This window comes from Lutra lutra, chromosome 14 (assembly GCF_902655055.1).
Source record: "Lutra lutra chromosome 14, mLutLut1.2, whole genome shotgun sequence".
Taxonomy (NCBI): domain Eukaryota; kingdom Metazoa; phylum Chordata; class Mammalia; order Carnivora; family Mustelidae; genus Lutra; species Lutra lutra.
The window spans coordinates 63,880,041-63,990,274 of NC_062291.1; the positions used below are offsets into that span (position 1 = coordinate 63,880,041).

The 110,234-nt window shown below is 38.1% G+C and overlaps 1 protein-coding gene and 1 pseudogene across 3 annotated transcripts; both read right to left on the reverse strand.

The window, feature by feature from the left end:
- Positions 1-764: 764 nt before the first annotated feature.
- Positions 765-107,721, reverse strand: CFAP43 (cilia and flagella associated protein 43). 3 transcript variants are annotated; one of them, XM_047702955.1, is made up of 38 exons: positions 107,552-107,721; positions 105,934-106,187; positions 100,407-100,503; positions 97,505-97,672; positions 94,934-95,084; positions 89,476-89,635; positions 86,225-86,292; positions 81,917-82,048; positions 77,045-77,161; positions 73,075-73,155; positions 69,383-69,531; positions 66,913-67,016; positions 63,683-63,823; positions 62,713-62,894; positions 61,091-61,240; positions 58,691-58,821; positions 56,607-56,754; positions 55,592-55,693; positions 54,756-54,833; positions 41,572-41,697; positions 37,217-37,321; positions 36,069-36,185; positions 34,926-35,156; positions 32,894-33,100; positions 30,690-30,779; positions 30,314-30,394; positions 29,546-29,671; positions 23,226-23,345; positions 20,326-20,433; positions 17,594-17,680; positions 16,541-16,629; positions 13,903-14,116; positions 12,646-12,758; positions 11,094-11,253; positions 4,865-5,029; positions 2,728-2,808; positions 1,913-2,066; positions 765-1,685 (listed from the first exon to the last, which is right to left on the reverse strand). In XM_047702955.1, the coding sequence occupies exons 1-38, from the start codon at positions 107,614-107,616 to the stop codon at positions 1,519-1,521; spliced, it is 5,019 nt and encodes a 1,672-aa protein (XP_047558911.1). In that variant the 5' UTR covers positions 107,617-107,721; the 3' UTR covers positions 765-1,518. The 3 variants fall into 3 exon arrangements, with proteins under 3 accessions (XP_047558911.1, XP_047558912.1, XP_047558913.1); XM_047702956.1 differs by lacking the exon at positions 81,917-82,048; XM_047702957.1 differs by lacking the exon at positions 32,894-33,100.
- LOC125084954 (ATP synthase subunit d, mitochondrial-like) lies at positions 71,411-71,986 on the reverse strand (annotated as a pseudogene).
- Positions 107,722-110,234: the final 2,513 nt, after the last annotated feature.

Below are 110,234 nucleotides of genomic sequence, written 5' to 3' on the forward strand. Positions count from 1 at the left end.
GGTAGCCACTAAGAAATAGAAATTACATAGGCTGTTAATAGGGTGGTGGGGTTATGGACATTGGGGAAGGTATGTGCTATGGTGAGTGCTGTGAAGTGTGTAAACCTGGCGATTCACAGACCTGTACCCTGGGGCCAATAATACATTATATGTTTATTAAAAAGTTTAAAAAAATTACACAGGCTGTTAAGATCTAGGAATCCATGGTGAAATTTGTGGCATTGACTATTAGCAAATGGAGCCTAATAAGGCAACCAATCCTGGTCATCTGGAATTTATATCACCAGAAAAAATGGAGAGGAAAAAAACACCTAGCAGAATCTTGATTGACTCAAACCAGCAGGACAGAGAACTTTGATGATCTCATCCTAAGTACAAAGTGTTTGTACTCTTCACACACTTAACCCTTGGGTCCAGGCTCCCACCCCCACAATCACCTTCTCAAAGATAATTTTGAAGGATCCAATATGGTAGAGAATGTTACCAGTGGGCACTTGTCTGCTGAATCAGCCAAATCGACTACTTGAGGGGTCATTCTGGTACTAAGGAGGGCCATCAAAAGTGATGTTGGGCCTATCACTTCTCTTAAATTCCCATCCAGCATTTATCAGTATATGGGGGATCAATTATGGTACTACCTGAGCAGTCTCTAGAATATTTTAAATCTCTTAAAGATTTTTTTTTTCTAAATAGAAGCTTTTTTATTATAATAGCTCTCTTGCTTTACCTACACCTATGCACACTGAATATGCTGTTGGAGATTACACTTAACATTTAATTCACAAATTTCAGAAGAATGAGACCATGACATGTGAAAAGATTGTGAGGACTGGTCAATGAACCTGATGGTATCATCTTGGAATGTAGCAGTTCACAGGCTATGGAAAGGGGAAGCAGTTTTCTGAGCACTTAATTTTTTCATTGTTTAATTATCATCATGTATTACAAAGAATATGCAATGTAGAAGACTATGTTATGTTTATGCAGAAAAAATATGTTGTACTTTTCAAATGATTTAAGGCTTGGTAAAAGGAAATGGTTCACTTTGTTCTCATTGCTAGAATTGGGAATAAGTGTTCTGAGAAATGACCTAAATGTTCTGAGAAATTTTTTTCTGATTATATTTTTTCTGCTGAAGAAAACTTAATATAGAAAAAAATATAAAAATCATCCATTAACTCTTACGTTTTCTGGTAATTTTATAAAATTAGAAATGCCAGGAGTAGTGAAGAATTTTTTGTCTTTATGACAAAAACTAAGACTAAATGAGTAAGAGAGTAAAATACATCTTGAATATTTTCAGTCAATTCCTGAATGAAAACAATTCATGATATTTTACACATTCATGCAAGACACATTATTATGATTAAGGTTAAAATTAAATAATTTGATATTAAAAATATGCAACTAAGAAGCAGCTCTACTTAAATTTCCTGATATGGGAGAAAAAGAAATCATTTTAATAAAATGAAATTATTTTTTAAATGACTGATTGCCTTGTGTTTCCCACCAGCATTTTTATATTTGAACAAGAGCAGGAAATGTTTTCATCCTTAATCGTTCGACTTCAGCCTGCAGTATTGAAATCTGTTCAGCTTGTTGTTTTGCAATTTTTGTTAGCTTTTGGTGTTGCATCATGTTTTCATATCGTTCTTTGGCAATCTTTTCACAAGTCAGTTTAGACCCTACCCCAAAAATGAAGAAGGAAAGAATTAGTTGGATTATCATCTATACTTTCAAATATAGAAATAGAATTCAGAATCAATTAAATATTTGGAAGAAATGCTGGTAGCTTTATAACTACTAACGAGATTTCAGGAATAGTGATTACTATTTTTTTTATAATTTTTTTTATTATTTTATGTTAGTCACCAAAGAGACCTACAGTTGAGTAAAGAAAAAATATTCTTACCTATTGCATTACAGATGTCTTTTCTCTCTGAGACAGCCACCAATTCGTCTCGTAAATTGCAGCTTAGAGTATAATTTGCTACATCTTTTTGATTGCTGTACCTTCCCAGTTTTTTTAGTAGTTTTTTGCAATTTTCCACATTCTTTTTGTGGGTCTGAGATTTTTGTTCCCATGACACCCCGCAAAAATAATTTTGAAAAAAAGTATTTTTACAAAGACATTATTTTTTTTTAATTTAAATTCATTATCATCAAGATATCATCTTATCCCCATATCCCTATTGCCTAACATAATGCCTGAACATAGTAGTTAACTAAATTGTTCAAAGATAGAATGGTATTTTAATATGACATTTTAGAAAAAATCTTGTATATTCTTAAAAATGAGAGATTAAAAAAATACAAAGCCTTGAGATTACTTTGTTTCCATCTTATATATGTTATACAAGCTAAACTGAGCATTTTTTTTTAAACTGAGCATTTCTTAAGCAGTAATGAAAAAACAAAGGCTTTACAAAGCCAAAGAATGACTATCAACACTTCTGTTACATAAATCACAACTTAATGTAAAATTAGAAATTCATGTACACTCAGATATCTCCCAAGGGATTAATTCTAATAGTAAAAGAAGTACTTCAGTCTACCATACTTGTTATGGTTACAAAGATATTCCAGGACCTCTAATTAGATCCTGAATGTCAATAATGGACCACGGTTTTATTAGGTTCTGTCTAATTCATGACTTGGAATACTATTACTTTGTTCAAATAATTCACAACTGTTGGGATTATAATGAACAATATCTTTGACACCTACCTTCTCTAAAACAGCAATGGTTTGCTCCATTATTCCAATCTGAATGGCAATCAGAGTCTCATAGTTTGGTTCATTTAGGTACTTGGAGAAGAAAAAGACCCCACAAAATATGTAAGGTATTTTATTCTTTCAATAGATAACTTTATAAAACATTCTTAGTTTTCAAAGTTACCATTATCATAAAAATTATCTAAGATTGATTTGACTTTCATGCCATAATGTTTACTTGTATTTAGCTATTGATACACTCACTTGTATTTTAATAATCACAAATGCCTTGAGTTTATTTTCTCATTTATTCAACTCCCCAAATATTTACTGTCTCATTTGAGCCCTATATTAATACTGTTCCAGTTAAAGATACTAAGGGAGAAACAAAGATAGATAACATGACTTTAGTTTTCAAAAAAAAAAGCATGTAGATATGATTAGTTGCCAGAAAATATGTAAAATGACATGTAAATTCAAAGGTGGTTTGGAAAAGGATGAGGTTTTTCTAGACTAGGAAAATCCAGAGGCTTTTAGAGCAGGTGGCATTTAAACTAGACCTTTAAAAATAGACTTGGGATGTGAAAAATGTGAGGAAAGATTTCAGATTGAAGAACCAGTAATGAGCAAAGGCACAGTGGTAAAATCTGAGAAAATATTAATCAGTTTGTTTTGAGAATACTAATGTTAGGAACAATGGGAATGAATTTGAAAAGTTAGTTGAAGGATGCAGATCACCCACCTAAAAATTTCATAATTCATTTGCTAGTTAAGAGGTTGCAGTTTAAAATGTTTGAGCTGAGTAGTAAGGTTATCAGGGCTGAACATCAATATTGATCTGATAGCAACATATGGTATAGATAAGTAAGAGTCCAAAGGTCAAGAGACCAGAGAAGAGATTTTTTTTTGGTAAAAGTTTATTTTTTTTTAGTGATCTCTACACCCAACTTGGGGCTTGAACTTAATGACTCTGAGATCAAGAGCTGCATGTTATTCCAACTAAACCAGCCAGGTGCCTGCAGCTGGATTATTATACAATAGTCTAAATCATGGAAAAGAAAAACTGAGCCAGGCTAATGGCAGTGGGGTCAAAAAATGAGGGAATAAGCAGATAAACTAGGCAAGACTTGGAAGATGGGAGAGGGGAATCAAAGATGACTACAACTATAAGCTTGAGTAAGGGGTTGAAAAGAACAGAAATAAGCACATTAAGAAAGGTTGGTGTTGGGAAGAAGGAATGTAGAAATAGAGCTTGAGGGAGATCAGGAACAGAGAATTTGGATCTGTCTTTTAGAAGTGATCACTGAAGGGACGCCTGGGTGGCTCAGTTGGTTAAGCCGCTGTCTTCGGCTCAGGTCATGATCCCAGAGCCCTGGGATCGAGTCCCACATCGGGCTCCTTGTTCTGTGGGGAGCCTGCTTCTCCCTCTGCCTCTGCCTGCCGCTCTGTCTGCCTGTGCTCTCTCTCTCTCTCTGACAAATAAATAAATAAAATCTTTAAAAAAAAAAAAAGTGATCACTGAAGTTAGAAAAATTGATATCATTAAAGGAGAAGGCATGGAAGGAAACAGAGCAAAAGGCAGGTTCATAAAGGATAGTTATATTTAAGAGTTAGGGGGCACCAGGGTGGCATAGTCAGTTGAACATCTGACTCTTGGTTTCCGCTCAGATAGTGATCTCTGGGTTGTGAGATTAAGCCCCAAGTGGGGCTCCCCACTCAGCGCAGGGTCTGCTTGAGATTCTCTGTCCTTCTCCCCCTCCCACTTGTCCCCTCTCTCTCTCTTAAATAAATAAATAACTCTTTAAAAAGGGGTGGGGGTTTAGAAGCAAAAGAAAATTCAGTAAAAGGAGGCAGAGTGACCTGACACATTAGAAGAAAAATAGCAGAAAACAGGATTGATAAAAGTCAGAGAGTTGAGCCAATTAAGGTGGTCAAATGCTACCAAGAGTTGAGGGATGGTGATGATTGGGGGTCAGACCACTAGATTTGACAATTAGGAGATCCTCAGAAGACAATTTGTAGACACTACAAAAACTACTGGCTTATAATGTGCTTGATACTGCAGAAGCATCTTATTAAACACTGTTTGAATGAAAGAAAACATTAATGAATGAAATTAAAATTATATAGTGAGGCAGGGAGAACTCACCTTTTGACGATCTCTTGAAAAAAACAGCATCTGAATATCCCAAGCCTTCTGATTTAGATCTTCCATTTCCATCTCCATTTTCCTATGTTCCCACTCAATTTGAAATATTCCTTTGTGGACATCTTTACTTTCCATCATGCTCGCAACTTTCTTTTGTCCTTGAGTCTTGGAAAAAAAAGTACATTTTGATATTCATAGGACTCTGCACAGAATACAGAATATCTGAAGCTGAATGCTCTTCTCAGGAAAACTTGGATCATGGAGGTAATTCTATCTTTTAAAAAAAATTATTATTATTATTTTATTTATTTATTTATTTATTATTTAGAGGAGAAGGAGTACATGCATGAGTAGAGGGGAGCAGAGGGAGAAGGACAGTACCTTAAGCAGGCTTCATGGCCAGCATGGAGCCCCACTCAAAGCTGGATTTCACGACCCTGAGCTGAAATGATGAATCAGCCTGATCACCTAGGCGCCCCTTCTTTTTAAAAGTGTAGCAGATTTTAAAAAATTACTGATCACTAAGAAGCTGATAGGCCAAAACAGAAAGGATTATGAAATACATCTGAATAGCATAGCCAATTTACTTTATATGTCAATAATTAGGCAGAAACTCTTTTTGCCATCACCAATCTACCAGTCTGTATGTATTTCTACCCCTACTGTCCACCCTGCCTTTCTGACAGTATAGACAAAGGGCTGTAGTTTAATGGAGCTAGGCACAACAGTGTCTGGTTGGTAGCTAGTGGAAAAGCAAAAAAAATTAAAAAATAAAACTGAGTGGATTAAATATATTTAAACACCCAGGTTTTTGCACTTCACTTCAAATTGCCTACATGAAGTTCAGGAATATTTTCATGAAGTTCTCCCAGATTGCTATTAGTGAAACTCTTATGTCTCTAAAATAAATTTTATGAGTTCTGTCAGTTAACATTTTATATCTTTCTTCTTCAAAAACTTAGCTTTTTGAAGTTCATGCCATTATATTATACCATACCACCTGTTACTCTTTTTAAAAATTATTTCCATCTTCTGCTCACTGCTGAGCCTCTCAATTCCTTGAATTACTCACTTTCAATGATATCCATCTCACTTAAACACCCAAATCCCACAATTATACCCTTGGGGGATCTTGTTGTATGTAACAACTCCAACATCCTAAGTTCAAGCATTTCTCTAGGGTAGTGTTTCTCAAATGTTGGAGATACTGCCCTACCATAGGAAATTAAGATTATGTTTGCAGAAATTTTTGGTTGACATAATTGGACATAATATTGGAGAGAGGTGTTGCTACTGACATCCAGAGGGTAGATGCCAGGGATGGTACTAAACTTTATGCAATACACAGGACATCTCTCCACAACAAATAATCATCTGACCCAAAATGTCAGCCGCGCCAAGTTAGAAAATACTGCTGTAGAGCTACCACATCTCCTTTCTGTTCTCCTTTCAGTCAACTTTTTTTCCCTAAAATTTATTTATAGTCACCATCTCTACAACCTCACTTCATATTATTTCTTCAACCATAGCCAATTGACCTGCCCCAACTTTCCACTGAGACTGCTCTTGTCATGTAACTGACATAGTGCATGAGTTCGTTGTCCTTGGAGCCATTTCTCTCATAGTTTTCAGGTTTCCTCCTTCATTGGCAACTCCTTCTCAGTTTTATTACTTGACTCCTTCTCTGCTAGATCTATCAGAGTTGGACTTTGGACATTGGCCAAAGTCCCATTCCTAGCTGGTCTCAAGTATGTTCATGGCTTAAATTATCCATATGTAAATATCTCTATGTAATAATTCATATGTAGTTATCTGTATGTGATCTGTATCTAGAATACTTCTAAATTTATATCTCAGCTCAAAATTCTGTCCAGTTGATATTTCCACTGGAATGGCTTTGTAAAAAATTTATTTATTACTTGAAAGAGAGGGAGAGAGAGAAAGAGAGAGCATGCATGGGAGTGGGGAGGGGCAAAGTGAAAGGGAAAAAGAATCTCCAGCAGACTCCTCACTGAGCAAGGAGCCAGATGTGGGGCTTGATCCCATGACCCTGAGATCATGACCTGAGCTGAAATCAAGAGCTCAAGTTACCCAGGTGCCCCTCCATTAGAATGTTTTACATGCATCTCAAATTTAACAAAGCCTAAGACTCTTTATGTCCCAGCCAAAGCTATGTACCCCTAGTTGTTCTTTTTTTTTTTTTTTAAGATTTTATTTATTTATTTGTCAGAGAGAGCGAGGGAGAGAGAGCGAGCACAGGCAGACAGAATGGCAGGCAGAGGCAGAGGGAGAAGCAGGTTCCCCAACGAGCAAGGAGCCTGATGCGGGACTCGATCCCAGGACGCTGGGATCATGACCTGAGCCGAAGGCAGCTGCTTAACCAACTGAGCCACCCAGGCGTCCCCCCCCCTAGTTGTTCTTATGTCAGTTAATGACACTATCATCTATTCAGTTGCTCAAAAGCCAACATTTTAAAATTTATTATTGATCCTTCTCTTTATTATTCACATTGAATCCATCAGCATTTTTGATAATGATTTTTGCATTTACACTAACTACAAAATATGAAGGAGAATTTAAGATACTCTGAGAAAATAAAGCTGATGGAATTCCTCATTTGTAGACCTGCTGTATCAGAAATGCTAAAGGGATTCCTTCAACCTGAAATCAAAAGGCACTAGACAGTAACTCAAAGTCATAAGAAGAAATTTTTTAAAAAAGCTAAATTTAAAATGCAACTATACAGGTAGATATAAAAGTCAGTATTATTGTATTCTTTGTTTGTAAGTACTCCTTTTTCCTCTATGATATAAAAGAAAAATGCACCAAACAGTAATAATAAATCTATGTTAATGGACATATAATGCATACAGATATAATTTGTGACAATAACAATAGAAAAGGGGAGGGACAGAATTGTACTGGAGTAGAGTCTTACATACTAGTGAAACTAAGTTGGTGCTTATTTGAATTAGTTTGTCATAAAACTAAGATGTGGGGGCACCTGGGTGCTCATCGGCTTGGGTCATGATCTCAGGGTCCTGGGATCGAGCCCCACATCAGGCTCTGAAGGAGCCTGCTTCCCCCTCTCTCTCTGGCTGCTGCTCTGCCTACTTGTGATCTCTCTCTCTCTGTCAAATAAATAAATAAAATCTTAAAAAAAAAAAAATAGAACTAAGATGTGAATTGTAATTCCCATAGTAGCCACTAAGGAAACAACTACAATGTATATAGAAAAGTAAAAGACAAGGGGATCAAAATGGTACTCTGCAAAAAAATCAACTATATATAAAACAAGACAATAATGGAGGGATTGAGGAACCAGAAAATATGATAGAAAACAAATAACAAAATAGTAAAGTCCTTTTTTTTTTTTTTACTAGCAATTACTTTAAATGTAAATGGATTAAACTCTATAAGTAAAAGGCAGAGATAGGCACAATGGATTAAAAAAATGATCCAATGATATTCTGTCTAGAAGAGATTCACTTTAGATCCGGTGAAACAAATAACTTGAAAATGAAAAGATGGAAAGATACCATCTGTGCAAATTGTAATCAAAGGAGAACTGGGGTGGCTATACTAATACCACACAAGCACATTATTTGCTGATCTTCAAGAAGATATAGCAATTATAAGCACATATGCACTAAAAACAGAGCCCCCAAATATATGAAGCAAAAACCAATAGAATTGAAGGAGAAATGGTTGCATAATAATAATGGAGATTTCCATCCCACTTTCAATAATGAATAGAACAAGTATACAGAATATCAATAAGGAAATAGAGGATTTAAACATTATAAACTAATTAGACCTAAAAGACATAGATAGAACAGACACACAATAATAGCAGAATACACATTCTTTGCAATTGCGAATGGAACATTCTCAAGTATAGACCATATGTTAGGTCATAAAATGAATCCTAATAAATTTTAGAAGATTGAAATTATATAAAACATTTGTTGTGACCACAAGGTAATAGAACTAGAAATCAATAACAGAAAGAAAAGAGGAATGTTCACAAAATATGTAGAAATTAAATGACACATTTAAAAATAATCAGTCAAAGAAGTCACAAAGGATATCAGAAAATACTTCGAAATGAATGAAAATGAAAACATAATATACCAAAACTTATGAGATTCATCAAAACCAGTATTCAGAGGGAAACTTACAGCTATAAGCACCTACGTTAAAAAAGTAAAATGATCTCAAGTCAATAATCTAATGTTATACCTTATAGGATCATCAAAAGAAGGTCAAATTTAACTCAAATCCAGTAGAAGGAAGGAGATAGAAGATTAGAGATAAATGAAATAGAAAATAGGAGAAAAACAGAGAGAATGAATGAAACCAAAATCTTTGAAGTCAAAATTGACAAACCTTCAGCTAGAATCAGAAAAAGGAGAAAAGACTCAATTTTCTAAAATCAGAAATAAAATCAAGGACATTACTACTAACCTTACAGAATTTAATAAGATTATAACAGATTATATATTATATATAATATATTATATTATATAACAGATTACTCTGAACAATTGTACGCCAACAGATTAGATAAACTTAGGTGAAACATTCTAGAAATACACAAACCACAAAAACGGACTCAAAGAGTAACAGAAAATCTGAATAAAATATACTAACTAAATATTGAATCTGAATAAAACCTTCCAACAAAATAAAAAACCCAAGACCAGAAGGCTTCACTGGTGAATTCTACCAAATATTCAAAGAAGAATTAATACCAATCCTTCTCAAGCTCCTTAAAGAAATATAAGAGGAATGAATACTTCCAAACTCATACTACAAGACCAGCATTATCCCGATGTCAAAGCCAGACAAGGACACCACAAGAAAAGAAAATTACAGGCTCATATCCCTGATGAAAACAGATGCATAAGTCCTCAATAAAATATTAGCAAACCAAATTCAACAGCATGTTAAAAGGATTGTATACCCATACACACACTCCTAGGCATATATTCAAACTGCTGAAAACCAAGATAAAGAGAAAAGCCCAAAGGAAGACATATTACGTTAAGAGGAACAAAGATTTAAAAATACATGGTAGACTTCTTGTCAGAAACTCAGTAAGTCAGAAGAAAATGAACACATTTAAAGTGAAAAGGATGAGGAAAAAAGAGAAAAAAAACCCCTACCAGTCCAGGGAACCTAGCAAACTATCAACAATGAAGGTAAATCAAAGACAATTTCGGACAAAGAAAAACTCAAGAGAATTTAATACAGGCAAACTTGCAATTCAGTTAAAAGAAGTTCTTTAAGCAGAAGATATATGGTATAAGATAGACACTTTACTCCGCACAAAGATCTCTTGAAATAGTGAAAATGAAAGAAAATTGAACATGCTTTCTTCTTATTTTTCATCACTCTAAAAGATAATTATCTAAAGCAAAAATGATGACAGTATTTTTTGGGTTTGGAGTATTTATAAAAGTAAAAGGTATGGCAACATTAGCATGTAATTCCCAAACAGTACAAAATCCCCAAATATTTGGAAATTAAATAACATTTCTAAATAGCCCATAAGTCTAAAAGGAAGTTACATGGGAAATTAGAAAATATTTTAAGTGGAAAGAAAATGAAAACACAAAATGTCAAAATTTGCATAATACAACTACAATCATGCTTAGAGACAAATTTATAACATTAAATGCTTATATTAGAAAATAAACAAGATTTGAAATCAGTGAGCTAATCTAATCTAAAATTATCATTAGATAATTAGATTGAGCTTAACAAAATGATGGAACATTAGAATGAAAGTTTAACTTTGTAGTGCTGAACTTCTTATACCTTAGAATCATCTGGGAGGCTTTTTAAAAATACCATGCCTCAGGGTGGGGCCTGGACACATTTGTAAAGTTCTTTGGGTGACTCTAATGTACGGCCAGAGTTAGGAAACACTGATTTAACTGAATGAAAATGATTTCTCGTGGAAATGGGAGAATAATGAACAAATTTGGTACAGCAGGTTATATGTTGGCTTTCTTCTTAAAAAATGATAATTATGGGGCGCCTGGGTGGCTCAGTGGGTTAAAGCCTCTGCCTTCAGCTCAGGTCATGATCCCAGGGTCCTGGAATCAAGCCCTGCATCGGGCTCTCTGCTCAGCGGGGAGCCTGCTTCCCCCTCCCTCTCTGCCTGCCTCTCTGCCTACTTGTGATCTCTGTCAAATAAATCTTTAAAAAAAATGATAATTACCCGAATCACAGAATTCAAGTCTTCAATTATGCTCTTGTTGATAAGAATTGCATCAGGATACTCCAGCATTAACTGAAAATTTTCCAGCTCCACTTGTCCTTGTTTAAGGAGAACTTGGATTGTCAAATTCAACTGGAATCTCACTTTTTCTTCCTGTAATCTACATTGAAAAAACTTCAAAGTAAGTAGTTGTAATATACTTATATTTCAAACTTCATCTATTATTTGAGAACCTAAAATTCAAACTTAATTTTCAACTTGAATTTCAAACTTAAGCTGAAGGAAAACCTGCTGGAGATTAACACAGAATATCTTTTCCTGATGATGAGCTTTCTTGGAGGTCTGTTTATGATACCTCATCTTGTTGATATGGAATTACACTTGGGCTGCTCAAAGAATGGCATGGACAGAAATGCAGTCACAAAGTTTCACTTTATGATTAAGAAAAAATTAATATAACTTTGGTTGTAAGTGGAAAAAAACTGAGATGCTACCAAATAACACAGCTATTGAAGTTCTGACTTTTTTTTTTTTAAGATTTTATTTATTTATTTGACAGACAGAGATCACAAGTAGGCAGAGAGGCAGAGAGAGAGAAGAGGAAGCAGGCTCCCTGCTTAAAAGAGAGCCCAATGCGGGGCTCGATCCCAGGACCCTGAGATCATGACCCGAGCCGAAGGCAGAGGCTTAAACCACTGAGCCATCCAGACACCCCGAAGTTCTGACTTTATATATTGACTTCTGATATTTTATTAACAATGTTTAATCTGTATGCTACTTATATCTATTTCTGGCTAAGTCCTGTTCCTCCTAAGAGCCTAAGTCTGAGGATGATGTATAATGATGAATTTGGAAACACCAGAGAAGCATTTATCAAGATGGCTGCAAAAATGGAAAAAGTGAAGCAAAACTTAGAACAGTATCCCAATCACTCAACAAAATACAAGCTCTCTTAAAGAAAAAGATATTCGCTGGTTAGTTGCCTACATGGGAATTTTCTTGGATATCTGCTTAATTTTCCACAGAGTTTGCTTGTGTGGCTTGAGCCCAAAAGTGCCGACTAGCAGAAACAAATTCTTTGTACTGTATGTATGTGGAAGGAGCAGGTTAAAAAACAGTAAGATTTTCCCCAAACTTGCCTCTTTCTAATAAGAGCAATGGAACCTATAGGTAAGTTCCATTCTCAAGCAAGGTCTTTTGTAACAAAATGCACTTTTTTGGGGCGCCTGGGTGGCTCAGTGGGTTAAGCCACTGCTTTTGGCTCGGGTCATGATCTCAGGGTCCTGGGATCGAGTCCCACGTCGGGCTCTCTGCTCAGCAGGGAACCTGCTTCCTCCTCTCTCTCTGCCTGCCTCTCTGCCTGCTTGTGATCTCTGTCTGTCAAATAAATAAATAAAAATTTTAAAAAAATGCACTTTTTCAAAAAGAATTTATAAAGCCCAGCAAGAGAGACCAGTCTGTGCAGCGAGTAGGCTTTCTCCCCGCCATGATAATACAAACTAACTTAGCCCTAGCTTAGACTCTGTGTAAATGAATGAGAAGTTCAAATTACACCATTTGTTCATGGAACACTTTTTCAATTTCCTGTTGCAACTTCTCATCATCCTCTGTTCTCCTCCGGAGGAAAGTTATCATTTCCATTAAGCCAGCCGCTTTCTGCTTTACCTGAAGGAACCAAACACAAACATCTTAGAGCATATGGGGCTTTGGAGATAAAAGCAAATTAATTTTAAAGAACTTAAGAAAACATAGATGTTTTATTTAGTTACAAAGCCTTATATTAACAAGTCCATTTTTCTAGGAGAGTAGTAAAATTAAATCCCTGCCATTATGTTATATATGGTACCTAAAATTTACATGGCACATTCTGTGAATATTTTGAAAAATATTCAATTTGCTTCTCACTAAAAACTAAATATGCAAGAAAATATAACTTTCCTTATGTCTTATTTTACAATTTGTTCTTGTCATCTCAGATAAAATGATAAAATTATAGATTCCTGAGCAAAAATATGCCAGTCTGATGTTTGTGGCACTGAATTTAGGGAATTTTGGGAAGGGGAGGCCCAGGGTGGTCAAGGAACAGCAAAAGGAATGAATCTTTTCCCAATTAATACATTCTCAAATTGTTTCATTTGCCACATTAAAAAAAATATTCTAGCAATATAAAGTAATTTCCAGTGAAATATAGTCTAATCTGTGCAAAAAGGGCTGAGGACAACTCAAGACCTGGGCAGAGAGCAAGGCAGTCGTGTCTATGACAGTGCTGCCCAAGAGAAATACAATGTGAGCCACAAACTCGAGCCACATATTTAATTTTCAGTTTTGCAGGAGTCACATCATAAAAAGTGAAATGAAACAGGTGAAACTAATTTCACTAATATATTTTATTTAATACAATTTATCCCAAACATCGTTTCAGCTGTAATGAATATAAAAAAATGTTGAGACATTTCCATTCCTTTTTCATAATAAGACTGCTAAATCTATGTCTATTTTCTACTTATAACATGTCTCAATCAGGACTGGCTACATTATTTTAAGTAAATAATAACCATATGTGGCTAGGGGCAACTATTTTGGACAACATGGGCTTATAAGTATACACCTATACTTAGCCCTCAATACCATTAAGGTTAATATTTTATCTCATCGTTATTATTACTAGTGTTACTAACTGCTACCCTAGCAGGAAAACCTAAATAATTAGCATTTCTGGAAGCTGTGATCACTAGAAACTACATATTTGATATTAGTACACTAAGTGAAATAAAATTGAAATGGAATAAAATAAAATGTTATTATATACTTTCTGTTCATTTTCCACTTTCGCTCGTCTAGTCACGCAGAAATGATCCCAGACTGAGGGGTCCAAGCCTTCGGGCATGTTATTAATATTGTCCAAGTCATCCATGGCTTTCATTAACTGGACAAATGCATCCTTATTCAATTTCCCAGATTCTGGTCGCTCTCCAAAAGGCACAATACCGGCCATATCTGAGTGCATTTTTTGTTTGTGAATCCTGGTATTACCAATAAAAATCCGTCAACCTTTCATATTCTCACACACAAGAAATCAATGTTAAATTATACAATTCTTAGCATCAGTATGACATTGTATGACATTTTCTTTTGGCAAGTGGAGGCTGGTGGGTGGATTTTTCCAAAGAGAAAAGCACCCACTTTGACCTTCCATAGTCCCTGGATGCCCAGGCATGACCTTGGCTGGCCTATTGATGTCCCTGACTATTGTCAGCACTGGCAGCTTTACCTGCACTAAAGAAATCTCCCTTCTGTGTATTTTAAGCAGGCAAGTAAATGCCCAAGGGGAGTGTGGATAATCCCTGGTTATGTCCCACATATTCTCTGCTAGTATCCTTTTTGCAGCTGAGCAGCCTGGAATATTTCTGATATAAACTGAACTGGAGAAGCACCTTTAAAAATTTACATTAAAGATGTGGCCAACCAAGGATTTGTACCAGACACTTATTATCTGGAAGCTTTACAATATGCTGTAAAGTTACTATTGTTATCCTCTTTTTCTAGATGAAGAAAGCCTGAGAGAAGCTATTGGTCCAAGACCACAGGTCTGATAGATGTTAGAGTTAGGATTTAAAGCTAATTCTGTTTGACAATAAAGCTTATGCTCTTTCCACTGCTGCCTCCCAATATGTGGGGAGTGTTTCTTTCTTCGTAAGACTTATTATGACTCACTCCTTTAAAAATAGGGAAACCAAGATATGAGTCATGTTTTAGGTTGAATTTCCTGGGTTGTGTGTAACCTGTTAAAAGTGAGAGAATGAGTTTGTTATCTTAGACAAATATGAGCCTATACCTTTGTAACAAATTCCATGGTTTCTAGCTTATCTTCCATTGATATTTACGGAAATGAGTATGTAAAACTTTGGAAATCTGTGAAATGAATTCTAATGCTACTCTGAGTATAAAACCCTGATTATTTTTTTTTTTTAAAGATTTTATTTGTTTATTTGTCAGAGAGAGAGGGAGAGAGAGCAAGCACAGGCAGACAGAATGGCAGGCAGAGGCAGAGGGAGAAGCAGGCTCCCTGATGAGCAAGGAGCCCAATGTGGGACTCGATCCCAGGACGCTGGGATCATGACCTGAGCCGAAGGCAGCTGCTTAACCAACTGAGCCACCCAGGTGTCCCACCCTGATTATTTTTGAACGCTTTTTGATAATGGTTATTTTCAATCACTTATATTGGCATTTTCCAAACTTTGTCTTGAACACAATCATGTGATATGCTCTGAATGGCCAAATAAGTTTGGAAAATACTGCTTACTCTATTTTTTTTTTTTTTTAAGAGAGAGAGCATGCATGTGTACATGAGTGGGAGCAGGGAGGGCAGAGGGAGAGGGAGAGAATTTTTTTTTTAAAGATTTGTTTTTTATTTGACAGAGAGAGAGAGACAGAGAAGGAACCCAAGCAGGGGGAGTAGGAGAGGGAGAATCAAGCTCCCCTGAGCAGGGATCCCGATGTGGGGCTCGATTCCAGGATCCTGGGATCATGACATGAGCTGAAGGCAGATGCTTAATGACTGAGCCACCCAGGCTCCCCTAGAGAGAGAGAATCTGCAGCTCTGCACTCAGTGCTGAGCCTGACTTAGGGCTCAAGCACATGACCTGGGCCAAAATCAAGTGTCGGATGCTTAACCAACTGAGACGTCCAGACACCCCCTCTATTTTTTATACTTGGAGATCCAAAGGCCAAAAACAAGTTCTGAGAAGTCCTTTAGTAAACTCTTTAACTTTTTCTTTTAACCCAGGATTTTCTCAAACACATTTTGTCCTGGTAGCCTTTTACATGTAATTCCAGTTCATACAACAAGGGCCTCATATTTGCTAGAACACACCTTGGGAAAAACTATAGATCTGTATACCATCAATATTTTAAGAGGAATTACTTTCACAGGACTATGATAGCACAATGCTTACTTAGATACTTTTCAGGAGAAAAACTTTTTTTTTTTTTTTTAAGATTTTATTTATTTGTCAGAGAGAGAGGGAGAGAGAGCGAGTGCAGGCAGACAGAATGGCAGGCAGAGGCAGAGGGAGAAGCAGGCTCCCTGCTGAGCAAGGAGCCCGATGTGGGACTCGATCCCAGGACTTGGGATCATGACCTGAGCCGAAGGCAGCTGCTTAACCAACTGAGCCACCCAGGCGTCCCAAGGAGAAAAACTTTTTTTTAAAACTTTTTAAAAAAACTTTTTGAATAATGAAATCATTTTACTTCATTGTTTACCTTAAGATGTATGAATAGTCTAGAAAACCCCTGAGTTATAATAAAGACACTTGAACGTTTTCACATAAAAGATGTTACACTGAATATTTCTATCCAGTTGGGATTGAAAAAGCCAAAATCTAACAACACTTCTCTTCATTACGAACTTTTTTTCTCAGAAAAATGATAGTAAAGGAGAAACAAACCTTGGCCGGCGTTTGAAAAGTTTGTAGAGTGTATCCACCTGATGGCTGGGAATTTCGGAAAATTCTTTTTTAAAGCTGCGATCCAGAACCTAAGGATAGAGAGATTATTGCTTGGACTGCAATCTTTTCAGAAGCCCTTTCTTTGTTGACAATACTTTTCAAAATATAGGACTGAATCACTTTGATTTTAAAAATCCATGAAAATTTGGTTTGTAAAATAGACTTATTTGAGGGTAATACTTGCTATGCAAGGATCTTCAAAGATTTATTTTGAATAGGAAGTATCTCTGTGAATTACAAATATTATTTCATATAAGGTTCTAGAAATCATTCAGAACTAAAATTTTCACAAAATAATATTTACCTGTAAATATTCTGGTTCTGTTCTTTTCCATTATAAAACTACTGGTCATACATATGATCCAATAATTCCACTATTAGGTATTAACCCAAGGAATATGAAAACACTAATTCAAAAAGATATATGCACCCCTATGTTTACTGCAGCATTATTTATAGTAGCCAAATTTTGGAAGATTTTATTTATTTGATAGAGAGCACAGGTAGGCAGAGAGGCAGGCGGGGTGGGTGGGTGGGAAGCAGGCTTCCTGCTGAGCAGAACCCCCGATACATGGCTCGATGCGGGGCTCGATCCCAGGACCCTGACATCATGACCTGAGCTGAAGGCAGAGGCTTAACTTACTGAGCCACCCAGGTGCCCCTGGAATTAAGTTTTAAAAAATTCTGTTCATAGCCTACTAAACTGATTGCATGACCAACTAGTGGGGACCGCAACTTAAAGTTTGAGAAGCTCTAAGTTCTAGGTGAGTGCTTTTTCTGTACAAGGGAAAATTTAAACCAGACAAGTTACAAAAATTTATTTTACACACTGATTATCAGAAATATACAATGGCTCAGAGTGAAGTTCACTGATAATGGAGAATTGTAGCAGGATATATCTATGAGGAAGTTAAATTATATCCCTTTTAATCTTCCCCAAATTGAAGCAGCAACGCTATTGCATTGGTGAATGGGTAAGAAAATAGTTCTCACTTTGTCTTCTGCCAACAAGTTGTCATAGTGTTCCTTGTACACATCAAGGTCTTCTCTGGCTTTCTGGATGGCCTCTGAAGTCTGGTTCTATAATAACATCAAGAAGAGGCAATTGGAACTGAGTTTTTTCAGGATAAACAAACATACTGGGATACTAAGAATAAGAAATTTCCTAATACAAGATAAATGAATCAGTGAGATACCCATTACAGATAACATTTATAGCAGAAAATAAATCAATTGGAGACTTTGAAAGAAAAAACATCTAATCACCTGTTTCTTTTTTTATATATATAATGTATTTTTTAAAAGATTTTATTTATTTGACAGACAGAGATCACAAGTAGGCAGAGAGGCAGGCAGAGAGAGAGGGGGAAGCAGGCCCCCCACCGAGAAGAGAGCCCGATGCTGGGCTCGATCCCAGGACCCTGAGATCGTGACCCGAGCTGAAGGCAGAGGCTTTACCCACTGAGCCACCCAGGCGCCCCTAATCATGTGTTTCTAAGTACAACCAGCTATGTGAGTGTGTAAGTGACTGTGGAGCAGGGAAGTCTGATGATGAAATTGCACAGACTTGGGATTTACATGGCCTGGCTTCTGAGAAATTGAATATATAAACAGATAATGGCCAGACCATATATACAAACAGAACTCTGACCCACAACCCCTGTAGCAACTAGCTGGGAAACTAAACCGCATCCTCGCAGCGATCAGTCCCAGACTGTCAGGATTTCATCAGTAACTTTCAGCCTTTCCTAATTTTTGCCACAATTTCCAGTTTAGGACCAAACAGAAAAAGCCGAATATGCTCCTCAAATTAATCACATAGGTTGCCCGTCTTCTAACTAACTTGCCCCTGGCTTCCCTATGCCAACCTTTTTTTTTTTTTTTAAAGATTTTATTTATTTGACAGACAGAGATTACAAGTAGGTAGAGAGGCAGGCAGAGAGAGAGGAAGGGAAGCAGGCTCCCCGCTGAGCAGAGACCCGATGCGGGGCTCGATCCCAGGACCCTGAGATCGTGACCTGAGCTGAAGGCAGAGGCTTTAACCCACTGAGCCACCCAGGTGCCCCCCCTTTTTAAGATTTTATTTACTTATTTCACAGAGAGAGAGAGAGAGCACAAGCAAGCACGAGTGGGGGCAGGGGAAGCAGAGGGAGAGGGAGAAGCTGGCTCCCCACTGAGCAGAGAGCCCCCTGGGGCTTGATTCCAGGACCCTGGGATCACAACCTGAGCCAAAGGCAGACGCTTAACTGACTGAGCCACCCAGGCTCCCTCCCACCCCCATGCCAGCAACTTCTAATCAGAGTGCACCTGAAGCCTTCTTTTCTTTCCATTTAATAGCTTTCCCATCCCTGTGTCTGCCTTTCAGTGTCCACCAAACACAAGTGATGGTGGCTGGCTTTTAAACTCGATCAAGTTCTGAATAAATAGTCTACTTATTCTTATTTGGATGGTCTTCATTTATTTTCACAGTTCCAATTCCTGCTGTTTTACTTTCTAATGGGTGACAGGCATGTTACCAACATCTCTGAGACGGTCTCCTCACCCGTGAAAGAAATCCGGTTCCTTACAGGGTTGTTATGAGTAGGGCTGCATTCATGGACTTGAAGCAAAAACTAAGTTCATATGTCATATATATGATACCTTAAATCATTCATTCATAAATGTTCTTTATTAATACTACTAATAAAAGCGGAATCTTTTGTTTTATTATTAATTTATTTTTTAATCAGAGAGAGTGAGCACAAGTAGGGGGAGTGGCAGGCAGAGAGTGAAGCAGGCTTCCCACTGAGCAAGGACCCCGATGAGGGACTTGATCCCAGGACCCTAAATTAGGATCATGACTGAGCCAAAGGCAGCTGCTTAACCCACTGAGCCACCCAGGTGTCCAAAAGCCACCCAGGTGTCCAAAACCTTTTGAAAAATATTATGTGACAAGCATTTTGCATTCATTTCATCTTTAATGAAACATATCTGTTCATGCTATTTACTAGAGTTTTCCTGAATACGACAGTTTTTTGTTCTATAAGCTAACACATTACTTACATGTTTAGTAAAACGTAGGGTTCCAAATGATCCAGAGAGAACAATATTCCCAGAGCAGAGCTTGTATAACCTAAAAGGTTTACGCCTTGTTTGAGGTCCCACAGTGTCACAGCCAGTGGTTAAAAGTGGGTCCTTTCAACCATGAAGCTATGTGGCATTTTATAAACCATATGTCATATGAAAGTCATATGGTTCTTTTGACTAAATGATGACAGATGCAGAATCCCATGACTTCAGTAACAGATAAGAGCAGGTACTTTCCCTGACCCTGGAGCCAAGTCCCTGACAGGGAGCCAAGGAACACACACAGCTGAGAGGAATGTGAAAGGAAGGAAGGGTCTAGGTGTGTGACCTCTTGTTTTGTGTGTGTGTGTGTGTGTGTGTGTATTTTTTAACATTTATAGATTTTATTTATTTATTTGGGAGAGAGAGAACATGAGCAGGGGGAGGGGCAAAGGGAGAGGGACAAGTAGACTCTTGTGCTGAGCTCCACCTGACCTGAGGCTGGACACGAGGCTTGATCCCAAGACCTCAGGCTCGATCCCAGGACCCCAAGACCATGACCTGAGCTAAAGGGAGACACTTAACCGATTATGATACCCAGGCACCCCTGAGAGCTTGTTAAACAAGGAGCATGTCTGTCAGAAAATCCTTTTATTCAAGATCTCAGGTGCTATCCTTACTTTCTCCTCCTGCCTCCTTGTAAGGTAGTTGTTTAGGAATGCTTCTCTGGAGCTTATTTCTTCATCCAACAGTAAAGAAAATACAAGATTATTAATTTTCAGTTCCTCCTGTAGAAATATTTAAAAAGGTGATCAGTACATCTATTTGAGAAAGGATTTTCTGCTGAGGGTCATAGACTTGACACTCACCGAACAGGTTAATCACATACAAATAAGAGAAATTCTTTTTAAGAAAAAGGGAATATACACTGTGGCACTAATTACTCAGTTATTTTAACTCTTCATTGTAAGATAAAACATATACAGAAAAATACATAAGACCATGTATAGTTTAATGAGTTATTATAAAGGTAAAACATACTTGGGATCACCACAACGTTCAGGAAATAGTACTTTCCCATCCCAGAAGTCCCTTCCATGTGTCCCCTTTACAGTCTCAACCCTGGGATAATTACTTCCCCAACATTCATAATAATCACTCCCTTGTGTTTCTTTATGGTTTTATTACCCACGTATATCTCTGTAGGCACTACAGCATCACCTGTTCATTTAAAAATTGTCACATTTTACAAAATCTTATAATCCAGTTTCCCTTCCACCCCCTTCCTTTCCTCACATTTTCTTGCAGTTTTACCTAGTCTGGGTTTTGAAATCTGCATACTTACAGTGATTTCATCAGTATCCTTCATGTCCTGTACTTCCTGAAAACTGGCAGCTGATCAGAGGCCTGATCAGACACATGTTTGATCCTTTTGGCAATACCGTAGGTGATACTATGTTCTTTGATCAGTACACATATAATATTAGGGTGTCTGACTTTTCACGATGTTAGTAACTGTAGACACTCCATGCCCAGGCCCATTTATCTATGGAGAGTTGCAGGATGGTGATATTCTATTCCTATCATTCCTTTTTGACTTATTAAAATTCTTTTATAAATAGACAGATGCTTCTCCTTATCTGCAATGTAGTTACCTAGTAGTACAGTTCACATAGGAAGGTGGAATCAGTACTTGATGGTCTCTCTTTATCAGTTTTTACATAATGAATTTGTTGTTATCCTCTGAAGGTGAATTATAGGCATTCTTCTTTTTAAAATAATCACAAATTAACAAATTTAAACAACTTTTGTGGGTTTCAGATAATGGCAATGATGATCATTATTGAATCTTAAATTATTCCCTTTAGGGGAGCTTTTATTTTTTATTTTTTAAAGATTTTTATTTATTTATTTGACAGAGAGAGATCACAAGTAGGCAAGAGAGGCAGGCAGAGCGGGGGTAGGGGAAGCAGGCTCCCTGCTGAGCAGAGAGCCCAATGCGATGTGGGGCTCCATCCCAGGACCTTGGGATCATGACCTAAGCCGAAGGCAGAGGCTTTAACCCACTGAGCCACCCAGGCACCCTAGGGGAGCTTTTGGATATCCTTTGGATAATACCTGCTAGTCTTTGACAGTTTCCTCATTATCTTGTATGAAAAGATGTTCTGAGCTTATCTTTTTAAAATAACAGCTTTAATAAAAATACATTATATGTTTATAAAAAAATAAAAAAGTAAAAAAAATATAAAATAACAGCTTTATTAAGACATATTTCATAAACCATTCATTTCATACAAGTCAGGGTTCATCCATGTTATACTACATATTAGTACTTTTTATTGCCAAATAATATTCCATTATATGGATAAGCCATATTTTATTTAACTATATGTAGTTGTTGGACATTTAGATTGTTTCTATTTTTGGGGGCGTTAGGACTAATGTGGTTCTTATGACTAGTGCTAGGGCATTTATTCCCAATGTCCTCCCACCCAACTACCATATACACACTCGCTCCCTGTGGGGCCAATGGTTATGTTCTGTCTATGGTCACGATTCCTGAGGGGGCAGGCCCTCTCTCAAGGCCACAGGTCTTGCTGGGTCCTGGTAGCAGCTCCCTTCCTTTGCCTCTTTAGCTCTAGAGAGGTTACTCCCTTCCTGCTATTTCTAATCTCTAAATTTTCACCATTCCTTGCTGTTTCCCCTTAACCCTGAGAGTCCTTGCATTAAACCCTCTTAAATGTAACTCTTTCAGCGTACCATTCCTTTTGGGACCCTGAGGACAGAGACAACCTCCTAGAGGTTGGGAACCTAGAGGTTCTCTTATCTTCTCTCATCTTTTTTGCCTGACCTGCTTGCTTTGGGAGACACATATAAATTTTTGAGATCTTGTATTTCTCAAAATATCATTATTCTCCTCTTATACTCAGTTGGTAGTCTGACCAGGAATAGAATCCAATGTTAGGAATAATTTTTCCTCAGAATTTAGAGGCTTTAATCCTTGATCTTCTTGCTTCTAGTTACTGTACACTTCATTCATATTCTTCCTGCTGGATCAAATTAAGCCAGGATTTCTCATCGTATCTTTTGGGGGGCAAGTGGATTATTCATTCATTTAACATGTAGTATGAGCCCAGCCCTTTGTTAGTTGCTGGAGATACAGGAATGAATAAGACAGACTTCGTGGAACTTAAAGCTTTGGGAACATTAAAAAGTAATCTCACATAAATTAAAGTTCAGTTGCAATAAGTTTTAGAAAGTAAAAGAGCAGAGCATAGACTAGGAGGCTCCAGCCTAGTCTTGAGGAGCTGGCTTGTAAGCTGGGGCCTGCTGTACACAGCTGAGTAGACAGGCCAGGAGTCAGAACGAGGAGGAAGGAGCACGGACGTGAGCTTGAGGTACCAGAGGAGGAAGCATGGCAGTGACGGGGAGGGTGGCACAGGAGAGGCTGGAGCAGGAAACAGGTCAGCATGAGCTAGAACATGGTGCCAGAAAGACTGTTGGTCTTTTTCCTAAGAACAAAGAGAGGCCCTGGAGGTTCCATAAAAGAAAGGGTCCTGTAAGTAAAGCTTTTACTTACCTGGTTGACAACCATCTCTGCCTTCACTCTCCTTTCAAAGAGTCTTTTCAAATGTTCATCAAAATTCTGTGTGCTTTCTTGAATAGAGTTTTGAAGTTTCTTCATTTCTGCCTCCAATGACTGGAAAGAAGTTGATAACAAAGTTAACATTTAGGAACATCAAATGCTCCAAGGATGGGGTGTTCATATTTTGCTGCAAGGGAAGGGCAGAGGGAGGATAGGCCTTGGGAAGTATCCTGGGTCCTTCACCTTCTTTAATCAGAGATATTCCACTTAGATCTCTAATATATTTTGAATCTGAGATTTTTTTTGACAGAGATCACAAGTAGGCAGGGAGGCAGGCAGAGAGAGAGGGGGAGGCAGGCTCCCCGCCAAGCAGAGAGCCCAATTTTGGGGCTCGATGCCAGGACCCTGGGATCATGACCTGAGCCAAAGGCAGAAGCTTTAACCGACTGAGCCACCCAGGTGCCCCAAATCTGAGATTTTTGTTTTAAGAAGGTTAGAGTGGGGGGGAAAAAAAGGAAATAACTAATCATGGCTAATGGTGCAGGCAGAGATAGGCCTAGTAAAACAAAATCTCTGGTGGTACATCACTGACAGGAACACTACATGAATCATGTTGTATCCTCCTCAGTGCTCCACATGAGGAGACATGACATTGGTTTGTTTCATTATTGGTGATGTTAACTGTGATCACTTGGTTAAGTAGTGTCTGCCAGTTTCTCTATTGTACAGTTACTGTTTTTCCATTTGTAATTAATTTGTGGGAAGATACTTAGAAACCATGTAAAAATCTCATTCCTCATCAAACTTTTATCCACCAGTTTTAGCATCCACTGATAATACTTACTTGAATAAATTATGACGATAATGGTAATAATAGCATTATTATTTTAAATTTACTTTAAAAAGCCAAGATCTGGGGTGCCTGGGGGGCTCAGGTGGTTGTGTCCAGCTCTTTAAAAAAATTATTTACTTCTATTTTAAAATTATTTTATTATTATGTCCAATTAGCCCACATTTAGTACATCATTAATGTGTCCAGCTCTTGATTTCAGCTCAGGTCATGATCTCAGGGTCATGAGACAGCCCTGCATCAGGCTTCATGCTGGATATGGAGCCTGTTAAGATTTTCTCTCTCTCCCTCCCTCTGCCCCTCCCCCACTCCTCTTGCACACAAGTGTGTGCATGTGTGCTCTCCCACTCTCTCTCTTTCTTTAAGTTAAAAAAAAAAAAAGCCAAGTTCTGTCTATGCTGGTTTAATGGAGAGAGGGACTAATTCTGGGAAGGTGATGGAATGAGTTTAGCAAAATGTAGAGGCACTTGACACAAGGATAAACACCACTCAAATTAAGCTAATTAAGCAATGCGAAAACATTAATACAGGAAAAGCACACTGCAGGGTCAGTCTGCTTTTCATAATTTATGATACAGTCTTATAGAAATGGAAAAAAATCCCAAAGACTGTGGGCCCAGTAGTTATGTATCAAGGCCATGTGTTCCTGGACAATGGAAGCATCATCACATGGCAAATGACCAAAGACTCAGCCTGCTGAGACCAGACTGTCCAAGGGTCCAAATCCCAGTCTGAAAGGAACTCTTTTAGTGTTAGAATGGCGTTTTGTTCTGTGCTTCAAATGCCCCACATTATTCTCACTGCAGGCTCTTCTCATGTGCTTTTCCATCTGTCTGATCTCCATTCTCTGCTCTTCAACCTGTCATTTTTCTCATTCTTCCACCTCGAGCATAAAAGCCACTTTTTCAAGTGAACCTACCTTGGGTCCTGTTTTAGGTACTACCTTGAGTCTTAGAAGCAAAACCTGGAACAGGATTCCAGTGTATGCAATTATAGGAGGGAGTGCTTTTTCTGAGACACCTGTAAAATGTGGAAGGGGAAGCAGGCAGGGAAGAGGCAGGAGCTGAGCAACAATGTGCTCTTAGGTGGCCCAGCATTTACCTGATTCCTAGGGCTCAAGGGTAATGGAGAGGCGCTGCTGAGCTGCCCAATTTGGGCCAACTGGGCAGGACTTCTCTATCCTCATCTCTTCAGTCAGTTACAGGCTTTTCTGGATAGGGGCAGTAGGTATAACCTGGTATGCTCTAACAAGGATGCCCCCTTGATGAGCCAAGGACAAGGCATCAGAGGTCTCAGGTTTGAGCCTTTAGCTGCAGTATGCACAGCAGTGAGGGGATGGGCATGCCAGCCTGAAAAGGGGACCTAGTGAAAACCAATGGCCCCAATCTACATCTGTGCCTCTATGTTTACTGTCATAGATGGTACCTGAACTTGTGCATTCTGATTCATCATACTGCAGTTAAAGAACTATTTTGTGAATGTCCAGTTAATGTGTAACACCCTCCCCCCAAGGCAATGAGCACCATGACGGGGCAGGGCTGTGTCTGTCTATTCAGCAAGTGTTCCTTGGGACCTGACACAGTGGCCAGCACATAATGGGAACCAAAGGAATATTTGTTAAAGAACTGGGTGTCACTTTTCTTCAAACATTCCTGGGAAAATCTAATTTTAACTAAAACTGTACCAGATGCTGCAAAATGAGAAGCAGGGGAGATGAAAGGTGGGAGACTCAATAGGAGGGTATGGATGAACAATGCAGAATCCATTAGACCAAGAATTTCTCCCAGCCCTGGACAAAAACATTGCCTACAATTTAAGAAGGTATTGTTGTAGTTGACAGACTAGGCTCTTAAGGGTGAAGGTGGTAGCTTTTCATCTGCAAATCACTAGGGCCTAAGAGAGTGTCTGGCACATAATAAATGTCAATAGATTTATCCATTCATTTAGGAAATATTTACTGAGGGCTTATTACAGGTCAAGCACAGTTCTCAAAACTATAGTAATGAACAAAACAGACCAATTCTCTTCCCTCATGTAGCATTCAAGTAGAGGAGTCAGGTAACATGTAAAAAAATATGGATAACATAGGCCAGGTGGCATGACCACTCTGGAGAACAACAAAGTAGGGTCAGGGTGTAGAGCAGAGCTAGTGGGAGGGAGTTTGCCATGTTATGTTGGAAGATGAGGTGACAACTGAGTAGAGATCCAAAGTATGGTTAAATGGGTTCACAGCACCCCAGGGCATGGCAAGAATGAGCTGTGGGTGCTGGAATCAAGTGTGCTGGGTATTTTTGAGGAACACCAAGGAGGTCAGTGGAGCTGGCCCAGTTGACACAGCTAAGGACAAGGAGAATGGTGTGAAGTAAAATGGGAGGGCTACAGATCGGAGGAGGGGGAGGGCAGGGAAACTAATGCTATAAATTGGGTAAAAGACAATGGTGTTTGGATTGGTGGGAGTTATTGTGGTGCCCAAAGAGGAGCTCCTGGAAAATCGTAAAAAAGGGACTGGAGGCGCAGTCTCAGGCAGTGCTGCTTCTGGGGAGAGTAAGGCAGTGTGGAAGAGGGACGTGTCTTTTAGAGACTTGGGTAAAAGGAAAGAAGAAATGAAGAAGTGAAGATTAAGGATCCTGCAGAAACAAAAGAAAATCATGAAATCAGAAGACATGCTGGCCTCTTCGCCCTGATATAAAAACAGTGGTGCATGAAGAACTTTTTATTAAGTTTATAATGTTATCCACACAGAAGGGGAAAGAAAGGATTAGTCCAAATAAATTCTGAACATAATGTGCAGATGACCTGCCCTCCATGGGATATATCCTAAGAACAAGAAGAGGTGCAAAGAAATTTTTTTTTTTTTTTAGATTGTATTTATTTATTTGACAGACAGAGATTACAAGTAGGCAGAAAGAGAGGAGGAAGCCGGCTTCCCATTGAGCAGAGAGCCCGATGCAGGGCTCGATCCCAGAACCCTGGGATCATGACCTGAGCTGAAGGCAGAGGCTTTAACCCACTGAGCCACCCAGGCACCCCAAGGTGCAAAGAAATCCTAAAACCTGCCATGATGTTTTGCTTTTGGTAGAGGTATTATACGTATATTGTAGGACTGAGCAAATGAATAAATATACATATATATGGGGAACTAGAGCTTGCATTGGAAAGGAGATCTAAATGCTAAATTAGGGAAAGAGATAAACTCTATGGTATGTTGAATTGGAATTGGAGGTAATAGTATGGAGTTTTGATATCATACATATATATATATATATAATACAGGAGAAAAATGCAAAAATAAATATGGCAATATTAAAAGTTGGCGGGTGAAGGTATATGGTACAGGTATACTAGATATACAGAATATGTGTACTATTTAGAAAGGAATATGGTATACAGATGGTACTACTCATGCAACATTTCTGTACATTTGAATAATTCTAAAATAAAAATTGGCAAAAAAATCTAGTTTGGGGGAAATTTGTGGAGATATAAAATGAAATAAGATTTGCCATGACTTGATAATTGTTGAGGCTGGATGAGGGGGCCGCTATGTTATTCTCTCTACATTTTTATACATTTGATATTTTCCATAATATAAAGGTTTTTCCAATGGCTGAGAAAAGAGAAATTGGAGACCATGAACACAGATTTTTCTAAGGGTTTTTCTAAGGAGATACTGGACCGTGGATTGAGAGGCAAGTGGGGTCCAGGGACTTTTTTTTCCCCTTTTAACTTTATTTACTTTGAAATAAATTCAGATTAACTCAAAAGTCACAAGGATAGTAGAAAGAATTCCCGAATCCTCTTGAAAGGAATCCTTTTTTCCCCCTATTTTCTTGTCTATACGATGAGAGATGTATCCAGTGTATAATTTTAAAACATTCATTCTATACTGGAGGGAAAATTGATGTAGGAAAAAGGGGCATATTGCCAGAATGGTAGGGGGTCAGGTGTTGGAAGTTTAGAGAGAGAGGAGAACATGAGACATGCTCCGCTAGGATCTTGCTACTTAAAGTGTTCGTCCTCTGACAAGCAGTAAGTGACACCACCAGGCTGTTTGTTAGAAATCTCAGGTCCTTCCATTTCCTCAAAATGACAGAATCAAATCGACATTTTTGACAAGATCCCCCAGGTTGTATGGACTAAGCTAGGGGTGGGGAAATGGAATAGCATCACCAAACAGCCTAAAGACCCAGTAAAGATAGGTCATTAGAAGGAAAGCTGTGTTTTTTTCTTTACCCACTGTGTGGTGCCTGGTGCAGGTGCAGAGACAGAAGGCTGAGTACTGGCTTTGCCACGGCTGGCTTCTACCCACTGAGGGCGACCACGGAGCAGGGAGGTGAGAGTGTAGGCAGCAGACTATTTCACAATATGAGACCATGGAATAAATGCCACCCACCACCTTAGCATCTATACTTCTTAACTGCTTGAAATTTTTACTGCTTTCAAGACTGCTCATTTTGGGGTTTCGGGAAATACTATCTTAGGAGGAAATAAAAATGGGAACAGGTTACAATGGGTCCAAAGAAATTGCTCAGGAGACACAGCCAGAATAAGGCTGACAAACTGCCCTGCCTCAGACAATGCCATGATTTTACCTTCTTCACAGAGGAATAGATGTTTTTTATTTGGTTGTATACCATCAGCTTTTATATCTCTATTATAATTGTAAACAATTTTATTTTTTCCTTTTTCTTTTTAAAAAATTAATATATAATGTATTATTTGTTTCAGGGGTACAGGTCTGTGAATTTAAGGAATTTTAATGTGGGAATGTTTGTGATGCAAGGAAATAATGGTAGGAGAACTGCTTCGCAAATATCTCAAGTTAGAACTGTAAAGTATGTGCTATTGATTGTGTTATTCTTCGGTCAAGTCCTTTCCTTGAGACTGAGAGGAAATCAAGCAAGAGTTATTACTAAACTCTAATAGATGTAGAAGATACAGAGCAGTGCCTAGAATATATGCTACTAGATGTTCATTAAACGTTTGAAGAATGAATGGAGGACCAAATGAACTCTAACAATCTGGGAAATGTTGAAATCAATAAGAACTATAAAAATAACACATTGTAATACATTCTTTCTGTTTTAAATTGTGTTAACTCAGGGCACCTGTGTGGCTAGTGGGTTAAAGCCTCTGCCTTCCGCTCAGGTCATGATCTCAGGGTCCTCCCTGCTGAGCCTGCTTCCTCCTGTCTCTCTGCCTAGGCAGCCTCTCTGTCTACTTGGGATCTCTCTGTCAAATAAATAAATAAAATATTTAAAAACAAACAAACAAACAAACGAATAAATAATTTGTGTTAGCTCTTCAAAGTTATCTCTACCCAATTCCCCAAATTCTCTTGAGAATGTAAGTTGAAACAGTATCCTTAAGCTACTAATAACACTGAGGGAATAAAGAACACTTAATTTGAAGAGATACTGAAACAAAGTCTTGGCAGGGTGTATTAATTCTTTGCTCTTCTGACCTTTCTGTACTTATCTCTTTCTTCATTTAACTCTTTGACTTTCTTCTCATAGTCTTTGAATTGTTTCCTCTCTTCTTCAGACCACAGAGTATCAGGTTTTGCCATGAAAGCAGGTTGAGGAATCACCTGAAGATAAAAAGGAAAGCATACACTGTGGCTCAAACATAACAGTACAGTAAAAGGTCAGAGTTATCATTACAGTTAAAAAAAATAAAAGAGCCCTTTCAAGGGATATAGTTCTTCAGATTGGCAAGATAATGGCCTGACACTTTGATGAAAGGATATGAAAAATGTTACAAATGTTTTTCTGTGACATAAGCAAGAATGGGAGCTTAGGATGTACAGAGAGACTCTTAGGTGACAGGTTCAGACATGTATGTTGATATCTTCATAAATATGAAGTCGATAACTTCACATGTAGTTCATAAAACTACACCTGGGCTCCAGGGACACATAAGGCACGTATCAAAAGGAATGTTTCTTGCTACATCCAGAGAATTACAGATGCAACATTATCACTGCTTTCTACAGAGACCAGAATCACTATGGTTGTTTGTTTTGTTCTTTTGTTTGCGTTATGTAAGATGGGGAGGCAAGTCCAAGGTTTCAAATTTCTCATTTACCTAATGTGATATGAAGTACAGGGAGGTTGTATATTTGTTGTTGTAGAATTTCTAAAACTTGGGCCAATGTAGACAAGAACGATCAAATTTGTGTAGCTCTCTCTACCCCCATTCCATCTTCTATAAGAACGGCCAGAAGTCTTACCATTCTCAAAATATCTTCCTTCTTGACTTCCAGAACTCCTCCCATCATGTCCATCAGGGCTCGGTGCCTTGTATTGGGGCCCTGGAGAAGAGCCATGGTCAGGGAGGGCAGCTAAGACAGAGATCTGGCCCTCTGGTAGAACCAGAGGCAGTCTCCCACCCAATGTTAGAATGACTGCATTAGAATTGGGCAGGGTGGTAAATGGTATGGAGGGAAGAGGAGAAAGAGGCCACTGAGATTCTAGGGACCTCTGACCACAACAAATGCCCCGATGTGTTTCTATAGTGGAGTAAAGTACAAGACTATTCAACCAACTTAGGAACAAGTATCCCTAAAGGAAAGAGGGTCATAGGTAAGTTTGAGCAAAACTGCATACCCGTGTCTGAAGCCATTGCTCCATTTCATGGGTCACGGTCAATTCTGTTTTGGCTTTCAGCCATGGATTAATAAATTTCTGAGCTGTAATCTGAAAGAGAAAATGTCGCCCCATAGTGTAATGGTCAGCACCCTGGACTTGGAAAGAGAAAATGTGGTTTCCTGCTGTTGTTCTTACAAAATTTAAACCAAATATCCCTTCCACACACCAGGGAGGAGGTTAAAAGGTATTATGAGGATAAAGGAACCATCCAGATTTCGCAATCAATTTCCTATCTTGAAATAAAGAATGAGAGGGTTGGGAAAATTGATTGTTACTTCTCTATTAGTTCTCAAAGCTCTTTTCCATCATTGAAGATATTGTAACAGGGATCTAATTCAGATGAGAGGGGCAGGAAAATGGTTCAAAGGCGTGTCATCTAAGCCAAATCCTGTAGGATGAGGGTCCTGAGAGGTTAATAGCTTGAAGTATTCAAGGAATTGTGGGAACACAAGTGTGGCCAGCCCGCAGCAAGGTAATGAGAGCAGCTGAAGAGGAAAGGAGCCATGGTTGGCAGTCACAGAGGAGCTTGTTATCTGAAGTGAAATGAGCAGCCACTGCAGGGGTTTAAGCAAAGGAGAGACATAATATAAGTTTGGTTTGTAACAAGGTCACTCTCCTGATGTAGAAGGGATTAGAGAAGAAGCAAGTGTGGTGAGGTTAATTATGCACATACAAAGACTGCCCACAGTAGGATCTTGGTGACAGACACAGAATGGGGTCCTTGCTCTCACTGTGCTCCAGAGTCTTAGGTTACATGGCAGGAGTCTGGTTCTGGAAGAAATAATTTCCTTAAACAAGTACAGTAGACTGTAGAGATGAAGACATACTCTGAAGGATAGGGTTTGGGTTCAAACCCCAACTGTGTCACTTATTAGCTTTCTAACTGTGGTCAAGCTACTTAACCTCTCTATGCCTTAGTTTCCTTATCTGTAAAATAGAGGTGTTATTAGTACCTACCTTGTAAGTCTTATAATGATAAATTAGTTTCCATCGATCTAGGGCACTTAGAACAGGACCTGTTCTTTTTAGGACCTGGCTTTTAACAGGGACTATAAAAGAGTTTGTTATTATTTCTAAGTAACACTATTAGCTTTTGTCCCAAAGCAATCAAGCTGGTTTCATATGAGCAAGGATTTTTTTTTTTTTTTTTTTTTTTTAGTATTTTACATTTGGTTATATTTTAATTATTTTCTTTAAGCATTTACTTGTAACCACTTCTGGCCAAACACCTTTTTTTTTTTTTTTTTTTTTAAGATTTTATTTATTTATTTGACACAGAGAGAGAGACACACACACACACACACACACACAGCAAGAGAGGGAACACAAATAGAGGGAGTGGGAGAGGGAGACGCAGGCTTCCCACTGAGCAGGGAGCCCAGTGTGAGGCTCAATCCCAGAACTCTGGGATCATGACCTGAGATGAAGGCAGATGATTAATGACTGAGCCACCCAGGTTAAACATCTGACTCTTGATTTCTGCTCAGGTCATGATCTCAGGGTGGTGAAATTGAGCCCTGTGTTGGTCCCTGAACTGGTCATGGAGCCTGTTTAAGATTATTTCTCTCCCTCTCCCACTGCACTGGCCCTTGCCCCTGCCTCATACTCTCTCCTAAAAAGAAAAAGACTAACCATTGAGGCCCCTTTCTCTGGGATCCATACTGCCTTAATGACCCAGATAATTACTGGAGCTTCATCACGCTCTCTCATCTACAATGTGATCCAACCTTTTCCGATATAGGTACTGGACCTAGGCTGGGTCAAGGAAGGTCTTTCTAGCCAAATGTGGAATTAGGACTGAGAGATTCTCGTTTGGACCAGCTATCCACTTGAGTAAGGAGAAACAAAGTAGAAACTGCTAAAAGTGAAATGCAGAGAGAAGTGAGCTAAGAGATAAAGAAAGCGGACTTCCTGACTCCCCGCAGAATTCTGGTCTTTGGTTCCTTGTTTCTTTCTAGGCTTCCAAATCTTCCCTAGATTCCACAGGATTCCAAAAGAAATTCTCATTATTGCTAAGGCAATGTCAATTGTTTTTGTTTCTTGTGACCAAGGATACCACCTGATACAGTCACTTCCAGTAGTGCACATGAGGAGATGAGTAGGAAAGAATGTGGGAAAATGTCCTGAGAGAAAAGGGAAGGGATAGCACAGCTAGCCAGTACCTCTTTGTTTTCCACAACGAGGGTTCTCTCTGGCTTCTCACAATCATCAAATTCTGGCTGCCAGATCACTTCTTCCAAGTCCAGATCTAAAATAATTTCTCGAATTCTTACATTTCTTTCCTTCACACGTGCAACTTCGAACTCTTTTTGTTTATATGCAGCATCAAACTCACGGTTGAAAGCAGTTTTTACCTTGTAAATGACATCCTGAAATATCAATGTGACACTGAGAACACATCCCATGTTATAGGTCATGACTAGTAACAAGGTCCCACGGCTTTACTTTCCTTCCAAAATCAATTTATAAATCATCAGGAAGTTAATCTTTCTAAAATACAGTTTATATTAAGTCATTTATTGGTTCAGTAATCCACAGTGGCTTACTACCATGGGTAGGCTTAAGGCGATGGCATAACTGTTATACCACAATCTACTTCCAGAAATGGAAGCTATAACTCAGTATACAGGTATGTTGATAAATGCTGAAGTAGATGATGGACACTTGGAGACTCTTTGGGTTATTCTCTCAATTTTTGTATATGTTCTAAGAAAAAAATCCATCATAAGATATTTAAAAAGTGATACGTGATATTTATTTATTTATTTATTTATTTTAAAGATTTTATTTATTTATTTGACAGAGAGAGATCACAAGTAGACGGAGAGGAAGGCAGAGAGAGAGAGAGAGAGAGGGAAGCAGGCTTCTTGCTGAGCAGAGAGCCCGATGTGGGACTCGATCCCAGGACCCTGAGATCATGACCCGAGCCGAAGGCAGCGGCTTAACCCACTGAGCCACCCAGGCGCCCCGATACGTGATATTTAAATTGGGAAATGGCTTCTCTTTTAAACCTTGTTTGGGGGAGATGTGGTAAGGAAAGGATGGCCTATAGAGGTTGTTTGGAGAATTTCCCAGAAAAGCACCACCACACACAATATTCTTCCTCCATATGGTCATATCATTCTCAGGTAGGAAGGGGACCTAAGCTGGCTAGCTGCATCAGCCAGTTGTCCAGATGGCAGTGGGTCCGAATGGACTGCTCCCACCTGTACAGGTGGTGGGATGACGGTCAATTCAAAGTAGCCTTTATTTTACCATCAGATTCAGTCTATATATCTATCCTACTGAAGATGAAACTATTAAAGCAGGTAGAAAAATGATCTTAATAGCTGACAAGAGAATTTCTCTTGGGCTGCGATTAACCTGCTTATAAGAAAATGCCTTAATAAAATAGCAGAAGGGTGAGACACTGAGGGTGTAGGTCAGCAAAAGCTGAGCAACAAAAGAGATAACAAAACAGTTTTGGATATAAATGCACAGGAATTTCAGGGGTTGGAGGAGAAGAAAAGAAAAACAATAGTAAGAGAGAGCAGAGTAGTATGGTAGGAGGCTGGAACTCAAATGGCAGATACGGTTGGAGGACTTTCAGGAATAGGAAGAGCCAACATTACATCTCGAACCATCCACATTGGTGCAATCTGTCACCGAAATTTCAAAAACTTCTGGTAGGCATAAAAAGATGTGTTCTGAGACTGCTCGTTCAGTGGAGAGTAAGGAGTAGGAGCTTAGAGCTTGAGGAATGCTGCACCTTATTCTTGAGTCCCAGAAGAGAAGTTATGGAAGTCTTAGAGAGGAAATTGTATTTCCCCAGGTTAAGGGGATAGATAGCAATCATATCTTGATCTTACAAGGAGGTCCTAAGGGACATCTGAGTTACCTAGAAGATGGCATTCGAGAACCTCTTTTATCTTTGAGCTTCCTGAAGATCTAAGCAGAAGAAAAGTTTGTTTGTGGTATCAGCCAGGGTAGGTATTCTTCAGAAAACCTGTTATCATAGAACCCAGTCCAAATAGATGAAAGTAACTCCTGTACACAAATTCCTTTTGAAGAACATGGACATACTAGCCATCTGGATATTTCTCTATGTACCTTAAATACATCATTTGATTAGCATTAGACTTCAGTTTGAGCCTTTGGAAGATGCCTCATGGGGACTTTTAGAGATTTTAGAGGATAAAGGAAAAATTCACCCACTTTCAGTAATATAATTTGGTTGATTTTCTCCTCTCTGGAATGAAGTTCCAATTGGCTTGACAAGAAAGAGGCTTGTACGCCAAAATCAGTACTCAGACTGCCAAGCAGGTAATTGGGCAAGTTGGGACTTTTTACTGCCACTTCTTCTTCTTCTTCTTCTTCATCCTCCTCTTCATGATGCTTTTTAGCCAAGGTAATTGCAGACTGCACCTCTATAATTTCTTTCCGTACCTAAATATAGAAAAAGGTGACATGAAAGTTATGCAATAACAAGAATTCTCTAAAGGGCAATTTTGCGGCAACTTAAATATTTCAGTCATTTTAGGTGTTAAATTGTCTTGCCAACAGCTTAATTCAAAGGGATGGATAGATCCTGAAACTGATTCAGAAGAGATTTAAGCTTTGGAAATTGACAAAGTGCAGATAAGTCAAGAAAGTAAAAATTGTCCTTGATAGTATGTAATATTTATCTTTCTGTCAGGATGGCAGCTGCTTATAAATATCTTGAGTTTTTCTTGGAACATAAGCATTAAAAAATACACCTTCTCTTCATGTTTACAAAGAAACTTATTCACAGAGGACTGTGAGTGTAGGTTAAGAAGACTTGAAATATGCCTTCATTTTATGTTTCAGAAAAAAAATGGATGCAAGGTTCTGGCCAAAAAACTACATTGATGGGGCAATGTTTTTCTAGAGATCTGATAGAGATTGATGCTTTAAAACAAGCAAACAAACAAACAGCTAGAATTGCTCTAGAAAAACCATAATTCCACCAAAACAGATACTACTTCATCTTTGGCCAATTATTTAAAAATATAATGCCTCGTGATACAAGAAGATAAAAAGAGTAGGATAGATGAAGACCACTTCTGACCAGAGCAAGAACAAAACCCTATATCTAATTTTTAAAAATTATGTCCTCTTATTTGAGGGCTAGCTAGTACTGTATAGGACTATAGGTGTCTTGATTTATTGTGTAGATTCAGCTCCTATATTTATTAAAATATATTCTATAATTAACAAGGAATGAAAATGTAAATAATATATAAACTTATCTTAAGTTGTATCCTAACTCAAATCTGTATGGAGACCCTAAAATAAAATACATTACTTATATAAACACATATATACTTAAAATTGTACTTTAAGACATTCTGTTTCAATCTTCTTTTGCCACAAAACTCTCTTTAATTCTTTCAACTCTTCTTCCGTGCGCTCTTTCATTGGAAAATTCTCAACCACGTAGGGCAGGTGAAAGCACTCGGGAAAAAAAAAAGGCAAGATGAAATAAATTCATTTGTAGTACAACTGTGCATATCAGAGTTGGAGTGAGGGATATTATCCCTGACCAAAATTAATTCATAGGTCATCATGCATGAGTGGAATTGACAGTGGAAACTTTCTCTAAAATAAAACAATGTACATCATTAGTATTGGTGTAAACTTTGGGTAGAAATACTGAGCTTTTGTGAAGGATTTATTTCTAGAACAGTGGTTCTCAACTAGGAGTGATTTTGCTTGCCCTGTTCCCCTCCTCCTCCCCAGCCCTCCAGGAACATTTGGCAATGTCTGGAGATACATTTGATTTTCACTAATGGGAATTTTGGATGTTACTGGGGCCTAGTAGCTAGAGGCCAAAACATCGTATAATCCACAGAATAGCCCCCACAACAAAGAATTATCCAGCCCCAAATGTGCCAGTCTTACAAAACCCTGTTTAAGAACAATACTCAATCACAGATATGTAGTGTGGCTATATACTTCATTATTCAAATTGGTGGTGGGGGGAGACAGATTTGAAAGTGAGAAGGGTGTTCTTAATAGTTACTTAAGGACCACCAGCATAAACTGGCACTTCTGATCATCCTACACAAAGAGGGAAATTGTGTTGGGAGGAATCTCAATGAAAAAGCATTAAATAACGCAGATGTTTAGAGGGCACAGGTAGAACTGTGAACAATATTATGTCTAGTTTTCAATCTGTGTGAATGTGACTGAGGTGGCCTTTTGGAAGAGACAGATAGGAAGAGCAGAGGCAGGTGGTTCATAGAGGAAAGAAAGTCTTAAGAGATGGTGGCTTGGAAGTGTATAGGGACTAAGCAGAGAGGGGAGAACGAAAACGAGAGAAAGGGGCATGAGTTGGTGGAATTTGGTACAGGGAGGGTGAGGATGCTCTGAATGCTTTTCCATGTGTGAATTTTCTTAAAATTATTCAAAAATCTTTCTGCCATGAGACTTTCAATGAAAGTTCTCATTGGCTAAGGTGTGGTACCTGGAATTATGTCTGTTACCTTAAGAGCTCGACCTTTCACAGCCATCGAATTCCAGCATTCTTCTTTAATAAGTTTAGCCAGATAGGCCTTGGCGAGGTTTTGCATCTCTGCATCCTTTCTTATCTTGCAGAATGTAGATGAAGGGAAACAATGAACATGAATATGTAGCTTCTTAAGAAAATAATCTGAATTGCAAATTCACTAATCAGCCATGACTGCACATTTAGTGGCTGTCTTCTCTCCCCATTACACGGAGCTGCCTTGTGCTGGGAGATGCACCTGGGGACACTTTCCTGTCTCAAGGACCTTTCCTGAAGTTTGGTCTGGAGGCTTGGAATTTCCTTCCTGGAGGACCAGGGTGTCAACACAGAAACCTCTAAAGGCAGGCAGGTGCTAAACATGAGCCAAGGTGGTATGAGGCCAAGTGCATGGTGGACTGGACAGCTAAAGTGCCCACTATCACAGATCTTGTGGGTTGGTGCAGGGTTGGGCAGCAAACCCACTATGCCAGATCTTCCTGTTTTCTTAGAGAAGTTTTAAAATGTGTATTTTTAATGAAACTACCAGATATCTAAATGTTGTCTTAATTCTTGTCAATGCATATTTGAAGTGCCAGTTTGTGACCTCTGTCTTGGGGGTCACTTAATTCTTCTATTATTTATGTCTACCATAATTAAATGCTCCGTGACTCAAAGGGATCATATGCTTGACCTTTTCTCATTTAGAAACATATGTTACCTTAGTTGGTTTTATCTGCTTAAGTAAGCCAACTGCTTGATCTTTAAGTGATTAGGAATTCTTGTTTTAATGGAGTTTGCTGAAAGACCTAATATGAAAGTGAGGACAAACAATCTCTAGTCCTTAGGATCCACTTCAGAACCTCTTTTGCATTTCTCTTTGTTGGCAGAATTATCAGCAAACTAGTTAAGAATAATATCTCCCGGATTAGAAAAATGTCTTATTTGTTCATTCAATCATTCATGTTTATTTTATTCACTGTCTGATCAAAGGCTTTGTTTTAATTTGTATTTGATTTCTTTTTTATCCATTAAGTTAATGGCTAATCCAGTTTTAAATTATTTTTTCCTTAAATAAACAGCTGTTTTGGCCTGTCAGTTGTCAGAACCTGTCTGATTCCCAGCCTACCCTGCCCTCCCCTCTCCACTGCTGAGGTTATTTGATCAACCCTCCAGACTTGGTCCCTAGTTCTGTGTCCGAGTTGTCATTACTGGGCTTTGGTCTTTCCCCTATGGTTGAGATCCTGACCAGGGCTAACTAATATTCTTGTCCCTTTAGGACTGGGATCCCTAACTGGGATCTACTGACTCTTCCCAGGGACTAGTATTCTCTTCCCACATGTGCCTGGGTTTGTGGTACCATCTGCTAATACTGTTCTGTGCTGGACCATCTGGTTTTACTATCACATCCAATCTGAGACCGATACTTCTTTAAAGTCCAGAGCTCCAACAAAGGTAATAATATTAGGGAAATAACTATATGGAGAGTCTTTCTCTGTCCCAAAGACTGCCTCAGAGGATTAAGAAGGCTTCTGGGGGAATATGCAGGAATTTGGTAAGCAGCAAGGAGCATCTGGAGCAGAGGCATGGGGTGGGGGTGGTGAGGGTGGGTTTATCAGTGGTCTGTAGGTCAATAGGCCAGAGGAGCAGGTTTGTGGGGATGAACGGTCACACATGAGCTTGGAGGGAGAAGCAATGTTAGAGTGAGGGGGTAGGTATCCAACCCAAACTCACTGCAGAGTGGTCAAGCTGAGAAGCTTTTAGGAGAACCTGGTACCAGAATGGGAGGAGGCATTCCAGGCTTAGGTGAAGCCCGGGTCAAAGGGGAAAAGCCCTAGTAGGCAGACTGGGAATGCTTCGTGGCTTTTATTCAAGTTATAAGACCTTAGTTTATTCTAGGCCTAATTCCTTAGTTTCCTTAAGTCAGGATAACAACAACCTACCTTTTGGGATGGGTGCAACCATTAAAATAAATAACATTCAAAAAAGCCTCTAAATTGGTGCCTATTTATTATAATAATAAAATGGGATCATTTCTTTTTAAAATTATTTTTATTAACATATAATGTATTATTTGCCCCAGGGGTACAGGTCTGTGAATCATCAGTCTTACACAATTCACAGCACTCACCATAGCACATACCCTCCCAATGTCCATAAACCGACCACCCCCCAGCAATCCACATTTTTTTTTTATGAGATTAAGAGTCTCTTATGGTTTGTCACCCTCCAGATCCCATCTTGTTTCATTTTTTCCTTCCCTACCTCATAACCCCCCGTCCTGCCTCTCAAATTCCTCATATCAGAGAGATCATGTGATAATTGTCTTTCTCTGATTGACTTATGTTGCTCAGCATAATACCCTCTAGTTGCATTCACATTATTGGGGATCATTTCTAATAGCTTTCTGTTGACTGTAACAAAAGCCGAATTCTTTACTGTGATGTACAAGGTCTTTAGAGCTGGCCTCTGCTCCCACCTCATTCTATGAAGCTCTCTTCTGTCCACTGTGCTATTGTCCTTCTGTCCACTGTGCTATTGCCCTTCTGGCCTTTCTGTTCCTGGATTTCTCCATTTCTGCCTCAGGGCCTTCATTCATGGTGCTTCCTTAGTCTGCCATTCTCTTCCCCCAACTCTTTGCATAGCTAACTCCTCTCCTTTTGAATCTCAAATGAAAAGTCACCTCTTTCAACGGTCTTTGACCACAGAAGTAGATGCCCCACATCTATCACAGAATTCAGTTTACATCATGCAATATAGAGAGATTTGTTTAGGGTCTGTCTTCGCCAGATCAGCCCCATGAGGGCAGGATCTATATGTCTCAGTCATTATATTAAAGGCACTGACAGTAGTGTCTGGCATGTAATAGGTGTTCAATAAACATTGCAGAATGAATGAATGTGTCAGTCTGTTAAGGTCCTTTTGGTCCTGATTCTGTTACCCAGTCTGTTTCCTTTCATTCTCAGCCTCACATCATTCACTAATTTGACAAATATGCCTCATTTCTAGATCTTTATCTTAGTCACTATTAACGTGTTTAACAGGAGAGCACATGACTGGAAACCTCTCTGCTACAGGCATCAAATCATCAGCCTCTTTTTGATACAGTTGTTTAACCAATTATAATTCACTTAAATGCCTTTGAATCCAATCATATTTCTTTCTCTTGTTTAGAAAAAAATGTTTATACTTGCACACTCAAAAAATCAAATGTGATGTGCAGGTTGAGAAAAATGTAGCTTAAGAACATTCTGTATAAAACACAATTAGGACTTCTACCTTAAAAAAAAAAAAATCCATACAAGTAGACAGTGTAATGTCACCACCAGAAAGAGATACAAAGGCTATAGTAATAGAAGTATAGTATCCGAGAAATGGAGGTTTCAGTTTATACTTTTCTCTAAACTGGACAGAAAATACTTGAAATTCTTTTGTGGATGCCATACTCAAAGAAATGAAACCAGAGGGAAAACTCATGATGATGATGAAGCTATTGAAACTACCTTGTATGATGGCCATAAGACCTGGAATCACTAGCATAGATGAGAGAAGATACATAGGGAACATGCTAATTGTTAATCTTCTCTATTTTCAGGGTGGCCATAGAGTAGATGATGCTCAAAGGGTAGAAAAATCAGTGAATAAAGAGAGGAAGATATATCAACTGTCATTAAGAAAGGGCTAGTGGTGCCTGGGTGGCTCAGTCAGTTGTGTCCAACTCTTGATCTCAGCTCAGGTCTTGATATCAGGGTCATGAGTTCAAGCCCTGCATTGGGCTCTATGCTGGGTGTGGAGCCTACCTGAGAGAAAGAAAGAAAGAAAGAAAGAAAGAAAGAATGAAAGAAAGGGTAAGCGAGCAGGCTCACTAAACTGGAAGGTCCAAAGTTGGCATAAGGTGGCTGAGAGGATTTCTAAAAATGTTTAAACATATGGTGGAAGATGGTTGGAACAAATGTCATGAAGGAGAGACAAACATCAGATGTGTGGCAGGCCTAGACACTCCTCTTTCTCCTATCCCCCTGCAATTTTTTTTAAAGATTTTATTTATTTATGTGAAAGCAAAAGTGAGAGAAGCAGCAGGCAGAGAGAGAAGCAGGCTCCCCACTGAGCAGGGAGTCCGATGTGGGACTCAACCTCAGGACTCCGAGATCACGACCTGAGCCGAAGGCAGAGGCTCAACTGAGCCACTCAGGTGCCCTCCTCCAACTCCCAAACTTAATAATTGTCTAACTCACTGCATTTATATGCACTAGGTTTTGTTTTGTTCACATTATCCTAAAAAAGTTCTCCTTCTCATTTTTTTTCTACTTCTTTAATTATATTTCTTTATGGTGCTTAAATTAGATTTTTCAATACCTTTGCTACTTCTTCCTCATTTTCATCATGAAGCCTTTCCAGTTCTTCAAGATCTAGGCCAAATTCCTTTTGGTCTAATTTTGCAATATTATCTACTGTTTCATTTTCTTCCATCATAGCCAGAACCTGAATTTTCAAATAAGAAAGAATGATGACAAGTAAAGAATTAAACTTTATAGACTTTTCTGAGTCTCTTTAGACAGCAGTCAGTAAAAAAGAGATGTTTTGTTTATCTGAGTATAACTATCAAGTAAAGCATTAGATTATGGGCTTATTGTGGTCATTTAAGTTTTCAGATTTAATCCTTAAAAACTCACTAATTCAAAAACAACAACAAAAATGTAAAAATTCATCACTTCATTGAATGAAATTAAGGAATTGTTGATATTTAGGTGTGCTGGTGGTATTGTGGTTATGTGTTTTAAGAGTTCTTATTTTGGTGTGCCTGGGTGGCTCAGTCAGTTAAGCATCTGACCCGTGATTTCAGTGCAGGTCTTGATCTCATGGTTGTCAGCTCAAGCCCCATGTTGGGCTCCGTGCTGGGTGTGGAGCCTACTTAAAAAAAAAAAAAAGAAAAGAGTTCTTGTCTTTTAGAGGTACAAACTTAACTAAAGATGAAATGATATGATATCTGGGATTTACTTCAAAATGATCAGGAGAAGGGATAGTGGGTAAGGGTATAGATGAAATAATATTGGTCATTGGATTTATTATTTTATTATTCTCTCTCCTTTTATACATATTTGAACATTTCTAAAATAAAAATTATCTTAAAAATTATCTTTAAAAGTTTATAACTTCAGAAAATTCAGGGCCAAAGGATATACATTGTAACATATATGACAAAGTATTATCTTTAATATACATAGAGCTCTTACACATCAACAAAAAAATTCAGAAAATATACTAGAAAAATTTAGGACTTTCAAAATGGTTGACTAAGAATGGGCTTTACAATCATCTTTTCCTGCTTCAATCCATAAAATTAAGAGGAAAGACATGTATAATAAATAGATAAATCTATTATTATAATTAAGAGGAAAAAAGGTATCCTTTAGTACCATGGAAACTGTAACATCTCAAAAATGAAAATCAGATGGATCCAAATAATACATGATAGCTCCAAGTGCCCACGAGACAATACTTGAGAAAATGCAGAAGCTACACCAGATATAGGAGCACGGGGTAACCTAGAAGTAACTGGCAGAGTGATTAGTTGGGGGTACTATATCGGAAACAGGGAACAGAACCTGTATGTATCTACACTGCCACTTGATAAAACTCCCCGGGGGCCCAGCAATGGCAACAGAAGGGTTTGTTGCCAAGTGGAGGAACTGGACTGAATATCTGGGTGGGAGACAAGGACAACGCAATGACAAGGAGTGTGCCAGTGGCTAGAAGAAATTAGAGAACATCTCCCCCTGCCATAAGATAGGTGGCGGAGCCACTTCCCAACACCACCCACCCCTTCTCATTTGACCAGACCAAAATACCTGCTGAAGTCACACTCCTACACATCTTCCCAAGCAGGTTCAGCTGGTGTGGTGGAATTACAATGGAGTGTGTCAATTTTAAAGATAAGCATAGAACAGTAAAAATAATAATAGACTACTAATATTTGGGGAACAACAAGACCATTGAAGAGAGACAATAAATTCAATAAACAGAAGACTTGTTACACAAGCAAAGAGTTAAACAGAAGTGGAATTTCACAGTAACTAGGGATGCAAAAATAATTGTATCTCATAAAAAGAATCAAGAGATTATAGAACCTAAAAGTTTGATCTTTGAAACAAAAAAATTTCAATAGATGGGCTGAATAGCAGGATGGACACAATTGAAGATAATTAGTGATCTGCAAGAATCAGTTAAGAATTCTGCCAGGTATAAACAAAAAATAAATAAATAAAGAGAAAGTGTGAAAGAAAACTGGAGCTACTTGTATGGACATCTTGAAGGACCTATAATAAATGCACTTCAGAAGAAGAGAATAAAGAGAATAGGGGCCACAGTGTTGAAAGAAATAATGAGAGAATTTTCGAAGACATAATACAGCATCAACACTCGAGACCAAAAGGGCATAACCAGTGGATCAGGGCCAGATCTAGACACAGAAATGTTGTGAAACTTAAGAACCAAATCCAAAACATTTCTAAAGGGGAAAAGAATATTGCCAAGTAGAAGAATCTGTCTCATAGAAGACCCACCTTAGCAACACTGGATGCAAAAATACACTGGATCAATAGTTTTGGATCAAATTTTTCAGGGGAAGAAAAACCTTGAATCTGTAATTCTATAGTCATTAAGCCATAGTTCAAGTGCAAGGTTGATATAATTTATGGACAGTCAGGGGCTCAGAAAGTTCACCAATACCCATACCTCTGAAAGGATTATTAAGGATTTACTTAATACAGAGGAGGTTGGGTAGAAAGACTTAAATCCAAATAAGATTGACATGTTTTTAAGAGTCTTAAAAACTAGCAATTTAGGGCTATCATTCCAAATGATGTCATTAAGAGAAGGTGAGGGAAACAGAGGAAGCTGAAAAAGTAAAAACTAATAATAATACACTGAGGGTCTTGTCTTATATGAAGAGTGAATATGGTGTGATACTCTCTAAACCAGAGCGTCTCCAAATTTAATGTGCCAAGAATCACCTGGAGGTCTTGTTAAAGAACATATTCTGATTCAGGACATTCAGGATGGGATTAAGATTCCAGGTGACAGTGCTGCTGTGCTCTTCCATTGACTAGGAAGGCACCAGATCACACAGAAAAATAGAAAGTCAAGTATGTGAGTTGGAATTTTAAAGATAGAAATAGAATTACGACTTCCAAAATAGTAAAGAAAAATAGAACAATAATAAAAAAATGTATGAACAATCCAAGAAGATAGGAAAAGGGGAAAAAGAAATAAGTTTAAAATATGTTAAATAGAAAACCAAAAATAAAATGGCAGGAATAATTTTAAGCATATCACTAATCACAATAAATGTGCCTAAACTCACCTATTAAAAAGCTCAGACATGATTTACAAAACCAATCCAGCTGTATATTAATTACCAGACAAAAGAAAGTTGGAAATAAAGGAATGGAAAAAGGTATATAAGTAAGTGAAATACATAGCAAAAAAATTAATACAGCAAAAAGAAATATAGCAAAAGTTAATATAAAAACCAAAATGTAGATTAAGAACATTAAAAGAGAAAAAAACAGATATTTCATTAGGATAAAAGGAATAATTTATTGAGGAGCTCTCTTGTGCACATTTGGGCATCTACTATAAATATTGATAGAAATACAAGGATAAATTGACACACTGCTAATCAAATCCTAGAAAATAGCAGTTCAAATAGCAGAAACATAAATATAAAGAACTTGACACAATTAGATTGATCTAATAGGAAATTAAAAAACCAAAAACAAAACAAAAAAACCCCCAGAGAATAAAACATTCTTTACAATGCACATGGAATAGTTACAGGGTTACAAAAAGCAACTGGATACAATGCTACAAAGATAATTTCAACAAGTTTTATTTACTGACTACAGTGAAATAAATTTCAAAGTTAGCAAAAAAAAAAAAAGATATGTAAAACAATATATAATAATATACAAGGCAATCTGAAAAATGGAAACAGACAGATGCATACACTCTTCTAAGAAACCCTTTGGTTGATGTGTTCAAAATGGAATTACAAATGTTTACAACTAAGGAAAGATTAGAAAATTAATTATCAAAATCAATGCAATATAGTCAAAGTGGTACTCAAAGGTATATTTATAGCCTCTCACACATTGGAAAACAATAGGAAATAAACCAACTTCTCAACTCAAAAAAGTAACAAAATGAGGACAAATAAACCTGATGGAACTAGGGAAGAACAAATAAAATTCTCAATTGCTAAAACCCTAAAAGAGTCAAATGTATAGGTATAAAATTATATATAATGTTCTCTTATCATAATAGTCACATCAATAAAAACTGTGCCATAAAAAACACAACTGTGCCCTATTAATAAAATAGAAATGCTATTATAAAGTGTGATCAAGAAAAAAGATAAAAGGCATAAATATACAATTAGGAACAGAAAGCTATAACCGAAAAATCAGAAAAGACTTGAGATTAGAATATTATACACATTTATATATTTTAAAATCTAGATGAGACAATTTTCTAAGAAAACATAATATATCAAATCTATACTTCAAAAGAAATAGAAAACCTGACAAGATTAATGACTGTAGAAAAACTTGAAACAAAGAATCAACTCCTGTAACAGAAATCAGGCACAGGTGGTCTTATATGTTTGTGTGAGTTTTTTAATGAAATCTTAAAAAAAGAATTCACACTTCATTTTTTTTAAAGGTTTTATTTATTTATTTGACAGAGAGAGAGATCACAAGTAGGCAGAGAGGCAGGCAGAGAGAGAAGGGGAAGCAGGCTCCCCGCTGAGCAGAGAGCTTGGATGGATGCGGGGCTCGATCCCAGGACCCTGAGATCATGACCTGAGCTGAAGGCAAAGGCTTAACCCACTGAGCCACCCAGGCACCCCAAATTCACACTTTATACAAACTGTTCCAAAGCATGGGGAGGGGGAAAAACTACTCAAATCACTTGTTATGACTAGTATAAGCCTGATATCATAATTAGACAAAGAAAGTACAAGAAAACAATATTACTTGTGATAGAGATACAAAAATACTAAACAAAATATTAGCAAACGGAATCTGGTGTAAAATGACCAATGTCTATGGGAGGAATATAGGGTATTTGATAAAGTTTGCACCAAAATTCACAATAAAAACAAGGGATAGAAAGAAATTTTACTTGTGAAAGGATATCTAACAGATGCTGAGGGAAGTATCACACTTAAAAGTTAGAAACTTTCCCATTAAGTTCGGGAAGAAGATAAGCATGTCCACTCTCATGACCACTATCCTGTTAGAATCCCTTGGCATAAGACAAGAAAGAAATGAAGCATAAAAATTAATAAGAGACATGATTTCCAGGAGATATGATAGTTTACCTAGATAATCCAAGAGAAACAATTGACAAAAGAGCAGAACTAAAAAGAGAATTTAGCAAGGTGATCATATATAAAAGATAAAATCAGTAACATTCATATATACTAGTAGTAGCCAATTAGAAAATGCAACAGAGGGCATCTGTGTGGCTCAGTTGGTTAAGCCTCTGCTTTCAGCTCAGGTCATGAACCCAGGGTCTGGGATTGAGCCCTGCATCAGGCTCCCTCCTCAGTGGAGAGTCTGCTTCTCCTTCTGCTTACCACTCCCCCTGCTTGTTCTCTCTCTTTCTCTCTGTCAAATAAATAAAGTCTTAAAAAAGAAAGAACATAAAAAGAAAATGTAATAGAAAAATATCCCATTCACAAAAGCAAAAAAACCCAAAACTATATCTAAAATAAACCTAACAATAAAATTAAACAAAGTCACTTTTAGACTAAAATGTCACTGAAGAATTTTTAGTTGAATAGACATATATTTATTTACATATAAATATTAAATTTATAATACATATTATATGTAAGATTTATATTATAGGGGGAGTGGTAAGATGGTGGAGTAGTAGGGTGACCCTAACCTGCTTCCTCACTGGAACACAGAGAGATAAAGATTGGATCATTCTGAACACCCATGAAATTGGTCAGAAGTCTTATAGAGAAGAAAGCTGTACATCTACAAACCAGAAAAATGAACTGTGGAAGATGGAGAAATTCACCCCAAAAGAAAGAATAGGAAGAAATCATGGCCAGAGACTTAATCAATACAGATATAAGTAAAATGTCTGAACAAGAATTTAAAGCAACAATTTTAAGGATAGTAGCTGGGCTTGAATAAAGCATAGAAGATGCTATAGAATCCAGTACTACAGAGATAAAAGAACTAAAATCTAGTCAGGCTGAAATTAAAAACTCTATAACTGAATGCAGTCCTAAGTGGAGGCCATAAAAATGAAGATGAATCAGAAAAGCGAATCAGTGATAGAGAAGATAAAATTATGGAAAATAATGAAGCTGAAAAGAAGAGGGAAAGAAAACTATTAGACCATGAAGGCAAACTTACGGAACTCAGTGACTCCACAAAGTGAAATAATATCCGTGTTACAGGAGTCCGAGAAGATGAAGAGCAGGAAAAAAGGGCAGAGAGTTTATTTAAACAAATTATAGCTGAGAACTTCCCTAATCTGGAGAAGGAAACAGGCATTCAAGTCCAGAAGCATGGAGAACTCCCCTCAAAATCAACCCCCCCCCCAAAAAAAATAGGTCAATACTTCAACATATTATAGTGAAGTTTGCAATTTACAAAGATAAACAGAAAATCCTGAAAACAGCTTGGGACAAAAGATCCTTAACCTATAAGGGTAGACACATGTGGCTGGCAGCAGACCTGTCTGCAGAGACCTGGCAAGCCAGAAAGGGCTAGTATGATATACTCAACATGCTAAATGGGGAAAATATTCAGCCAAGAATACTTTATCCAGCAAGGCTGTCATTTAGAATAAGAGAGATAGAGTTTACAAGACAAACAAAAACTAAAGTAATTTGTGAACACTAAACCAGTCCTACAAGAAATACTAAAGGGGACCTTTTTAGCAGAGAGAGATCCCAAAAGTAACAAAGACCAGAAAGGAACAGAGACAATCAACAGGATTAGCAACTTTACAGGTAATAAAATGGGACTAAAATCATACCTTTCAATAATTACTCTGAAGGTAAATGGATTAAATGCTCCAGTCAAAAGGCATAGGGTATCAGACCCATATCAATATGTGCTTATAAAAGACTCATTCTAGACCCAAAGTCACCTCCAGATTGAAAATGAGGTGGTGGAGAGCCATTTATCATGCTAATGGACATAAAAAGAAAGCTGGAGTAGTCATTCTTACCTCAAACTAGATTTTAAACCAAAGACTGTAATAAAAGATGAAGAAGGACACTATATCCAAATAAAGGGGGTCTATCCAAGAAGAAGATCTAACAATTGTAAATATTTGTTCCCCTAACTTGGGAGCAGCCAAATATATGAACAAATCCATAACAAAATTAAAGAAATCCATTGATAATAATACAATAATAGTAGAGCACTTTCACCCCACTCACAGCAATGGACAGATCATTTAAGCAGAAGGTCAATAAGGAAAGTTGGGTTCTGAATGACGCACTGGTTCAGATTGACTTAACAGTTATCTTCAGAGCATTTCATCCTAAAGCAGCAAAATACACACACTTTTTGAGTGCACATGGAACATTCTCCAGAATAGATCACATAATGGGTCACAAATCAGGTTTGAACTGGTACAAAAAGACTGAGATCATACCATGCATATTTTCAGGCCACAGTGCAATGAAACTTGAAGTCAACCATCAGAAGAAATTTGGAAGGACAATAAGTACACAGAGGTTAAAGAATATCCTACTAAAGAATGAATGGGTCAACCACGAAATTAAAGAATTAAAAAAACACACGGAAGCAAATGAGAATAAAAACATGACAGTTCAAAATCTTTCAGATGCAGCAAAGGCGGACCTATGAGGGAAGTATATAGCAATACTAGTTTTTCTCAAGAAGCAAGAAAAGTCTCAAATACACAACCTAACCTCACACCCAAAGGAGCTGGAAAAGGAACAGTAAATAAAGCCTAAATCTAGCAGGAGAAGAGAAATAATAAAGATTAGAGCAGAAATCAATGATGTAGGAACTTTAAAAAAAAAAAAAACAGTAGAACAGATCAATGAAACTAGGAGCTGGTTCTTGGAAAGAATTAGTAAGATTGATAAACCCCTAGTCAGACTTACCAAAAAGAAAAGAGAAAGGACCTAAATCAATAAAATCATGAATGAAAGAGGAGAGATCACAACCAATATGAAAGAAACATGAATAATTATAAGAGAATATATGAGCAATCATATGCCAACAAATTAGGCAATCTGGAAGAAATGGATACATTTCTAAAAACATATAAACTACCAAAACTGAACCAGGAAGAAATAGAACACTTGAACAGACCCATAACTGGCAAGGAAATTGAAGCAGTAATTAAAAATCTCCCAACAAACAAGAGTCCAGGGCCAGATGGCTTCCCATGCTCATGGATTGGAAGAATAAATATTGTTAAAATGTCTATGCTTCCCAAAGCAATCTACACTTCAATTCAATCCCTATCAAAATACCACCAGTATTTTTCTCAGAGCTGGAACAAACAATCTCAAAATTTGTATGGAACCAGAAAAGACCCTGAATAGCCAAAGTAATGTTGAAAAAGAAAACCAAAGCTGGAGGCATCACAATTCCAGGCTAAAAGCTGTATTATAAAGCTGTCATCATCAAGACAGTATGGTACTGGCACAAAAACAGACACATAGATCAATGGAACAGAATAAAGAACCCCTAAATGTACCCTCAGCTCTATGGTCAACTAATCTTGGACAAGGCAGAAAAGACTATCCAATGGAAAAAAGATGGTCTCTCCAACAAATGGGTGTTGAGAAAATTGGACAGCCACAAGTAGAAGAATGAAACTGGACCACTTTATTACACCATATACAAAAATAAACTCAAAATGGATGAAAGACCTAAATATGAGCCTGGAATCCATCAAAATCCTAGAGGAAAACACAGGTAGCAAGCTCTTTGACCTTGGCTGTAGCAACTTCTTACTAGACATGTCTCCAAAAGCAAGGGAAACAAGAGGAAAAATAAACTATTAGGACTTCATCAATATAAAAAGCTTCTGCACAGCAAAGGAAACAACAAAACTAAAAGGAAACCTAAGGAATGGGAGAAGATATTTGCAAATGTCTTATCAGGTAAAGGGCTAATATCCATGATCTGTAAAGAATGTATCAAACTCAACACCCAAAAAACAGATGTCAAGAAATGGAGAGAATTCAGGAACAGACATTTCTCCAAAGAAGACATACAAATGGCTACAGAACAAACAAAAAAATGCTCAATATCACCAGCATCAGGGAAATACAAATCAAAAGCACAAGGGGATACCACCTCACACTGGCCAGAATGGCTAAAATTAACAACTCAGGAAAAAACAAGTGTTGGTGAGAATATGGAGAAAGGGGAACCCTCTAACACTGTTGGTGGGAATGCAAACTGGTGCAGACACTCTGGAAAACAGTATGGAACTTTGTTAGGAAGTTAAAAATAGTACTGTATAACCCAGAAATTATACTTCTATGTATTTATCCAAAGGATACAAAAATAGTGACTTGAAGGGACACATGCATCCCAATGTTTATAGCAGCTATGTCCACAAAAGCCAAACTATGGAAAAAGCCCAGATGACCATCAACAGATGAATGGATAAAGAAGTGGTGTATATATACAATGGAATACTACTCAGCCATCTAAAGAGTGCTATGGTGATTGCTGTGAATTGTGTAAGACTGATGATTCACCTGTAACCCTGAAACAAATAATACATTATATGTTAATAAATTTTTAAAAAGAATGAAATCTTGCTATTTGCAATGGCATGGATGGAACTAAGGGGTATTATGCTAAGAGAAATTAGTCAGAGAAAGATAATTATATGATTTCACCTGGGTGGCTTGGTGGGTTAACCTCTGCCTTCGGCTCAGGTCATGATTCCAGGGTCCTGGGATTAAGGCCTACATCGGGCTCTCTGCTCAGCAGGGAGGCTGCTTCCCCCTCTCTCTCTGCCTGCCTCTCTGCCTACTTGTGATTTCTCTCTCTGTCAAATAAATAAATAAAATCCTTATTTTATTTATTTAATTTATTTATTATTTAATTTATTTATTTGTTTGTTTAATTTTAAAAACAGAGAGGGAGGCAAACTCTTAACTCTTAACTATAGGAAACTATAGATGGTAGAGGGTAGATGGAGGGGGGGTGGGTGGAGGGATGGGATAATTGGGTGATGGGTATTAAGGAGGGCACTTGATGTAAGGAGTATTGGGCATTAGATGCAACTGATAAATCACAAAATTCCACCCTGAAACTAATAATACACTATGTATTAACTAAATTGAGTTTAAATAAAATATTTTAAAGATTTATATCATATATTTTTATATATATTATGTATATATAAACTTTCAGAAATAGCAAATAAATTCTTACCCAAATCAAAGGTAAGCAATGTATTCTCAAAGTCAAATCAGAGTTTTACATTGAGCTTGACAAACCAATCTTAAAATTCAAATAGAAAAATAAATATGCATTAAAAAAGGACAACATTTTTCTTTTTTGAAAAAGAAGAGTAAAGGAAGAATTACCTTTCAAGGTATAAAAATATTTTATAATGTGATAGCTATCAAAATAGTTTGGAATTTTCCTGGGAAATGATCAATACTCTATTTCAGAATAGAGAGTCCAGAAACAATAGTGCATATATGGGAATCCAGGGATTGACAGAGGAAGTACTCCGAGTCATTAGAGAAAAGGTGGTACATTCAATAAAAAGCATGGGTGAAATGGGCTAGTCATTTGAAAAAATAAATTTAGATCCATACCTCATACCACTCATGAAAATAAATTACAGGTGAAATAAAAGGAGTATTAGAAAAAAAATTGTGAGACTTTGGAAGACCTTTTTAAAATCAGATATACAGAACAAAAGCTCTAAATAAAATATCAGTACATTTGGATCATAACTTATAAATTCTGCATTTTATTTTTTTATTTTTTATTTTTTATTTTTTATTATTTTTTATTTTTTTTTAAATTCTGCATTTTAAAAGGCACATTATAAAAGGTAAGGCACAAGACAAAAATATTTGTAGTATTTGTAGGTTGAACCATATAAAACTGTGATTTCATATGGTTCAACCTGATAATAAAGCTAGCTCTAGATTTTCCCCTTGCACATTTCTTTGCTTGTTCTCCCTCCCAGCTGACTGTGTTGAGCTCAAAAAAGGCAACCTCAAAAGGCATTGCTGAAGACAGCAGAATCTCTTCCCCATTGCATCTCTGAACAACTGCATGGAACAGAGTAGTTAATGACCAGTTAATAAACTTCCAATCCCTATGCCACTCTATTTTTGGAGTTTAGTTATTATCACAGCTTAACTAGCCCTAACTATGACAAATGTAAATTAAAAATAAAAATAAAAAAACTCCCCAATCAAAAGGAAAAAGACCAACAACATGATAGAAAAATAGTCACGGGATATGAACAAGGAATTAACAGAAGAGGAAGGTCTTTTAGAGTTATGAGAGGATAGTCAACCCAATTAGTAATAAGGCAAATCAAACAAAGAAGAGGAAATTCCCAAAGAAAAATTTGAGGACATTTCTCAGAACTGAAGGACAAAGATTTTTTATAGAAAGTGCTCACCAATGTCTAGCACACAAGAAAGACAAAAGCTAGCAAATGAACTAGGGTCCTGGTACAAAACAGATGACACACCCAAATGGGATAACTAGGGAGAGGGACTTTTATAAAAGTATTGTCAGGGTAAAGGAAGCCAACAAGGCATGATAAAGCATCTCAGGGTAGCAACACAGAAAGCGATCACCACGCCTATGTGTGAAGGGTAAGGGTGGGGAGTAGTTACTGGAACCTGGAGAGATCGGTAGTTGCAGGAAAGGGCTGGCTGTCACTGCCAAATCATAATACCACAAAGAGGCCACTGGAGGAATAAAGACCCTGCCCTCTGATTGCCGCTGCTCCTCACTGACTATGCCCAGCCAGAAGTGAGAGGCAAGAGAGCACATTGATAATATCCACAAAGGCCAGCCTGTTGGGGATGAGAAGGGTGGGGGTGAGGAATATATCTGCACCAGCAAACCAAAAATATCCATCAAATCTATCAAGGTACATAATTGTGAAATTTCCTAACAGCTGGGATAAAGGATCCTGTAAGTTTGCAGAGACAAAACCTGGTTACCTAGAAAGAACTGGGAATCAGAAAGGTATTGGATTCTCTAAAACAAACACTGAGAGCTAGAAGATGATGGAGCAAGCCTTCAAAATTCTGAGGGGAAATCAAGGAACACCGAGTGTGACAGTAGGATAAAGTAGGATAAAGAAATTTTAAGAAAAACCAAGTTTCAAAAATATCCCTCCCACATGCCCTTTCCCAAGAATGGAGCCAAAGCATTGTAGAACTCTAAGGGGACAGGCACCATCCACACTGCATTACCTTTCCAGAAGCACAGCTATCTGATAAATGATGTCCTCAAGAAGGCAACAACACAGCAGTCCTGCTTAGGAAGCTACTAGAAGATGTACGTCAAGAAAACAAAGAAAAATGCATTGGGCCTTGGAAAGAGGGGCTCCAACTCAGGGGGCAGAGGATTTCCCAGATGTATAGACAAGAGGAGTTCCTAGGGCTCATGCTCCCTCAGACCATGTATCTGGTCTAGGGAGCAAGGTGCTTAGACTAGAGCTGGAAGATGGAAAATGAGGTCATAAAAACAAACCAACCACTGACAGCTTGACTACCTCAGCTATTTGACTGTATTAAGAGTTTTTAGCATTTTGAGAAGGTCTAAATCAGTGAGTAGGTACATAGAAAGGCTTACTCTAAAACAAAGGCAATTATTCCAGGGAAAATATGATTGTAAAAATGGAAATGTAATCATAACATACCATATGGCTCAGCTTTGAGAGTATTTATGTAACTCTACTAGTGTGCATACGGATACTGATTTATGTGTATGTTGTAGTGAAGAGGTGTAAAAGTACCTACTCATCTTCCATAACAGAAAGTCCACAGTTAGTGCCAAAATAGAAATATCAAGAAAAAACAGGATTAAAAAAACCATTTAGAAAGATAAAGGTAAATACCCAAACAAAAATGATGAAAGAATTGAAAATACTTATCTCGAGAGTACAGGAATCATAGAGAAGAAAAGTAGGGCAGGTGCTGTTTTAAAAACACTATTTTTAATTATATAACTCATTATTTAAGCTGTAAAAGTGTATACATGTAACTTTGATAAAAATACATATTTAAAAAAGAAGGGAGACCCAGCGTCAGGAAGTCTGAGAAGAAAACCACTGTTTATATATGGTGTGGAATGGGGCAAATTCCACCATGTTACAGCACCTCAGAAAACCGAGCTTACTGGCAGAGGGAAAAATGAATATGGCTCCTCATGTGGTGTTGAATAAAATGAAGTTCAAAAAAGGAATTTTAGACCGAAGGCCAGTATATTCATTTATGAATTCGCACCACTTACAGTTTTAGCAAGTGCTTTGATTCCTGTTTTTATCTCTTTCCTTTTTCTGGAAAACAGTTTCACCTCATTTTTGATGGCCTGAAATGGAACAAGTACATCACTTAAACAGGCAAGAGAAATTATAGTTGTATGACAGATAGGCAGATAGATGCACACAGAGGTACACAGATACACAGGTAGTACTTCTCTGGAAACAACTTTTGTAAAGACTAAGAATACGGAGTGTACATGAAATATCGCCCCTGCACTGCCTTGCTTAAGTCCAAAGCTGCTGTGCAAGTGACCCTGGAAGCAACTTGCAACTGATGTCATTTCAAAGGCCAAAGGAAAGAAGATAAATAGTGAAAAAATTAAATAGAGAATAGCTGACAAAAGCAACCAGTTAGCTATTTTATTGGGAACTTGAGTGAAACTAACAAGCTAACTTCAGACAGGAGCTGCTAGTTTTGTCATTTTCCTGCATATCTAAAGCCACCATGTCCTTTCTCCTGTTCCTGGCCCACCTGTTTTCTTCAAATCAACTTTGCAGCAGCCCCCCACATTCACCCCGACATGAAGTATCTGATCGTTCTTCACTTTGGCTTCCCCTGTTTGTTCTGTTTCATATTAGCTTAAGCACTGTTCCTAAAGCTAATAACTAAAGCTAATAATCTAAAACCTTGGGCTAGAGTAGGGTGTTTGCTTTCAGGAAAGTTATTACACTTGTATGATGTAATGTTCTGCCCAGTGGCATCTCATTCTACTTTCTAACTTTCCAATGGGTTTTCATAGGAAACTAATCTATTTGGCACACATACAGAGCATTATTTCAAACCTCCTCCATGTTTTATAAATACCTCTTCGCTTTTTTGTTGTATCCAGGGAATTTCCTTTATGTTATCAACTTGGACTAATTCCTCTTGTGACGAATCAACGCTTGGCTTCATATTTTCATTTATCTTAGAAGAAGACAGACATTTCTTTCTTTTTTTTTTTTTTTTATTTATTTGACAGAGAGAGATCACAAGCAGACGGAGAGGCAGGCAGAGAGAGAGAGAGAGGGAAGCAGGCTTCTTGCTGAGCAGAGAGCCCGATGTGGGACTCGATCCCAGGACCCTGAGATCACGACCTGAGCCGAAGGCAGCGGCTTAACCCACTGAGCCACCCAGGCGCCCAAGACAGACATTTCTTAAAATTAAAATGCTTTTCCTACCACTCTACTTCATATAATTGCTTTGGATCTCTTTGCACTTGTTGCATTTTTAAAATAATACCAAAAATTTTGCCTGCCCAAGATGTAATATTTTATAAATTTAATTCATATCAGTCTGTCCTTAGGTCAGCCACACCTTTCACTGAGGAAGCAAAAATGATCAGACAGGTCACACATTCACCAAAAAACTCTGCTTCCTTCCTGTCATTGCAGACCACATGCTCCTGCCTATCAAGCCTGGCCCTGCCATTTGTACTTAGGATCTCAGTCTTTTCTTCCTTCTTGGGGTCTTTACACTTTAAAAAAAAAAAAAAAAATTCCTCTTGCCCTTCTGCACCATCCATTCCTCCTTTTTTTTTTTTTTTTTTTAAGATTTTATTTATTATTTGACAGAGAGAGATCACAAGTAGGCAGAGAGAGAGGGGGGAAGCAGGCTCCCCGCTGAGCAGGGAGCCCAATGTGGGGCTCAATCCCAGGACCCTGACACCATGACCTGAGCTGAAGGCAGAGGCTTAATCCACTGAACCACCCAGGCTCCCCCATTCCTCCTTTCTACTGAAAACTGATATCTGATTTAGCAAGGAAGAGAGAGTGGGTGGAAGGAAGAAGGGAAGGAAGGAAGGGAGAAAAGAAGGACAAACGCTATATTGGAACTCAACTGTATGTTCAGATTTTGATTCCAAATTCAAGGACTCTCCTTGTTGTATACTTAAATATTCATTCTCCTCATTCATGGTGTTGCTCAGAGAAATTGAAAGTTTCTGGGAATAATGGATAATGTCACTGGCTAGGTTTCCTCCAAGCCGCCTATATTAATTAAAAAAAAAAAGAAAGAAAGAAAGAAAAGGACTACAAAATCCAATTTTAAAAAGTTTTAGCAGCATTATTTCCAGATACCTAACCATTTCTACCCAAAGAAATATGGGGCTAATTCTCCACAGTGCCCTGTAGTTATTAGGACTCTACTTCTTAGATAGGTGAGTCCTTTCATAGGCTCCCAGACATGATAGTCCTCTTGAGTTGACCTCTTCTCACATTGTCCCTGGACCCTTACCCTACACGTCCTCTGTACCTACCTGCCTTGGCCACTGTACAGAAGAGCCATTGTTCTGGTGGAGCCTTAGAATATACTAGACATTTTACTGCTTCACATACATAATCACACTGTCATATTTGTTCCTCGTAACCCCCACCCGCCATTGAGGGAAGCATTACTCCCATGCAATATGCCAGGGCATCGCAAACCTTAGACATATCAGTGCTGCATGGATGAGGGATTGTTAAAAACAGATTTCTGGGCCCCATCCACAGAGATTCTGATTCAAAAAGTTTGGGTAAGGACCAAAAGTAAGCATTTCTAACAAGTTTACAGTTGCTGCAGGCCCCACCTTGAGGAACATTGTTATAGATGACTTAGAGAGGGTATTATTATGTGCCTGAGGTCACAAGTTAGTAAGTCCTGGACCAAGGCTTCAAACTCTACTTTGTTTTGAGTCAGAAGTCCACATGATTAATGACCCATGGATGGAGATGTCCTTACTTCTAGAAAGAGGGCTCCAGCATTTGTTCATTATTGCTGGAGATGCTGTTTGTTCACTTACTGTGAACAATGTGTTAGGACTTATATATGAGAGACAAGTTAGTATTTTACTCAGAGTCCATGCATAAAATGGGCGTGAAGATGCAATGTTCAAATGAGTCTCTGAAATAAGTGATGATCAAAACTGTTACAATGTAAAATCTCCATTTACTTTTATTTAACATTTACAAATATTTAACATTTTCAGTGTCCCATGTTTTGTTACTTTTTTAATCAAAGGAAGCACCAGGAGATTTTTTTTTTTTTAGCAGCAATAAATTGCACATTAACTAATGATATCCAACAACAGACCAAACAAGGCAACATATAAAGTCCAGGCTGTCATCTTCAGGCTCTATCCCTTGGTCATCATTTATATGTTCAAGCAGTATTTTACTTGGAATTTTAATTTTAATCGAAGCAAAGTCTACATAATTTGATATTGTCTAAGCAAAGTCCCGCTAGGGAAGTATATCTACCTGTGTGTGCACATGCATACAAATCTATGTCAGGTTTTTAAGGGATGAATAGGAGCTTAAGAAAATGATCTACTCTTCACGATGGTCCTCATTCATTGTACTCCTCCAACAGGTGTTATGAAAGGAATGACTATCATCTCATATGTACTATGTCTTGTTATTTTTTTGTATTTTGATACTTTGACATCTGGGGCCCTGCTGACCCTGGTGGGACTACCCCTCCGGAGACCCACCAATTGGTACAAATAGGAAACCACTCACCCTGGAGCCACCTCTCAAAGGCAAGCCAATCAATCCAGAGCCCACACCTCCAACTCAGGGCCGCCATTTCCCTGCTTTAATCACCCCTGGACCAAATATCAGACAACCAGGGCCAGCACCCATGCTCTAGAACCTGCTGAAATTAACCAAACTAACCAATGCTAACCCTGTCTGCTCCTTCCCATGGAAACCAAACTAAGGCTTTTGCCCATATTTCCTTTGTTCTTTCTGCCTTGTTATCCACCTAGGTGCCTTCCTCTGCCACATATGTTGGCAAACCTCCTTCTTTTGGGCAGTGAATATAATAATTTTTTCGATGGCAGTTGTCTCCTGTTATGATGGCCTTGCTCTACATAAATAGTAACAAAATCTTTATTTTAAAACACTATAGCACATCATGTTGCTTACTGTATACCATACACACCTCCATTTTAGGTAAACAAGGGTGCCATCATCTCTCCCATTCACCAGAATGTTTTGTCCATCCATTGAAATTCTCACTGATTGAATACCATGCCCCTGGTGAGAATGACTCCGACTTCGAGCAAACGTTTCCTTAATAGTTTTAGGAACAAAGTGCAGAAATTACAAATGCAACTTGACCATATGGTTTTTCTAAGAGGGTCACATGTACTTTTGCTTATGGATAAATCTTTTTGTATTTGCTAATAGCAAATTTTTATTTGGCATGGAAGTAGCCTCTTAGTAATACATAATACTGAAAATCCCTAGTTCAAAACATGCGCACTGATACTGATTTACTTTCTCATCTGTGTTGAATGGAGGGAGAGAGACTATTATCACCAATTTGTAATAGGAAAACTAGACACACAGAAGCAACTTGCTGAGGGCTACACAGTTATGGGAGGGGATTGAGCAAGCAGAAATGGCAGATTCAGATGCCTTCAAGAGTAAAGTAGGTTTCATTTCTGTGTGATGAGTGGTTGAGAGAGGAATAGCCACTGTGAAGAATGGAGGGTAATATGCCCCACATGGAGGATGCTAAACCAGTTCAAGTAGAACCCGAACAAAACATATCACTGATCTGTTACACAGGGCAACAGTTTAAGTTCCTTGACTAAAAATTGGGATTTCTGTGTCACACTGGTTCTCAACCATGATTTTTTTTTGAAATTTAACTTTTTAAATAGGCAATACATTCAAATGGATCAAGATTCAAAAACTAAGAGTATGCAGTGAAATCTCCTTCCTGTCTCCATTCCCCAGCCACCTCCCAAAGCCGATCGGCATAATTAATACTTTAAATATCCTCTCAGAGGTTTTTTTTTTAATTTTTTAAAAGACTTTATTTATTTATTTGACAGATAGAGATCACAGTAGGCAGAGAGGCAGGCAGAGAGAGAGAGAGGAGGAAGCAGGCTCCCCGCCGAGCAGAGAGCCCAATGCGGGGCTCGATCCCAGAACCCTGAGATCATGACCTAGAGCCAAAGGCAGAGGCTCAACCCACTGAGCCACCCAGGCACCCCCTCTCAGAGGTTTTTAAATGTATATGAACAAATTTTTATGTAGACATAATTCTAAACATAAGTTGTAGCATAATATATTATGCGCCTTGCTTTTCCTTATTAAAAGTAGATCTTGAGGTTCTTTTCATATTGTGGCATAAAGATTTTCTCAGTCTGCATAATATTCTATATTTTCTTTATGTATTGTTTATATAACATTATTTATTTATTCAGTCCTCCATTGGTGGTCATGAGGCTGCTTTTATAAACAGTGCTGCCATGAATAACCTCATATAGGAGGTGCTTTGCATAGAATTACCCAGAAGAATTCTGATGCCTTGCCACATCATGCCACCATCAGCAATAACATCTATTATAAATCATTTGAATAAGAGACAATGTAGCAAAGTTTGCAAATTGTCAACTTCAAAACAATCTCTAAATGATTCAAGATTGTTCCCATATAATAATGGTATCAGTTTTGCCCAGTTGTAGTCCAAATATGGTTTCTTACACAGATGCACAAGGAGAGCCAGATGTGCATACCAGGGCCCAGTTTATCTGTGGATCTGCAGGAGTGTTTCAAGTAGTAGTTGCAAGGCTTCAGGTGTGTGGGGTAGAACCCTGGGTAAGAATCACTGACCTCATTAAAGTATACTGATAACCGGTACAACTTGGACTCAAAACCTAGAAAAGGATCCTCCGCATCTGGGAGAGAAGAAACTATTTTCATTTTCTCAATGGAAATCAGAACTGGTAGCACTATGGGCGATGTTGAGGTCTCCAAGTGATGAGGGAAGGCTCAGTAAGGGCCACACCCTTTCCCTTACTCTCTTCCAGCATCCCTTGAAGAACTGGGTTGGGGGAGGGAGAGTAGCAGCAATCAGTCCAGAGTCACTCTAGGCCAGGGAGACAGGAGTAATAATCCCTAGGTTTGCACCACAATGCACCATTTCCAAAGTCTGTTTTGCATATACCCTCTCCCCGGCTCTCATCAGAATCCCACAGGTTGAGAACATAGACAGTTCCCCCAATATTACAGATGAGCATCTGAAGCTCAGTGAGTCTCCAAGATACACAACCAAGTGGTGGTGGAGCTGGGCTGCAGTTCACCTACAGTATCTCAGTCCCAAGGTCTTTATTGGCAGATCTTGGCCTACTGGTTTCCTCCCTTGGAAACTCGAACCTCACTACATAAAATCAACTGTAAAATGTTTAAGTCAATACTACCATCAGTGGTAAATAAGTTACGAATTAATTTACCTAAAAGAGAAGCCAAATTCCTTCCCCAATGGCCTTTGTTCTTTATATGAGATCAAGATATGCACCCCAAGATTAAAAAAAAGGGGGTAACTTACCAAAGTATGAACATCTCGGATACACAGAATTCCACCTTTAGCTATTGTTATGAGCCACAACCCATGTGAAGACAGAGAGAGCATTCCGGGTCCATAGTGTTTGCTTTGCACTTTTTGGTATGGCTTAAGAATGCAAATACCACTGTGTACCTGCCAATCAAAGACCATGACCCCATTAGAGAAAAGATCAGGGGAGGGTGCCTGGGTGGCTCAGTGGGTTAAGCCTCTGCCTTTGGCTCAGGTCATGATCTCAGGATCCTGGGATCGAGCCCCACATCGGGCTCTTTGCTCCGTGGGGAGCCTGCTTCCTCCTCTCTCTGCCTGCCTCTCTGCCTACTTGTGATCTCTGTCAAATAAATAAATAAAATATTTTTTAAAAAAAAGAAAGAAAAGATCAGGGGAGCAGCAACTTAAAGCTTGTGCTTGTGCATATACGGTCAGATTCAAATCTGCAAACACTGCCAATAGAAATAAACCGATACACCACATTTCTTGCACCACTTTTTCATATGTTGGCAAATTAAGGTTTGTTCTAACCAACTAAGAGAAGTCTTTATACATTAGCTACCATTAAATATCCCAGCCTACATCAACAATCTTTTTTTTTTTTTTAATTTGAAAGAGAGAGCACATGCACACAAGTAGGGAGGAGGAGCAGAGTGAGAGGGACAGGCAGACTGTCTGCTGAGCAGGAGCCTGACAGGGGCTCGATCCCAGGACCCCCAGATCTTGACCTAAGCTGAAGGCAGATGCTCAACTGACTGGGGCACCCAGGCATCCCTGACAATCTTTATTTTTTACTAATTCTTTTTACATATCCCCATCCTCAAGTACAGTTAAATGAGTCAGTATTCCCTCATGTACTTCCACCTCCAAGCCCCTACACATGCCATGACTTTTGTCTGGAATACCCTTCCCCACTCCATTTCCACCAACCTGTCCCCCTCTACAGCAACTCCCATCTCCTGCCAAGATTGTACACAATATTTCTCCATGTCTAAGTTTGACCTATTCTTCAAAAGCCAATTCAAATACAACTTCCTCTGTAAAGCTTTCCTTGAATTCTCCTTGCCACAAACATTTCTTTGTTCGTGGCATATCTGTGTCTCATACCTTGCTGACATTGGCTACCCTAGGAGAGGAGAGTTTAGAGGGAAGGGGGATAGATAGTCTGGGCCAGTGTGTGTAGCAGGAGTGGTATCATATGAGAGATGCTTGCAATGAGTGTAATGTAAGGATGGCAGAAACATAGTTTATCTATTTTGTGCAATGTTTCATATGGCTCAGGTGCAAAGTTCCATGGAAAACTGCTGACACCTGACACCTGTGGAAGAGATGTTCTGAGGCTTTGTTGTATTTAAAGACACTAAAATAATAGTGTTACCTGCATGTTAATCTGACAAGTAGGATGGATGTAACACAAGTATGATGGTGCTCAAAGGTATGTATGACAGATTAACAAATAATGCTAACAATGTATCTAAGTCAAGAATATTATGCTACTATAATAAAGCCATTTGTTAAATGGACTATAATATTAAAGCATGGATTGTGTCTAATTAGCAAAGTGTGTGAATCTTGGTTTCTAAGCTAAATAAGAGCACACTTAAGTATTGGCGTACTTTTTCAGGAAGAAGGTAGCTGCAGATGTATGACACTTGGTTACAGAAGCCATATATTTGTTGACTTTGAAAGTCCAGCACGGCGGAGGACAGGCTATGTTCTATCTCATACTGGAACCTATGAATGAGCTCATCTTTCAGCCTCCCTCTTTCATCAGTAAAGCTCACAGAAACTGTAAGATCTGGGGAAGAAGAAGAAAGATCATTTGCACTGTACATTGATTTTATTTTATAAGCATTATGAATACGAAAAATGAAATAAAAATTTAAATGCTCAATCAGTAATGCAGAGGCTCTTGAGAGGATAAATGATTCAAAACAACTTCATTAGAAGTTCATTAGAACTACTTGAGTATTAAATGACTGATAGTGCATAAAATATCCTTTTTAAGGCCTTGGCTAATTTACTCAATTAAGTAGAGACATATTAAAAGATACTGAGATTCTCAATTAAGACACAAGAATACTTGGAGGTTTTCGGCTCTTTTATACTCTGTAATTATGTATTTGCAAACTAGCTACCCAATTATATTTGTTATTTAAAAGTCTCTATTTTATCAGACCTCTTTATCCAAAAAGCTTTCTACAATTCTATCAATAGAAGTAACTACACAGTAACCTGTCTGAAGTTAACTATGTATATTAGAAGCCACAAAACAAGAGTTATCAATCAAATATCAAATGACGTCAAAATGACAAATCAGTCCGACAAAAGTGCCAGTTGATCTCGTTTTTCTTCTCTTGTAATAAGTTATGTTCATATGAATGACAAGGCCTAGAGGAAAGTCCAAATTTCACATTGTTAGCCGCTACATCATTTTACTTTGTAAGACGCACAAAAGATGGCCATTTTACCTCTTCACATGCTAAAAGGAAGAAAAATGTAATTACAAGGTGAAAAAAAAATAAGAAAGTTAAGCAACTACTCATCTGGGCCTAGTACAAAATTGTTTGCTTGATTTTTCTTTACCTCGTGGTAGTATTTTAGGCAGAGTAAATATTTCCAATCTGCTTCTTCCTGTTTCTGGAAGTGGGGAAAGCACCATCACTTCTACTATGTCTGTTTCCAAAAGAGACACTGTGGATATTTGTAAAATGTCTTTGCTCACCTCTGAAAGCAAACAGAAATCATCCTAAGTGATCTTTCATAAATTAAAAGGATCTTTTTTCTTCCCAAGTAAGATACCAGATTATAGAATTGCCTTCCCTAAATCTTTAGATTTCAATTTATTTACTGCATATTTAAAGTGACCTTTAAGTATAAGTGATGGGGACATTTTTGATGAATGATGAGGAGCTGTCATGATTAGATATCTGGGTTGGCAGATTCAAGCCCACTCAGTGTGGCTCAGCTTCTTTCCCTGTCAAGGAAACCTCTAGAGTCTGCGATATTCACCCCATCAGCGGCACCTCCATGCTCCAGCCCCTCGATGCTCCTCTGTGGCCTGTTCGTCCACTCCTGATATTGGATCAACTCAGGCATCAGTGTTCTTTGCATCTGTAGTCAAGATATTGCAGGGGTGGTGGAAATGCCCATGGCATGATGAGTCTGCTCCCCTGGAAATCAGGTCTCTGGAAGGTGCCATGCCTGGGGCACACCTTCAGCTCTCTCCAAAGTCTTTACTCCCCCTTTCCACAGGGGCTGTTTTATATGTGTCCACTTTATCTGCCCCTCCCCTCAGGTGTTCATCTGATGATCTTTCCCCTGACCTAGCAAAGAAGACCAAAGACATCTGATACAAAGTGGACCTCAATGTTCTTATCCGGAAGGCATTTTTGTATGAACAAAATGCAGTCCTTTGCATCTCTTATTTTGAGTCCATGCCACCAATCTCCTATTAGACCATGTGCACTCAAGGATCACATCTTCTTGTGTCTTTTATGGTTTCTTCTATTCAGCTCTCAAGACTCCCCCGTTCTCAAATTGAGCCCTTGCTGCAAGCCTGCTTTCCCACCACAGTTGCCATCTATGTCAATTCTCTTTTTTCTGCTGCAAACTACTTAAAACAGGAGTTTCTACTTACTGACTTCACTTTCTGACTGCCAGCCCTCACTGCAGTCGAGTTTATGTCAGTCCACACCCTCATCCAGCCTTCCTCCCTCAAGCTCTTTCTGGAGTGGGTGACTCCCAGTGCTCTCATTACTCTGGTCTGTCCTGTTTCCTTCACTGTGCCATCGTCCTTGGTCCATAACTTCAGTGGAAGTTGCTTTTCCCATCCCACACTCTGACTGACCAGACATATTAAAAAATGGAATATTTAGGCGGGATGTGCATTCACTCTGAGGTAAGCCATAGGTCCTACCATACTCTAGGCCTTCAAATTTACATATTTAACTTAACTGTTTGGTCTCGTTAAGCAATTGGATTTGTTTTTCTCTGTCTTCTTAAGCCATCTCATCAGCTTTCATAATTTCAAGATCAGAATTCTATCATTGAGACTTGAACTAAAAATCTCCATTTCCAAACATTAGCTAAATATCCCCCACTAAAGAGCTTATTAGCTTCAACTCTATGGAGCTTGTCATCTCACACTAACCCTCAACATTTTGTCTTGAGTTTTTACTTCATTTGATGAAATCATGGGCTAGAAATTTTGGAGTCATTGCTGACCCTCCCCTTTCACATTTAATGGAGCACCAAATTCTATCAATTCCATCCCTCAGAGCTGTCCCCTCTCTTCTCTTTCTAGGACTGCTGCCCGGTGGGTGCACTGTGGATGAGAGCAAAAGCCCGAGGACAGACTTCCTGATTTTGAGTCCTGGCTCCATAACTACCGAACTACATGACTCTGAAGAAGTACTTGATGGTGCCTCAGATGTCTCATCTGTAAACTGGGATAGTAATAGTCTCTACCTCATGAGAGTTTTCTGTAAGCGTTAAATGAATTAACACATGCCAAGTTCTTAGAACACTGACTATCACATGTCAAGGAATCCCTCAATAAATGTTGGCTGTTGTTATGATTCATATCACCTCTTGCCTGGGCTACTCTAATTATTCCCTAACTCATCTTTTTTAATTCCATTCTCTCTATCCTTCATACTTGTGGCAGAGTCGTCCTTTAAAACTCAAGTCAAATCATATCTGTCTCATCTTGAAGACTTCTGACTGTGTCTCATTACCCACAGAAAAAAGTCCAGACTCCTTGGAATGATATTCAAGACCTTTGTCTTCTTTCAGACTTCATTGCCATGTTCACCATCTAGTAAACTTTTCTGTTAACCTACCATACCAGACTTCCTGCCATTCCAAGTGCCTTTGCTCAGTCTTTTATCTTGAGCTGGATTACTAATATGCCATCTTCTACAACTAACACCCTCAGAGTACTCACCCCCAATCCTCTATGCCTCCTTATCTGTATTCCCCTCTACCCCTACTCCTTCCCTCACAGGGAAGGGAGGCAGAATTAATTGTTTCTTCCTCTGAGACCACACAGCACTCTGCTTATTCCTCCAGCACTAAACTGACTCCTCGACTTTCCCATCCCCCCACTGGTCTAGGTTCGGCATTTTTACACCTAATAGTCATCTAACTTTACACCTAATACACCTAATTTTAAAAACTATGTTTTGGGGAAAACATACATATATATTTGGTCCTTAAGTCAGAAAGAAAAGTATTAGGTCTTACTATTTATCATATAAGTGTTACCTCACCTGCCAGGTCTATAGTTTCCCTGGGCATGGGGATGGCATTACTGAAAAAGCTGGATATAATTTTGTTTAAAGAGGAAATATTAAAGATGCATGTATTAAAGCTTTCTTTAGATATCTTTATTAAATAGAAATATTTTAAAATATATTTCAAGGACAAACCAACCAAACTTCATTTTGTAATGACATTAGAAATATCTAGCATTATATATGTGCATATAATATACACATATATTATACAGTATATAATGTATATAATATGCATATATATACTACATAGAATGTCTAACATTAGAAATATCTAAATTCATTAATTTATTTAAGAAGGTTTATTTAACATCAACTGTGTACCAAGTAGATGTACCAAAAACCCTTTAAATATGATGTAGGCATTCTCCTATGTAACTTACAACAGTTATTTAAATGTCTCTTTTTTTAGAAAATATACCACAAATAATTGTTTCACTAGAGCTCCATTTCCACAATTTTAAATTCTTTGGAATGAAGTGACCAATATTTTAAATTAATAAGCACTTCACGTAGTACCTACAAATCCAAGGATCTGAAACGAGCTTGATGGATTGGCATTGATAACAAAGATGTAGCCCTCTGATGTTCCAGCTAATAGATAGATCCCTTGCTGGTCATAACTAGAAAAGAAAGAAAAGAAGAAATCTGAGGATCCAATTTTGTTTCACTAATAAGATGGTAAACAAATTTACTAGATGACAGCATGGAGATACACTCAAAACTAGTCACTCTTATGATTTGTGACTTTGAATACTATTCCATCTTATAAAAAAAGCCAAGTGATGACATATAAATGCAATCATGACATTCTAGGTTAATGCTGTTTCCAAACTGCAGCTTATAAGTGCACAGTCAAGAAGATGCAGTAGCACTGGGTAAGCATTTCATCATAAGTGAAAGGTATTTCCAGGGGAAATAAACAGCCCTCACACCAGTGATCAGTGTGACGTCGCAGCCCTCTGCAGTATCAGTGCCCCACAAGGGGAGGAAGAAAGTAGTGAAATGTTCCAGCACCTTCATGAAATTAGAAAAATGAGAAGATCCAAATTAAAATAAGAGAAGAGGATCTGAGAAAGAGGCGGCAACAAATGTATAGATGGAGGCAGGTGAGGGGCCCTCTCCCCCTGAGAGGGAGGAGGCCTCTTGTAGGAAACAAGGAGGTGGGTGCACTCCTCCAGGTGCTTGTTGGGCAATTCTCCAAAGGCTTCTCTCTTCACTTCTCTGAACCTGCATTCCTTCATTTGTGGAATAGGGACACGCTTAATACCTTTCTGACCAGTGTAGTGAGGATCACATTCAATAAGCTACACTGTCTGCCAGCACCTCAAACTGTAAAGCAGGGCACAAATGTCAGTTCTGATAATACTTACTATTATGATAAATTAACAAAAGAATGAATAATGGCAACATATGGGTTTAAATCCAATGTCTTTGTGCTGTCTTCTAAAAAGTATTACTTCAAAAGATGTGAAATCATCTAAATGTCCATCAATACAATCTTTTTAAAATTATGGTATATTGGGTATTTACCCCCCAAATACAAAAACACTAATTTAAAGGGATGCAGGCACCCCTATGTTTATTGCAGCATTATCTACAATAGCTAAATTTTGGAAGCAGGCCAAGTGCCACAGATAGATGATTAGATAAAGAAGATGTGGTGTATGTCCACACAACGGAATATTAGTCATAAAAAGAATGAAATCCTGCAGAATGAAATCTGCAACAACATGGATGGAACTAGAGAGCATAATACTAAGCAAAATAAGTTAGTCAGAAAAAGGCAATTAACATATAATTTCATTCATATGTGGAATTTAAGAAACAAAATAAATGAGCAAAGGAAAAAGAGAGAGAGAGAGAGAGAGAGGAAAACCAAGAAACAGACTCTTAACTATAAAGAACAAACTGATGGTGACCAGTGGGGAAATGAGTGGGGGAAAGGTGAAACAGGTAATGGGGATGAAAGAGAACACTTGGCATGGTGAGCACTGAGCAGTGTGTAATAGAACTGTTGATTACTATAGTGTACACCTGAAACTAACATAACACTGTATGTTAACAATACTGGAATTAAAATAAAAGATTAAAAAGTTATAGTGTATCCATATAATGGAATATTATGTAGCCATAAAACAGAATAAGGAAGGTCTTTATGTGTGAAGAGAAAACCTGGTCCAAGAGACACCCTGAAGTGGGGAAAAAAAAAAAGAGGTATAGAACATTGTATATGGTTTGCTGTTTAAAAGCAAAGACATTTAAATAAAAACTTGAAAAAAATAAAGGCAAAGGCAGTGATTCCGGAGCCCAATGCCTGGGTCTGCTCCTGACATTTGCCATTTCCAAGGTGTGTAACATGAAGCAAGTCACTTAAACACTTTGCGTCTCATCTTCCTGCTCTGTAACGGAGACAAGAGCATCCATCTCATGAAGTCAATAGAACCAACTACATAGCACATTTTAAGTGCTTGACAGTTATTTGTGTGATTAAAAGGAAGTGTTTACTTTTATGATTATTTATGGATGGACTATCTCTGGAAAGAAGAAATGAGAAATTGGGAACAGGCTGTCTACAGGGAGGAGTACTGGGTGTCGGGGGACAAGAGTGGGAGACTTTTTGCTATGCAACCGTCTGGCCTTTTGGAACACTGAACTGAGCCAATGTGTTCATTTTCAAAACAAAAGAGGTAAAACTTAAATTTGAAAGAAATTATGGCTTGGGGTGCCTGGATGGCACCGATGGTTAAGCGTCCAACTCTTGGTTTTGGCCCTGGTCATGATCTCAGGATTGTGATATAGAGCTCCCCCATTGGGCTCTGTGCTCAGTACAGAGTCTGCTTAAAACTCTCTCTCCCTTGCCTTCTACCCCTGCCCCCTCAAGTGAATAAATAAATCTTAAAAAAAAAAAAAAAAAAAGCTATGGCCTTACTGGAATTTGAACAGACAAGCCACTACAATGTTGCTGCTGGAAGTAGGGAGTACTTACAGGAGGTGTTGCACAGACCATTCAGAGGGGAAGGCCTTGTGAACAGCCTGAGGCGCCTCAGCATCCCTGACATCGAGGAAGTGGATGGAGCCCCCCGTGGTGCCCACAGCGGCAGAGAGGGAGGAAGGAGAGCAAGCCAGCACTGTTGCCTGTTTAAAATAACTCCAGATGCTTAACTTCACTGTGCCAGAACATGAAGCCTGCTTTACCACACATAAGAACCTACGGTTTATTTGAAAAGCCCTCCGAATGAAGAGCACGGCAAGTGTTGTGTGGTATTACAAATTAGACATGCAGCATTCCTGAGCTAATCGACTGCACAAGTCACATGAATCTCTACATGTTATTCTTTTATCCTAACATTAGAATCACAAAAATATAAAGAGATTTCTCGAGCCTTAAACCATGACTTCATTTTTATCCCCAAATGATTATGAAATGATTATACCAACCATAATGAAAAAATAAAATTTAAAATACATTCATTGCATCTTTTGGACATCGTTACCAAATGTTAGTGATTTTTAAAAATCAGCATTCATCTGTTGGATAGTAGTAGACCCTGGGAGGCTGGTATGATGGAGGAAGACAAGAAAATAACCATATCACTGCACTATGTAACCAAAGCCCTGCATCACAGATTCCCACTCATCTCACAATCACTTATGGAATATGACGTCTAGGAGAATACATTTGCTTTCATGATACTTAAGCAATCAGCTTCATTCTCTATAATCATACTTTGTAGGTTGTTTTGAATAAAATCAAAGAACATTAGAAATAGAAAAGACCTTAAGAGATAATCATTTTGTAGAAGAGAAATTGGAGGCCAAGAGAAGAAGAGCAATTTGCCTCAGGATCCTGTAGCTGATGATGAAGCTGAGAACTCAGGTATCCTGCCTCATTAAAATGCACAGTTGCTCAACCAAGGAGGTTTTCATTTGATTTTCAAGACGAATTTTAAAGGTTGAGTCTTCAGTGGTATCTCATGCGCAACTGTAAACAAAATGGCAAGGGTCTTTTTTTTTTTTTTTTTTAAACTGGAAGACTTTAATGGTGTGTGTGTGTGTGTGTGTGTGTGTGTGTGTGTGTGTTTTCTCAAAATAATCTGTTGAAACTATCTTCTATCCCAGGGCAATAGTAGGCTAAGGCTGACCAAGGACAGCAGTATCTGGGAGGGTCTTATGTACCTCAGCAAGTACCATCAAGAGAAGCTGCTAGTGCCCAGATATCCTCCCATCATAGTACTGGGCCAAGTTCTCTGAAGCCCACTGCCTGAAATGTTCATGAGGAACACAGTCCCAGGCATAGCAGGGAAATCTGGCCTCAGCATTGCTGGGTCAAGTGTACTTATCAATATTCCACAAGGCATCAGTATTCTCCAGTGAGGAAAAACCAGCCATTATCCCCAACTCAGTCTGAACCACATGAGTATACCATGCCTGGTTTGGAGCTCAATGAAGGTTTGTCAAATTAAGTATGAAAGCTGTCTGAGCTTCACCCCTTCGCTCAGGTGAAGGGAAGATCTCTGGTGCAGAAAGCAGACCTTCTCATGGTGCCTATCTCTCTCCTTAGCCAAGAAGAGCAAGGTTAAGTCCAGACTATACAAACTCTCGGGTAGGTTGTTAATCATTTGTATGTTTCTCGTCTGTGAAAGATGTGATCAGATGAGCTTTAAGACCTCTTCTAGTTCTAGTAGTTCTAATAGAAATGAACACATAGGAGCTCTTGTCACCGGAGTATAAGAATTTTTATATTTACTTGTCAAGGTGAGTTTTATATATCCCATTGAACTATGTATCTTTTGTGTCTTATAATTTTCTTATGTGAGGTAAGAAGCTTCCTCTTGTTTTATAATTGAGATTTTAATTTTATAAAGGGCAAGGATTGTAACTTCCATACCTACTACCAAGATCCAAGATTCATACCTCATCTAGAACTGTGTAATACAACAAATGATGATAATATAAGGGGGAAATACCATTGCCATCGTTTCTTGGTTCTTTCATGTTTTAATTTTTTTTTCCATATCCATTATTTTTAATGTCCAGCGTTTATAATACGAGGGCCAGAGCGCTCTCCCCACCTCAAGTTTATAAGTTTTTGATTGGCTTGTGAGGCCAGTAGGGATACTTCTTCTTGTCTAATTTGGTTTCTGGGAAGGCTTCATTCAGGTCCTCAATGGTCATCTGATCAAACGGAATTATGTTCCTTAGCTTCTCCAGCTGTTTTTCGTATTCCACAATCCTGGCCTTTGAGAGAGACAAAAACTCAGCACAACTTTTCACATCTTCTTTTTCTTCAGCGTCCACCTGAACAGTGTATTTATCCTCTGGCACAGGAATCTTCAGGGCATTGAACTTCTTCTCAAAGTCATCTACCAAGCCAGCCTTCGCCACATTGGCCTTATAGTAAGCCCAGTCGATAGCAGGGGGTTTCTCAGGGAGAGTAGCCAACTTGGAGGTAAGCGTCTCATTTCAACATTTCAGGGAGTTAGCAATGGCCTTCTGGTTTCGGGGTATGATCTCCCCAAAAGCTACCCAATCAATGGTTTTTAGAGCAAGTTTTCGCCCAGCCATCTTGAGATCCTTCACCGACCCCGACCGCCCTTTCATGTTTTAATTTAAAGTATTATTTTATGTAAAATGTATTATGAACGTGGCAGAAATAATGGTATCACCTTTTGGCGAGTGTTGTGAACAACTGTGGTTTATTCCCCAGTATCCAAACACCTTCTTTCTGGTACTTGAATATCTACTGAGAAACCATCTCTCCTATTTTGGGAGTTCAGAGAAACAGATCTGACTCCCATTTTCAAGGCTGAGCTTAAGCCAATTAGCATTTCTCATTCCCCTGTCCACAGTGATTAGTTCAGAGATATTATTAAGACATTAGAAGACATTTAGCTTGATGGAAAAGAGAAACTTCTTTTCTCTTCCTCTTCCCACTGGAGGAGGCTTTCTTCCCTGATGGTCTGACACCTGTGAGGCTGACACCTGTGGCATTTGGGTATCACGAAAAGAAGCCTAAGATGAAACTAGAGACATAGAGAGAAAAACAAGATCCCTGGTAATATCATTTGAGTTGCTGGACTGAGTAACATCTGAGGCCAGACAAGTCCTATACTTTATAGCTGATCAAGCCAATAACCCCCACGTTTTTATTTTTGTCTCAAGCTGGTTAGAGTGGCAATTTTCTTTCATTTCTAACTGACCTCCTTGAGGTTAGATGGGGCCATTTAATTAGTTATAGCCAAGGGGGTGATTCATGTCTGAGTAAAAGCAACTAATTGCTAGTTCAAGACTCTCTGGCACTCCCTCCCCATACTGTGGCTCTTAAGAGCTATTATTAGGTGGTGGCCCCTCCCTCAGCGTGGCTCCCTGGGTGAGGGACTCTGGAGCAGAGTCACTGCTACTGCACAATGAAGTTTTAGCACGAGTGATCTATAAACCACTAGGACTTCGAAAATAGCTGCCCCCGCAGAAAAACATTCCTGTACTCCAACTCAGTACCTTATGTTCTACCCTCTGGGCTGTAGAATACATTTTATACACAAGAATTATTCTAAATATATAGGGTAAAAATGCAATAAGGCACCTGCAACAAGTATTTCCGCAGACTTGACATGTAATTATGAAAACACAGATTGGATTAGAATTTAATATTTTAATCAATTTATAAGGCACACTTACTGGGGTATTCAGATAAATCCTGCTAGCACAAGTACCATCTTCTGTATACCAAACACAAACTTCCCCTGAATGGGTGAGTGTCTATTAAAAAAAAAGAAAAAGAAAACTCAAAATGGAATATAAGACTCTGTTATGGAACCATGTTCTAAATCGCTTTACAGTACGTCAGTAACTCTGATGATTTAGTATAAAATTTCATTTTACTCATATGGATTATAATAACACTCACAACATCAGTACTTCTGATTTGAACAAAAAATAACTATTATCTTTTTTTAAACTAGTATGTTTAGTACAACTTAAGTAATGTAATGACTAAGATTAGAAAAGTGAAATAATTTTTTTTCCCATATAACATAATTGAGTTACTTGGAAATTGAACAGGATTATTGTTTAATGAATAAAGCTAGAAATGGGAAATTAGATATGTATTTTTTTTAACTAATGGACTTTGTTAAAAAACAAAACAAAACAACAACAACAAAAAAAACAAAGCATGGGGCTTGAACTCAAGACCCTAAGATCAAGACCTGAGCTGGCATCAAGAGTCAGACACTTATCTTTAAAAAGCGGGGGGGGGGGGGGGGGGGGGGGGGCATCAGGATGGCTCAGTTGGTTAAGCAACTGCCTTCAGCTCAGGTCATGATCCTGGAGTCCCAGGATCGAGTCCCATATCCAGTTCCCTGCTCAGCAGGGAGTCTGCTTCTCCCTCTGACCCTCACCCCTCTCATACTCTCTCTCAAATAAATAAATAAAATCTTAAAAAAAAAAAGTCAGACACTTAACTGAGCCACCCAGATGCCTCTAACAGACTTTGCTTTTAAGAGCAGTTTTAGTATTAAAGAAAATTTGAGCAGAAACTAGAGAGTTGCCATACCCTCCCCTCAACATATACATACTATTTCCTTTATTATTATCTTGCATTAGTGTGGTAAATTTATTAGAATTGATGAGCCAATATTGATTCATTGTTATTGATAAAGCCCATAGTTTACATTAAGATTCGTCCTTTGTGTTATGCATCCTATGGATATCCATTCTATGGTTTTGATAAGTGTGTGATATGTATCCACCATCACAGTATCATGCCGATACACTGCCCTAAAAATTCTCTGTTCTCCACCTCCATTCTTCCCTCAATGAGCCCCTGGCGACCCATACTGTCTCCATAGTTTTTCTTTTTTCCAGAATATCATATAGAGTAAATCATACATCTTTCCCAAATTGGCTTCTTTCATTTAACGTTATGGATTTAAAGCTATTCTATGTCTTTTCATAGCTTAATAGCTCATTTATTCTTAGTGCTGAATAATATTACACATATTCAGCACTATTACTTAGTGCTGAAATATATTATTAATAATATAGTATTGATACGCCACAGTTTATCCATTTACCTATTAAAGGACATCTTGGTTACTTCCAAGTTTTGGCAATTATGAATAAAGCTGCTGTAAATATTCATGTGAAGGTTTTTGTGTGGGCATAGGTTTTCAAATAATTTAATAACAAGAAGCTTAGTTCCTGAATCATAAAGTAAGAATGTGTTTAGTTTTGTGAGAAACGGCCAAACTTCCAAAGTGGCTGTACCATTTTGATTCCTATAGGCAATGAATGTTCCTGTTGCTTCGTATCCTTGCTAGCACTTGATATTGCTAGTGTTTTAGATTTTAGACATTCTAATACATGTGTGGTGTCATCTCATTTGCAATTCTCTAATGATGAGTACTGTTAAACATTTTTTCGTATACTTATTTGCCTTTGGTATATTTTCTGTGGCAAAGTACTTGATCTTTTGCCCACTTTTTACTGCGGTTAGTTATTTTCTGATTGTTGAGTTTTAAGAGTTCTTTTTACATTTTGGAAACCAGTCCTTTATCAGATACAGGTTTTGCAAAGACTTTTCTCCCAATCTGTGGCTTTTCTTTTCTTTCTTTTAAGGGTGTCTTTCCCAGAGTACAAGTCTTTTATTTTAATGAAGTCCAACTTACCAATTTTTCCTTTTGTGGATTATGTTTTTGTGTTGTGTTGAGAAAGTCATTGCCAAACCCAAGATCACTTAGATCTTTCTATTTTTTTTTAAGATTTTTATTTATTTATTTGAGAGAGAGACAGTGAGAGAGAGCATGAGTGAGAAGGTCAGAGGGAGAAGCAGACTCCCCATGGAGCTGGGAGCCCGATGCGGGACTCGATCCCGGAACTCCGGGATCATGACCTGAGCCGAAGGCAGTCGTCCAAACAACTGAGCCACCCAGGCGTCCCAGATCTTTCTATTTTTCATCTTACATTTAGGTCTATAATATTTAGGACTATAACCCATTGTGAGTTAAGTTTTGAGAAAGTTATAAAGTCTGTGACTAGATGGTGATGATGATGATGATGATGATGACTTTGCATGTGGATGTGCAGTTGCTCCTGCAACAATTTGGTGAAAAGACTAAGCCTTCTCAATAGAATTGCTTTTGCTCCTTTGTCAAAGGTCAGTTAACTATATTCATGCGGATCTATTTCTACGTTCTCTATTCTGTTCCATTCATCTGTCTAGTCTTTCATCAGCACTATACTGTCTTGATTACTGTGGCTTTGTAAATCTTGAAATTGGGTAGTGTTAGCTTTATACTTTGTTCTTCAATATTGTACATGTTTTTCTTTTATTATGTTGTGTTAGTCACCATACAGTATATCATTAGTTTTTGATGTAGTGTTCCATGATTCATTGTTTGCATATAACACCCAGTGCTCCATGCAATCCGTGTCCTCCTTAATACCCATCACTGGGCTCACCCATCCCTCCACTCCCTCCCTTCTAAAACCCTCAGATTGTTTCCCAGGGTCCACAGGAAAAGTCCATTCCTTCTCCTAATGTCCTCCATGCCATTCCTTATATCCCACAAATAAGTGAAACCATATGATAATTGACTTTCTCTGCTTGACTTATTTCACTTAGCATAATCTTCCCCAGTCCCATCCATGTTCATGCAAAAGTTGGGTATTCATTCTTTCTGATGGCTGAGTAATATTCCATTATGTATATGGACCACATCTTCTTTATCCACACATCTGTTGAAGGGCATCTTGGTTCTTTCCACAGTTTGGCTATTGTGGACAATCCTGCTATGAACATTGGGGTACATATGGCCCTTATTTTCAATACATCTATATCTTTGGGGTAAATACCCAGTAGTTCAATTGCTGGGTCATAGGGTAACTCTATTTTTAATTTTTTGAGGAAACTCCACACTGTTTTCCAAAGTGACGATACCAACGTACACTCCCAACAACAGTTTAAGAGGGCTCCCTTTCTCCACAATGTCTCCAACACTTGTTGTTTCTTGCCTTGTCAATTTTTGCCATTCTAACTGGCATAAGGTGGTATCTCCATGTGGTTTTGATTTGAATTGCCCTGATGGTTAGTGATAACGAACATTTTTTCATGTATCTGTTAGCCATTTGTATGTCTTCTTTGAAGAAGTGTCTGTTCATGTCTTCTGCCCAATTTTTTGACTCGATTATTATTCTGAGTCTTTTGCCTCTTCACATACACTTCAGAATCAGTTTATTGATATCCGTAAAATAACTTCCTAGGATTTTGACAGGTATTGCATTTCATTTTCATCCTCAGAGGGTCTGTACTACTCTGAAAGAGGGTAAACAGTAATTGTTTAATGAGTTTTGGTAACTCATTGGCAATGAATGTGTTGAAAGATGTGACTTGGAAAACTTGGATGATGAGTATAAACAGGATGGCTCCTAAGATTTCAATTGCTTTGACTGTTTTCAGACACTTAATATTATGAAGTCACAATACAATGATGTCATCTAACTGGGGAGTATATTTGATGATGGAAGTGGTTGGCATTTCTTCCACATCCTCAAAAATACCCTCTGCCTCCTATTTGTATAAGGTTGCACAAGATCTTCCAAAATCATTTTTAAAAATCCTACTGTGAGATAATAAATTATTCCTTACCATGCAGTATTCATTTCTGGGTGGGATAAAGTCAATTGCCTGAAATTTCCCATCACAAGCCTCTAGGACTTTATCTAAGGTCGGCTTCTCACCAGGAGTGTAAATATAAACAGATCCCTGTTAAATATACAAAAAAAAAAAGAAAAGAAAGAAAAAAGAAAAGAAAAGAAAGAAAGAAAGAAAGAAAGAGATGTAATTGTTATGTATGCAGTTCAACAAGTATTTATTAAATGTCCACTGTGAGCAAGGTACTGTGTTGGAAATTAGAGATTAATTTAAGTAAGGCCCTGACCTTGAGGAGCTTAAAATCTTGATGCTTAATTTGTTTGTTTATCAATTCATTCATTCATTTATCATTTAAAATAATCAATAAATGGGGCTTTCTTCTTTTCTCCAAATCCAAATATTTGGTTTTTAAGTTATAAAACACAACAAAACATTTTTTCTGACCTCAAAAATAATGTCTATTTATACAAAAAACTTGGAAAGTGTGGAAAACCAGGAAAGTTGTGGAGACGAACTAAGTCTTATCACATACTAGACCACCGTGGGCATTGATACAAACTTTTAAATTAGCCTTTGAAGAAATTGTGGAGGTGTAGCCAAAGATGTTACTTCATGATTTTTTGTAATTATCAGCTGCCAATTCACCTCAAAAAAAAAAAAAAAAATCTATCCTGTCAGTTGGGACTCTCTGCCAAGTAACTAATATGGTGTGAGCACATAAGTAGCAATAAGAAGTCTGCTTTCAACTAACAGCAAGTTTTTCAAGTTTGAGTTAAGTGTGAGTATTTCTGTTCTTGTTTATCTAGAATTCAACTTTGTAGAGTCTAAATTTGATAGATATTCACTGATTTTACCTTGTACTCATTCCTTCAACAAATATTGAGTGGATACACTGTGCCAGGCACTTCTCTGGATCCTGGGCCTAAATCAGAGGACAAAACAGACAAATATTCCCTGCCCTCATGGAGCTTACATTCTGCTGGGGGATTCAGACAATGGACAAGGTATCTAAATAAACAGCAGTGATTGTAAGAATCAAAAAATAAAGCAGGTTAAGAGGATATGACATGGCAAAATAAGAACGTGAAATTCTAAACCAAGTATCCAAGAAAGGCTTTACAGAGATGACTTAAAAGACTTGAAGGAAATGAGGAAAGAAAGGATCCATGTGGAGTCTTTGGGAAGAACATTCCAGACAGAGAGAGTAGCCAGTGCACAGAGGGAGGAACATGCTGGGTGAGTTAAAGAATACAGCATGACCGGGCACCGGGGTGGCTCAATGGGTTAAAGCCTCTGCCTTTGGCTCAGGTCATGATCCCAGGGTCCTCCTGGCATTGAGACCCGCATCATCGGGCTCTCTGCTCAGCAGGGAGCCTGTTTCCTCTTCCCTTTCTGCCTGCTTCTCTGCCAACTTGTGATCTCTGTCTGTCAAATAAATAAATAAAATCTTACAAAAAAAAAAAAAAAAGAATACAGTATGATGGCTAGCATGACCAGAGCAGGGTGAACAGAAAGCAGGGTAGGGGGAGATAAGGCCCAGGGATGAGTAGAATCCACATTATGAAGGGATTGTAAAGCAGAGTGAGGATGCTGGCTCTTAGTCAGAATAACATGGGGAATCACTGGAAGCTTCTGAAGAGAAAATGGAAAAGTTGTTCTCACTTTGCCTGCTGTGTTGGGGATACAGTTTATTCTATCATGTACTGGGTAAAGTGTATTAAAGTCTCCCATTGAGATTACAACTTTATTTCTCCTTGTCATTTTGTCACATTTTGCTTTTATATATTTTGGTACTATTTTACTTGGTACCTATATATATTAAGCATTGATATATTCCTACTGAATTTAATCTTTTAATATTTTTGAAATAAGCCCATTTATCTTTAGTAATATTTTTTGCCAGAAAGTCTATTTTGTCTGATATTTAATAGAGCACCACTGGCTTTCTTTCTGTTAATGTTTGCATGTCAGATCTTTTTCTGTTTTTTTACTTACTTTCAATTTTTAAATTTACTTTCAACATTACTGTACTTTTTATTTTAATTTACTTTCAATCTTACTGTATGCTTATGCTTTAGCTGTGTCACTTGTAAACAGTACATAACTGGGTTTTGCTTTTTTTTAATCCAGTATTGCAAACTTTGCCTTTTAACTACATTAAATAATTACTAATATTTGGTGAGTTTAAATTTTTTTTAAAGATTTTATTTACTTATTTGACAGGCAAAGATCACAAGTAGGCAGAGAGGCAGGCAGAGAGAGAGGAGGAAGCAGGCTCCCCACAGAGCAGAGAGCCTGATGTGGGGCTCAATCCCAGGACCCTGGGATCATGACCTGAGCCAAAAGCAGAGGCTTTAACCCACTGAGCCACCCAGGCGCCCCTTGAGTTTAAATATTACATTTTAATTTATGCTTCTACTTTCTTATTTGTTTTATATTTCTTTTTCTCTCTTTTCTTACCCTGTTTTGGGTTGCTTTCTAAAAACATTCTGCTTTCCCCATCTATAGTGTAGACATTTCATCTACTGTTTCAGTTCTTTATTGGCTACCTTAGAAGTTACAACATGCATACTTAACTTATAAACACCACAAGGTTACTTAAAACCTTTATCTTCTGCCTGGGAAAAGTAAATAATGAACTTGAACCACTTGAATCCATTTACTCTTTCCCCTCAGTTTACATTATTGCTGTCTGGGATTTTAATTCAATGTTATTATTAAACCCAACCTCACATTATTTTTGCTGTTTTATACAGGCAGTGTTCATTTCTCCACACTACTATTCATTCTTGCAACACAATCTTCCAACTGGGATCTTTTTCCTTCTGCCTGAAGTATATTCTTTAGAATTTTCTCTAGTAATGGTCGGTTGCTGACAAACTCTCAGTTTTGGAACATCAAAATTATCGTTTTTTCACCCCTATACTGAAAAGTACTCTCACTGGGTATAGAATTCCAGGTGGTAGTTACCTTATTTCATTACATCAGCATACTTTTTCTATAAATGGACAGACAGTAAATATGTTAGGCTTTGCTGGCCACATGATCTCTCACAACTACTTAATTCTACTGTTGTAGTGTGAAAGCAGCCATAGACAATACATTAATGAATGGTATGACTGTGTTCCAATAAAACTTGATTTATAAGAACAAGCAGCAGGCTGGTTTTGGCCTACAGGGCCATAGTTTGCTGATGCCTTCTGCTCTACATGGAAGGTAGCATTCCATTATTTCTTACTTACATTATTGTCACAGAGGAGTCAGTTGTTCGTCTAATTGAAATTCCTTTGAAATAATCTGTTTTTCTTTATGATTGTTTTTATGATTTTCTGTCTTTCATTTTCAACAGTTTCACCTTTTTAAATCTAAGTGTGTTTAACTTTTTAGGTATTCCACTTGAGATTCACTGGACCTCTTGAATCTGTAAATTCGTGTTTTTAATCAATTCTGGAAAATCTCTCTTTAAATAATTGTCTGTACCTCACTCTCTCTCCAGTCTGGGGTTCCAATCAAACGTACACTGTATCATTCATGTCTCTTACTCTCCCTTCTGTATATCCTACCCTCCTGTGTATCTGGGCTATATTCTAGATAACTTCTTTTGATCTATCCCCAGTTCACCAATTCTCTCTTTGGCTGTGTCCAATCTTCTGTCAGACATATTCATTTAATTTTTACTTTTTCAGTATATTTTCTCTTTTAGAAGTCCTATTTTAGTCTTTCTCCCTTCTGTTATGTTACAATTTTGTTGATTCCTGTTCTTCATAGGTATTCTAGGATTTTCATTTATTTGTTTTTTATTAAAACACAGTTAGCCAGTTGTTTTAACTTCAGGTATTTACCAGCAAATGATATCTTTCCATATTTAAATTTAAGTTTCCTTTAGGCAGGAAATCATTGATCTTTCCTTATAATCCATCTAAAGTCACTGCTTAACAATATAAACTACGGTTAACCCTGACTTTTGAGAGTCATTCCATTAATTAGGAGTCTTTCTAACAATATAATTGAGATGGACATTTCATTTTATTCTGCATTTATTCCCCTTCCCTTCTTCTTTTACAGAACCCATATTTTCCTTAGAAAACCATCCATGACCCCAATCTCAGTCAATGTTTGTTTGGGTTGAGAGTATACAGGGTTCAAGTGTAGACATGTAACATAGGCCTGGTCAATGACAGCTTAGAATCCTCCTGGACATAGTAATTGCCACAGGGGTAGAGAGGTGACCAAGTAAATACAATGAATCTAAATTCCAGGACATTTTTTCATGGTGTCTTTCCACTAGGGTCACCACCAGGGTAGAAATATAAACTAGAGTTGCAGGAGGTTCTCTGCACACCTTCCAGGAGAATCTTCATGGGAAGGGTGACAGAGAGAAAACAGAACCAAGAGATGATCACAAAAAAATGTCAGGAGCCACTAGATTCAGATTAACTCCTTACCCTTTTACTTACTTGCACAAAAACAAAAAAAAAATGAATAAACAAAACACTTTTTGTTATTTAGGTCTTTTATGTTAGGTATTTTTCATTTGTAACCAAAAGAGTCCTGAATAGTAGAGTATCACTATGAAGCACTATGCCCTTCATTCCCATAATGAAATGATAATAATATTTGAAAACTGTATATCAAGAAATCACCATCTGGGGCACCTGGGTGGCTCAGTGGGTTAAGCCTCTGCCTTTGGCTCAGGTCATGATCTCAGAGTCCTGGGATTGAGACCCACATCAGGTTCTCTGTCCAGAGGGGAGCCTGCTTCCCCCCTCTCTCTGCCTGCCTTTCTGCCTCCTTGCGATCTCTCTGTCAAATAAATAAATAAAAATCTTAAAAAAAAAAAAAGAAAGAAATCACCATCTAGCATACCTTGTCTGTTTGAATCAGCAACATGCGGTAATTTGGAGAAAACATCATATGTACCACAGGCTCTTCAATCTCTAGAAAATCCTCTATTTTGTAAGTTAAATCTTTAATAATAAAAGAATACACAAAGCCATCCTAGAGACCAAAAACAATGAGATAAACAAAGAAAATCAGTCTCAGTCAATGCAGAGTATAATTTCCATATCAAATGAGCTAAGACTTATTGACTACCATCCATAGTTTATTTTTAGAATCATCATCAATGTTTACATTATCTAGAATGCCTGGTCTTATCTCTATTAGGCAACTTTTAACCACCCTTCCTGGCCAAGTTTCCATTTTATCTCTTCTGTGACACAAAATTTTGTGACTAAAATTTATGGATCTCTCCTTTCTTTGAACTTCTCTTAACATTTATCTTTTAATCCCCAAGTAATGTCTTTAATAAAGTTAGAAATTTTTTTTTATTAGTTTCAAAGGTAGAATTTAGTGATTCATCAGTTGCATATAACACCTGGTGCTCATTACCTCAAGTGCTCTCCTTAATGCCCATTACCCAAGTATCACTTTTCCCCCACCAACCTCCTCTCCAGCAACCCTCAGTTTGTTTCCTAGAGTTCAGTGTCTCTTATGGTTTGCCTTCTTCTCCATTTTGATCTTATTTTTCTTTCCCTTCCCCATGTTCATCTATTTTGTTTCTTAAATTCCACATAAAAGTGAAATCATATGGTATTTATCATTCTCTAATTTTGCTTAGCATAATGCCCTCCAGTTCCATCCACCTAGCATCTATCTTTTTACCACTTTCTTCATTATACAGGAGGTAGGGCAAATGAAGCAGTTCATTATGTGGCTTGTATATAGCAGTCTCCTTACTTCAAGGAATACTAGCCTTAATGTATATATATATATATTTTTTTTATTTTTATTTTTATTTTTTAAATTTATTTTCAGTGTAACAGTATTCATTGTTTTTGCACCACACCCAGTGCTCCATGTAATCCATGCCCTCTCCAATACACCACCTGGTTCCCCCAACCTCCCACCACCCGCTCCTTCAAAACCCTCAAATTGTTTTTCAGAGTCCATAGTCTCTCATGGTTCACCTCCCCTTCCAATTTCCCTCAACTCCCTTCTCTCTAACTCCCCTTGTCCTCCATGCTATTTGTTATGTTCCACAAATAAGTGAAACCATATGATAATTGACTCTCTCTGCTTGACTTATTTCACTCAGCATAATCTCTTCCAGTCCTGTCCATGTTGCTACAAAAGTTGGGTATTCATCCTTTCTGATGGAGGCATAATACTCCATAGTGTATATGGACCACATCTTCCTTATCCATTTGTCTGTTGAAGGGCATCTTGGTTCTTTCCACAGTTAGGTGACCGTGGCCATTGCTGCTATAAACATTGGGGTACAGATGGTCCTTCTTTTCACTACATCTGTATCTTTGGGGTAAATACCCAGTAGTGCAATTGCAGGGTCCTAGGGAAGCTCTGTTTTTAATTTCTTGAGGAATCTCCACACTGTTCTCCAAAGTGGCTGCACCAACTTGCATTCCCACCAACAGTGTAAGAGGGTTCCCCTTTCTCCACATCCCCTCCAAAACATGTTGTTTCCTGTCTTGCTAATTTTGGCCATTCTAACTGGTGTAAGGTGGTATCTCAATGTGGTTTTAATTTGAATCTCCCTGATGGGTAATGATGATGAACATTTTTTCATGTGTCTGATAGCCATTTGTATGTCTTCATTGGAGAAGTATCTGTTCATATCTTCTGCCCATTTTTTTTATATGATTGTCTGTTTTGTGTGTGTTGAGTTTGAGGAGTTCTTTATAGATCCTGGATATCAACCTTTTGTCTGTACTGTCATTTGCAAATATCTTCTCCCATTCCGTGGGTTGCCTCTTTGTTTTGTTGACTGTTTCCTTTGCTGTGCAGAAGCTTTTTTTTTTTTTTAAGATTTTATTTATTTATTTGACAGACGGAGATCACAAGTAGGCAGAGAAACAGGCAGAGAGAGAGGAGGAAGCAGGCTCCCTGCTGAGCAGAGAGCCTGATGCGGGGCTCGATCCCAGGACCCTGGGATCATGACCTGAGCGGAAGGCAGAGGCTTTAACCCACTGAGCCACCCAGGCGCCCCTGTGCAGAAGCTTTTAATGTATATTATTTAATCATTATTATATGCATTTCTTTTCTCCCTAAATGACCCAAAGGTAGGGAGTGTGCTGTTTATTCCTTTTATATCCTCCTTTTGTATTTCTTTAATAGTACTAGAAGGAGGGCAAGTATCTAGTAAAAATCAGCTGGTTGGCCATAAACAAATTGAGACTCATTTAACTATTCTCAAGAGGAATCTGAATAGTTTTCACAGTAGTGAAGAAGCTTTGGACAAATTAATCCATCATTTCTAGATTGGATCCCACTATAACTAAAGTATATGCATTAATGAGATGGCTGGGTTCACATACTTGGGACTTGGGGGATAAAACATGCAAGATACTTTCTCCAAACTCATCATCATTCTCCATTTTTTATGGAGTAGATGCTCAAACCATTCCTTTAAACTAGTTGTTTGGGTTTTTAAAATTTTATTATTATATATTTATTATAATATTTTATATTTATAATTATTGTAAATTATAATTATTTTATTTCTAACTTGATTAATTTAATTCATTCATTTAATTATTTTATTAAATAATTTATTTAATAATTAATTAATAAATTAACTAATCAATATAATTTATTTTAATTTAAATTATAATGGTATATAATTATTATTATAATTACAAAGTAAGAAATAATTTTGTTATAATTTATTATTCATTTATTAATTTAATTTTAATTTTTAAAGATTATTTATTTATTCGTTTGACATAGAGAGATCACAAGAAGGCAAAGAGGCAGGCAGAGAGAGGGGGAAGCCCGCTCCCTGCTGAGCAGAGAGCCTGATGTGGGGCTCGATCCTAGGACCCTGGGATCATGACCTGAGCTGAAGGCAGAGGCTTAACCCACTGAGCCACCCAGGTGCCCCATTAATTTTATTTTTTAAGTAATCTCTACCCTCAATGTGGGGCTCGAACTCACAACCCCAATGCAAGAGTCACTGACTCAGTCAGTAGAGCATCCCTAAACTAGGTTTGAAAAAATGTTAAGGGTGAGGGGCGCCTGGGTGGCTCAGTTGGTTTAGCGTCTGACTCTTGATTTCAGCTCAGGTCATGGTCTCAGGGTCATCAGATGGAGCCCTGTGTTGGGTTCTGTGGTGAGCATACAGCCTGCTTAAGATTCTCTCTCTCCTTCTCCCCTCTGCCCTCCCTGTGCCTCTGTCTCTGAAAATAAATAAATAAATAAATAAATAAATGAATGAATGAATATAAAAGTAAAAAATGCCAAGGGTGGCTTTGAGAAGGACAAGAGTCATAAAAGGCCATAAATGCAAACTAAATGTAGAAAGTATGGTGGCAGTGTGTGTGTGGGAGGGGGGCAAGATGATGGTCCGTTGCAAGATTGCAGGGGAGGGGGATGGATTACCAGCTGAGAGTAGGTCTTGGGACATCTATAAGTAGACCTGACATTTTAGTGTAGGTGAGCTCCAAACCTTAGCATTGCTATAATACCATGTAAAAGCATTGTAGTCTGACCCCTTTTCATACTTAACTGAGACTGTAGGCTCTAATAAATGAGAGCAAAGACTTTGGAGTTTACACATCTGGGTTCAAGCCTCAGCGACTCCATTTACTGGATGGTGAACTCTGTAAGGCTTGGCTCCTTCCTCTGTATAAGGAAGATGTCAATATTCCTACTGATAGTGTCATTATGAGAACTGATAAGATAATACAAGCAAAGCACCTAGCATGGTGCCTGGTACAAAGTAAGGACTAAATAAATGAAGGCCATTAATGCTAATTCTAGTATGAACAATAACAGTATAATATAGGTAAGCTAAATGAGTATGCACAAGCGGTTAAGTGAAGCTTAGACAAAAGGTTCTATTTGTGTCTGACAACCTAATATATTAAGTGTACAAACAGGCATGAAGTTGGGTGTTCTGTGGGACCCAGAGTTCTTAATTCTATTTTTTACTTTTTGCAATTGTCTAGATATATGGCAGTCCATTATACTGTTCTTTCTTTTATATATTTGAGAAATTCTTCATATGAAAAGTTTTATAATAGTATCCAAAAAGAAAACAATTAATAAGCTGACAGAACCTGACATCCAAATTGTGACACATAATAGTAAGTAGCAGCAAATGGAAATTGTATATATTCTTTAAAGCAATTAATTTTGAAGACAAAAATACATTACAATTCCAGAAATCAGCATGCCTCCCTTCTGATATACCATGGTGACTGGACTGATGAGATTTCTTCCCTCTTTTGGAAAAGAAAAACAAGGTAAAACAGGTGACACATAATTAAAAGTGCAATACAAAGTAATTAATCTCTTTGCTTTCCTAGGACTATTCATTTCTTTGTAACACTTTCCAAAAATCAACTTCCTATCAGAATATGTGCCATCAAAAAAAAAAAAAGAAAAAGAAAAAGAATATGTGCTATCATGCCTTCCAAACAATGAATAGTAAAACTGTTCGGCATTGATTACTAATGTAAATCACATGAGTTTTTTAAAGTTCTGTATCATCAGATCCATGTAACTAACATTACAGAATTATATAGCTAATATATTTTCTTATTTTAGGAAAGCATTGTCAGAGATTTTAAGATGCCAGGAAAAAATAAATTAAACCAAACCTAACTTGTTGTCAAGCTGCATACTTAAGATTTATACATTTTATGTATGTAAATTCCAACCTCAGTAAATAAATAAAAATGGATAAAAAGAAAGTAAAAAGAAAAAATGTTCTACAAGAATAATCATTATTAATAAAATATTGTCCTTGGGGAAAAAGAACAAAAGCGTAATAACTTTTATGTAGATAAACCATAAGAACTATAAGATCAAAAGCTCAGAGAGCATCCGTCAAATTATTTGCTTACTATATACTACGTGCTGGGCATTTTGCCAGATGCTCAGAAGCATACTGTCCTTTCCTTCAAAGACTATTCACCTCCCAGAAGTTCCTTCCTTTCCAATCCAAGTACCACTAGAGTCCAGGTTATATGACTCAAGGCCTAGTCTAGGTGCCTGATGCTTATAGCCACCTGCTTCTAGGGTCATCCTTTCTTGAATGATGGCTAAACTAATCTGCCCATACACAATTCCATTTGGGGTACAAGTCCATTCAGGAGTTTTTTTTATGTCTGCCCACTGACAGCTGAACTGAGTATAAACATCTGAGCTGGACATTCAACATGGTATATATGTCCCTTTGTTTCCCACTACCCTATGTAACACTCAATGCTCCAGACAGACTGGACACTTCTTGTGTCTCAAACTTCCCCAGTTTTTCTTATCTCTGCAGACACCATTGACTGAAACACTACCTACCCTCATCTGCCTGTGAACCCATCCTGCAAGGGCCATTTCAAATGCCATCTTCAAAATGACTTAACCTGGCCTGTTTCCCTTGTTTGAATTCCCACAGAACTTTGTCAGTTTCCCTTGAATAAAATGAATAAAATGGCTATAATTATCTACTTGTTTAATTCTCTTTAATAAAAATAAATCCCTCGAGGGTGAAAATTAGAAGATCACGTATTTGCCATTCATGTCACCTCTGAGGAACCTTGATTAGTGTCTTCCACATTGTAGAGGTTAGACAAATAATTACACTGAAGCATTTATAATGTACCATGAAAATTATTAGGAATGGTATAGAAGAAGGAAATAGTAAACAATATAAGACTATACATGAATAAGTCCTAAATTGTATATAATATACTACAGATGTGACAGCAGCTTGGAAATGAGAAACATTGCTTTAGAATTCATTTTACAAAAGACATATAGGCACTAATTTACTCTGTAGCAGTCTCTGGGATTAAACAGTGGAGCCCAATGTATAAATGTAAGTCAGTTCTTAACTTCAAAGAATTAATACCTGGTGGGAAAGACAGACATGCACACAGGAAATTGTGACAGCACAGGCTGAGGCCGTAAGAAGGAAGTGAGTCTAATGGAATCCCACACAGGGGCACCGAAATTTGCCCTAAGGTTAGGATGGCACTGTGGATGCAAGATTAGAGAGAACTTAGCCTGGAGGTTACAAGTGACAGCAAAGTGAAGCCATGGCCCCATTGAAGTCAGAACCAGGGAATGGGAGCAGGAGTAGATGAGGGGCACTGTCCTGGAGAAAACTTGCTGTAGGAGGTGGCATTGAGGTAGAAGCATAAGGATTCAGAGAGAAAACTGGCAAGGGAGTGAGCTAGGAGTCAGGTCTGTGAAATGACAAGAAGAAATGACTGGCTAGATCAGAAAACTCATCCTGGGGAGTAGAAAGAATATGAATGGAGCAGGTAGGAACAAATTAGAGACGGCTTGGAATCAAGGCAGAGCACTCCTTGAATTGCATGTGGAAATGGTCTTGAAGAAGTACACTTTGGCAGGGATGAGATGCCTGTTTTGGGTTAGCTATAGATTAAGGCCAATGAAGTCAGTTCTAAGGTTGGAGCAGAAATCAAATTATGAAATAATAAAGGAACAGGAATGGAGAGGGCATTGGACAGATTGGGGAGCTCGCCCTGCAAGGTTTCCTTCTCAAAAGGTCTACACCTAAGCCCTACTGAGTGGACATTAGCTTCTGTGACTAAGGCCCAACCCTGGCCACAGCTGATGGGACCAGGAATGGACACCAGATCTAAGGAGAATAGATCAAACTCTAACCATGTTTCTAACCAAGGAACAGAGAGGTAATTTTCAAGATGGCAGTTAAAAAAAGTCATTGTGAAAAAAGGCCCTGAGAAAGATGGAGGGCAGGAAAGGGCATAATTTGCCGACTAAACAGAACAGGCTTATGGATGGGAAACGATACAGCATAGGAGCTAAGAACTCGGACTCTGAAGTCTTACTGCCTGGGTTTAGGAGTCAGCTTTACAGTTTACTAGTTATGTGAATTTGGGCATTTTTTAAATTCTCTCAGTGCATCCATTTTTTTCACCTGTCTCATGGAAATGAAAACATATCTCTCTATAAAGTGTTTTGAGGAGGCGCCTGGGTGGCTCAGTGGATTAAGCCGCTGCCTTCGGCTCAGGTCATGATCTCAGGGTCCTGGAATCGAGTCCCGCATCGGGCTCTCGGCTCAGCAGGGTGCCTGCTTCCCTCTCTCTCTCTCTCTCTCTGCCTGCCTCTCCGTCTACTTGTGATCTCTCTCTCTGTCAAATAAATAAATAAAATCTTAAAAAAAAATAAAGTGTTTTGAGGATTACATGAAATATACATACAGAGTACAGCAGAATGCCTAGAGCATAGAACAGTCAATAAGCACTAGCTATGAGGAACAGCCACAGGACTTGGTAATGAACTGTGGGATAGAGTAAAGAAAGAATCAAAGATGGCTCTAAGAAGGAGAAAAATAGGGAACAAAGAGCCATCTTCAAATGTAGAACGATCACCAGTGGCTACACTTCTAGGAATAATGAAGTAAAGCAGTTTCTCACCCTTTAGTACTGTGTCTTCTATCTTATTAAGTAAAGTCACCTTCAAGGTTTCTCCATTAATCATTAAAAGATGACCCTCTTCACAGCCAACATATATGTCACTTGTTGGAGTCCAGCAATGCATAGATGGGTGAAGCAAAGGATATAGATCATCTTTAGGCTTCAGAGAAAGATAAGAAACCTTGTGTTAAGACAGCATGCATGGTTTAAGAGCCAGAGAAATACCTAAGAGAATAACTTCCAAAAAGAAACAAATGAATATGGACCTATATACATTCATTGGTCCTGCCATTTGCCAAGATCTAAGTGAGCTTATCCTTCCTTGCTCCATTTATCTCTCTATATTTTAACTCAGTAAGAATATATGACATAGTCTTGTCAGCACATTTGGAGTTCTAGTGTCACAGATTTTCATGAAAATTCTGAGTAGCAACATCTACAATGTTTCTTGGTAGAGTTTTTTGGTATCTTGAATCTAAGGAAGTCATTGTCTAGCTAAAATCACCCTTTTTGAGGAAGATTTTTGTCAACATTTTACCCTCCTGATTCTGCGTGGCGGTGGGAGGGGGTGGATATGATTTTTCTTGAGTGGTTATGGAGAGGTTATGGAGAGGTACTAGATCCTTTGGTTAGTTAGCTTTTATGGGAAATGAGAAGAGGACACTTGCCTGATTCTGGTGGCCCTCCTAACGGGGTTCATGAAACATCCTCTGTGATTTTGATATCATGGAAAACTCAAAGAGAAATGCACAAAATCTATGCAATGTACCTCAAAGAAGTTGGCTTTGGGGAGTAAAAATAACATGGACAAGGATCTAAAGCAAACTTTTCCTGTAAAGGAAAAGGCAGTGAATATTTTAGGCTTTGTGGACCACATAGGTCTCTGTCACATATCCCTATTATATTTTTAAACACCTCTGTAAAAAGTGTACAAGAACATTCTTAGCTTGGGGCCAAACAAAAGCCTGTCATGGTTTGTTGATCTCAGGCTTAGACTGTAATACTTTAGTGGTACGTCCCTTGCAGCCTGAAATACTCATGTCAGCATGGAGCAGGTCTCCTTTTAAGTATAGGCCTACCTGTTCTCCTTCCTGGAGGTCAAGGCAGCTGTGGCAGCTTTTTAGGGCATTTGTTCCCCACAGCACTGATTAAAATTCTGAATTCAGGATATCATAATAATAGCACTTCTTCCTTTTTAGTTAAACAAGTCAGACGTACTAGTTTACTTATTTTATATTGAGAACATAGCATTTAGAACCATCTGAGCTTTTTGTTATGCTATAGCATTATTTCAAATTACATTAGCTATAACATAATGCTTTGCTTTCTTTAGGATCCTTACACCCACTGGAACAGAGAACATCTTTAATAAGCTATTGGCCAAATTAACAGAATTTTTAAGTTCCCTGAGAGCTCCATGTTTATTGCATTCTTTTTTTTTTTTTAAGATTTTATTTATTTATTTGACAGAGAGAAATCACAAGTAAGCAGAGAGGCAGGCAGAGAGAGAGGAGGAAGCAGGCTCCCTGCAGAGCAGAGAGCCCGATGTGGGGCTCGAACCCAGGACCTGGGATCATGACCTGAGCCGAAGGCAGAGGCTTAACCCACTGAGCCACCCAGGCGCCCTATTGCATTCTCTTGTTGACCTTTTCATTCACCTAACAAATACTTATTGGACACTTACTACATTCTAGGGACTGTTCTAGGCACAGGGATGTAGCAGTGAACAAAACAGACCAAAAAAAAAAAAAAAAAAAAAAAAAAAAGATCCCTGCCCTTATGGGGCTTACATCCTGGTGAGGGCAAACAGAATAAAAATAAGTTAAGAAGTTAAATATAGGGGTGTCCGAATGGCTCAGTCATTAAGCATCGACCTTCAGCTCAGGTCATGAACCAGGGTCCTGGGATGGAGCCCTGCATCCAGCCACTGGTCTGTAGGGAGCCTGCTTCTCCCTCTCCTACTCCCCCTACTTGTGTTCCCTCTCTCCCTGTGTCTCTGTCAAATAAATAAATAAAATCTTAAAAAAAAAAGAAGTTAAATATATAGAAGATCATATGCTGAAAATCACTATGGAGAAAAATAAACCAGAAGTTGGGAAATACTGCAAATCTATATAAACAGTCATTTTTCCATTAAAAACTCCTCAATATATGCAAGCCATCTTTCTAATAAATACTTAATTATTTGAATAATGTATTATATACTATTCATTTAGGACTGGTTTGTAGATTCAAGGTAAAGCAGGTATGGTGCTGCCAAAGTAACCATTTCTACTAGATTCTCAGCAAATATAAACTTGTTATGTAACTGATATTTAAACAAATATTTATTGGATGTTGGTTATATATCAGGCATTGTGCTAAGTCTTAAGCGATCCCTCTTCTCAATAGGATAATCACTTGTTGAGGGAAGAAGAAGTATGAACAAATATCAGAATCAGAAAACACGGTAGATCATAGCAGAGGGATGTTAAATATTATGGGAGCATTGATGAGAAAGCACTTGGTTCTTGGTGGAGTGAAGGAAGGGTGGAGAGAGAATTACCATTTGGAATGGACCCTGAAATATGACTAAGGCAAAAATCATACACAGCAGCCATCGCCATGATAATTCTTTTAAAGGATATATTGACTTTGGTCAATGATTGGCATACTTCACGCCCTGGTAGTCTTGGACTGTTAGAAAACAAATACTTGATTAATAACCTGGCCACCCTATGGGCCAAGAAAGGGGGGCAAAACAACCCAAGAGGATTAAACTACTGCTGATTAATAACATTTTTGTGGTATCTAATTGAGATTTGACTCACAGGGAAGTTACTCACTGGATGCCATTATTTAAAAGTTTCTTGGGTTGTCTTGATGACATCTAACCTTAGACTATATATCACAAGGGGACAGATTCTCACATTATGGCAACGGATTCAAAAATCTTTTTAAAAACACACATATCTGGCTCTCACACCAGTGGACCTATGTGTATGCAACAGAAGGTGAAGATTTAAAATTTGGACTTTTCTGGCTATAAAATGTTAAACTGGTATTGTGTTTGACTTTTCTTACTTTAAGATAAACATGGGCTTATCTTTCTATTACTCTCTTTCATCAGTAAATATGTTCTGGGCTATTTAAAAATGAAAGTGATACAATATGGATTATGTGAGCAGAAACAATAATTTTAATTCTAAAAATTCTAAAACTTTTAAAAGAAAAATGTGCCAAGAGTATTTAAACATATTTGTTGATAACAACACCTTGCTTAGCTCTCTGGACTCATAAATCAAACATTTTGATCACTTGAAGACTGCACATGAAAAATTAGAATCCAATTTAATATTATTGCTTTAAAAAATTTAAGTATCCAAATATGCTTCAGCATATTCCATATTTATAAAAGAAATTCCTATTTAGTGATTTGTTAAAAAACAAAAAGGTAGATAGAAAAAGAAAACCATACACTTGAGATCAAATTCATTATCTTGGATCTAGTTTTTCCCCAGATAACATCTGCCTTTGATTTCCCCCATGCTACTGCTAGATACTGTTTCTCTTGCCTTAAATATGTTTTATAATGTGATGCAGGCCTATTTAAAGGCGTATAATGTGCCTTTATAGTGTTAGCTAAGAGAGACATATGGGAGTATTTAATGTTTGTAATCTTGTGAAAGTCCACAGCCTGTCAATTTTTAAGACTCTTATATGCATTAGTTTATTACTGATTTCTTTGCCGTTCATTGATACCCAGGTCACAAGAAATGTCATTCAAAGGAACAGAATCAAGACATTTGAGATCTATTTTTGGTTATGCTTTCACTAGTACTGACACTAATCAGTATTTTAGCCATTTTTCTCACCTTACTTATCTACAAAGTGAAAAATAAATATTGGAAAATTAATTTCTAATGTAAATGTAAACTATATGCCTTTATTAACATTCCCCATGTGATTTTAAAATGTAGAACTTTAGCATTAAATTTCTGTTTTCAGAAAAAGGTTAAAATGCACCGAGTACCAAAAATCCTAGGAAATAAAGATGTCTGTTTATTATGAGCATTTAAAAAATGGTTACTCCACATTTAAGTATTTAAGACAGGCATTTCATAGCATTTTTCAAATGACAAAGACGGATAACTGAATTTTACATATTTTAGGTGGGGTTCATCCTGTTGTGCAAAATGTGAAAGATGAGGGCGCCTACAGAAATTTATAGCAGAAGAAAAGATTTTAGATAGTTGAAAATGTGGGTTCCTAGGCATCAAATACGAAACATAGAAGCATTTTTTTCAAGTTGTAAACCTTGATGGCTGATCTATTTGTATTCACTTTGCTGCCCCATTGTGGCTGAGTTTGGTTGTATTTCTAAGGCTGCAATTTGTGCTATTAAAAGGAATCAGTCATTTTCTGTATTAAAAAAGTGAACAATGATCATCCTTTAGAGCTTTAGAGGAAATACTAAGAGCATACAAAACCTAATCTCTTGCCTCTCAGAAATTTTAAACAAATTAATTACAACACTGAGTTATTTTTAACACTTATGGCTTAATTCTCTGCAGTGGCCAAAATATTTGGGAGCTTCTACTTCCTTTATCCTTGGCTTAGAGTTTTAACACAAATATTAGTGTAACATAAATTCAAGAGGCTTAGCAGAATCAAGCTCCTGTTTCCCAAAGGACCTTCATGTGCTATCTCTGCTCCCTGCCTACCCCTTGCCCTGCACCTGTACCCCACTCCACCTCATTTACTTTGCTGCAGCCCCCACAGGTTTTCTTAGCTCCTCAAACCTACAGATTTATTTTCTTTCCCTCAGGACCTTTGCACATACAGCACCCTCTGCCTGACCACTCTTGACCTTTTGTAGCACTGAGCTTCCTTGTCCTTTAAATCTTGATAAATATGTTGAATGAATGAGTGTATAGCTGTTAATAAACTCCCACTGAAACTTTCTTCCACTATTTTCCAAGGTATTCTTCTCTCCTGGATTTTTTCCTACTTGTGTGTTCCTTATCAGAGCTGTCTTCTAACTCTCGATTCTTGGCAAATCAGTTTCCTCTTTGGCTCTCTCCCCTGACACCCTTACTCTTTTTTCTATCATCCCTCTCCCACTCCAGTGCTCCACTAATGTGGTAATGATTCTGCTGGCATCAGAGTCTCCAGTCCTACCTTCTCCATCCCAGCAATAGGTCTGCTTGCCCAATTTTCACCTGGCATCTATACCTGGATGCCCTCCTAGCACCCCAAATTCAATATGTCTAAAACTGAAATCAAGTCTGGGCCCCTTCTTTCTGTTATCAGTGCCATTCTTCCAGTTAACCAAACTCAAAACTTCAAAGCCCTCATTTCTTATCATCGCCAGGGCTAATCTGTATTGAAAACCAGGATGATCCTCTCTATCCTGCATGTCTCATGGGATGGTTATGAGAATCAAATAAGCAAACAGGAAGAGGTGCCAGGTAATTACCCTGAAAGTTTCTGCCTCTTCTCCTACTAGCCCAGCAATGGCTGACAGTGGGAGCACAGGTCCATAGATAAGATCCTTGGGCAATGAGGTGGGGAAAATTACATCGGTTTCATTACAAAATGACCCATCTTCCATAGGAAGTTTTACTGACCTTTAAAAAAAGAGAAATCAGAATAATCAGATTAACAAAAACGAGTCACTGATGTAACTACTACATTTTGGTGATAAACAAGGTGGGGAGGTATTAAAACTTATTAAAAACAAGCAAACAAACCAGATAAACACCAAAGAATAGATATAAAAAATATTTATCACAAAAGGACAATAGTGCAGTTATAAATTAAGTACATAGGAATTTTCCAAAATTTTCAAAGTTAAAATCTAAAGCAGGAATTACACATTTGAACACTGGCAGGACCAGGCAAATGAGCTGTGGCCAGGTGGGGGACTGTGGCAAATGGGAAAGTACGTTCCCTCCTAAAGGTGGTATAAGTACCACTCAGTTCCAACTAAGAGGGTTTGTTGAGAATTCTGGTTCCAAAATTTCAAGAAACTATCATAATCTGGATATTCATGAGAAATCTCTCAAATATTAAAATTTGCAATTAGTTCAAATAAAAATCAATGTGAGCCAAAATAAACATATAGCTCTTCCTAGGTTTATGATGGGGTTATGTCCCAATAAACCCAACATAAGTTGAAAATATCCTAAGTCAAATTGCATTTAATACCCCTAATCTACTAAACATGAACATCATGGCTTAGCCTGGCCTGTCGTAAATGTGTTCAGAACACTTACCTTACTTGGCAAACCACTTTAGTTGCCGACTCACAGTTGGGCAAAATCATCTAACACAAAGCCTATTTTATTATAAAGTGGTGACCCCCTCAAGTAACTGAACACTATAATGAAGGTAGAGAATTGTCGTCAGTGCGCAGGCTGTTTACCCTCCTGACCGTGTGGCTGACTGGAAGCTATGGCGGCCACGGCTCAGCATCACCAGAGAGTACTGTAACACATATCTTTAGCCTGGGAAAAGGTCAAAATTCAAAATTTGAAGGACAGTTTCTACTGAATGTGGATCACTTTGGCATCACCCTAAAGTCGAAAAATCTTAAGTGGAACCATCCTAAGTCAAAGATCATCTATATATGTAGGTTGTATTCAGCTACCTTTGCAACCTCTGTTATCAAGAATTTATTTTCTGGGCCAACTGGATGGTGCAGTTAAGCATCCAACTCTTGGTTTTGGCACAGGTCCTGGTCTCAGGGTTGAGAGATTGAGCCCTGAGTCTGGCGCTGTGCTCAGTGTGGAGTCTGCTTAAGACACTCTTCTTCTGCCTACCTCTCCATTCTATCTCCCTATCTCTCTCAAACAAATAAACAAATCTTAAAAAAATAATAATCCATTTTCAAATCTACCATATGTCTACTTTTAACTCATAAAATGGTTATAAAGGGTTGTTTGAAAAATTCATGGCTTTATGCATTAAATTAAAAATTTTTTTGGTTATATCTTATGTATGATAAATAATTTTGAAAAATTATCATGTAAAAACAGTATCTATTATTCAAATTAAGGCTTGAGTGTTTTCTAATCCTGCTTGCTTTCTGAACAAGGACAATCCACTTACTTTGCCTCTCACTTCAGTTGCTTATAGAAAAATCACAACTCATCATTCAGAACTAGAGGAGAATATTCAAGGGAAGCAAAAGTAGAGAATGCCAAGATAAATTATTTGCCCACCTGGCAAGGATATGATAGAGACATTGCCTATTTTATCAGTGTCTCTGCCTAGAGACAGATTTGACTACTCGCTGGGTTCTTATAAAAAAGAAATTGAGACACGAAGAGTACTGAACACAAAGATGTGTCTTTTTTAGGGCTCTCCAGTTAAACAACTTTACATTTTTCTTAAGAAGGCAACTTTTCAAAAATTACAATTTCAAGAATATACATATCCAATATCAACTTAGTCTTTAACATGGTGGAATACATTGGGAATAGTAAGTTTAGAGGCACCTTGAGTCTTTGAACTCTCCTTAACAAACACACCATTAACATCAATCACCATGGCACTGGTCATAAATTTTCTTTTTGACCCAGTGCTATTTAAACAGGTAACTCCCAGGACTCCACCATATGCAACTACCCTCTGTTTATAGATTATGTGGCTGAAGGAATAATATATGCTTTCCTTATCTAAAAGTTTATTTTTGAGATTATAGTTGGGCATCAAAGTAATAGGATCAAAATTCATAACTGGACTTTTTATAAATAGGCATGTTTTGAAATACCAAAAGTGAATAATATTCTGGCAAATTAAACCAGGTTGGGAAAAGCTTGAGAATGCCTTGAGATTTCAAAGAAACCCATTAAGAAATCAAGTCATAAAGAATCCTTGCAAAAAGCAAACAACCACTCCATAATTATATACGTAAAAAGATGTTATAACTTAAGATGTTTAATATGTACATATAAAGCCAGTTAATTCATCGAATTGATGCAATAACATTACATGAAAGCAAACTAAGATCTCCACTTTGCTCTGTAATAACTAAGTCTCTTACTTCGCTTTGAGATGATGCTCCTCGTTACATCTTTCAATGGTCCACACAGTCACTGCACTTGGACTTGATAAGCACAGCTGGCGCCAGTTCATAGGGTTAAAAGTCATCTGGCTTACATCCACACCAGGTTGTGACTTCTTGCACAAAATGACACCTGCTTCCCAGTTCCTTAGAGGGAAATGTTGTTTTGTAAAAAAATAATTCATTTGAATTTCACATCTTGAGAACATTTATCTAATTATTTGAAAACAATCTTAATTCACAATACAATTTATTTAATCCATGGTGTTAAATATAAAATTTATTAATGATTATGCTTATCATTATACTGTACCTAAGAAAGCAAAATATCTATGTGTTTTAAAAATATTACTTTGTCTCAACTAATCTTTGACAAAGCAGGAAAGACTATCCAATGGAAAAAGACAGTCTCTTCAACAAATGGTGTTGGGAAAATTGGATAGCCACATGCAAAAGAATGAACCTGAACCATTTCCTTACACCATACCTAAAAATAGACTCAAAATGGATGGAAGACCTAAATGTGAGACAGGAATCCTTCAAAATCCCACAGGAGAACACAGGCAGCAATCTCTTTGACCTTGGCCACAGAAACTTCTTGCTAGACATGTCTCCAAAGGCAAGGGAAACAAAGGCAAAGATGAACTATTGGAACTACATCAAGATAAAAAGCTTTTCCACAGCAAAGGAAACAGTTGACAAAACCAAAGACAACTGAGAGGATGAGGGAAGATATTTGCAAATGTCTTATCAGGTAAAGGGCTAGTATCCATGACCTATAAAGAATTTATCAAACTCAACACCCAAAGAACAAATAATTCAATCAAGAAATGGGCAGAAGACATGAACAGATATTTCTTCAAAGAAAACACACAAATAACCAACAAACACATGAAAACATGCTCAACATCACTCAGCATCAGGGAAATATAAATCAAAAGCACAATGAGATACCACTTCACACTGGTCAGAATGGCTAAAAATAACAACTCAGGAAACAGGTGTTGGTGAGGATGTGGAGAAAGGGGAACCCTCTTACACTGTTGGTGGGAATGCAAACTTGTGCAGGCACTCTGAAAAACAGTATGGTGCTTCCTTAGGAAGTTAAAAATAGAACTACCCTATAACCCAGCAATTGCAACTTCTAGGTATTTGCCTCTCACAGCTAATCTCTGGTTGCCATCATTATGATCTCTTAATTAAATCTTCAAATCTGCCATTTCTTTTCTCTGACCTCATGGCATTTGCATGGCTTTTCTCTGCTTAGAATCTTCTTCCTTATCTTCACAGGTTGGTTCCCACCCATCCTTTGGGTACTGTTATAGGTTGAATTGTGTCCCCCCCCAGATTTATATGCTGATGTCCTAACCCTCAGTACCTCAGAATGTGACTGTAATAGGGTCTTTACTAAGTTAAATGAGGTCATTTAGTGTGGTCCTACTCCAGTAGGATGAGCATCCTTAAAGGAAAAGGGAAATATGGAGACTGACCCATATACAAGGAAAACACCATGTGAACATGAATACAGTTATTCACAAGCCAAGGAGAAAGGCCTAGAACAGATTCTTCCTCATAGCCCTTGGAAGAAACCAACTCTGCTTACACCTTGATATTAGACTTCAAGACTCCGTGAAGACAATAAATTTCTGTTGTTTTGTCCATTCAATTTATAAGACTTTGTTAATGACAGCCCCAGCAAACTAATCTATCCATCAATAGGTGAGTGGGTAAATAAACTGTGGTATATTCATTCCATGAATAGGAAGGCATGAACTATTGATACATATAGCAGCATAAGAGAATTTCAAAATAATTATGCTACATGAAGAAAGTTAATTATGCAGCATAAAAGACAGACCAAAAAAAAAAAAGTCCATAATGGATGACTCCATGCATATAAAATTCCAGAAAATGCAAACAAATCCAGAGTGATAGAAAATACAACAATGACTACTTGGGAGGCAGGGGCTGAGGTATGGGGCAGGAATGGTGTAAGGGTGTGTGTGGAAGGGCCAATAAGGAAGGATCAGAAAGGGACACAAGGAAACTTTGGAGTGACATATATTTATTATCTTGATTATGGTGATGGTTTCATGGGTGTGTACACAAGTCAAAACTTACCAAATGATATTCTTTATATATGAGTAGTTTTTAAATATGTCAGTTATACCTTGAGGAAGCTGTTTTTTTAGAAAAGAAACCGCATAAACTGAATATGGTTCTCTGAACCTAGATTATTATATTTTTGGATAAGAAATGCAGGTGTGTAAAGTATATCCTCAATCATTCCCAAAATGGTTTGTACTTCCCCTTAAAAGAAAAACTATCCATCCCAAAGGAGTTTATATTATAGACAGAAGAGTGAGTACAGCTTTGAGGTTGGCCCTATGAAATGACCCAGCAAAGACCACAGATGTGTCTTATCCACAGGTATTTCCTATGCAGCTGGCAAATGTGGTGTAATGTTCCACTCTCTGAACATATAACTGTTCTAAAGTCTCTAAAAACAATTACTTCCAATTTAGCTCTAATAGAGAATACAGCTTAATTTCATCATTAGTAGAAAACAGGCAAACCACTCGAAGCTACCATTTATTTGAAGGAAAGATGAAACTTTATGCCTTTATTATTCTTTACCCAACAAAGGAAACATTATAACACATCAACAAAAAGATGTAATTTGCTCTCATATAGCTTTTGCCCTGCCAGATTTTATGCCTCAAAGTTGCAACGTTATTCAACCTTCTGAACAGAACTTCTATTCCTTCCACTTTTTTCCCTCGTTCCAGATTTTTCACATCTATGTCTTTTAATACAACCTAGAAGGACAAGACTAAAATGAAATCCAATGAAAGGAATTCTACAGCATGCTGTAACTTACCAAAGGGCCAGTTCAAATTCTGGGAGAGAGGAGTAACTAGCCAGGTAGGTGCCACAGTAACTGAATGAAAGTAAAGTGTAGTCTAGAAGAACATTGCCTAAAATATAAAATCCATTACAAGGATTTAATTATAGTGTTCAGATTAACTAGTCTTATAGTTTATTTCCCTTATCTAATGGTTTTCACATAATTCAAAGGCATTTAGCTCTTGGAATAACAGATCTTCTACCTGATTTCTAAGACTATGAACAAAAACTAAGAGCAAAGTTAAGATTCTTTTTTTAAAGGCATTACAGTTGGGGTGTCTAGCTTGCTCAGTTAGTACAGCATGTGACTCTTGATCTTGGGGTTGAGAGTTCAAGCCCCATGTTGGGCATAGAGATTATTTTAAAAAAAAAGAAAAAATTTAAATATACTAAAATGAATTAAGACCATGAGGTCACTATCTCTAGACTTTAATCAAAATTGAGCATACTGTACTGTGTATGTCCCAGTGTTGAAATGACCCAAGAACAATACTGTGTCCCATACTGTGTATGTCCCAGATTTGAAATGACCCAAGAGGGGCGCCTGGGTGGCTCAGTGGGTTAAAGCCGCTGCCTTCGGCTCAGGTCATGATCCCGGGGTCCTGGGATCAAGCCCCGAGTCCGGCTCTCTGCTCAGCAGGGAGCCTGCTTCCCTTCCTCTCTCTCTGCCTGCCTCTCTGCCTACTTGTGATCTCTGTCTGTCAAATAAATAAATAAAATCTTTAAAAAAAAAAAACATTGAAATGACCCAAGAACAATTATGTATTCCATAAATATATGAAACATTATAATTAGAAAAGTTATTCAAACAACTTTAAATACTCTGGGGTGTTGTAATCATCCAAACTTACTTCCTGATCTCTATACCTTGGGCCACAGCTGGCCCTTTGTTCAATATCTTCCAGTTCTGGGAACAGCTATAAAAAGTTCTTTCTCATTTGTCCTTGTAGCTGAAGACATGAAACAGAAATTTAAGCCTTAGTAACAACATGTTTAAAATGTGCATCGTGAGGATGCTTCTGCCTTCCTGCGTATGAGGATCTGATTTCCCCTCGATCTGCTGTTCTTCAGTGTGGTTCCATAGCTACCAGCTCTGTCTTCTCCCATGTCTGTCTTTTGACATTCGTGTCTCTTTTCATTCTATGTACTTTTAATGGTTGTTTCGTTCTTTTTTGCCCTTCTCACTTTAACTGACTGTAATAAAATGCTAAACTTCATCATTTATTGAATTCATTTAGCATAGTCTGATCAACATAGAAAACTTGTATTTATTGAGCATTCAGTGCAAAAATAAATATTTTTCTATGGGATAGAGGCCTCAATAGAATAATTTTCTATCCTTTCTATAGACATTTCATCTCATGACTGAATATTATTTTTTATTTTATTATTTTTAATTCTAAAAAATACATGGTATTTGAATAAAAAAATAAATCTTTACAAGAAAATATATCCTCTGTAATCTCACTACGAAATTTGGTAAATTTCTGGTATTTTCTTCTGTGTTTACCTGTAAATATACATTTTTTCTTTAAATATAACTTTGAAAAAATGTTGCTTTTTATAATTGTAACAGTCATGGATTAAATATTATATACAACAATTCATTTAAAAGACTTGGGTCATACAGTGTTACTCCTATTTACATTATATTGAGCATTTTATCATTAATAATTCTTCAAAAATGTGATTTCTAATGTTTATATAATGTTTATATAATACTCTTTTATGAGATATTTTAACTTAACCATATTCATATTACTAGAGATATAGAAGTTCCTAATCTTTTGCTATTATGAGTGTGCTATTAACTCCAGCACAAATCTTTGACTATATTTCTGATTTCCTTAAAATTGAATTCTAGCTCCTCAGCTGAATTTAACTGGGTCAAATATGATAATATTTACTTCCCAGGAAGATCATATCAATTATTCCCACTTTGGAGGGATGGGCTAAATGGGTGATGGGTATTAAGGAGGGCACTTGTGATGAGCACTGGGTGTTACACGTAAGTGATGAATTATTAAATTCTACTCCTGAAACCAAACTACACTGTATGTTAACTAACTTGAATTTAAATAAAAACTTGGAAGAAAAAAATTATTCCCTCCTTCAGCAAGAAAGTGTGCTACCAATTTCACTGCACTCTGCCTAGCAGTAATCAGCTTTCAAAAATCATGATCTTGGGGCGCCTGGGTGGCTCAGTGGGTTAAAGCCTCTGCCTTCAGCTCGGGTCATGATCTGCCCTGAATCCGGCTCTCTGCTCAGCAGGGAGCCTGCTTCCTCCTCTCTCTCTGACTGCCTCTCTGCCTGCTTGTGATCCCTCTCTCTGTCAAATAAATAAATAAAATCTTTTAAAAAATAGTAATCTTGGTAAGCAGAAAAACTTGATCTTGGCTCAAACATTAAGTTTTTAAGTAAATATTGAGAGAATATCTTTGATATTAGTTTTTTTGATATTAGAATATTTTTGATATGTAGTTTTGTGGTTTGGGCAGTTACTTTTTCCATTGCTCTAATGGGATGTCTGGTTTTTTTCTTATTGTTTCATAAACACTCTGAAAATACTTGGTCATATTTGTCCCAAATATCTTCCTCAGTTTATTTTCTGCCCATTAATTTTTCAAGGCATTTTTGATGTTCTTAAGTTTTAAATTGACATGTAATCAGCCAGTTTTTCTATTTTTAATTTTTTCCTTTGCGTGAAAGGTTCTTCCCCATCCTGAAATCATTTCAATATCCTACCATACTTTCTGCTTCTCAAATGGGTTTGCTGTTTATATTGAGCTCTTTTTTGTCTGATGTATGTTTTGATGTACAGTATAACATGAATATCCAACTTGATACTTTTGTTCAAATAATTTTTTAAAGGTTTATTTATTTATTTAAGTAATCACTACACCCACGGTGGGAATTGAACTGATGACTCCAAGATTAAGAGTCTAATGTTCCATCAACTGAGCCAGCCAGGCGCCCCTCAAATATTTTTAAGATTTTATTTATTTATTTGACAGACAGAGATCACAAGTAGGCAAAGAGGCAGGCAGAGAGAGAGGGGGAAGCAGACTCCCCGCTGAGCAGAGAGAGCCTGATGTGGGGCTCCATCTCAAGACCCCGAGATCACAACCTGAGCTGAAGGCAGAGGCTTAACCCATTGAGCCACCCAAGAGCCCCCAGTTTTCTTAACATCAATGTTAAATTGTTAAATAATCTATATTATCTATTTTGGGGAGGAGAAGAGAGTATACTTAGCTTTTATATATTCAAGCCCATGCCCTGTCTTCAACTCTGATGTGGTGATCTCTGCACCAACACCACACTTTTAATCACTATAGCATAATATTAAAAGGACCCTGTCTTACCATCATTTTCTTTTCAACTATTCCTGTTCTCTACTTTTTGTTCTTCTAGATGAACTTCGGTATCATTTAAGTCCACCTTGCTCTCTAAAACATGATAAACTTAGGAATTATTTTCCGTGAAGAATTATATATTAGGCTTTCCATCCAGGAATATATCTGTGTATACTTAAATATTTTAAATCAATGATATTCTTGTAGTTTTCTTCACTGAGGTCACTCACATTTCTTCCTGAATCATTTCTAAGTATTTAAATTATCTACTTGTGGGGGTATTTTGAAACCAGCATCTTAATAGCATTCTTTTTTTTTTTTTTTTTAAGATTTTATCTATTTATTTGTCAGAAAGAGAGAGAGCAAGCGAGCACAGGTAGACAGAGTGGCAGGCAGAGGCAGAGGGAGAAGCAGGCTCCCCACAGAACAAGGAGCCCGATGTGGGACTCGATCCCAGGATGCTGGGATTGTGACCTGAGCCGAAGGCAGCTGCTCAACCAACTGAACCACCCAGGCGTCCCAATAGCATTCTTTTATTAATCCTTGTAGACTGTTGCATTACCCATAATCTCCTTTTCCATAGCTATACTTTTTCTGTTCCATATTTTATTGCATTGGCTAGAAAGTTCAGGTTGATACTAAATAATTGTGGTAACAATAGCTATCCTTGATGATTAGTCATCATTTTATTGTGAATACCTTTAGAGTTTCATTATTTAATATAAGTGTTGGCTACTGGTTTGAATTAACTTTTTTTTTTAAAGATTTTATTTACTTATTTGACAGAGAGAGAGATCACAAGTAGGCAGGGAGGCAGGCAGAGAGAGAGAGGAGGAAGCAGGCTCTTCGCAGAGCAGAGAGACCCGATGTGGGGCTCGATCCCAGGACCCTGGGATCATGACCTGAGCCAAAGGCAGAGGCTTTAACCCACCGAGCCACCCAGGCGCCCCTTGAATTAACTTTTAATTGCTTGGACAGGGCTACAGTCAAATAAGCAAAATGTTAAAGATGAAGAGTAATTACAGTCCATCTGGACAGTTACCAACATATGAACATATGAATATATGCCTTAAAAGTTGTTTTAGGGGCGTCTGGGTGGCTCAGTTGGTTAAGCAACTGCCTTCGGCTCAGGTTCTGATCCTGTAGTCCTGGGATCGAGTCCCACATCGGGCTTCCTGCTCAGCAGGGAATCTGTTTCTCCCTCTGACCTCTCCCGTCTCATGCTTTCTCTCTCAAATAAATAAGTAAAATCTTAAAAAAAAAAAGTTGTTTTAATATGTTGAGAACACAAATTTCCCCACAGATGTTATAAATTATATGTAAACTCCCTGGCTTAATCCAAAGACTTATTTGACCCATAAGGCTTATTAAATAACCAGGACCAGCCTCAAGCTCTCCTGAGCTTTCTACCCATGAGGTGTTAAATGAGGGAATCATTAGATGGAAACTCCAGTATGTGCAGTAGCCCATTGTGGGTCAGCTGTATGCATGAATAAGTCAATAATAATAAATGGCGGGTAACAATGATTGACATATATGTGTGTGTGTGTCACACTGACATATCAATTATATATGTGTCAACATGACATATAATTGATATATCAAATATATATGTAACCTATATATTTATACATAATTTCATTTATCACCAAAGCCTTAACAGTAGATCCTACCATTATCCCCACACCTCAGGAAATTGAGGCTCAGAGACCTTAGAACTGTATGATATCAGTTTACTTGGATTTTCAATGACTCATCAGAAAAGAAAAAAAAAGTATTCTGAAAAAGCACTAAACTGCATTTAGTGCTGTAGTAGTCTTCTAGACCCATGCTTCCTCACCCAGGGAATCTTGTTAAAATGCAGATTCTGATTCACTAGACCTGGGATGAGAGCCATTTCTGCATTTATAACAGGCATCCCAGGTGACGCCAATATTGAAGGTAAGGAGACCATGGACTTTGAGTGGCAAGGCTGTAGCCCACTTCGTTAAATTCTCTCTGATCAGCCTGATACCTTCTTTAAAAGTATTATGTGTATTATGAAAAACAAAAGTAAGCATAAAACACCCTTCTTTCATTTATGAGAACTAGATTTCATCACATAACAAAATCCTTCAGTTATGGCAGATGAAGAGTCTTGCAGGTTACCTTTTAATTTGTTCCTTCTGGTCAATCCAGGAAAGTTGTATATGTAGATGATAGGTTTGAGCCTCCGGTCAGAAAAAGCCACAACTTCATAAGGAACGTTAGTTGCCACGACACCCACAACTCCATTCATACACTGGAGTACAGTCTTTTTCTTGGTTTCAATATTAATAAATATTACAAAATTCCCACAAGGGTAGCAGATGGTGCTCTTGTTGATAAAATGAACATTCTGCTTAGGGAATCCTTGGACCCATCTTTGGGGGAAAAAAAATGTCACCATCAACAGAATACATTTCCAATACTTTTTTTTTTAAACAAAGTAAACAAAAAGGCATCAAAATATTTGAAACACATCTATTCTATTCCCACACACTTTCTGCCCAAAACCATCTCTAAGATAAAAGAACACATAGGCTGGCTGTGAGACCACTTTGAATCCAGGCACTACAGAAATTTAGTCTTAGGTCTTCACAGCCTTTTTCAGAGAAATTTTTCAGTGAAGCAAATCCTCTGATCAAACCTGAGAAAGTCTCAGAAGGATTTCTGGGGTGTTGAAAAAGTAAAAATCACAGAAAGAGAGGAAAAGATCTTGATATAATAGAAAACAGCGTGTCAGGCTAAGGTTGTTCTATTATCATTAGTTTTGATTTTAAACATAACTTTAAAAAAAAAAAACAACTTTGAATGGGGCAGCTTGCTCTGTAGTTGTGAGCCAAGCAGATAAACTGTTTCTTTACCAAGATGAAGGGTGTATGCTGTTATTTCAGATCTAAAAATACACATAAATGTAGAAAATAAACGGAATCAAGTCAACATGAGTCAAAAGGTTAGGACACAAAAGGAACACATTCTTAAGGAAGGGATGTGTGGTGGGTGTATGCTTCGGAAGGGAAGTCTGAGTCTACTCTCATTTAAATATTAAATTTATGCTTCAAGATGGTGGGGAAGGAAAGAAAGGGACACTCGTCTGGTGAGGGACTTCCAAAGCCTAGAGAGCAGAGCCGGGGCCGGTGGAAGTTACTGTATGAAACTCAGCTGTGGAAGCCAAGAAATACCCGTTTTGTGCAGCTCTTTACGCTTTTCAAAGACCATAAAAGTGCAAATAACTCCGAAGTCAGTGGATAGTAGTTCGAAGGAAGGGACTGACTAAAGGATTGACGGCCCTACCTTGGGGGGGGGGGGTGGGGTGGGGGGGAATCACCAAAGATGATTGGGATGGGATGGTAGGATGGGTGTGTGTGCGCGCGGGGGGTGGGGGGGTGGAGGGGTAGGTTATGTATGAAAGGTCAGGGGGAAATGGAGTACTGAGCCAGAAAGAGGAGGCAGAAATGAGGAGAGGAGGAGAACTGTGGGTAGGTGAGAGAGGGGGAAGGTCGCAGAAAAGAGGGGGGAAGTGTGTGCAAACAGCCGGATGTGGTCCTTGAATAGGGGGACGGGGGATGCAGACAAGAGGTCACCCAGGCAGTCTGCAGGAGAGAACTGGGGGGTAAAGAGGAGGTCCAAGCTTCGGGGAGAGCAGGTCTCAAGAACAGGAGGAAGAAGAGGGTAGTGAGGGGATTAGGTCAGATGCAAGTTTCCGGGAGACCCAAGTCAGTTGCCCGGCGGCGGACGGCCGCACCTCACAGACAGGGACGCGCCGGCGGTGGTGTAGACGTTCTCTTCTCGCTCCCGGCCTTGCGACATGAGCCGTGTTTCTCTCTGCCAGGTCCTGGGTAGGAAATGTCCGAGACCCGCTCGGGTCTGAAGCCGTTACTTAGAGGTCTAGTCGCGGCGCCCGCAGAGCGTCCGCCGTTACCATCGTATCCAGGAGACTGTAACCCCTGCTCCCATTGGCTCTGTCCCGTATTGCTTCGTCTTAAGCCTAGCGGATTGGTGGAAGTGCTGCCTCGCCTCAGCCAATGGAAGAGCGGTGAGAGAAGCGAGGGGCGTGCCCCTCGGAGTGGGTGCCCGCGAAGCCTAATCTCGGCCAAATAATTACAATATTAATATCAATAGCAGAGATTAATATTGTGTGCTGACCACGCCAGACGTTGTTCCAAGCGACATGCAGGCATTATTTCATTTAAGCTTCAAATCACCCAAAAGTCCCATCTGCAGATAAGCAAAGTGGAGTGGAGAGAGGCAACGTGCCCCAGGCTGCGAAGTTGAGGGGACTTAAAGCCGGGTGTTATCTAAATCTAGAGCTCCAAGCCTTTAATTAATTACTCTGTTACTCTCCAATCGGTCCTCCGCTACTTCAAGGAGGCAGACAGCTTCAGGAAGCAACCTGACCGAAAGGCCAACATCTAGTCCTTGTTTCTTCCCTTCCCTCATGTACCCTCTCTTCTCTCCCTCCCTTTTCTCTTCTTCCCCCTTCCATTCTTCTCCTCTTTCCTGCCCTCCCCTTCTCTTCTTGGTCTCTCTTTCCTGTCTTACCACTTTTTCTCCTTCTTTTCATTCACAAATATTTACTGAATATCTCCCATGCATTGAACTAGTCACTTGAGACAACATAATGAGCCAAACAGATAAAATCTCTTCCTTCTTGGAACTTAGAGACCGTTGGCAATTCAGGAAGGGGAGGATTGACGTCCACTTCACTACACCAATACAGAATTATAGAATTATAGAAAGAAGAGGTGTATGATACTGTGAGTAAATGTTTATGCTGAGGTCCCTGACGTGGGAAACAAAGGCAATAGAAAAATTAAATTTCTTTATTACTTACAGCCCATTGACAAGTCCTGGAAACAGGCAGAGTGACATTCTTCTAGAAACTCAGCTGCCTCAATGTCAATACTTTGCTAAGGGCAAAATGCAACCTTAGCCTGACCTCTGGATCCTGTAAGTCTACTTTAACATATGAAAATTCCTTTGGAAACTTCTTATATCTCTACCCTCCAAGATATGTGTTGGCAATCATCTCCCAAACATATGACTCAGTGATATACACTTGAAGGGTCTCATGACTAAGGTTTTAATTGGACAATAATAAATGACATTTTCCTAACAATAGCTAGCCCCCTCAAGGTCTTGGACACCTTGCTTCCAAATTCCTTAGAGATTTTTGCTATCCCTAACCCTCTCCCCACTTGAAAACATATAACTGGCCACTGCTCATGACCACAGTGAAGCTCTTTTTGCCCACAGGTCCAATCGCTGTGCTTTAATAAAACCACTTTTTGCACCAAAGATGTCTCAAAAAATTTTTCTTGGCCATCAGCTCCGAATCCCAATATCTTTCCTATATCAGTCTTCACCTAATTGGATGGGCAGTCAGAGGTGATTTCTGTGTGCATGTGTCATTTTCACTGAGAGCAGAAAGATGAAGAGCGATTGCTGGGGTTGGTGAGGGTCAGGGGACTAGGATGTGCAGAGGAGAGTTTTCGTAAAGGTGTTAAGCCAGGACAACAGATTGGATGGACCGGGAAGGGTAGTGTGACTGGAACAGAGGGAGATGAAAAGAAAATACTGAAGAGCCGGCTAGAGAAGGAGCCACAGGTCAGTTAAAGGCCAAGTTCCGGGGCGCCTGGGTGGCTCAGTGGGTTAAGCTGCTGCCTTCGGCTCAGGTCATGATCCCAGGTCCTGGGTTCGAGCCCCGCGTCGGGCTTTCTGCTCAGCAGGGAGCCTGCTTCCTCCTCTCTCTCTGCCTGCCTCTCTGCCTGCTTGTGATTTCTCTCTGTCAAGTAAATAAATAAAATCTTTAAAAAAAAAAAAAGGCCAAGTTCCAGTTTTTCTCCTAAGAGCCAATGCAAACACACTAAATAACTAAGCAGGAAAATGACATGGTCAAATTTATGTGTATAAAAGATTCTGGCTGGAGGAAGATTACCATCTGGCTAGGAGAGTAGGGAAAATAGAAATAGGAAGATCTGTTAGGAGCTCATTTCATGGTCCTAACAAGGGAAGCAAAGCAGGGTTTTTAAGCTTACCGCTATTGGCATTTGGATCTGGATTGGAGGGCTGGTGTCCCTGCCAGTAGCACCTCCACAGCTGGGACAATCAAAAATGTCCATGGACATTGTGAAACATCCACTAGGGGCAAAATCACTGTTAGTTGAAAACCACTGACCAGGTAATGTCTTAAAAATTATTTTAAGAGGTGAAAATCTATAGGATATGGTGGTCAGTTGATAAAGAGGGGTAAAAGAGATGGAAGAATCAAGGATGGTTTTGGATTTCTGATGATCACAGTCAGAGATAGTGGCGCCCTTCACTGAAACAGGGCAAAGAAGACATGGAGACAAGTGTTTCTGCTCTAAAGATTTCTTTTTTTCTGAAATGTAAGTGCCCAACACACTCAGTGCTTAGTGTTAAAGAAC

Excerpts from the sequence above, each read along its gene's own strand:
- CFAP43 (XM_047702955.1), bottom strand. The coding sequence starts at position 107,616 with ATGTCGCAAGGCCGGGAGCGAGAAGAGAACGTCTACACCACCGCCGGC. Across the intron at positions 29,672-30,313 it reads AGGAAGATATTTTGAGAATG|GTGATTCCTCAACCTGCTTT; the intron begins GTAAGACTTCTG and ends TTTTATCTTCAG. Across the intron at positions 2,809-4,864 it reads TTTCAAGAGATCGTCAAAAG|TACCTAAATGAACCAAACTA; the intron begins GTGAGTTCTCCC and ends TTCTTCTCCAAG.